This window comes from Zeugodacus cucurbitae, chromosome 6 (genome assembly GCF_028554725.1).
Source record: "Zeugodacus cucurbitae isolate PBARC_wt_2022May chromosome 6, idZeuCucr1.2, whole genome shotgun sequence".
In the NCBI taxonomy this organism is placed as follows: Eukaryota; Metazoa; Arthropoda; class Insecta; order Diptera; family Tephritidae; genus Zeugodacus; species Zeugodacus cucurbitae.
The window spans coordinates 42,408,122-42,547,187 of record NC_071671.1 but is presented as its reverse complement, the minus strand read 5'-3'; the positions used below and the strand labels follow the sequence as shown (position 1 = coordinate 42,547,187).

Below are 139,066 nucleotides of genomic sequence, written 5' to 3'. Positions count from 1 at the left end.
TTGCGGTAAGAAACATTTTATTGCAAATAAATTTAAGTTATAAATTTTAATGTTATATTTCTTGAATAATCTTGAGAAATTTGCTGTGAGTCACAACACAAAAATATAAGGAGTTCTAATCGTTATTACTTATGGTGTACGGAATTATAATATTTCAATTTTTAGTCAAATTCAGTAGCTTAGTTTTCAAGAACCAAAACTTGCTGTTGTTGTTGTTAACAAATTTTCATAAAAGCCGGTTGTACGCCGCCAGAATTGACCTGGATTTTAACCGGCCAAGAGCTATTATTCCGATCTAATCCTGTTTGGATCGATAAGCGGTAAGCTAGAATTACTCTCTACGTTTGGTTCACATATAAAAGTAAAAAATCTTTATATTAAGTAAGCAAAATAACATGGTATATGACTGGTAAATGGACTATTAATGCTTTCAAGCGCATTATTCAACTTCTTACTTTTTTGGATAAAGTCATGTGAAGTAAGTTAAGTATTAAAACTATATCTATATCTATATCTATATCTATATCTATATCTATATCTATATCTATATCTATATCTATATCTATATCTATATCTATATCTATATCTATATCTATATCTATATCTATATCTATATCTATATCTATATCTATATCTATATCTATATCTATATCTATATCTATATCTATATCTATATCTATATCTATATCTATATCTATATCTATATCTATATCTATATCTATATCTATATCTATATCTATATCTATATATATCTATATCTATATCTATATCTATATCTATATCTATATCTATATCTATATCTATATCTCCAAAGATCGTTCGTAATGGTGATGTTGTATTTTATAACCTCAAAATAGCTTCTTAACGTAGTTGGGTTATTGTCTTTGACCTCCTCAAAAATTTCATTAATCTAATCATAACTTTACATATTTTTAGACCATCAAAGTGGATACCACATAAGGCAACATATTTAACCATCAAATAAACTCAAGATTGTGGTTGAGCCTTCTTGGTAATACACTCTTTAGTAGAGTGGTATATAATATTTTCTTATTAAGTGAATACAGGATCGTAGTGATTCTTTGATCAGCGAATTATATTGATTACGAAATTATATTCTAAACTCAACTGAAGAAATATTTGTTCAAAAATGTGGGCTTAACTCCAAGCTCATTATGTCCGATTTATAAGACGTACATATGAACAGCGTTTCGTATGTGCCGTGCATAATAATAGAAAGATGAAGATGTTGTCCCTGCTGTATAATATATCGTAGTTTAGTAAGCCAAATTAAGAACTAAAAAGTTCATTTGCCTTTTTATAGTTTCCAAGAACTAATCATACTCTCTAGACAAATATAAAATAATTATATATAATCATGCAGTAAATTCAGCATTTATTTAAAAATAATTATAATTAATTTAAAACAATGCTAACTACTTATTTAAATAAATTTAGAAACAGAAGAACGGTAGTTGCTGCGAACTTTTCAAAAGACTTAAACAACAAACTTGCTGTGGTGTGATGATAAAAAATATGAAAGCAAGATGTCTTGAGCATAGCAAAACGCTTAAAACAAACCATTAAACCAATTAATAAATTAAAATAACATCATTTAAACAAACAACTAACTGTATTTGCATATAAATATATTATCAGACGAGATGCGCCGTCTCATTGCTCGCGGGTGGTGCGAAAATACAGGTTTTGCGCTAAAAACCTTATGATGTCTGATCGTTTGCAACAATATGAGCGCTTTGATGTGTCTGTTTGCATCTGTGTGTGCATTTTCAAGATTTTACTTGTTAATTTTCTCAGCCTTCACCGGCTCAGCCTCTATGAATACACTTTTCTTCTCTTTTCTTTGTTTTATATTTTTGCAATCAACATTTATTTTATTACCGACTTTTGCGTAGTTGTTGTTATGCAGTATTACTACACAAGGTGTATTTTCATATATATATATGTATGTATGTTGTATCTACAAGCAATTTCATATATTCGCATGTATTTATTTAAAACAGGCAGCGGCGCCGCATCTACTCACATTGATCTGTTGCGATACGGTGTGACGTTGCTGCCTACAGGCACCCAAGGCACCCACGGCGGCAACAGTGCAATAGCTTGTTGCTTAGACATTGTATGCTGTCTGGCCAAAGTAACACAAAGATTCACTTCTGCTTCATTTGTTATTCTCCATTTTTGTTGTGCAGTTCAGTTATTCTTCGCCGACAATATCAACGAGATATCGATTTAAAACGAGTAATTGCCAGAAGGTGGAGGTTACATTTGATATTGATATGCAGTTAGTTCTGAGCGCTGCTTACTAATAAATACCTGGAGAAATATTAGTAAGACGTATTTGAGGTTATGTAATTAATGAAAAAATAATAATTTCAAAAATCTAGAAATCTCCAACTAATCATATCAAACACGTGGCATTCCGCGGCCATTGCACTCCGCATTCAAATACGTTTAGCGGGAATAATATTCTTGTTACCGTTACCGTTCGTGTGCGACGTCCACTTTCGCTTTTATTTCGCGCACAACGGTTCATTGAGGCGTGCGGCAGCCGGCATTTCTGCTGTTACTCCACTTGTGCAACACCAAGATGCTTCTGTGAGTGTTGTTACCGCAGCTGTTGCAACAATGCACCAGCATTCACGGCTCACCATTGTCCGTTGTACTTTCACTCAGCAGCTCATTGAGGCGTGATTGCAGCACTGCTCGCCGAGTGTGAATTCGGTATTAGCTTACAGATGCTCCTGCAGCTCTGCTGCCTCGACAAGTGTAACAACCATTGGCAGCCTTCGTTGTACAGCTGCTCGCGACTGGCTTGCATTGCACAGTGGTTGTTGTTGTGCGCGATATTGTGTGGCGCGTGCACTGACCGTTGCTACTCGTTTGGGCGTTGCATGCTTTATTTATTTATACACTTTTTCATTTAAATGGCAGTATTTATCATTGGCAAAATATTTGGTGGGGTAAATGCATTTCAATGTGAAGAAGCAAAATATACACGCATAATTTACATATTTGCTTTTCTTTGTATTTGAAAGTCATACATAAATTTCATAAAAAAATGCATATACACTTGCACGGTTGCATTTGGGAGTCGTGCGAATTAAAGCGAATCACAATCGATTCAGTAATGCAGTAATGTATCCATCAATTACTAAAGATTGAACATCCGCAAGGACGAGTGAGCGGTATTCGGGATTTTGTATCTTCTTGTAAATCAAACAATTTAAGTTTTACTTGCGTTAACGGCTAAGGCGCTTCTGTCCGAACAGTTGGCTATCACGTTGAGCCTTTCTTTTCTTATCTAAGTTTAGGAGAAGTATTATTATACATTCCTCCAGATAATGTGTTTTCCATAAATGGAAACTAAGTCTAACAAGTAATGTAAAAAAAAGGCTAATTTCCAAGAATCAAGGACTTGTTTTAAAATAAATAAATGTATCGAATTATCTTCAACCAAATGGCCAGTGGATTTCATAATTTTTTGGCATCAAACCACATTCTATTTAAACTAAAATGACTGGTCACTTAATGAAAATATAATTTCTCTATCATTAACTGGTACATTCGATAAACAAGCATACATAATATCTAAACTTATTTTATTTAATGTATCAATCTGTTCATTGGCCGATTTACTCAATCCTAACTTGACGTGAAGTGACTAATAACAAAACCACCACAAAACTTAACTTAACTTCTCCCACAATGCGAATAAGCTCCACTTCCTCCTACTTGACTCTCAAAACTTAAACCTAACCCATCTGATTCCTTAAAGTATAAGCAAACCAAGTCCACTTGATCTCTCGAACTATGAACAAAACTGTGCCATGTGAGCCCTAAAATATTAACAAACTTGACCCACCCAAATGAAAATAAACCATGGGAGTTAGGCTTAATTAGATTTTTTGGAATAAGTAGGGTTTATAGTTAGAGGATAAGGTGGGTGAGGTTTGTTCACATATTGTGGGATCAGGATCGTGGTTTGCTCACATTATGAAAATCACGTGGGCACCTTTGTTTTCAATAAGGTCATAGTTTTTTTAAAGACTTCAAACTTTTAAAAATATTACTGAGTATACGAGTATATCGAACTTTGTTGGGAAAATATTGATTATTGTACAATCCAGTAACTGATTGAAAGGTGGGTGTAACAGAAAGTTTTGTAGTGGTGCAATTTGAAAACCCCAAAGATTTTTCGCCTCTCATGTGTTAATAAAACTCTATACAACAAGAAAGAATAGGCTATGTTGTAACCGAACATTTTATACTCTTACTATTTATATTCTTATCACTAATTTATATTCTAGTAGCGCGCATAATTTTGCTACTGCATTCCCTTTGTTCTTATAAGCCGCATACTTATACTTTAAAATGGATACATACTTTTTTCACTCAAAACACTCACAACAAGCGCTCATATATACATATGTATAAACACATACAGAATTTATATATGTAATTAGTATTACAGTGGTCAGTGCCGTAAACCGTTATTTTCAATCACATATTAATAAAATAATGGAATTAATAAAAACTAAAACCATTTACAATCAGCTGCAGTAGCAACAAAACATTCAAGTGGTGGTGGTAAAACCAGTGAGTGGTCAACCAACATTTGGCCACCAAAAGTTATTTACGCCAAGCGTCGTTGTGGCAAAAACCACAAAAATAATGAAAAGCATGTAAGGAAAGGCTAAGTACGGGCGGAACTGAACATTTTATACAATTTATTGATGTAATTTTATTAAGATAACACAACTTAACCCATATATTCCACTTAAAGTCCAATAGAATAACGAAAATCAGAATATATAGTATATGGGGACTGAGGTAATTCCTGAACAGATTTCACTCATTTTCACCATCAAGGTACACTATATCCAAGACTATACGCTCACTTAATTTTGCTAAGCTATCTTACATATTAACCGATATATGCAGAATAAAGCTCACCGTATTTTCGAAAAACCTATAATTAGGTATATGGGAGCTAATGGAAGTTATGGCCTGATTCTAACCATCTCTGGGACAGAGACACATACAGTACAGAGATCTTATACAGTATTTGTGTAAAGTTTTATTCCGTTATCTTATTGGTTCCTTATGTATATATTTTAAAGTGAACGAATCAGATGGAATTCAAAATTGAATTATATGGGATGTAGTCGAGGTTGTGAAGCGATTTCGCCCATTTTCCATCCATGTCATCAAGGTGTCAAGAAAATATAATGTTGTCCTGTAGTTTTTGAGATATGGTTTCTGGGTCATAAGTAGGCGACGCCACGCCCATTTTCCATTTTTTTTTGTTAAATCTGAGTGCAGCTCCCTTCTAACCCTTCTGTAGGAGGTGGGCGTGGTTATTTTCCAAGTGAGATTTTATTTTTATAGCTCTATTTATGGCTTAGTTATGACACTTTATAGGATTTCGGTTTGAGCCATTTTGTAGCGTGGCAATGGCCCGATTTCGCCCATTTTCAATAGCAACTCAACTCGTCTCGTCATCCTGATCATTTTGATATACATATATAACCCTATATCCCTATATCTAACTCGTTTAGTTTTATGACTTACAAACAACCGTTATGTGAACAAAACTATAATACTCTCCTAACAACTTTGTTGCGATAGTATAAAAATAACTTTTTAAGTCGCATTTACGACGGCGAGTGTTCGTAGGTTTTGGTGTCCCCGACATTATGCACTTAAATATTTATTTGCGTGTGTATGTTGAGGTGAGTTTTGAGTTTTTGGATCGGAAGAAATGTCATGAATGAATGTCGTCGTTACAAATGTCGCTACGGAAAACCATAATTTGTATTGTTATTAAAAGTTATCGCTTTTTATTTCTTTTATTACTACTATTAGTTTTGCTGCTTTATTCTTACTTTTTCTCTTCCGTTCTCTTCCGTTCTCTTTCGGTTGCAGTTTTGGAGTTTTTTTGGAGTGGCTTGTGCGTAACCTACTTTATCATTGATTATTCTTGGCGTTCACTGCTAAATTAATAGAATTGCAATTCTTTTTATTATATATTCTCACTGAGGATACGATATTTGCCTATAAAATGTAGATTTGATGATCGATGAAATTCGGTTTATATATGTTTTGGAGCTTTAGCTGATCGTTAGAGAAACTGGCCGTTGTCACAAGTACAAAACGCAGTTAATCGAAAAAATCGTATGTGATGTATGTATGTGATTGGCGTTGAACCGTTTAGCCGGTTATAGCCGAATCGATGAGAGCTCTCTTTCCCTCGCAGTTCGGCGCCACTTGGAGATCCCAAGTGTAACAAGGTCGCTCTCCACCTGGTCCCTCCAACGGAGTGGAGGCCTTCCCCTTCCTCGGCTTCCTCCAGCGGGTACTGCATCGAACACTTTCAGACCTGGAGTGTTTTCGTCCATTGGGACCACATGACCTAGCCAGCGTACCCGCTGTCTTTTTATTCGCTGAACTATGTCTGCGGTATTCGCCGTTGCCTATGTTCTGAGGACCATAAATCTTGCGCAAAATTTTCCTTTCGGAAACTCCTAGTGTCGTCTCATCTGATGTTGACATCGTCCAAGCTTCTGCACCATAAAGCAGGACGGGAATGATAAGCGGCTTGTAGAGTTTGATTTTGGTTCGCCGAGAGAGGACTTTACTTTTCATTTGCCTACTCAGTCCAAAGTAGCACTTGTTGGCAAGAGTGATTCTGCGCTGGATTTCGAGGCTGACATTGTTGGTGTTGTTGATACTGGTTCCCAGGTATACGAAATTATCTTCAACTTCGAAGTTATGACTGTCGTGGGAGCCAAGACGCGAATGCGCCGACTGTTTGCTTGATGACAGGAGATATTTCGTCTTGTCCTCATTCACCTCCAGACCCATTCGCTTCGCCTCGTTATCCATGCGGGAAAAAGCAGAACTAACGGCGCGGTTGTTGCTTCCGATGATATCAATATCATCTGCGTATGCCAGCAGCTGTACACTCTTATAGAAGATTGTACCTTTTCTATTTAGCTCTGCAGCTCGTATTATTTTTTCCAGCATCAAATTAAAGAAGTCGCACGATAGTGACTCACCTTGTCTGAAACCTCGTTTAGTATCGAACGGATCAGAGAGGTCATTCCCAATGATGACGGAGCTTTTGGTGTTGCTCAACGTCAACTTACACAGCCGTATTAGTTTTACGAGGATACCAAATTTAGACATCGCGGCGTTAAGCAGCTCCTTTTCGTGCTGTCGAAAGCAGCTTTAAAATCGACAAAAAGGTGGTGTGTGTCGATCCTCTTTTCACGGGTCTTCTCCAAGATTGGCGCATGGTCAATATCTGGTCCATGGTGGACTTTCCAGGTCTAAAGCCACACTTATAAGGTCCAATCAGTTTGTTGACGATGGGCTTTAGCCTTTCACATAGTACGCTCGATAGAACCTTGTATGCGATATTTAGGAGGCTTATCCCATGGTAATTGGCGCAGATTGCGGGATCTCCCTTTTTATGGATTGGGCAGAGCACACTGAGATTCCAATCGTCAGGCATGCTTTCTTCCGACCATAACAATCATATATAACTCGATATTCGATTAACTCAAGTTTCGAACGCAAGGATAATAATTTGATTTTTTACCTTTCAGCTGGTCAAGTTGCAAGAAAAAATGCTCATAAAATTCGTTAGCGTCCCCGAGAAGATCGGTTCAAACTCTCGTCACAATTCATACAGAGTTACTATCAGCAGGTACAAAATTTTTTGTTTAACCCTTTATAACTCAACTAAGTAAAAACGGAAAAACTGTATCGTTTCTAATAGATTTCGGATAGAAATGAAATACGTGTTTTATAGTTTAAACAATTTTTTTTTTTTTTTGGGTGAAAAACAACAAAAAAGGGTATGTGACAGATATGTCACGTTATTTAACAACGTCTCTAAGCTCAATAATAATATTTGTATTTTGTGAATATTTACATGTTTTTAAGAAGTGTGAAATTCTTTGAAGCAGTTGTTTTGCTTGTTGTAGCATAAAGTCACAACACATTTTTCACATACCGTTTGTGATACTCCAACACATCCTGGATGCTTGCAACGAATTCGTTTTTCTGCCCATACCGGCCAGTGTCCAACTTGATCTTGCCAAACTGCCATAGTTGGAACATGTTGGGCTGGGCCCTTATGCTTTTTAGATTGTATCTTGAAACGAAGAGGAATTGAATTTCGTTTCATAGGGGACTTTGTACCCAATTTGCACAACACCGTGGCAACTTCTAAACGAAAATCAGCAGATGACAACTGACTGCCCTCTAATTTTTTTTCTTTATGAGCTCTTTTGTATAAGAGCCAAGCATTAGACACTGCAAGGTCTAAAAAGTGATAAAATAGACGAACGTGCCATCGCTTGCTTATTACCTTATTACTCAATGTTACAGAAATGGTACAAACCTAAACTTCACTATATATTGTATTAGTGAACATTTTTCGAATTATCTTATAGAAATTAAACATAATAGTGAACGTACCTGAACTTTTCCACTAAATATTTTATTAAAACACTGAAAATTTTCTTATTTTTATCTTTTCGGTAATTGCAAGCACGTGCATTCACTAACTTTACCATAGCGAAAAAGAAAGTACCGTTTTATAAATGATGCCAATACATAAAAAACCAGAGAATTTTAAAATTGAAAAATACGGAGTGTGACAGTGCTGGTATATCATACTTAAAAGAGAAAAATTAATTTTCCTATGTTTTGTGCCCTCTAAAAGGGTTTGTAACATATCTGTCACATGATGCTATAAAGGGTTAACTTTTATTGGGTATTATAAATGTATAATATATACCCGCAATTGCTTCCCTGTATTATTAAAATATTTTTATCATTGCACAAAATGACTATGTCTCGTCCGTGTATAATATATATTTCCATATCTGTCATTCAAGAGCAATAGCTTATTAATTTATTCATTGTTGCTGCATTATGCACAGCTATTCGTTGGCCTTAACGGTACGACCAACTACGCCCCAATTAAAATGACTAATTATGTCATAATTACCCAAAGTGCCACTGTCACTCTGTGAAACGTATGAGCACTCAAAGTTAATGCGCCAACGACATACTCACAATGCATACATACATATGTTTATATTTCAAGTGGCAAAAAGTAAAAGGAAGTGAAAGAGATTTCAAAAAAAACCCATAGTTGCCTATGTTATTTCTTTCTATACAAATAAGTATGTATGTATGTATGCTTCTAAGGCAATATAAAGCATTTACAGATATACATATGGTTATAAGAGATACATAGGTACCCACTGTCCGAAATGAAGTACCCAGCTAAACCAATTAGACTTAATGCTCTATTAAATTTACCATAAATTAGGCTTTCGTCTCGTCACACAGTATCATTGTTGACAGCTTTGTGTGTCTTAATAAGCATGAAGTTGCCAAATTACGAACAAATGTTGCCAAGTATTATGTATTATTGTGCTATATTATTGCAATGACCAACATAATTTGTAGTCAAAATACGAAATACTCGTGATCATACATATACATGCTGGGCATTATATCTACATATGTGCAAAGTATTCTTTATGATATGGTCACTTGAAAATACATTCGCTCATAAATCTGGTAACCACATAGGAGCAAATTATATTTAATGCAAGCCACTAAAACTAATTCTAAATTGAAATTAGCTCAAATTTAAAGCTCATTATATAACATTTGACATATTCAACGCCACTCAAGGCTAAACGATATTGACTATTCTAATACCACCAGTTCTCATTGATTGATATATGAAGTTATGAGTGTGTGTGTATGTGACTTCATACTACAGTGTGGGTATGTATCACAAAATGTGCATGAAGTGCCAAAATCCGCATTCCACAACAAATGAGTTTTTAACAGCGAGACAAATTACGATTATGTTGGGTTTCGAAATTTCATCAAAAGTTTTTACATATTCACATATATCCTTCATTCAATTATTCTAACAATCACAGCAATATTAAAGATAATTGCAAACGAAAACCCGTCAGAAGCGACACTGTTTTTAAAAATCAATAGTGACGAGTGCTAGCTATTAGCAGGATTAATGAATACTATTATTTGAAATTAACATAGCAATCGGAATGTGCTTGCACATGAGCACTTGTTATTATAAATCGAATGGACACCTAATTGAATGAACCCAAATAATTATTTTGTGTTTTCATTTGCAATTATCGAGGGAACAATTAAAAGCGCTAATAATTAAAGGCGTGCCAATATTTCCAGGTGTCAGCAAAACTTCAATAAAACTTGCATTTAATTAACATTCGTTATTAGACGAAATTGTGAATCAATCACAGTTAATTAAATTTAATTAAAGGGTGATTTTTTAAGAGCTTGATAACTTTTTTAAAAAAAAAAACGCATAAAATTTGCAAAATCTCATCGGTTCTTTATTTGAAACGTTAGATTGGTTCATGACATTTACTTTTTGAAGATAATTTCATTTAAATGTTGACCGCGGCTGCGTCTTAGGTGGTCCATTCGGAAAGTCCAATTTTGGGCTACTTTTTCGAGCATTTCGGCCGGAATAGCCCGAATTTCTTCGGAAATGTTGTCTTCCAAAGCTGGAATAGTTGCTGGCTTATTTCTGTAGACTTTAGACTTGACGTAGCCCCACAAAAAATAGTCTAAAGGCGTTAAATCGCATGATCTTGGTGGCCAACTTACGGGTCCATTTCTTGAGATGAATTGTTCTCCGAAGTTTTCCCTCAAAATGGCCATAGAATCGCGAGCTGTGTGGCATGTAGCGCCATCTTGTTGAAACCACATGTCAACCAAGTTCAGTTCTTCCATTTTTGGCAACAAAAAGTTTGTTAGCATCGAACGATAGCGATCGCCATTCACCGTAACGTTGCGTCCAACAGCATCTTTGAAAAAATACGGTCCAATGATTCCACCAGCGTACAAACCACACCAAACAGTGCATTTTTCGGGATGCATGGGCAGTTCTTGAACGGCTTCTGGTTGCTCTTCACCCCAAATGCGGCAATTTTGCTTATTTACGTAGCCATTCAACCAGAAATGAGCCTCATCGCTGAACAAAATTTGTCGATAAACACATTTCGAACCGAACACTGATTTTGGTAATAAAATTCAATGATTTGCAAGCGTTGCTCGTTAGTAAGTCTATTCATGATGAAATGTCAAAGCATACTGAGCATCTTTCTCTTTGACACCATGTCTGAAATCCCACGTGATCTGTCAAATACTAATGCATGAAAATCCTAACCTCAAAAAAATCACCCGTTATTATATTAAATTAGATTATACTCGTATTAGACAGTATATAGGAGCTAGAGCAAGATCTGGACCAATTTCCTTTTCGTAGATATCTTATTTTATTGGGACAATTATACTTATTGACCGATTTATGTATTGTCAATTGTTGAAATATAAGATTATCAAAAAAGTACTATTTTATATAAAAATTTGGATAGAGAAAAAGAGGATGGATCTCATTTGGATGGATTTCGTTTATAATTATATATATATATTCTCAAAATTCCTATCTGGAACACAAGGCCTCAATAAACAACTTATATGTAATTCGATTTATTTAAAGCTAGAAATATTTATTTGTTTCCAGGAATAGCCTGATTAATTCGTTTCTACTTCAAATTGCCGCCTCCATATACTGGCTGGCCTTCCTCGTCTCCGACTCCCTTGAGGATTCCACTCTATTGCTGTTCTCGTGATGTTGTTTACACAACGTGTGTCCGATCCATCTCCATTTACGGCGACGGATTGGCTTGGAAAGGTTTGGTCAATGCCCAGATATCCGACGCCGAAAGCCAGCTTGTTTCCATCGCCACCCCTGCAATAGCGAGTTGAACAGTCGTTTGTAAATTACATGCGCTATAATTTTATTTACCATGCTAAGTAGCATGATACCTCTCTCAGAAAGGTTACCCTTCTTCGGGATAAGAGTAATAGTTCCTTCTTTAAGCTCACGTGATATTTTTACGGAATTCCAAACGTTTTTCAGTAAGAGATACAGAATTCGAGCACTTATCATAGGGTCAGCTTTCTGTAATTCCGAGTGGATGTTGTCGGGTTCGGGAGCTTTGGTGTTTTTCAGCGATTTAATCGGGATTATTATTTAGCTTTCGTCCAGGTGCGTGGTAACAATGTCACGCCTTGTAGTGTGGCGTTGGCAGTCGCACGACTGAATGGACTCCGTCGACGGCGCTGAGAGCAACTTTTTGTAATACTGCTCCCGGATGCGGATTTGTTTATCCTTGGTGATCGATAACTCTCCATTTTCATCTTTGAGAGGCTTTGTAGTTTTGAAGTCTGTGTTTGTTAGCTATCTTTCCTTTCGATAAAGATTCTTTTGCTTTTTTTTTACCATTATATTTGCTGACTGCAGCCACTTTGAACTTTATTGCCGCAATTAGTAGCTGATGATCACTTGCTATATCAGCTCCACGCTTATTACGCACGTCCATAAGGGAGCCACGCCACTTATGTCAGAGTGAGTTTTCCATTCTATGAGAGTCGCTGCAGCCGATTTGGATAGTAGAAATCCGACGCCACATTATCTTCTTTGGTTGGGATCGTTACCAGGAAAAAGAAGTTTCTAACCAGTTGTTGTTGTAATTTCGCCCGAGCCAGGCCATCTGATTTCTCAGAGGCCGAGCATCAGTAGTTTGTGGTGATTGAACTCTTTGAATAGTTGCGACAATTTGGTTGGTTCTAGCAGTGAGCGCACATTCCATGTTCCTATTTGTGATTCATATTTCATATCTAAATGCCGCCATCAATATATCAGAATTATTAATTTCTTTATGTATTTTGGTTTCATTAATCTGTTTAATTTAAGATGAGTAGGTGATTAGCCTTCTGCATCCGAGCATGGATCCGAGGTTGCCAGTCTGCCTCCTGGCTGACAGGGCGTATGAATTTCCTCCTCGCTGGTGCTGAGGTTATACCGCATTTAAACGGTCGTCAGATCCTCGTTAGAATAGAAAGTAGGGGGTACCGCGCGAAGGAGAGGTTTACATTTGGGAGGAATAGGATATGTGTTCGCATCACCGACCCCATTAATCCCCAAATTATAGCACATTTTTTTATTTTGTGGAAGTAGGCCGAATTTTCCCATCCGCTATATTTCTTATAGCTTAGACAGACGGCAGAGTTAACCCCGATTAACTGGGAGTTAGTCAGTTCCTAATTTGTAGGTGACAGACGGCAGCAAAGCGAGTTATAAACTCCCATAAACAGCTGATTGGCAATAATATTTTCAGTTTGATAAAATTGGATAGAAGTCAAATATTGCGGTTGTTAGCCGCACAATTAGTACAAAATCACTAATTATTAAAAAATTATACATAAATAAGTTATTATTAGCACTTCCACTTTAGAAAAATTAGCTTTTTCATTGGATGCGTGTAATTGAAAAACAGCTGTTAGTATTGCTTGTTTTCATTCACAATAGATTAAAAGCCGCCATTTTTAACAATGTTGCCAAAGAGAATGCCACTAACTCCCTCTAACTATCTAAAATTTAAAAACGGAATTAACTGATATAACTCCCGAATTAATCTGGATTAACAGCGCCGTCTGTCAGGGGTATTAGCGTACCCCAGTTTTATGAAGATTTTTTAATTTTAATCGTTCATGTTTTGGCTTAGACGGAAGTAAATGAATTCATGATCCTGATCACTTTTGAATTTTCTATATGTCACTATAAAAACAAAACTTTTATACTCATTTCGCCAATATTTCGGTTTGACAAATCATGTTTTTAAATTGGACAAATAAACATTACATTTGAACTAAGTTTTCATAAATTGTTAACATTTTCTACTTCACCATCATAATCCCAATTTTTATACACAGAGAGCTCTTTTACCCAAAATCCTTGTTGGCACAAAAGATTCCTGCTCTTGTGGTTTCTTCTCAGTTTGACTAAACACTCCACTATCAGCCATATTTGAATTATGTTCAAAGCAAAACATAGAGATCATACTCTTTATAGAATGAAATCAATTATTCAGCAACTGTGCGTATAACGATAGATTGCGACATTAACTTGCCTTTCCTATTCTAAAACTTGGGATACTAAATATAAAATCGTTGTCCTAAAAGAATTAACATAAACACTAGTGCCTACATTCATTTCTATTCGTTCAAGGCCGCCCACGCAGATCCGCCCATTTAAGCTATACAATTTCGAGCCGCAGATTTCTTCCGCTTCATATTATTATTATCAAACCTTCAATAAACATTGAAATTCTTTGAACGTGCATTATTTTGGTAAAATAATAATAGCATTACAAGCTCGCGGTTGGGAAGCAAGTGAGGTCAGCCACGATCTTGGCTAGCAAAACTTGGCAAGCAGATTGGTAGACATGAAAGACTGACAAGCAAACAAACGGACAAGTGGGTAGACAGATTGCAAAATGTGCAACAACGCCTCAAAAATTAACAGCCAAAAAAAAGCCAAACAAATGGTCTATAAAAAGTAAACAATAATTAAAATTGCCCCTAAAGAGTCTAATAAAGTGAGATAACCTACATATGTACACACATACAATCATACATTATATCATAAGATATCCAGAATGTATATATTGTATAATAAATGTTTATAAAAAACTAACCTGTGAGAAATGTGACAAGTTCGCGACTAGTTTCAAAGTAAAGTGTGACTGTTCACATAATATCATTATTGATCTATATATTACATTTAGTAAAAAGTAATCCATAATTTCAATACATTGGCCGGTTATGCTAGATGGTGGTAAAAAATAAGATTTCGTAATAAAAAACCCATATTTTTGTGCTTGCTTGACTTAGTATCATTTGAGCACGCGTCAGAGATTAGATGAGAGAAAGAATGATTAATGGTGATGAATAGTGGTTCTCGTAATCGAGCAGGCGGTTACCAAGCTCGCGAAGGGTCCAGCGATCCAGTGTCAGAACACAAGAGGATAGCGGAGCCGTGACTCGTTCCCAGCATGCTAACGGGTACGGAATGAGACCAGTGATATTTTAATTCATTATTCTATATCTAAATCAGTTCTAAAATTTTACAACAAATCAATCCTAATTATACCATAAAGATATTCCTGTGGGCCTAATAAATACCGAATTGATACCCAGTTCTACCTTATATAGAGTACTCTGGGTGTACTCTCTTGTAAGACAACTCACAAATTTTTTATTGGGTTATTTTAAATATGTTGGTATGTGTCAGTGCGTCTTACGTCTGCGTGTACGTAATTGACCTAATTATTGAATGCAAACAATTACCGTTGCACGTCCATTGCCTGTTGATAAGTACATAACGGCACTAAATGCTTAATTTTTCGGCATGTTTCAACTTCAACTTGAAATCCAAAGACAAAAGTGAAACTGAATTATCTACATAAAAATGTTGTTAAGCCAAGTAATTAACGGGTGCAAATTATCAGCTTGAAAATAGCAGAAGAAAACCAAACTAACTGACAAGTGCGAAATACATACAAACATACATCAAAATAATTTAGTTGAAATGTAGCTAATAAAAAGCAACAACAAATTCGACTTCATTGTTATGTAGTTACGTTAAAAAACTACTCTCGACCAAATACAACAATTGTGAAACAATGAACCTAGCCCAACATAGACGCGTACAGCATGTGGTGGCGGTCGTTGGAAGAAACAAATAGCACAACAGCAACAACAGCACATTTTCACACACATAACGCGACTAAAAATTTTGAGATCTCATTCAAATGCAATTGGCCACAATGCATGCAGAAATTGTTAAGCTCTCCAAGCGAAAAGGTTTGTATATATGAGTATGTGTGCATATGTAGCACGAAATGAAGTAAGTAGCCTTGAATTGAAATTAATGGACCAAGTGACGCATTTGCGTGAGCGCACCCCAAAATGCTGCGTGCCGCGGCAAATTGAACGGATTTTCGTTAACTACTTACCGGCTCCGCCGACAGCTGCGTTAATGGGCTAGCGCTTTTTGTTTTTGTGTCCAATGTGTTAGTTGTTCGCCGTAACGACTTACGAGCACACGCTAGCTCTTAGGTGCCTGACCGCTGCTGCGTTGGGTTTGGCTGTTGGCGCTGGCATTGCATGCTCTGGCAGCTGTAATATTAAACAATACGAATATAAAATACAATAAATATCATTGATGTTGAAAATTAAAATAAACGGTAGCACATACACACACACACACACTAACTTCTTACAATGCGAACTTTATTATATACATTAATGGATACATGCAACAGTTTGCGTTGAATTCGTAAACAAATCTTGATTGCTGAGTGCCAAAAGCGATGAAGTTAGCTTAAAAGGTGGCTTAAATGAACTTTTGAGCAGTTAGTCGAAGTAACTCACGCATTTAGCATTTGAGGTTTTGAGGGAGGTTATGACTGAAAAGTATTTGGAACTAAAAAAATGAATTTTCTCAAAATTGAGCATATGAGGAGGGTTTGAAATAAATCATATTCTTGTGGTTGGTAGTTGTAGAATGTAAAGTATTTTGTTGAGATGTTGTCACTAGAAGTGGTGGGGTCCATGGTGTAGAAGTTATGCAAGCGCACTGTTATTTAGACCTCAGTTCTACTTCCCTTTAGGGATTCAACGCAGTTGCGAGGTACGTATTTTTATACTCCCGCAACAAAATTTCTAAAACAGTATAATAGTTTTGTTCACATAACAGTTGTAACACCCAAAACTAACATAGAGTTATCTATTCAAAGTGATCAGTGATCAAAATGACGAGTGGAGTTCAAATCCGTATGCCTGTCTGTCCGTCCGTCTGTGCAAGCTGTAACTTGAGTAAAAATTAAGATATATTGATGAAACTTGGTACATGTGTTTCTTGGCACCACTGGGAGGTTCGAAGATGGGCGAAATCGGACCACTGCCACGCCCATAAAATGGCGAAAACCGAAAACACCTAAAGTGTCAAAACTAAGCCATAAATAAAGCAATGAAAATTTGGTACAAAGGATCGCACTTGGAAGGGCCATATGTGAACGTAATTTTTTGGGGGAAGTTGTCGTGGCCCGCTACCTACTAAGTTTTTTGTACATATCTAGATTACTAAAGATATATCAACCAAACTCTCTACAGATACAGTCCAAAAAATGGAGGAAATCGGATTATAATCACGCCTACCTCCTATACAAAAGTTATGTTGAAAACTACTTAAAATGCTAATTCATTAAGGAAAAATACAAGAAACCTCAAATTTCATCATGCAGATTGTACAGAAGGGTTGCCCACTTATTGATCAAAACCATATCTCAAAAACTACTCGACTACTACTTTTCAATGAAATTCGATTCATAATATTGTCCTTGCATCCCAATGATATGTTATGAAAACAGGTTCACAATCACGCCAACTTCCTATACATCAGAACTGTGAAGTAAAACTGAATCGATTACTTTAAAATATCGGAACAGAATTTTGAACAAATTCTGCATTTATAGTGTGGCATCGCCCTTCTCAAAATCGCCAAAATCGGAACATACATAAGGTCCCATATATCAATCATGAGGACCTCAGTGCTTCTAATACATTTTTTAACGAAAATATATAATGTTTAAGTCTCTCAGATATTTTGAAGAAATTCAGAATAAATATTTTTCCTCTAATAATATGTCTCCGTGCCAAAAAATGAGCGAAATCTTTACCTAGCTCCAATACACCGAATATTAGGGTTTCCGACTTTCAATGAATTTTACACCATAGATATTACGAATATGTGGGTCAAATTGTGTGTTATATCTATATATATAAAATCAAGTTGCAAAACTTCCTGTTCGCATATTCCTCCTAGACGGCTTACCCGATTTCAATGAAATTTTCAGGGGTGATTGGGGTCTGTGTGGAGGGTGCACATAAGAAATTTAATGTGTGTATCATTGCATGTTTTGCAAGAAAAAAAATGAATTAGCAAGAACATTGCTATATTCCGAAATACCACAATATTTCACTTGGAATCCATCATCAAACATTTCAACGACGAAAGCAAGGGGAGCGTGTTGACGGTTATCCAAATGTCCGTAAAACCGATGCCATGGGACGCATTTACACCGTCCATCCGAACAACGCCGAATGTTTCTATTTGCGTCTGCTATTAGTCAACGTGCGCGGACCAAGATCATTTGAAGATTTGAAAACTGTTGACGGTCAGTTGTGTTCGACGTATCGTGAAGCATGTCAGCGATTGCATTTGTTAGAAGATGATATGCATTGGGACACCGCACTTCATGACGTATCACTCACATCTCATCCAAAACAAAAACGCGTACTATTCGCCATAATAATATCTACATGCCTTCCGTCAAATCCGCAAGAACTGTGGAATAAGTACAAAGACTGCATGACCGAGGACTTATTAATTTTGGCGCGTAATCGAGCATCGGACGTAGACTTGCTATATACATTACAAATGTATCATGATGCTTTGATATTGGTTGAAGATCTGTGCCTTACAATTGCGAATAAGGCATTAGCGCAACTTGGCATAACTGCGCCCAATCGTTCAGCGATTGATATGCTTGACCATGAGCTTCAACGTGAACAACAATACGATTGCAATGAATTGCGTGCTTTCATACAAGCTAACATTACCAAATTGAATATTCAGCAGAAAAATGCTTATGATAAGATTATACGAGCGGTTGACAATAACGCAAGTGGATTCTATTTTCTGGATGCGCCCGGTGGTACAGGGAAAACGTTTCTTATCTCTTTGATTCTTGCTACTGTACGGTCACAGTAGAAAATTGCGCTGGCAATTGCTTCGTCAGGCATCGCTGCTACTCTACTTGATAGCGGTCGAACAGCACATTCAGCACATTGAAATTACCGTTGAACATCCAAGTCGTTGAAACACCAACGTGCAACATATCGAGGAATTCAGCAATGGCAAAAGTTTTGCGAGGAGCTGGAATAGTTCTATGGGATGAGTGCCCAATGGCTAACAAAAAGTCATTAGAAGCATTCAATAGAACAATGCAAGATTTACGCCAAAAGCAACAACTTTTTGGCGGAGCATTAGACTTATTATCCGTCGATTTTCGGCAAACTTTGCCAGTCATTCCTCGATCAACTCCTGCCGACGAAATAAACGCATGTTTAAAATCGTCAGTTTTGTGGAGACATGTTCAAAGGCTGACTTTTACCGTCAACATGCGAGTCCAATTGCAAAACGATCGATCCGCAGCGGCGTTTTCGAAGCAGTCGTTGGACATTGGCTAAGGCAAAATACCAATCGATGATACCGATTTGATCACATTGCCGAACAACTTTTGTACACTTTTATAATCGAAAGAAGAATTGATTGAAAGTGCATTTCCGAATATTGTTCAACACTATCAACGCCACGATTATTTAAGTGAACACGCAATATTGGCACCGAAAAATGTACATTTTGCTATTCAAGAAAAACTGCCAGGAGAAGCTACAACACATACATCGATTTATAGCGTTTTGAATCAAGATAAAATAGTCAATTATCCAACTGAATTCTTGAATTCTTTGGATCCCCCACGGTCTGCCCCGCTTAGTTTGGTCCTGAAAGTCGGTTCACCCATTATACTTCTACGAAATCTGAAGCCACCAACTTTGTGTAATGGCACAAGGCAGCAGGTGAAGTTGTACTCTTACCATGCATTCCCATGATTCCAACGGACATGCCGTTTGAATTTAAGCGCTTGCAGTTCCCAGTACGTCTTGCCTTTGCGATGACCATCAACAAATCGCAAGGGCAAACGTTTCAAGTGTGCGGAGTCAATTCGGAAGAACCGTGCTTCTTCCACGGCCAATTGTTCGTCGCATACTCGAGAGTGGGAACACCAAGGTGCTTATTCATTTACGCGCCAGGTGGAAAAACCAAAAATGTTGTATACAAATATGTTTTATAAATGTTTTATAAATAAGTAAAAGTTTTACAACAATAAATAAAACACAAAGTAAAAACCCTTAAGAGTTTTAATCGATTTAGGTGTAGCGAAGCGCACAGGGTAACAGCTAGTGTATTAATAAAATGAAATAAATAAATTGCGAGGGTATAAAATGTACGGTTACACCCGAACTTTGCCCTTCCTAACTTGTTATGATTATGGTTGTAGAAACATCTTTTCATTATTAATTACAAGTGATGGTAATTCGAATAGAGCTTTTAAAAACAAAATTGTGCGGCGATCATGTAAAAATACTGATGTGTATCGCACCTGTAGATGATTTCCCGAATGTCCTCCAATAAAAGCTATACTATATTTTGGAATGTCGCTGTTTGGAATGCAAAAGTGGCATTACAAAACACAACGTTATGAAAAGGTTGGTACACTCAAGTGTTTTTGTTTTTAACGGTACATTTTTTGTTCATGCAATTTCCTTAACATACTGTTGTAATGCTGTCGACACAAGAGCTCTTCAAATTATTCGAATAACCTTAAAATCGGTTATTTTATTGTCCGGTTTGTAACCGTTCGTATAAATATTAATCGATTAATGTTATGACTATTCGAATAGTCATTCTACTGCGATTATTAGCTTAGCTGCTCTTCTACGAGTATTTGAATAAATGAAAATTGCTTGAAATCCAAGCAGCCTTTGACTTTTTCTTGTTTTAAATTTGTCAAAATGCCAATGTGCCAAATATGCACATATAAAATTTTTTCAATAAAAATATGAAAATTAATGAACTTGTACTATTCGAATAGTAGACAACGAACGGTTAAACGGATAATCGAAAATGAGTGGTTAATCGAATAGTCGACAATTTACGATTCCGGATACTGCAAACCGATAATATTATTATTCGAATAATGTCCTATCCGGTTAGTCAATTAGTCGAATACCAAGAGCTTAAGTCCACATATATTTCGCACATAACACAATTTGAATTTTAGTTTTGAAGATTTTGGACTTTGGAAGATGTTTAATGAGGCCAAGGAGGTTTATTAGCCATAGCATTTTTTATAACTTTTGCAGACGTTTCAAAATTCAAATTATTCTCACGTCTTTAATTTTTATCTAATGCTCCTCATTTGTTGTATATGTTGTAGAATCTTCATTAATATTCATGACTTTACCTCCCTAGGTAGTAAGATTTATGCTCATAAGATTTACTGATAAGGTTGATTTATGCATACGCACCGCATTTTTATCAAACAAACGGTGGATAAAATAAATATATAAATTCTAAGGATTATAAGTATATATTGTTTGGTATAAAATCTTGAGGAGAATGTTTTTGTTAATATTTTTTAATATAGAGGACGTACCGATAAGTACTTGATTTAAAAAAGTATGGGTCGTTGCTTCGATTGTTATTTTTGGGAGTAAAATAAAGCAGTACGAACAAAGAGAGCTTGGATACTGTATACACTCAGACTTTTCTTAATCGATGGTGACCGTCAGAAATAGGTTTGACTAGTTTCAATGTTTTGTTGAGTTTCGCCCCGGTGCCTCGAAAACCACTACAACGGATAGCCAAGACATGATCTTATATTTGTGGACTGTTGATTAAAGGTGTTGCGCGAAACCTGCATCTCAAAAGACCATGTGGGTAAGAGTAAAAGCTCACTTCACGCTCATTTCGATACTGAAGTGCACCATGAAGTGGTTATTGCGTCTTTTCGTAACCCACTATGAACCGCTGCACCAATCAGTGCATTCTTCAGAATTGGAATTTTGAGCCGTTTTTATTTTGTTTGCTAAGGACTCATCGAACCGTTCTCATATTTTAGTACATGTCATAAAAGGCAAATCCAATATGCATCATTGGACAACGGCTACTCCTACGAAACAATTCGAGTGACGTAAGTTTTTTGTATTTTGAAGATAAAAAGCAAAAATATCAGCGCCCAACCCCCATACAAAGGTTATATTGAAACGTACTAAAATGTGTTAGCTTACTAACGGAATTGGTTAACAACCACACCGACTTTCCATATAACTCAATTTTTGAAGTCCATCTGATTGGTTCATATTATAATATATAAATTCAGAACCAATGAAGATATCGGAATAAAAATTTGCATTGGTCATCACACACATTGCTCATCAATAAATTGCCAAAATCGGACTACATATAACTTTTCAAACACCCTGTTGGCCTTATACTGATTTGACCTTTCGAAGAGTTGGGCAGACAAAACTCAAATTAATTCGTTTCAATGTCTAGGTCTTTTTGAAAGAGATAAATATTTATGTATGAATATCTATGAATATCGGAGATGATATGTCGACTATTGGAAACCAACAGACGACATAAACAGAATGTTCCACTTCAATTATAAACGGAATACATTCACAGACTATACGGAATTTAGTGTATCTTCCATACAATAATAATGCACTCATAAATACCTGAGTTGAATGTTTGACAAAGCTTTTGCTCCTAAACGTATTGCAAATGTACTTTGAAGTAATCCTTGAATTACTGATTTTTTTTTCAATTTAAATCTTCCATCGAGAGACGAATCAATTTTTGTCAGAAAATTCGCAGTATTTTAGAAATAGGTCAATTTCTCAATTGACAAACTGTGATTTAATTGCAGCGAGTTTGTACAGAGCTCACCTCACTTGTAAACACAATAATGACACCATACAGTTTAACAACGACAAAGAGTGTAGGGAAATTACATTTCGCTGATAAGTAAGTCGACTTATGCGAGTATTTGCAATAAAGCCATAAACAATAATTTGATAAACTTTAAAGTTGTTCTGAATTGTTCCGTACATTTCTGGGTGTGATAAGATTATACTCAAGTGCTCCCTGCGAAATCGCTATTCGCCGCATAGTCGTACTGTTGTGTCGCGAAGGCATACCAACTTGAAACGCAACTTTAATGTTAAAGCTATTTAAAATTCATTTGAAATGTTTTAATTTAGTACAAACACAGCAGTTCCATTGTATTGTTGTAACAAAGAAATTGTGAAAAATGGCAGTGATTGATTTTGTTTATTATTTAATTTTACTTGTCTCCATGCTGGTGCTTTTTAGAGTAAGTAGGGGAGGCTGAAGCAAGCGAATAAGAGCACATATATAGACATATTTACTTATACAAGTGTTTACATATGCATATATGTATATATGTATGTCTGCTTCTAGTTCATTCGCAATTTTCTTTTAATTATTTATTTTACATTCCATATGAGAGTAATATATATATATATGTATATACATTTTTCAGCTACTCATTAAGGCATTCGCATTTACACCCGAACCACGTGCACCAACAAGGCGTCGAAATGAAATTATGCTAGCAGGTAAGTACGTATACGCAGTGTAGTGTCGCACATATAGCTGTCAGTGTTATCTACGGGCTCTCCCACAAGCATATACTATTTTGAAACATCGTTTACAAATGCTTCTTGAATGACGTTTAAAAAAAATACAGGGTTACCGTGTTCTCGGTATTTATAATGAGATCTGTTCGACGCAACCGAAAATTATATTTATTCTCATCATTATATACGTATTACATATACTACTAATTTGTCTATAGAGCAAGAAACCATGTACTACTAAAAGAAAACAGAAAAAGTATTTTTAGATGTTCTCACTTATTAAGAAAATATGCCGCATAAAACACTAAAGTGCTGAACACATAGACGACGAGAAGCGACGAGCGACATCTGTCAAATATTAAAATACACGCGATCTTATGGGCACAGCTTTTTAGACAACAGCAAGACTTCGCGACAAAAGGGTTGAAGTCTTCGCTGTCGCCAAATTAGAAATGTTTCTAATTTTGCCGACGACAATGCGCGCTGTAGAGCTTCCACTAATATGTGAAATGTAAAATTATTCAAAGTTCTAACAAGTATGACGTTATTTTGCCAGCAGAAGCGTAAAATAGCTTTGATATATCATTTGTAATAACAAACGATTATTTAAAACAAATAAATCTACTTATTTTTACATTTTTTGTCTAAATAATTTAACTTAATTTAATTTAACTTAATAATTTAACTTAATATAAATACGTTTGTAAAATTTATTAAAGTGAAAGATTTTAGTGAAGACTGGTCCTTTTCCACCTGGTCCTTCGATCGGAGTGGAGGTCTCCCTCTTCCTCGGTACTGCATCGAACCAAGACCATTGGAAAGACCAAGTGGCATGTGACCTGTCTTCACTTGGTATTACCAATTGGCGCCAAACTGCCAAAAGGAGAGATGCGTGGCGCGCTGTTGTGGACTCGGCTATAGCTGCCAGTCAAGAAGAAGAAGAAAAAGAAAGATTTTAGTACGGCAACAATGAAATTGGTGTTTGATATGTCGCTGACGTCTTCAAAATGTTCAAGCCGCTGGCTTCAAAGCGACATTTGTAATCAGCCGTCGCTACGTCGTGTCGTGTCGTCGTATTTGTGTTCAGCACTTAACACTAAATTCGGTGTATATCAATAATATCTGCTCGAATTTGCCGCTTCTGCGCTCTCTCTATATGTCTCTCTATAGCTTCTGTTTTCCTATCTACAAAATTTAATACGAAAATACCAACATTGTTCGAGTTTATCACAAGTGAGTGTGTAAAATTATAAATTAATAAAAAGTTGTATCATTCAACGATCGAGAGATATGTGAATTGTGACAACCCATTTATTCGTGTTTTATGCAAGTTACTACTTCGTTTCGACACTCTCTAATAGAGTTTTCATTTCTCCAAAAAGTTTCACATTCATTCTGCCAACATTTGTATAGTTTTGAAATATAGCATTTTCATTGAGAAAAGAAAACGCTATAAGTGTTTCTCAATAAACGAGGCACTACACCGTGGTATATAACTAACCTAATTCCATAAGATTTAGTAATGATACAAGTTACCTGTTCGTTTCGACACTCTCTACGTGTTATACAATCTACAATGCGTTATGCATACATAGATATATAACTTACCTAATTCTATAAGACTTACTAATGATATATTTATTTATCAAGTGTCTTTAGTTAATTGATTTTTTACAGAGAGAACAACTTTAAGCACCTAATATAGTAGTGAGCATCATTAAGATTAACCTTTTTCTTCCCTATCCATATATCAGAAACTATATTTTATCAATGTGAATCGCTTTATACTTTAGGAAGAGTTTAGAAACTGATTAGTTCGAATTACAACTCAACTAGTTCGGTTACATAAAACAGATTATCATTAACATTACGGTACGGCCTTTCGATGGGTTGCCAGGTAGTATAATACTTCCAATAGTATAAGACTAAGACTACTAAGGCGTGCAAATATACAGGTGGGTTGAAACTCTCCTCTACATATAGAGATAAAATCCGAACGCTTGTTGTAAGCTCGTCGAAGCAAAGTTAGACTAAACATCAAGAAAGGGGAAGGGCATGGAATATAAAATTTAATTTGAGTTTCGGTTAGAAAAAATCACTAAGTTAATATGGTTCGTTATTGAAGTTCATGGAGTCTAGATGTGGCTAATATAACAAAGGTAGTTGCAAACAGCATTTCTATAATTCATTTACATTTATTGTTAATTTTTTTGCTTAAAAAGCCCAGACATTATATTTATATTTTTTTTATTACTTTGCAACACATTCCCCTGAGCTAAACGCATACGTGATTGTTTTTAGATAAAAACGAACGAATTTGTTTACAGTGTTTCACCGCCTACTTGTCAGCATTTTCGGCCGTTTAACAAAACAATTTATACAGCTTTTCAACCAAAATTCCATTTACGTACACATTTTACTCTCGTTATATGTATGTAAGTATGTATCTCCGCACCTACACTCCTTGTGACTTACATATCTATGTATTACTCTACTTATACGACATCTGTTGACAGGTTCTGCTTAACTAAGAGCAATCCAAACACTACCTTTATCATTTATGGATATACATATACATTTGGAGCAAAATAAATTTTGTCGAAACCCACAGAGCATGCTCACTCTTCGTTATCTTGCCGCTGGTGCGCTCCAAAAGCTTCGAAGCTTTTACTAAGCATTGATAACATGACATTTGTTGTCTCGATTATTGCTATTCCAGTGCTTAATTAGTAAATGCTTTTAATACTAAATTACTGAAAGACGCGCTACATTTAAACAAGTGTTTAAGGTGTTAGAAGAAAATAATTATACTTTATTAAAACAATAAGAAGAGTCGGGTATTAATTACCAAAATGTATTTCTCAGATGTCATATATTTGTCATTTTTAATGATTCTACTATTTATCGTAAGTAAACAGCTGGTTACTGGCATTGAATTGCTCATTTGAATGTGTGCTAAATTTCACTTTCATTACTTATTAAGATAATCTATAAAGGCTTTAAACATCAAGCGGAAAGCCATGTGCGTACTTTTTATCATACAGCCGAAACACGAAGGCAGCGACGACCTGTTGAGATCGCAGGTTAGTAAAAAAAAACAAATTTAAGGATTCAAGTATATAAATTCCAGTACTCATTTTTTTCTACACAAAATTAGCATGTGTCAAATAATGTATTTTTGTTGTGCCATATTGACAGACATTTCTTTTTGTTGCGAAAAAATTATCGTTGAAATGAGTGGCGTTATCTTTCATATTTTTTGTATTCAAGCATATGCTTTTTGACTTGACTTCCACTAAGTGTTTGCAAGGAAATTTTTAGTATATAATATTTGCTGTAAATAAACAATATTATGTGCTAAACATGTTTCTGCTCTCCAGCAATTTGGGTATTACTCGATTCATGCACGAAGTTTTTACGATATTTGTGGGATTGTTTGTGATCAACCGTTGAAATTTGTCAAAATTGAGCTTCTTAATACAATTGTTGTGAAATATTACCGAATGAAATTGACAATTTATTGTCATAAAATTTGAAATTGCAATATAGTCAACTTAATTGACTTTTCCTTTATTAAATTTGACATAATGAAACACTCACATAGTATAAAATAGTTTTAGAAAATGTAAATAATTTTGAGCTTTTGGTATAACTACATGAACATCAAGGGTTCATTTAAGAAAGGTTTCAAAGAATTAGCTTTAAATAGATTTTTATTGGCGATTGTAATCTGGGCAGACAAATAAATAGGGATTGGATTGCTGAAGGAGTCTTCTTAGGTTGTCAGCCCTTAGCTGAATAGAAAAACCGGTTCGTTTCGGCTACATAAACTTAACGTTTAGAAGAATTATGAGTTCCAACATTAGTAAAAAATAATGCTGTTTTTAATCACATTCTTGTATAGTTGACTAAAGGCACCTGCAATTAATTAAAATATTGTGCTTCAAGGCATATTTATAAATAATTAAAACTATCTTTATAATATATGAGGAGAATTATATTACACTGAACAGCTTACATAAGTATGTTAATTGATGCTTTATACTGTTATCTTTAAGCCTTAAAGCTTTATTTATTTCATTTTTCATATGTGTAGTTACCAAACAGTTTCCTAATCGACTGTAGAGAGCTAACATTTGTTTTATTCCCAGCAAAGTGTTATGTGACACCAATTTGCATTGCATTGCAATTTTCATTTTTATGTTAAAAAAATAAATTATTGTCGACAATTACGAAAACTATATACAATTTTGAAAAAATCATATTTCATAACATATGAATCTTTCTCTAATATTTTTTTTACAACCTTTCTTATGCTTGTTCTCAATTCTTCTTTCCATACTTGTTTTGGAACATTTCAAAATTCAAAAATGATTTGTTCAAACGTCTATTTCAATTATGGCGCAAATTAAATATCAAAACAAAATCATTACAAAATTCTTAACGTGTAAATATTGTAATTTAAATTACCTTCAAACTGTTCTGGCACACTCGAAATCTAAGCCTTTACAACATGGATGAACTCACCTATATTTATTGCATGTTGGGGCTATTCGCTATCGCACTTTTACTGAAAGTAAGTACGTCAGCATATTGTTTTGTAATATGATTTGCAGTGATAGCAGCAACACTCGAATGATATTGCATAAGTTGCTGCTATCACCTAATCATTACAATAGAATAAATGCAAATACTAAGGGTATGCGCTCTTCTCTTAGTGGATGATAAAACTCTTTTGTACAATGGAAAGGCATTTATACTATCAGATGCGTAGACGTACCCACGCACGTCACGTTCCACGCTATGTACGGCATGCAGGTCAGTGATAACGAGTCATTAAAATCATTTACAAATTCAATAATTGTGGGTGCGTTGGAATGGGTGCGAGTGTGTCGGCTTTTGTTGCGATAAAGTTCAATTATTCACGAAAATATATAAAAGTAAAAGCGACTTTTTTAATGATTTGTACCGATTGCGTTCGTCACGCCTTTAAATGTTTATTAAGCCATCTGAACGAGTGCGTTCAGTGTATAACTATCCGCCAATGGATCGTGGGTTAAGTTCTGGTTCGAAGAAGAAATACTTTTTTAGAAGAAGTACTAATCTAAGTTGCTTTACATAAGAATTAAACACATGTCAAAGATACTAACTTTATATTTTGGTAATAAACTTGGATAAATATTCAAATGGAATCCTAAAATAGTATCTACAAAGTCTTTCTTAAATTTCTATCAGTTTGAGCTGTAAAAAGTAGTCCCAAAATTTCTTTTGCTATGAAGTCCATTATTAATTTTCCTCTTCTAGATACTAATCTCACTTCCAATCATATTTTCACGAACTCAATTTATGGAGAAATGTCTGAAAATAAATTCTGAGACTTCGGACTGTAGATTCCATTCATTATCATTTTCATACAAAGTTATGAACGTGGGAGCCAAGGCGCGAGTGCTCTAACAGCGCAGTTGTTGCTTCCGATGATATCAATATCATCGGCGTACGCCAGCGGCTGTACACTCTTATAGAAGATTTTACCTTCTCTATTTAGCTCTGCAGCTCGTATAATTTTTTCCAGCATCAAGTCAAAGAAGTCTCACGATAGTGAGTCACCTTGTCTGAAACCTCGTTTGGTATCGAACGGCTCGGAGAGGTCCTTCCCAATCATGACGGAGCTTTTGGTGTTGCTCAACGTCAACTTACACAGCCGTATTACTTTTTCGGGGATGCCAAATTCAGACATCGCGGCATAATGGCAACTCCTTTTCGTGCTTTCAAAAGCAGCTTTAAAATCGACGAAAATGTGGTGTGTATCGATCCTCTTTTCACGGGTCTTCTCCAAGATTTGGAACATGGTGAATATCTGGTCAGTTGTGGATTTTCCAGCCTAAAGCCACACTAATAAGGTCCAATCAGTTTGTTGACGGTACGCTTTAGTCTTTCACACAGTACGCTCGATAGAACCTTATAGGCGACAGATTGTGCGATCTCCCTTTTTATGGATTGGGCAGAGCACACTGAGATTCCTATCGTCAGGCATGCTTTCTTCCGACCATATTCTGCAAAGAAGTTGATGCATGTAGCTCGGCAGGTAATCTATCGGCCCCCGCCGCTTTGTTGTTCTTCAAGCGGGAAATTGCTATAATTTCTTCATGGTCGGATAATGGAACATCTCGATGGGACGTCATCGATTGGGGAATCGGGTTCGCCATCTCCTGGTGTTGTACTTTCACTGTCATTCAGCAGGTCGAGAAGTGTTCCGTCCATAATCCCAGTATCCCCTGGATATCGGTTACCAGATTACCACCTTGGCCTCTGCATGAGGATGTCCGGTCTTGAAACCTTCGTTAAGTCGCTTCATTTTTTCATAACATTTTCGCATTTCGGCCTCTTAATTTTTTTGTCTGCAAATGCGTCTCGCTTCCCTATTCATCTCTCGGTATCTATCCCATCCTGCACGTGTTGTGGTCGTTTGCAACACTGCGAGGTAGGCAGTCTGTTTTCTCTCCGCTGCGACACGACAATCCTCATCATACCAGCTCGTTTTTTGCCGTTGCCGAAATCCAATCGTTTCGGCTGCAGCGGTACGCAGTGAGTTTGAGATGCCGTTCCACAGTTCCCTTATACCGAGATGCTGATGAGTGCTCTCAGAGATCAGGAGTGCAAGCCGAGTAGAGTATATCGTGGCTGCCTGTTGCGAATGCAGCTTTTCGACGTCGAACCTTCCTTGTGTTTGTATCTTGCGTATCTTCGCTGCAACCAGTTAATGGTCCGAGTCTATATTTGGTCCTCGGAGCGTACGCACGTCTAAAACACAGGAGACATGTCTTCCGTCTATCACAACGTGATCGATTTGGTTCCGCGTGTTTCGATCAGGAGACAGCCAAGTAGCTTGATGTATTTTCTTGTGCTGAAATCTGGTACTACAGACGACCATATTTCGGGCCCCAGCGAAGTCGATCAGCCTCAGGCCGTTTGGCGATGTTTCGTCATGGAGGCTGAATTTTCCGACTGTTGTGCCAAAGACACCTTCTTTACCCACTTTAGCGTTGAAATCGCCAAGCACGATTTTGACATCGTGGCGGGGGTCAGCGCTCATAGGTGCGTTCTAGGCGCTCATAAAAGGTATCTTTGGTCACATCGTCCTGCTCTTCCATTGGGGGGTGGGCGCAAATAAACGATATGTTGAAGAACCTCGCTTTGATGCGGATTGTGGCTAGACGTTCATCCACCGGGGTGAATGCCAGGAATCGGCGACGGAGTCTCTCTCCCACCACAAATCCAACACCTAATTTGCGTTTCTTTATATGACCGCTGTAGTAGATGTCACAAGGACTCACCTTCTTCCGTCCGTCTCCCGTCCATCGCACTTCTTGGATGGCGGTGATGTCAGCCTTTAGTCGTATGAGGACATCAACCAGCTGAGCAGAGGCACTTTCCCAATTAAGGGTCCGGACATTCCAAGTGCATGCACTTAAATCATTATCCTTAAAACGTTTGCAGGGGTCGTCATCAAAAGTTTCTCAACCGAGGCTTTCGTCGATTTTTCATTGGTACTTCGTTTTTATGTGGTGGGTCCCAAACCCTACGCACAACCGCAGAAGCGGGTTCGCCTTCTCACTTTATCTCGCCGTCAAACGGCTGTTTGTTGGCTACCCAAAAGATACTTGGTCTAAAACCGGAAGTCGTGAGCTGCTTGAACCATGTGGAGAAGAATCGTTTCTGGCCACTCCCAAGTGAATGACAACCAAAAACTTTCCTCACTTATGTGAACTTCTACACATGATCCCATCCTCCGATTGGGTTACACCTGAACTTAGCCCTTTCTTACTTGTTTGTGTATATTTTCATTCATAAGATAGGTAGTATATACTCGTAGAAAATATCAAGGTTAATGTCTTTTTGAGAAGTAGCTTAATGTATTTATTTATTGGGCTTCTATATATGAAATTTAATGCGGAAGAATTAATAGAAGTCTATAAAAAGATCTTTTTAAATATATGTATTGACAAGTTCCGCTTACATTTTGTTCTCACGTGAAATATTGTTAGACGATCCTTAAGTTCAAGTGCTTAAGGCGTAGGTAATCTCTCAACTAAGTAACTTCACATGACTGCTTAATGAATTAGTGATTCAAGAATTAAAATTAGCTGGTGCGTCATTATGGTTATTGTATACACACATAGTTACATACAAACAAACATTTAGGCAGCACTGTTCTTTACGATATCCCGATGCGATTTTGCGAAAACAATATTGCATTTTTAGATTTTTAGATTTTTTTTCGAAAAAATACGGATAAGTGCCTCTAATTTAGCATAAATTTGGAGCACCTTGCAAGTTTGTACTAAGTATTTAAACAGTTTGAGCTATTATTGGCTTTATCAGTTTATCAGTTGACATAATTTATTGCGTTTATTATGCTACTGTTCTACGCCTTGTCCATTTTGTATGTATACATATACATACATATATAAGTAACAAGTACACATATCTAAATTGTGAAATAAGCTGGCAGAAGACCACGGCTAAATTTTTGTTGTAGTTGTGAATCAGAAAATTATCGGTAATCATTATAGATAGATAAGGTCCGGGGTTCATAAATATGAATAAATAAATATGTCTAAAAAATGTCTTTTTACCACCCAATGAACAAAATTTGCTAATTAATTGGTAAATTACACAATTAATAAACATATTAAATATATATTATAATTATTAATACTGAATACTGTTGGTTGTTGGCAAAATACTCATAAAATAAGTAGCTATCAGTTTGGAAATTTGCCAAAAAAAATTTGATATTTTTATATGGAATGCACTGTTCTCTTTTGTTCGAGCACAAGAGAGGTAAATACTCTATCTCTATACCCGAAAGTCTGCAAAAAGAGATTAATCAATTTTAAAGTTATTAAATACTCATTTCCTCACCAACTGATAAGAAATGAGACTAATGAATTAAGTTTTAATTTAATCCTTTCATTTAATTTCGAGGGTATTTTAATATTTTCTAACAAATCATTCTTCAATTATACCAATTAATACCTAATTGTATCCTGAAGGCATGTATTCAAAACTAATTCATATCCAATTCTGCCTTATAGAGAGTCTCCTCTCTCTAAAGATAACGCGCATAATTTTTTACTGTTTCGAATATCAAAGTGCCATTGGTGCGTATGTATTTCCACAAACACTTTGTTCGAGTTCAGACCCGAATATTCCTGACGCAAATTACCGGGAGAATCTCTTTTGTTGCCAATCATTGCGTTTACGAATGTCGCCGTATACTGGAGACTCGGCGCGAATCTCCTCTCTGCCGAAGCAGTAATATTCGCGTTTGAACACATTCTTTGTGGTCTTTTGTGGTTTATGGGGCTCGCGCTTTATCAATTTCTTTACAAAAGACTATAAGGGGAGTCAAATGTCAGCGATGTATGTTATTTTAGTTGTGTCGCGATAACCAGGCTCTTTGAAGTGTGTTCCGTTAGTGTCTTAAAACGAAAAAAAAAAAATAAAAAAAAAAACAAAAAAAAATAATAGTTATAAGCATAAAATATGAAGCATAAATGAAACAACCCAAAATTATACTTAATATTCGTCCAGTATTATTTGCCAATTTCTAAAATAAAAGCAGTTTCCATCGTCTCCGATTCTAGTTATAATTCTAAAGTTATAATTATTTAATTCGCGTTAATTGTAATATAATAAATCGATATTACGGCATAGTTCCTATACGGTATATTTAAAATGGGTGATATCGGTGCTGTATTTTTAGTACTTTTAGTTTTCGGCATCATATATGTTATAATAAGAGTAAGTGTTGATCTGATGTTTCAAAGTACCTATGTACGTTGCACCTCGCATTCATAGGCTTTCGGGTTGTATTGTTTTTTTGTTAAGATGGTTCGTTCATATGCTTTTAGGTTTGTACATTAATATGCTGTGGACCACTTAAAGAGAATACGTCAAATGATCGCACTGTACGCAGACGTGTAATACGACGTATACGTATCGAACCAGCGAATGTTGCCGCGAGCGGAAGCAGAACAACGACAATAAATACAGAAGCTAGTACTAGCGCAACAACAGAAGGTACGAAAAAACCCGATATGGTAGTTAATTTGTAAACTCTTTACAGCGGTTGTATTATAAGTTATATAAAGCCTTAAAGATATTGCAATAGACTTATAATTCTTTCGAAACATTTGCTCAGTTGTCAAAACATTTTCTTAACATATTGATTAGATTTGAGGTTATGCGAGATGTTATGCATTCCCCCCAATAAAATTTGTTGAAGAGAATACAAATATAAATACTTATGAATGCATGTGATATTTATTTATTGATATTTTCTATTATAATTATTTACCACCAGCACTAAAATACTATTTATAGCCCACTAAATTGTCACTTTTTCTTGCATGATGCTTACAAGTTCGTTTTCGATATCACAGCACATCAGTTTTAGCCCCAAAATTTTCATCCTTATATTATTATTTATTCTTTTAAAAACATTAAACTGTTTAAATTTTTCGTTGGAAAATATATAATATCTATAATATATATAATATCTATCCACGGGCTTAAATAAACATTTCAAAAGTTATAAGTTTTTACACATTTATACACACTCTCCCTTACATACGTATATATATGTATATGTGTGTACTTTGCCATTTCTTCGGTGGGTTCATTTTAAAAAAGTAAGATGAGGAAAATTCGAACATTAAATTATATTTTATTTGCAATGAGCTAAAACTTGATTACGACCTCTAGCCTTTTGTGTTCGTTTCTTTCTCTCTGCGTTGGGAATGCTCAGAGTTCGACGACCTTGTACGAGTTTGTCTTCAAGCCACTGCACACGCTCCGTACTCGACTCTCAAGCGCATACTTGGGAGGTTTTGAAATTTTGTTCAGCAAGCAGCTGCGAGCACTCGTTTCTAGACTCTCTGGCTCGCGATTGCGATGCGAAGAGAATGACTTACAATCGATTTTCAGTTTCAGATTAAGATTCTCATTCACGGAATCTTTTTTATACCCTCACCTGGGAACTATTTCCAGAAAGTTGAGTTGTTACTCGGGGTGAATGTGGCTTTCAAATGGTGAAAGAAAAAATAATACAAATCTTTCCTCTTTATAGTAGTAGTATACATATAATTAATTTTAGATCAGTGAAACTTCAATTGAAATTTGTTGTGAAGACCAAAAATTGTTGAGTTCTCTCAATTTCAATTCAATTGAATGCCTTTATTGCACCATTTCAAAATCATCTTATATAAAGGGTTTTTCAATAAGAGCGCTATTAAAGCATAAAACAATACCGGCTTGGGAAATCAATGAATTTATTTATTTCTGTGAAAGTACATTCTATGGCATTATATATGGAAATTAATATTATTATTTCGGCACTACGGGCACTCTTTGTCTCACTTGCATGGGAATATTTTGTACTGTGTCAGTGGATTCAAATTTTTTCACTAGACTCTCAATTGTTGGTCTGATAAGACATTATGACGATCGTAAATTGTACGTAGCGCTCTTAAAGTTGAGGCCACTGACTTCGAATTTCGGTAATCAATTTTAATAATTTCGACTCGTTGTTGGATGGTATACCGTTCCATGATGAAACGGTAAACATGATGAGAAATCTATATCTATATCTATATATCGGTAAATAACGGCGAGCTATTTTAGCAAAATTAAGTGAACATATAGTCTTGAATATAACGTACCTTGGCGGTGAAAATGAGTGAAATCGGTTCAGGAATTACTTCAACCCTCAAATACAATGTATATTTAAAGATTTTCGTTTACTGTTGGGCTTTATGCCGATCAAATTGCCTTACTTGTTTTAAATAGTTTCTAGTAGTGTGATTGGATACCATACAAAATCGATAGAGCACTTAACCTAAAAATTAATATACAATGGAACTTCCATAACTCGAACTTCTATAAGTCGAAGATCTCCATAACTCGAACTTTTGCTTAGGCAATAGCGTTTAGAAATCAAACTTCATACAAATTTACTCGAAGTTCTCCATAACTCGAACTCTTAAATTGGCAATAGAAGTCAAATTTCATACAAATTTCCTTCCATAAATTGAACTTTTCGACCAGAGCATAATACAAAATTTAAAATTTTACTATCAAGGAACAATTTTAAAGGAGTCCCTATATTCGTATGGAGGCGAACAAAAAATATGATATTACACTTATAGATTTCATAAATCATAAAAATCATTATCTTTTTGTTGTTGTTGTTGCCATGCAGCAAAAATATATGTAATTGGAAACTTTGATATATTCCTAAGCGAATGAAGTTAGTTTGGTGAGAATAGCTGGACATATAACATAGAAATGGGCAAATGAAAAGTATTTACACACATTTTTTTGCGTCAAAAGTATTTATACACGGCGATTTAGCCTTAATCCTTGGATTTGGTTTGAGCAAGAGTAGTAATTGGATTCTATTTCATTCATAACAACCTAACTCAGCCTTAAAATATAAAAATTGCTAAATAAAGTGCCGAAAACAAAGGAAATTTGGATTATAAATATAGATAGGAGACTGTTACTAAGTTTAAGACTGGGGTTTCGGCTTCGGAGTTAGTTAAAATTTATAGAATTTGATGGAATACTGTTTATAATCTGTTAATGTTTATAATGTTATTAAATGTTTAAAGATATCTGTGCGGAAACATGTGATAACTCAAAGAAAATGCAGAAGATTAATAGGAACTGTCATACAAAATCCCACAATTAGTCCTGTTAATATTGCAGCAGCATCGAATCAGCATATTGCATGAACAGTCAATGATGCTACACTACTCAGGACATTAAAAAAAGTTAACATAAATACCTGACGTTCGGCAAAAATTGGTCAATATTTCCGAAAATAAAAAAGAGAAATGCCAGCCATTTGCCTTAAATTAGATCCTGGAGCCTGTCGTGGGCAGATAATGCTGAATTTTGGTTCAAGGGCTTGTTTAGCAAACGCTTTATGTATTTACCACGTGAAAATAAGAAATATGCAGTTTAGGCACTAAACAGAATCGGAGGTGTCATGCTGATTTTTTGGGGAAGTTTTCCATACTTAAGTTTTGGAGATTTGCTACTAATTTAGGGACCCTAAATCATCCGGATATATCAGAATTCACATTACAATGCCATTGTAGTGGTTAGTCGGTCTTTTCCAACTATTTACTACATGCACAGGACAATGCTCCATATCATGAAGGATTGTTACCCACAATGCTTTTAAATTAAGCAAATGATTTGACTATCTCTGTATTATATTATTTTACACATATTTTTATAACGCAAATGAGAATTATACAAAATCCATTTAATTAAAAATAGAACTTTCAGTGCATACATGAGAAGACGCTTTTTTTTAATAAAGCTCAATAGTTGTCTGTCTAGAGTAAGCGAACTGTCATGCGCACCTATTAAATGTAATACTATCGTAAATTTATCTTCTCATTAGTTTAATGTAGACATGAAATCTTTGGTTTATTGATTTATGCATTAATGATAAATGGACTTAACACTTTACATTGTTTTTACCAACACCTGTTGACCAGAAATAATAAAACCCCATTATTTTGCGAAAGTACGTCAAAAGGTTTTAAATTCCGCAATGAACACAACTAATAATGGTATTGTTCAATTAATGGGAGTATTCTGTTTTATGGCCACATTCTCCAAATCATTTACGCCGCAATTAATAAAATTTTAATTATGTTAACTCAAAAATATGAGTATTTGTTAAGTTACTGAAAAAATAAAGAACAGCTACAGCGCGTGATGTGATCGACAAACAGACCAAATTGGTTATTTTGGAAATTTGATACAATTACACTCAAACATAAATAGATAACTTGGCTTTTATAAAAAGTATATGTATTGACTATCATTAGCAGCACCGGCAATGAGTTGCGGAAACTAAGAGCTGTCAAATAATTCAGCTAATTCACATTTAACGCAACTAAGCACAAAAGCAAAGAATTCTGCACACTTCGAGCTGTAAAAATAGTTGTTCAAGCTGTGTTCAAATTACCGCCACACCAAGAGGCCAAAAGCGGCCAGCAAAGTAACCTGCCACAAAACGCACAGAACTCTGTGTAAATAACAACTGTAGTGTTGTTTTTGTTATACTCTCGCAACAAATGTTGCTAAAGAGAGTATTATAGTTTTGTTCACATAACGGTTGTTTGTAACACCCAAAACTAAACGAGTTAGATATAGGGTTATATATACCAAAGTGATCAGGGTGAAGAGTGGAGTTCAAATCCGAATGTCTGTCTGTCCGTCCGTCCGTCCGTCTGTGCAAGCTGTAACTTGAGTAAAAATTAAGATATCTTGATGAAACTTGGCACACTTATTTCTTGGCACCATAGGAAGGTTGCTTTCGAAAATAAGAAAAATCGGACCACTGCCACGCCCACAAAATGGCGAAAACCGAAAACACATAAAGTACCATAACTATGCCATAAATAAAGCTATGGAAATAAAATTTGGTATGAAGGATCACACTACGACGGGGCATATTTGGATGCAATTTTTTTGGGGAAGTGGGCGTGGCCCCGCCCCCTACTAAGTTTTTTGTACATATCTCGCAAACCAATAGAGCTATATAAACCAAACTTTCTGCAGTCGTTTTTTTTAGCCACTTCCTAATACAGTCCAAAAATTAAAGAAATCGGATCATAACCACGCCCACCTCCTATACAAAGGTTATGTTGAAAACTACTAAAAGTGGGTTAACTCAATAACGAAAAACGCCAGAAACACAAAATTTCACATAAGAAATGGCAGATGAAAGCTGCACTCAGATTTTTTTAGAAAATGGAAAATGGGCGTGGCGTCGCCCACTTATGGGTCAAAAACCATACCTCAGGAACTACTCGAACGATTTCAATGAAACTTGGTTTGTAATAGTTTCCTCACATCCCAATGATATGTTGTGAAAATAGGCCAAATCGCTTCACAACCACGCCTACTTCCTATATACCAGAACTTTGAAGACGATCTGAAGCGTTTACATTACAATATATAAAGTAAGCACTACTGAAGATATCGGTGCAAAACTTTGCAAAAATACTGTATTTATAGTGTGGCAGCCCCATTCTAAAAATCACCGAAATCGGACCATAGGCTGTCAAGGCCCCATATATCGAACATGAGGACCTCGGTACTTCTAACCTAATATTATGGTTTCCAACTTTCAATGGACTTTATACAATATATATGACGAATATGTGTGTCAAATTGTGTATTATATAATATTAATAAAGTTAAATAAATAAATTGCGAGAGTATAATATGTTCGGTTACACCCGAACTTAGCCCTTCCTTACTTGTTTTTGCTTTACTTTAAACAAAAACGCAAATTATAAATATTAATTATGCCGTTAATAGAATTAAATTTAATCACAAAAGAATGACATTAAACAAAATTACGAACAATAGAACAGACACATACTCAGAGGAATTCTTTAACTCGCATTTTCAAAGTGCGGCATGTAGCATACTTAATCAATTTAATTTGGGCAGTTAAATTTTGCTCTAGGCATTACTCATAAAAAGTTGCTGTTTGTTTGTTCGCGTATGATTTATGCATTTGTTAGTGGCGTGTTCTCACCAGCGTGTTATGTTTAGACCGAGTATTTCCTTGTACCGCAGTGCTCAAATTAACTAACACGAGAGATAAATATAACTAATTGTCAGATATTTTCCGTGATTTACATTTTTTGCCCGCCAACGTGGGTGAGGAAGTTTTCAAGGGCAATGAGTTGGTGTATTTCGGTGAGACAATTCAAGTCAAATCTTACAAATTATTTCATTACCAAGGTTTGTTTTTTGTTTTTCCGTTTAACTAATTGCCCAGCGACTCTTAAAACATTTAGATTAATATATTGATATGCAAAAAAGGAGTGGGAAGTAGAGAATAATCAGAGGAATATTCAAGATATTTATCGTGTAACCGGCGAGCTGAAATTAAAAATAGAATTTAATAAAATTATAAGTACAAGTATTTTAGATGACCCCCCCTCGCAACAAATGTTGCTAAAGAGAGTATTATAGTTTTGTTCACATAACGGTTGTTTGTAACACCCAAAACTAAACGAGTTAGATATAGGGTTATATACACCAAAGTGATCAGGGTGAAGAGTGGAGTTCAAATCCGGATGTCTGTCTGTCCGTCCGTCCGTCCGTCCGTCTGTGCAAGCTGTAACTTGAGTAAAAATTAAGATATCTTGATGAAACTTGGCACACTTATTTCTTGGCACCATAGGAAGGTTGCTTTCGCATGAGCAAAATCGGACCACTGCCACGCCCACAAAATCACGAAAACCGAAAACACATAAAGTGCCATAACTAAGCCATAAATAAAGCTATGGAAATAAAATTTGGTACGAAGGATCGCACTATGAAGGGGCATATTTGGATGTAATATTTTTGGGGAAGTGGGCGTGGCCCCGCCCCCTACTAAGTTTTTTGTACATATCTCGCAAACCAATAGTGCTATATAAACCAAACTTTCTGTAGTCGTTTTTTTAGCCACTTCCTAATACAGTCCAAAAATGAAAGAAATCGGATCATAACCACGCCTACCTCCCATACAAAAGTTAGGTTGAAAATTACTAAAAGTGGGTTAACTCACTAACGGAAAACGTCAGAAACACTAAATTTCACATAAGAAATGGCAGATGGAAGCACTCAGATTTTTTTACAAAATGGAAAATGGGCGTGGCGTCGCCCACTTATGGGTCAAAAACCATATATCAGGAACTACTCGACCGATTTCAATGAAACTTGGTTTGTAATAGTTTTCTTACATCCCAATGATATGTTGTGAAAATAGGCCAAATCGCTTCACAACCACGCCTACTTCCTATATACCAGAACTTTGAAGACAATCTGAATCGTTTACTTTACAATATATAAAGTAAGCACTAGTGAAGATATCGGTGCAGAACTTTGCACAAATTCTATGTTAATAGTGTGGCAGCCCCATTCTAAAAATCACCGAAATCGGACCATAAGTTTTCAAGGCCCCATATATCGAACACAAGGACCTCGGTACTTCTAACCTAATATTATGGTTTCCAACTTTCAATGGACTTTATACAATATATATGACGAATATGTGTGTCAAATTGTGTATTATATAATATAAATAAAGTTAAACAAATAAATTGCGAGAGTATAAAATGTTCGGTTACACCCGAACTTAGCCCTTCCTTACTCGTTTTTGTACTAATTTTCCCACTATTTTTTTTTAACAAAGCAAACATTTTAAAGCTTCGAGAACTAAAACTGTTCAGCTACAGAAACAAGAAATTTTGACGACTGAATTTTATAATTTTACTATATCTGAAATGTTTTGTATACATTTAAATATAATAATATAGTTGGTGTAATGCTAAGAAGTTAGTCTGATAAAAGAAGAGTCCAAATCTGTCATATATAAGTATAGATGTTAAAGTTCTTTATACTCGTAGACCGGCATAAGTAATAACATTAATATGCGAAATTAGTCATCCATCAGTGAAAAACATGGCTGACCATAATGTACTTTCATGTTGCAAATTTTCATTAACAACACAATTTTTACAAGCCCGTACGAATTTAGTTTTTGGAAAAGGTGAATTACCGAAATAATCATTATTGCTACAAATACTTAACTGTTTAAGTTCATGCCATAAAAATATTTATTCTATTGGAGTTTATTAGCTCTTGACAAAGTCAGTCTTGCCAAGAAAAGTTCAATGTTATTTAATGAGCATGAGTGAATAACTTTATTGAAGGTGCACATGGGGCCATTAACGCCTGATAAGAGACAATGGATGGAAAGTAATGAGGTGTTGTGACAGTTTATTTTATTAATGAAGTGTTAACTCTATAAATAAACAAATTTAAATGATGAATGATGGGAAATTTAAATATTATAGATAAATTATATTATAGTATTTATCTATTTAAATTTTGTTTATTCAGTATTGACACTTGGTAACCAATGTTATCAATATTTTTAAATAGTCAAAGTTTGTGTTGATTTAAATATTTTATTGAATGTTTTAAGTATACATATTAGTCACTGGTATAAAGCATAGACTTGATATTAAACATTTGTTAAGTAAGTAAGAAATATAAAACCACTAAGGTTAAGGTCCTCCTCCGAATAGCGAACTTCTAAAGAATATCTGTATCTAAAATGGGAAAAATCTTGTTATTATTTCCCTAGCTAACATATACCCAATAAGGTTTTTTTTAGACATGTGGTTTTCAAGAAAAAGTAAAATGCATTTAATTTAATGTTATGGCTAAGAATTTTATAGCTTTAGCTATAAAGATAAGTGTTTGCCATTTGGTAGCAGTTGACTCATACCTTTCATAATGACTTTCGTGAATATATGTTTGTTCAAATTGTACGTTATCTCAATACATTTCCGTCGAAACAGGTTCTTGCGTATAGATCTTCCGTAGCCCCAATATATCCAATAAGGTAATGAAATCGGTCTATAATTCCAAAGGAAAAGTTCGAAAAAACATTCGTATTCTGCTCGAAAACCACTCAGAAATGAAGTTGGTTTGAATTTTTTCTCCCAAACAATACATCTTAAGACATTTTACATTATATATTATGTATTTTCTGATATAATAGCAATAATCATAATAATTCACATTCATTAAACGATTCTCTACGACAAGAATTTGGATTCTATGATCAATTTTGTTTCTCTTGAGGAAACGTTTTTTTCTCTTACTTTCATTTTCAACGTTACTCTTCTTCTTCTTCTTGACTGGCGTAGACACGTTATAGCCGAGTCCATAATAGCGCGCCACGTATCCCTCCTTCTGGCAGTTTGGAGCCAATTGGCGAAGCCTTTCTCTCGAAAACTCCTAGTGCCGTCTCATCGAAATTATCTACAACTTCAAAGTTATGACTGTCAACAGTGACGTGAGTGCCAAGATGCGAATGCGCTCACTGTTTGTTTGACGACAGGAGATATTTCGTCTTGTCCTCGTTCATCACCAGACCTCCTTCTTATCCAGTATGGAAAAAGCATAAATAACGGCGTACGCCAGTAGCTGTACACTCTTATAGAAGATTGTACCTTCTCTATATAGTTTTGCAGCTCGTATTATTTTCTCCAGCATCAGGTTAAAGAAATCACACGAGAGTGAGTCACCTTGTCTGAAACCTCGTCTGGTATCGAACGGCTCAGAGAGGTCCTTCCCGATCCTGACGGAGCTTTTGGTGTTGCTCAACGTCAGCTTACACAGCCGTATTAGTTTTGCGGGGATACCAAATTCAGACATCGCGGCATAAAGGCAACTCCTTTTCGTGCTGTCGAAAGCAGCTTTAAAATCGACAAAAAGGTGGTGTGTGTCGATCCTCTTTTCACGGATCTTCTCCAAAATTTGGCGCATGATGAATATCTGGTCAGTTGTCGATTTTCCTGGTCTAAAGCCACACTGATAAGGTCCAATCAGTTTGTTGACGGTGGGCTTTAGTCTTTCACACAGTACGCTCGAAAGAACCTTATACGAGATGTTGAGGAGGCTTATCCCATCGTAATTGGCGCAAATTGTGGGGTCTCCCTTTTTGTGTATTGGGCAGAGTACACTGAGATTCCAATCGTCAGGCATGCTTTCTTCCGACCATATTCTGCAAAGAAGCTGATGCAAGCACCTTATCAGCTCTTCGCCGCCGTATTTGAATAGCTCGGCCGGTAATCCATCGGCTCCCGCCGCCTTATTGTTCTTCAAGCGGGTAATTGCTATTCGAATGTCTTCACGGTCGAGCAATGGAACATCTGCTCCATCGTCGTCGATTGGGGAATCGGGTTCGCCATCTCCTGGTGTTGGGCTTTCACTGCCATTCAGCAGGCTGGAGAAGTGTTCCCTCCACAATCTCAGTATACTCTGGTCATCAATAACTAGATCACCTCTGGGGGTCCTACAGGAGTGTGCTCCGGTCTTGAAACCTTCAGTTCGTCGCCGGATCTTTTCGTAAAATTTTCGAGCATTACCCCTGTCGGCCAGCTTGTCAAGCTCTTCATACTCACGCATTTCGGCCTCTTTCTTTTTTTGTCTGCAAATGCGTCTCGCTTCCTTCTTCAGCTCTCGGTATCTTTCCTATCCCGCTCGTGTTGCGGTCGATCGCAACATTGCGAGGTAGGCAGTCTGTTTTCTCTCCACTGCGAGACGACAATCCTCATCGTACCAGCTGTTTTTTTTTTATTTTTCCGAAAACCATTGGTTTCGGTTGCAGCTGTACGTAAGGAGTTTGATATGCCGTCCCACAGCTCCCTTATACCGAGATGCTGATGAGTGCTCTCAGATAGCAGGAGTGCAAGTCGAGTAGAAAATCGATCGGCTGTCGGTTGTGATTGCAGCTTCTCGATGTCGAACCTTCCTTGTGTTTGTTGACGTTACTAGCGGCTTTAAATATAGGTTAATTTTACACTATGGTTAAACTTTAACGTTTCAAAAAAAGTTGTTTAAATTTTTCCATTTTTATAGTCGAAAGTTCAAAACTAAATTCACAAAAATCCCAGTGTATGCCTCTCTATCCAGGTCTTGAGGAGTGGTTGAGCACACGTTTAACCAACTCATCACTACAATTTCTTCCCAAAATGAGGTTTATGAACTTTTCATGTGAGTTATGTCATCATATCCCTTCCGTAATTTTAGATCCTACGACCTCTGAAAAAGTGTCACGCATTATGGTTTAATTCTCAAATAATAGTTGAATTAGCTATATTAAAGCTAATGAAAGATACGTGGTGTTAGCTTATATATAACATTGTTATATATAATATTGATTTCCATAACAGTCAAACTTCAGTAATCTATCGTATGAGTAAATGTCAACTAATCACATGTAACTAAGCAAACAGTAAAATTAAATCTCTCAGCAAAGTGACCTACGTAACGTATGAGTAATCTAAGTTTATGCAAACATATTTTTAATCATTACTCGAGGTAGATGTGCATATGCACATATGTGAGAGATCCAAGCATACTCATGCGCAATTACAATCCATCATTGCCTAATCGCAGATAAAAATTCGTTTCTTCAAGTAATTGCAAAAAAATTGTAAAAATAATCTACCGTTTGCCGTTAGAGAGGGGGTAGAAGAGATCCGATAAATTAACAAATAGAACCTCTACGATGTGAAATAATTTCACAGAGATACACTTCATTAGTGTTTATATGCTTTTATCTATATACATATATAGATAAGTATATCATTTTTTATAAGGTTGTCAAATATACACCAAAATTCTTCTGCCTTTTCTAGACGACAATATGGAATACCCGCTTAACTGGGATAATAACCCCAAGATCTACATATATAAAATTGCTCGAAAATTTATTCATACTCAATTAATTTTTGAATATTTCAACGATCACTTCATGAGTTGAATAAATGTACTTAATTAAGGCAGAATAGGTACGGTATAGACGGTATTTTTACAACTACTCTGATAGCTGAAAATATATTAACAATTTATTCCTACTACTGTTTATAGAAAAATGTTGTAATAGTCTGGGACATTTTTTACGTACGCGTTTGTCAATTAGGTAAAACAGAGAACCACAAAAAGGGAAGAGTAGTACTACCAAAGTAATTGTAAAAAATTAAGAATATGGTAAATTCTTTCAGCCACGACTAATGGCCAAAGCATTTTTTTGTCAAACGCACCAAACTACATTGACAGAACACAACTGTCAAAAGGACAACAAACTGTATTTCTGATATTCTTGTACATCATTACTGAAACAGGCTTCTCCCAATAAATATAGTCGACAAAGCTTGGATTAACATTTGATGACATTTCTATAACATTAGAATGGAACCATTTCAAATTTTGTTCAGTAGTTCAGTCTAACAGTCGCTTCTGGAAACATTACGGGTAAACCTTCATTTTCAGCGGTGTATACTGCAATAACACAATTATGAATGTCATATTTGTCTCACCCTTTCAGTTAAACATATTTATCTGATAAAGATCACGTGAATATGCGCCTCTATCTCTGCCTACATATATCCATATATACATAAGTATATGCATATATGTATATAAATATGTATTATATACACACATGCGGGTGTAGCACTTGTTTGAGTTCTCGCTCTCTGTTTTCAAAACAGATAAACCAAATTGGTACACGCTTTTTGTTTTTTAATTTTCACCGCGATATTTCAACAGCGCCAACGCACTGAATTTGTTGTGAAAAGTTATTTGAGCCGTACGCTTACTTAGGTGGATGTACTGTGTGTGAAGCGCAACTAAGTGAAATTTCATGCTATCTGCCAACTCAAGAGTACACAAAAAGATTTGAAACTGTCACAAAAGAAATCTTTTCAAAAACAAAAATTCAAAACAATAATAATAGAACGCAGCATTTATTTTTTACGTTTGAATTTGGAAAATCGGCTGAGGTTCGTACGATTACGCTTGTATCCTGTTGGCACCTTGGTAGACACATTAACACGAATTGAAACTGGATTTCGTCACAAGTCTACCCAATATGGGGAATTTATCGTCTGATTTGCAGAATGTGTTACTTTATTTATCGGCCTTCTTTATGGTCTTCCTCTCGTTTGTGGTGTTCAGTTTGTGTTTGCGTGTACTACTCTGGATCTATTTGCAATACACCAATCGGCCACCAAGGGACACGCATGCGGACGAAAGTATGAGAAACGGACGCAGCTTTTCCATGCGCTCAGAAAGTGGTATGTGCAAGAGTAGTGTAGTAGTTATAATTTCCTGAAAATAGTTTAATACAAATATGCAAATTTTAATTTAATAATTTTGGTGACGTGACCATCCTGCAATGTCTGGTTGTTGTTTGTTTTGTAAACGATCAACCGCAAATGTTATCTACACTTTTGTTTTAGCACAACATGTGCCGCATACTTAACTGTAGAAATGAGTAAACAACAGCAGCAATAACAATAAAAACGCTGTCGTGTCTCATTAAGTGCTTATCTCTCTGTTGTGGTGAGAAGAGAGCTTTACAAGTCAACAACTTCCTCTCTTAAATAAATAAAATGTGCAAATAATATAGAATCTGTATATATTTCGTAAAATGTTGGAACTTAAAAGCACAAAGCCCTAATATAATTTAATAGCACATGAAAAGCGTTATCTTAATTAACTGTTATCTTTTATCAGGTAAAATATATAATTCCCCCTCAGAATGTCTAGTAATTAAAGTGGATTCATTTAAAAAAAATAACAGAAAATTAATATAATATGCTTAATTTCGTGAGTACGCATTCAAAATGTATATCTAAGATATATGGATAAAACAAGTGGGGTCAGTTTCACCATTCATAACTGAAGAAGGAATGTGCCATGTTTGATTATCTCTCATTTGTTGACTTCGATTTTGCCCCAATATCGAAGACCCTTCATATGTCTTATATGACTGACCGAAAAGTGGTTTTTTTCGAACTTTGAAGCCAAATATTTTGGAAGCTAACTTCGAAAATCGGAGAATACACTTTTTTTACTAAAGACTCAATCTTCAGGAAAAAAATAATTTCATCAAATATCCAGCCGAGTGTTCAGCGTTATCAAATCAATTGTTGAATGTTTTTCCTCGTCGACAAATTTCGAATAAATTGTTTTCAGTGAAGGATTCGCTCTTCGGATTATCGAAAATCAGCGTGGATTATCTACTCATACGACACTTTAGCGCATAATGATTACGGTTATTCGTAAACAAAACGTTCTAAACTATAATATCTTAAATATTTGCGAAAACAAATAAAAGCAAAAACTACATATACATATGTACGTACTCATGTGTATATGTATGTAGTCTTCTTAGTGCTGCTGGTCCCCTTTATTCCTGGAAATTAGACTGCATTTTCCTCTTTGTTGCGTTTTTAAAACAAAACAATACTTTTAACAATAAAATAGGAATTTAACTTTATTCAGCAAATGATAAAAAGTGAAGAGTTGAAAAATACAATAAAAACAACTTATTTAAAATGAAACTGTCCACGCGCACGAAGTGATAGGTATCACGTCACCGTCCAGAATGAATTCGTAGAACATACTCGAACGCAAGCGCAGCGTTCTGACGCTTCGTTCAGTTTCGTCTTTTTTTCGTTCGGTCAGTGTTGTAGGTCGCATTTTCGTTAAACTATCTTTTCTCATATTTCTATATTTCGTTCGGCTTAGTGTTGTAGGTCGTATTTTCGTTAAAGTAAAGTTATTAGTTATTATTAATGTATCTGTTCTCAAAGTCTTATTCCTACAATCGGCCGTCCTGTTTTCATTCGTCCTCGAATGATTTTGTCCATGTCTTCATGTATTCTGAGACAGTCGAGGTCTTTCCCGGCCCTTCGGTTTCACCCACCTTTTCTACTTCATATCTGCCATGGTTAAGCTTCTTCACTACCCTATATGGTCCTAAAAACTTTCCTTTCAGTTTCAACCCGCTACCAAATTGTGTTCTCTTTATTGCTACCAAATCGTTTATTTTGTAGTTTTTCTCGCTCTGACGACGTAAGTTATATGACTTCCGGTTTTCTTCCTGTATTTTTAAAATGTTTTCTTTTGCTACTTTTCTTTCTGTTTCGCGATTTTCATTTAAGTCATTAATAACTGTATCTTCTGATATGTCCTTTAGTTCTGGCATGTTGGCCATTCGCATGTCAAGTCCTGTTAATAACCTGAACGGAGACTGTTTCGTACTGCGAGGAGGTGTATTGTTTATAAACTGTTGCACCTTATCTATATGTTTATACCAATTAGTTGGGGTTTCCGTACACAACTTCGACAACATAGGTATAATAATTTTATGAATTCTCTCCACTTGTCCGTTTCCTCTTGGAACCCCTGTTGTTATTAGTAAATTTTGTATATTCTCCTTTTGACAATATTCTCTAAACAAATTTGATGTAAAAGCTGCCCCCCTATCCGAAATAATACGTCTTGGGTTACCGAATACAGCTGCCTGCTTTGTGAGTCTATCTACCACTGCCTCTACTCCTGTGTTTTTAGTAGGGTACAACCACACAAATTTACTGAACGCATCTACCACCACCAATATATAATTGTACAACTTACTGGTCGCTTCTAATGGCCCTACGTGATCAATGTGATATGTTCCTAATGGCATATCTTCTTTATCTATGCTATTCAAGAATCCCTCTTTCTTCCCTGTCTTGGCTTCATTAATAATGCACTCGATACAGCTTCGGACTGTCTGACAAACTTTACCCTTGACTTGGGGAATGTAATATGACTTTTCTAACAGATCCTGAGTTTTCTTTATAGAGAAATGACCCTGTCTGTGTGCCAACTTAATGATTTCGTCTTCCATTAGTTTCGGTACTACAATCAATTCCTTTGCAGGATTTTTAAAAAGAATGTCAAATTTTATATAAAAATCTTCATATTCGTCCTTTTCTAGAACCTTGCGTACTGCCTTTGTCCATTCGTCATTCATTTGAGCTTGCTTTAGCCGAAACTTTAAGGAGTCTTCTAGCATTAAGCAGTACACCCTACTTAAAGCGTCAACGTGGACCATTCTAGATCCTGCCCTATGCTCGATTTCGTAGTTGAAGTCCTGAAGAAACAATGCCCATCTCGCTATTTTTGGCGGTACGTCTTTTTTCTTAAGAGTCATTGTAAATGCATTACAATCTGTCACAATTTTGAAGTGTATACCTAATAGGTAAATTCTCCATTTTTTTAAGGCCTCTATGATTGCCAGTACCTCTAACTCATACGCCGGATAATTCTCTTCCACCGGCTTTGTTTTCCGGCTCATATATTGTACCGGATGTAAAAGCTGATCGTCCGAATTTTTTTGTAACAAAATTGCCCCATACCCCCATTTACTGGCATCTGTATGCACCTCAGTAGCTGCTTTTTGTGAAAATAACTGTAATATAGGTGCTTTTTGTAAATTAGTCTTTAGTTGTTGAAAAGCTGCGATTTGCTCTTCGCCTAACTTGAAAACCGAATCTTTTCTTAGAAGGTCCGACAAAGGTCTAGCTATCGTTGCATAGTCTAATACAAATCGTCGGAAATATGACGTCAACCCCAAAAACCTTTGTAACATTTTCCTGTCGGACGGAAGCGGAAACTTTTGTACAGCAGTCGTCTTTTCTTCCGATATTTTTATGGTCCCATTTCCCACTATGTACCCAAGAAATTCAACACTTCGTTGAAGAAATTGACATTTTTTCCATTTAATCTTTAACCCGTACGACTCACTAACTTCTAAAACTTCTCTTAGTTTTTCGATACTCTCAACCTCGTCTATTGCGGGGATAATCAAGTCGTCCATATATGTGATAACGGTTCCTTTCTGGATTAGCTTTCGAAAAACAGCATTAACATAACGACAAAAAACAGCAGGTGAGTTTGAAATACCGAATGGAACAACACAAAACTCGTATTGACCATTGTGCGTAACGAAAGCAGTAAACTTCCTAGATTGTGGATCAACTGGCACATGGAAAAATCCGTTCGATAAATCTAACGTTGTAAAAACTCGCCCCTCTTGTAGACTATCTAAGACATCGTCCATTACAACCATTGGAAAATTGTCCCTTACGATTTTTTTATTTAATTGTCTATAGTCACAACATAAGCGTCTGTCTCCATCTTTTTTAGGAACTACCACTACCGGAGAAGCATAATTGGAAGAGCTTGATTGTATTATTCCCTCTTTCAACCAATCTTCTATTTTTTTATCGACAAAACTACGGTCATCGATTGGTAAACGTCTTGGTCGCTGATATACAGGGATTTCATCTGTCAAAACAATTTCCATCTTAACGGGTGATATACTTTTGCCTGATGATTTGTATTTATCAACTAAATTTTTAACTTCTCCTGCTAGTTCCACATTCAAATGTCCTAAATTCAATGTAGTCTCATCTTTTCTTTCATTTAAACTCATTGCATCAAATTCCTTAATCCACTTATTTCCTGCTTCCATAGGTGCCTTTCGTTCTTGCTTCATAACATGTTTAAAATCCTGCCTCAATTCTGATCTATCTGATTTATAATCTCTCGAGATATCTTTTTTCTTAAATATTACTTTATCTTCTGTTAAAACAATATCTACGTCTTTTAAGATAGCCTTTCCTATCATACTTGCAAATTGAATATCTTGTTCTCTGACTACATGAAATCTGACTTTTAACAATAACTCATCTATATGCGTAAATGCATCAAAACTTCCAATTGTCTCAATCGCATTTGAGCAAGCGCTATACAATTTTCTTTTCTCATTACTTAATATGGGTTTAAGCCCACTTAGTATCAACGTATCGTAACGTATTAGATTTAGTGAACACCCTGAATCAATTAGAGCTTCGAACCTAAACCCGTTTAAAGTAACTGTTTTGAAATGTAATTCTTCATTAACGACTGGCTGGAAACTTGTATTCCCTAAAGTGTTTATGCTTGATTCGATTTTAACTTCTCTAGATACTTTGCCTTTATTAATTTTGCACTCAAACGAACGATGCCCCATCTCATTGCATTTAAAACATTTATATTGTTTTTGTGGGCATTGAGCTGCTACATGTGATTTGTCTCCGCATTTGAAACATCTTTTAACTAACTCTTCTTTTGGCTTATTAGAAGATGTCTCATTTACAATCTTTCCTATCCCTGAGTTATATTTCCTTATCTTTTCATAAATTTTGATTTGTTCTTTTAGTTCCTCTATATTCTTAGCTTGATACAAAATTGCCTTATTGAACTTTGAATCTGGAACCCCTTCTATAAAATAATCTATAATGCTTGCTTCGTCTAGACTAATCTGTTTGCCTACCTCCATGAGATGATACAAGTATTCCCGAAAAGTTTCGTTTGCTTGTTTGCGGCGATTTTTCAATAACCTATGTACATCTGCCGAAGATAGTTTACAACCAAACTCATTAATTAATGATAACTTCAAAGCTTCCCAACCGTTAATATTATTCTGACTCCTAATAAAAAGCTTAGCGGCGCCACGAAGAAGCTGTTTGCCATAAACAAATCTTTGTAAGTCATTCCATTTAACGATTTCAGCGTTATTTTCAAATTCTCTTACCCACCCTCGTATATCTACGGACCCTTCTCCTGAAAAAGTGTTGACACAATCTCCTAAATCTTTTAAAGTAAACTGTTGTTGCTGTACGATATACTGTGATGACCGTAAGTTGGTGGTTCCACTTACGTCTTCGTAAATTGAGTGATTGAACTCTTCGTCACTAGCCCTATTTCCCGATAAGTCATAGTGTTGAAGAAGTCTCTCCTGAAGGTCACGTTTTTGACCTGTAGTCGAAATACCCAATTCCCTCAACTTCTCTTTCAGTCCAGTAACTGTTAAAGTCATTATTTCGTTTAGGTCCATTTTGTTTATAACAATATGTAATAATATATAATGTTAACAATATAAAATTCACTTATTAATAGTGTGTAGTATTTAGATTCATTCAAATGTTAGTTTCGATTCAAATTATTTTGATATAATTTTAACTTTAATTACATACAGCTTATTTCATTTGTACTCGTTTTTAATTTTAACATATTTATAACATTCATCATATTTAATTGTTTAATTAATCTTTCATATGTATTCTTTCTTATTTCTTTTTGTTTGCAATTTCTTTTTCTCTTTTACAATGCTGTACTTCTTCTTATAATTTTTACTTCTTATCTTTTACAAATACTACTACTTCTATTTCTTTTCTTAACAAACTTCTTTTCTTGACAAATTTCTTCTCTTCTTTGTAAATTCTTTACACTTTTACAATGCTTAACTTCCTCTTTTGTTCTATTCCGTAACTTTTTGTTTTCTTTTATTTCTTTTTATAATATCCACTTCTTATTTGTCTTTTACAAATACTACTATTTCTTTGCTTTACAAATTCATTTTGTTTCTTCGTCTTAATTTGAAAGTGTTTCTTATTTCTTATTTCTTCTTTCCTTCTTTAAGTATATTTCTCTTCTTTTTGTTTCTTCCTCTTAATTTGAAAATGTTTCTTGTTTCTTATTGCTTCTTTTCTTCTTTAAGTATATTTTCTCTTCTTCTTAATTTGAAAATGTTTCTTCTTTCGATCTTTAACTATATTTTCACTTCGTTTTGTTTCTTCTTCTTAATTTGAAAATGTTTCTTCTTTCGATCTTTAACTATAATTTCACTTCGTTTTGTTTCTTCTTCTTAATTTGAAAATGATTCTTGTTTCTTATTACTTCTTTCCTTCTTTAATTATATTTTCTCTTCGTTTTGTTTCTTCTTTTTAATTTGAAAATGTTTCTTCTTTCGATCTTTAATTGTTTCTCTTCGTTTTGTTTCTTCTTCTTAATTTGAAAATTTTTTCTGATTTCTTCTTTAATTATACATATTTTCACTTCTTTAGGTTGCTTTTATAAAACATTTCTTTCTTCTTATTAATTTTAAAATTTTTCATATTTCTTCTTTAATTGAACATATTTTCACTTTTTTAGGTTGCTTTTATAAAATGTTTTCTTTCTTCTTATTAATTTTAAAATTTTTCTTATTTCTTCTTTTATTGTACATATTTTCACTTATATACTTTTTTAAAATACATATTTTACATTATATTTTACAAACGTTTTCATTTTCTTCTTCCTGGATCCTGGCTGAGCCCCCAATTTGTAGTCTTCTTAGTGCTGCTGGTCCCCTTTATTCCTGGAAATTAGACTGCATTTTCCTCTTTGTTGCGTTTTTAAAACAAAACAATACTTTTAACAATAAAATAGGAATTTAACTTTATTCAGCAAATGATAAAAAGTGAAGAGTTGAAAAATACAATAAAAACAACTTATTTAAAATGAAACTGTCCACGCGCACGAAGTGATAGGTATCACGTCACCGTCCAGAATGAATTCGTAGAACATACTCGAACGCAAGCGCAGCGTTCTGACGCTTCGTTCAGTTTCGTCTTTTTTTCGTTCGGTCAGTGTTGTAGGTCGCATTTTCGTTAAACTATCTTTTCTCATATTTCTATATTTCGTTCGGCTTAGTGTTGTAGGTCGTATTTTCGTTAAAGTAAAGTTATTAGTTATTATTAATGTATCTGTTCTCAAAGTCTTATTCCTACATGTATGTGTATGTATACTTAATCCGAATGTTCAACTCTCACCAACTAAGCGCCTTATTGCCTCACAGGTTTATTACAACTCCTTCGCATACACCCCCATGCACCGTACGCCAATCTTATCAGTTTAAACACACAACTAGTAAGAATTGATAAGACCTAGTCGCTCAGATTTACGTCGTCGGCGTCGTCTTCCTGCCTTAACGTTGTGAACTACGCGGCCTTCAGGCTTCATTGTGTGTGTGTGCTTGTACACAGACTTATCAATTGGCTAACAAGCGATATTCGGCGTGTGCACCTGAAAAAACGTTTTCATTCGGAAATCTCAATCAGTGCGGATAAAAAATACTACGGGCGGGTTAAAAATATTAACGATAGGCATTATAATGCACGCAAGGCCACAATAAATACTACAAAGCGAAAAAGTATTTATTTGTATATTTTCACACTTCAACTCCAAGTGTTTGCACATATCGCACGCGCATCGACAAGACATACTTGTAAATATTCAATCGAAAAGTTATAAGTATTAAATATAAGCACGAAAAGAGAAACACGTTTTTCGAAAGTAAAAAAGTTTTTGATTCCAATACTCGTATTATTGCCCGCCAACGAAAATGGATATATTTCTGGCTTACATCTTCACATTTTTCCTCATATTCATCATCATGCCAATTACATACTATATTCTACGGGTAACTCACTTTTTGTACTTACTTACTTACGACTAAATATATATTAATCATTTCTAAATTGATCAGTTCGTACTGTGGCTCGTATTGGATTATTGTGGCTGCGACAAGTCATACAGTGAAAATCGACGTGACCAACAAGGTCGACGGGTAACATTCGGTCATATATATGGTATGTTGTTTCTGAGTTTGTTTTTTTTTTTAAGCAAGACAATTAAAATTTTTGAGTATGGTGTTATTCTAAAACAAATTATATATTCGATATAAAAAAATCGCAAGATCCTTGATCCTCGCAAGATTCGCGAAAAAAAATTGAACAATTGTCGAAAATAAAAATAATAATCATTAGACAGTAATTAATGCTTTCACAATATATGTATGTTCCATAAATATAATGAGTGTTCGAACAAATGTAATGTAAAAGTATAAAATGTGCAATTCAAGAGCGTGTAGTTTAAAAAATGGACTAAAAGTTACCTCACAATGGACGAATGGCTATAAAGGATTTTAGGTAAATGTTTCAAAACCGAAAACACTGTTTAGTATTTCAGTAATAGGTACTTAGCCCAGAAAAGATAAATACATATATTCAATTCAGAAGTGGCCCATTTTCTTCACCCATCTAAAAAAAAGACGAGAATTAAGCCTCCCTAGCTACGATTAACTACGCATTCGATTCATTCTCTGCCGGAGTTTGGAGCCACTACATTGTCATAGTGTAACAGTTCTTTTTTCTTCGCCAAATCTGAAAGTTTTTTCTGCAAATCGGTGTATAATTGGTCCACTGATTAACTATATTATTAACACCTTATTATCCCAGAAAAATGTGGTAATAGCTTTTACGTCCGACAGACAATAATTGCCTTCTTCGAAGCAAGTTAGCGGGATAAAATCCACTGTTTCAACTATTCCTTGGTTTCTGAGGTGCACCAGTGGATCCATGTACCGCATCAAACACTGTGTGAACCGCTTCAAAGCGATTATTGTCTCAAATAACTTTTATGAAACTTTTGTAATTCTAATTATTGTGAAATACTTTTAGATCCACTTTTGCCTACAAATAGAACAAATGTCTCTCAATTCGACATTCTCTATATTTAACCGTATTGAAGGTTAGCCAATAAGTATGTTAAGAACTATCGACACCGACTTTATACTACAAATTAAATGATTAAAATAATACTGATATTTGCGTCATGTTAAAAATAATATTGTCACCAAGAAGAGACTGCAATTTGGTTCTTCTAATTTGACATTTAATTAGAGCCAGTGCATATACCAATGACTCACAGAGTGAACTCAAAATGCACTCTACTAACTCCATTATAATGACTGTCAAACTAATGTAGTTCAAGATTAGTTGTTTGTACAGCTGCAGTTATTTCGATAAAATCTATATACGTAAGTATATCAATAGTCTTTGCTGAAACTAGACGGTTTTCATATCTAGTATTTCAAGCCGAAAATTCAAATTTAAAATAACACTTTTAAGACGTACTATGTCATAAATTCACTCGACCGGGTTTAAGAAACGGAATTTAAAAAAAATAACCTTTAAATGTAGTAAAATTACAACGACATCAATTAAAATATAACATTGGCGTTTTTTAATATGTTACAAATCATAAGTCAGTTGGTATTGATTTAAGTTATGTTAATATTTTAAATCGAACAAGTTATTGTCACAATGAATTCCAAGCTTTTAAGCAAAATTTTTACAGTTAGTTGCCAGTAAAAATTGCTCTGCCAACTTTAACGGTATCTTACATTGCGATTGACAATTTATTTGCGTAGACTAGAAAACACAGATAACAGCCCGCAGTTTATATTATTGACAAGTATTGTCATTAAATTACTTAATTTCTGTCCATTAAAGTTGTTTAATATTGTTAATAAAAAAACACCTGACATAATTATTTACCGTGAACTAATACGAAGGCAGAGTTTATGTACAATTCTAACGATTATAAATTTGAACATCAATAGATTTTGTAAAACCTTAAAAAATATTTCATTACTAGCTGTTACCCTGTGCGCTTCGCCACACCTAAATCGATTAAAACTCTTAAGGGTTTTTACTTTGTGTTTTATTTATTGTTGTAAAATTGTTACTTATTTATAAAACATATTGGTATACAACATTTTTGATTTTTCCACCTGGCGCGTAAATGAATAAGCACCTTGGTGTTCCCACTCTCGAGCATGCGACGAATAATTGGCCGTGGGAGAAACACGGTTCTTCCCAATTGACGCCGCACACTTGAAACGTTTGCCCTTGCGATTTGTTGATGGTCATCGCAAAGGCAAAATGTACTGGGAACTGCAAGCGCTTAAATTCAAACGGCATGTCCGTGGAATCATGGGAATGCGTGGTAAGAGTACAACTTCACCTGCTGCCTTGTGCCATTACACAAAGTTGGTGGCTTCAGATTTCGTAGAAGTATAATGGGTGAGCCGACTTTCAGGACTAAACGATGCGGTGGCAGACCGGGGGGATCCAAAGAATTCAAGAATTCAGTTGGATAATTGACTACTTCATCTTGATTCAAAACGCTCAATCGATGTATATGTTGTAGCTTCTCCTGGCAGTTTTTCTTGAATGGCAAAACTTATTTCGTTGACGTGTACATTTTTCGATGCCAATATTGCGTGTTCACTTAAATAATCGTGGCGTTGATAGTGTTGAAAAATATTCGGAAATACACTTTCAATCAATTCTTCTTTCGATTGCAAAAGTGTACAAAAGTTGTTCGGCAATGTGATCAAATCGGTATCATCGATTGGTATTTTGCCTTAGCCAATGTCCAACAACTGCTTCGAAAACGCCGCTGCGGATCGATCGATTTGCAATTGGACTCGCATGTTGACGGTAAGAGTCAGCCTTTGAACATGTCTCCACAAAACTGACGATTTTAAACATGCGTCGGCAGGAGTTGATCGAGGAATGACTGGCAAAGTTTGCCGAAAATCGACGGATAATAAGTCTAATGCTCCGCCAAAAAGTTGTTGCTTTTGGCGTAAATCTTGCATTGTTCTATTGAATGCTTCTAATGACTTTTTGTTAGCCATTGGGCACTCATCCCATAGAACTATTCCAGCTCCTCGCAAAACTTTTGCCATTCAATGACTTGGATGTTCAACGGTAATTTCAATATGCTAAATGTGCTGTTCGACCGCTATCAAGTAGAGTAGCAGCGATGCCTGACGAAGCAATTGCCAGCGCAATTTTCTGCTGTGACCGTACAGTAGCAAGAATCAAAGAGATAAGAAACGTTTTCCCTGTACCACCGGGCGCATCCAGAAAGTAGAATCCACTTGCGTTATTGTCAACCGCTCGTATAATCTTATCATAAGCATTTTTCTGCTGAATATTCAATTTGGTAATGTTAGCTTGTATGAAAGCACGCAATTCATTGCAATCGTATTGTTGTTCACGTTGAAGCTCATGGTCAAGCATATCAATCGCTGAACGATTGGGCGTAGTTATGCCAAGTTGCGCTAATGCCTTATTCGCAATTGTAAGGCACAGATCTTCAACCAATATCAAAGCATCATGATACATTTGTAATGTATATAGAAAGTCTGCGTCCGATGCTCGATTACGCGACCAAAATTAATAAGTCCTCGGTCATGCAGTCTTTGTACTTATTCCACAGTTCTTGCGGATTTGATGGAAGGCTTGTAGATATTATTATGGCGAATAGTACGCGTATTTGTATGAAGTGCGGTGTCCCAATGCATATCAACTTCTAACAAATGCAATCGCTGACATGCTTCACGATACGTCGCACACAACTGACCGTCAACAGTTTTCAAATCATCAAATGATCTTGGTCCGCGCACGTTGACTAATAGCAGACGCAAATAGAAACATTCGGCGTTGTTCGGATGGACGGTGTAAATGCGTCCCATGGCATCGGTTTTACGGACATTTGGATAACCGTCAACACGCTCCCCTTGCTTTCGTCGTTGAAATGTTTGATGATGGATTCCAAGTGAAATATTGTGGTATTTCGGAATATAGCAATGTTCTTGCAAATTCATCGTTTTCACACAACTCGAAAAAGGTAGGGCGTTGCCCATTAATGAGATGAACTGTCAAATGAAGGCATTTGACAGGACTGCCAATAGTGCGGCAAAACATTATTTCATGAGAATTTGTATAAGCGGGATGTATCATTTTTTTTTTTTTTTTTTTTGCAAAACGTGCACAAAACGTGATACACACATTAAATTTCTTATGTGCACCCTCCAAACAGACCCCAATCACCTCTGAAAATTTCATTGAAATCGGGCAAGCCGTCTAGGAGGAGTATACGAACAGGAAGTTTTGCCACTTAATTTTATATATATAGATAGAAGATTACCCTATCAAACGAAGTAAATATTAATAAAAAAAACATGTTCATAAATAATTTCAAAGATCAATTTCGGAAAATCAAAAATGGCGATTTACGACTCCGTTGCCTGCCATAGTAGTAGATGGCCATTCGTAATATATGTTTTGGTATGGAATACTTTTAGGGTTTCTGCCTTGTGGGGATGAAAAATATATTATGTATAAGTTAAAAATGTATTCTAAATTAAAAATCAATTTAAGAAACAAAAAATAAAAAAAGGTGCGTGGAGTCCCTACGTGCGGAAGCAGTTATACTTCTTAGTGATATTCCAAGAAATGCATATCATTTTGTATGAAAGAAAACTAGCGAGAATATGGTGGAGTCACCAACACTTTCTTAAATTCTCATTTTATAAATTTATTATGCACATTTTATAAAGCAAAGTCCAAATCAATTATCATTTTTGGGTTCTGACGGATTGATATCTATGATATTTACAATTGTATTATGATAACTAAAACACGATATGTAATGTCTTACATCTATTTTATCTATATTTCTCGCGTATACCGCATCAATAGTCGTACCTCCTTTTGTCGTAGGATTATTTCTTCCATTGATCTTTATTTTTTGTTTGAATCATTTGAATCACTATTCACTGTATACTAATACTACAAATAGTACGTCAATATTATATAGAACACGAATTAATTAGTAAATAAACACTGTCTACAGAAATGATTCTGTGAAATCTTAACTTTTCAACGGCCAACGCAGAGTATTTCAACCAAAAGTCACACAAAATAGTTGAGAATTCGCAGAATTGAAACAGAAACGAAAGAAAAATAATGCGCAAGCGTACAATCGTACATATGCGTACACATGCGAATATGTCACCAACCAAAAACTTAAACATTGTTCTACAAAAACAAGAATTGCTCAAATAGCAAAAGCATGACAAGTGCTTTAAGTTCTCTGCTTTACTCTCATTCACTCTATATCTCTCTCTCGCGTTAATTGTTCAACGCTATTCCCTCTCCACTGAAGCGTTAAACAATTATCGCAACCTTTTTCGAAGTCGTATAAGAAGTATAACTTCAAAAGGCTTACATATATCAACCGCTGGTGATTACTATTGACAAGTTTGACATCTACATATTTTAATATAAATCGATGAACTAGCCAATAATAATTTAATTGACTCAGAGTATAAGATTACTATCGCGTATAGTGAATCATGTCATCTCTATAGATCGACTTATTAACTTAATAAACTAGAATGGAAAAAGATCGAAATGAGTCTTTAATTAAGCATCGTCTTTATCTAATATTTCTCGAAACATCAAACAATAATAAAATGATGTAATGTGATGCAAAGGGACACACGCTTTTAGACTAGACTGCATTAAACATGCGGATGTATATGCATTTACAATCACTTACAACTTTTCATATTTACTCATAAGCAATTAAATAATATTTTATTCTAAATAAGCATTTTTATGAGTAGAGCGCACTCGTGACGAATACTTATGTACGTCGTCATGAATTTTTATTCACTAGTTTCATAAACAATAACCACTGACGTTATAACAATTGTACATTTTCATATACAATATATTATATGTATGTGTGTATGGATGTGAACTATGTAGATTTTGAGTAGATAATTCATGTACTTTGCAACGGCTATTCAAGATTTAGTGAAATAGATTTATGGCATCTTAAAATCATAGTAAGACTCACTAAGCCACTACTACAAAAATAAGTTTTAAACAGCCTACACAGCTGGCGTTTTAACTCTACCAGTGATGTTACAAAACCGACATAGGTCCAAGTAATGTCCTTTTGCGTTATTTACTGTTTTTGCAGTTCCATATTAATTTCACCCTCTGTTGGCTTTAAAATATTTCTCCGTATGGTAGGTATCTGTAGATAACAGATTTTTACAAAATTACTCACTTTGTCTCAATTTCTTTTTCTGAGGAGAACATTTATAATAAATGAGATTAACTTTTAGATTCAAAAAAGGAGTTGAAAAACTAATAATAAAAAAATCAAAATTGACTTGTATCCATTTCAACTGAATGCGTAAATGTTAATGGTCTTGAGGTAGTAAAAATTGAACCTTCATTTGAAATAGGAACTGTGTTCGAGACCCATTTTAGTTGCATTAGAGAAAAATAAAGGACCTACTCAACACAATTAAGTTAAATATGAGCTAGCATCGAGTTCTGAAGTGGGCACAAAGATTTCACTATGTTCAGCCCGTTGTGATTTTTTTTAAATTTGCGATTTAGGGGAACTCACTATGCACCGAATGAGAAAGAAGAAGTCATTCAAACTGAGGCTAATAAAACGTTTATGGAACTTATATTTACTCAAAAGTTACTCTATTAACTCAAAAGAGATAAATAGAGTTAGACGGTTCAAAACTTCCATTTTGTTGTTCATATTTGTTAATAGTTTGTGAAGCTATGCTAAATTGTAAATACATACGTTTCCAAAATTTTAAATGAAAATTACCACTTGTTCCCCGAGTTGATTTCAAATGAAAATTGCGACAACCAGAATGTTTGTGTGCTAAATCTGGTATAAAATATGTATTTTAACAGTTTCAATGGTATGAACTACCCTGTAATTAGATACGTATTTATCTCATACCCGAATTCTACGTCTAACACCATCTCACATAATCGTCAAACTGTAGCTGAACTTCCAACATCTCAATGCTTATCAATTTCATTCACACCTCTTCTCCTCAGATGTTTATTATGCAGTAGTTAATGTTGGCCACCGATATATTGCTTTGTCATTTTTGCGTTTTGAAATAAACTTTAGAGTGGCTAAAAACAAAAATATGTTTATACTCGTATATAACTGGTAGGGTGGTATACTATTTTGCAGAGCAGAAATCAGTTAAATTTCTGTTTTGATATTAATCTTCTTCTATAATATACATGGATATAACTAGGACTCAGTAAGGAACTTTTTGGAAGATAATATTTTAATCTTTCATTTCTACGAATCTCCCGTTGAAGATACTTAATCGTCATCTAAAACGTTTTTCACCCTAATATGCTCAAACCTAATGTCTCAGTAAGCATTCATTACTTGCTGCACCCCGCTGGAATTAGCCGCCATTAAACGACATTTAACAGATAACACACTGCCAAAGTAATTTAGCTGGTATTCATAACACACTACATGGTTATTCTTCAAGTTCACCTGTTCAAGCATAATACAATAATTTTTCTTGTTCCCGAAGAAAAAGTGCAAGTAATCTTGCTTTCTCAGACTCTTATCGTTAAATATAATAAGTGAAACGAACATCAAATTTGGCACGAGCTTATTTAGTATTAATATTGTGTGGAGAATATCTCATAAGCAGCCGATTAAAGAATTGTAAAAAGTTTGCGGTATTTTGTAATCAACAAACATGAGTGGCTTTTTCCTGTTGATTATTTCGGGTTTAGCCTTTTGCATTGGCTGTGTTGCTATCGCTGCTTGTATGCAAATGACCTCTTGGGTTGACAAGCGGTACGAACGTCAGATGCGACGAGCAGATATTCGGTTTAGGCAGAGGCAGACGGATCGTTGCACCGGTATGTTGCTGTAATGAAATTTGCTTAATTCTTAAGGTTTAGTGTGATTTGTGTACTCCATACATTACTCATCAATTCGTTGTTGTTTATGGTTTATTATGTTCCAATCAATGCCCAAAGCTTCAATAACAATCCATAGAACGGAGCGTCAAGTGCCTCGATTAACTAAATTTTCGGTCATCCAAATTCATTTTGGAGTTCATCGTCTTCGGTGCTCCTATGACCTGTATGAAATTGATGAAACCACTCATCGATGGTTGCATGGCCTGCCGAAACTCAGAAAATAAGCATTTCCTCAACATCCGAAATTGGGTTCTGTGCCTCTAAAAATGTATTGCGAAAATAATACACGTGCCTTTTGAAGATTAGGTTAGGTCAATAGGATCTAATTGATCCTTTGCATAGAAATGAACCTTTGTATTATGTAAATGTTTTGGCCCATTTCATAAATTAAAGCCTTGTTTCGTGAGCGCCATTTTCTAATTTATTTATTTCGGGAAGAATGATTTTCTATGATGTTTGTTTATAGTTATAACAAGTAGGGAAGGGCTAAGTACGGATGTAACCGAACATTTTATACTCTCGCAATTTATTGAAGAAATTTTATTTACATAACACACAAATTTACCCATAAATTCGGCATAAAGTTTTATAGAATAACGAAAATCGTCATATATATAATGTGAGGACTGAGTTAATTCCTGAACCGAGTTCATTCATTTTCACCAGCAAGTGTACATATCCCAGACTATACGCTCACTTAATTTTGCTAAGATATCTCACAAATTAACCAATACATATATGCGGAATAAAGCCCACCATATTTTTGAAAAAGCTATAATTAGGTATATGGGAGCTAGGAGATGTTATGACCCGATTTTAATAATTTTTGGAACAGAACACTATTAGAAGAAAACAATTTCCTCTGAATTACATTAAATTATCTATTATTTCTATATTATCGGTTAAAATTTACCCTTAGGCGCTGAGTTCAACATGTCCGATATCTGGAGCCTTGAAAAGTTGTAGTCCGTTTTCGACAATTGTTTCACAAATGAAGCCAGAGATGATATACAGTATTTGTGTAAAGTTTTATTCTGCTATCTTCATTGGTTCCTTATGTATGTATATACCATAAAGTGAAGGAATAAGATAGAATTCAAAATTGAGTTATAAGGAAAGTAGTCGTGGTTGTGAATCGATTTCGCCAATTTGCCCCTTCGTAGTGCGATCCTTTATTCCAAATTTTACTGTTTTAACTTCATTTATGGCTTAGTTATTACACTTTCTGTTTTTAGTTTTCGCCATTTTGTGGGCGTGGCAATGGTCCGATTTTACCCAACCCTCTCACGGTCCCAAGGAACATGTGCTCCAAGCTTCATTAAGATATCTCAATTTTTACTCAAGTTATAGCTTGCACGGACAGACGGACGGACAGACATCCGAATTTCAACTCCACTCGTCATCCTGATCATTTATATCTATAACCTCATATCTAACTCTTTTATTTCTTGGTGACACAAACAACCGTTATATGAACAAAACTATTATACTCTCTTAACAACTTTTGTTGCGAGAGTATAACAATAGATGATATGGTTGTATATATTGCTAACTCGTTGAACAAAAATATAAAATACCCACGAAGCTCAGCCAAATTGTTTAACGAAACCAAATATATGTTCGTTTTGTGAAGAAACAACTTAATTACTTATCATACAATGTCAAGGTTATTTATTAAGTTTGAGATTCGATCGCAGTATTACAAGTCCATCAATGCCATTAAGTGTGTACGAAAGTATGAGGAGCACAGCACTTCCTGTCTCTGTTTACCAAACAAATCACACATTCAAACTCTTGACTAAATCAACGGCATGTAGTTCAAAGAGTGCGGAAAATATTTAATCTTATCAGTGAATAGGCAAAACAAGTTCGGTTGAGTCTATGGATATGATTATCATTTCGGTACTTGTGGAACAAATGATAAAAGCGCGCACAGTTCACTTCAAGTTGTGCAAAATAGTGCGAGTGTAGTGAAAAGTATGAAAGCTATAATGTGTGGTAGTTGTTAATGGATTTTATTACAACAAATCAAAAAAAATTTCGAGCTGTCGCATAAGTTGCTGACCAGTGCTTCGTGACTGTCGGCGCATTGTAGATTGACTCCAATGCGAGCGTTGTGATGAAAAGATATTTCACCAGTGATTTGTGCATTAATATATAATTCGGGGACGGTTCGCATCTCCATTGAGCTTTATTTTGTTTAAATACCCACAAAGCATGTAGTGGAGCCAAAAAGGTTCTCGCGAGTGAGGGTGTGCAGAAAATGAATCTTTTGGCTTTACTAGTACTCATATTTATCATTGCATTCGTTGTATTGCCAATTTTTTGTTATTATACACGAATCGAAAGCAAATCGTTGGCGAGATTATGTCCGCAAGGATATAGAAATTGTAATCGTAATCGCCATCGGCAGCGGGGCACGTGGCAACAAGCAGGCGTGCGACGTGTTTTTAATGGTGTGTTCTTCTCTTCTCATACAATACATGGTTTCAATTCGTTTCCGACTATTCAGAGATTTTCGGAATTATAAATTGTTTAAAAAAGAGTAATGCATATGTATAGGACAAGGACTCTCAATCCTAAGAAAGTTTAAGAAATATTTAAGGCATGCGTTTTAATCCTGAGAGTGGTGATCTAAACATGTTTGAAATACAGTTGAAATACTTCCCCAACTCGATGCATTCGCAAATATGGGAACGATAAGCTGAACAACTTTTACAACTTCGTTAGATTAACAATTGATTCTGATAGAGTTGCCATCAAACAAAATCGATTAACAAAGTAGATTTTCAAGGTCACGTCACCCGAATAGATACGTACTTTATGTGCAAGAATGAATACTGCACGACATGCACATTTTCGACTCTGTTAACTCGGACCGTCTCGGTTTAAGGAGCAAAAAAGTTTCAAAGAGTCAACGTTTGGCAAAAATATATTAAAAGCAATTTAGTATTACAAAAAGTAATAAAGTATTGCAGTCGTTACATAAAATATGCATTTATAGGTAATAGTTTCGTGTTCATTGGCAAGTTAAAGTGATTTTAGCACCTGATTGACATTCATAAAATGCTCATAAATTAAATAATCTTATCATCAGTATATGGGCAATATCGCACTTGAGTGCCTGAATACCTGCCTATAAACAGGGCATAAACCATACAAGAAAGGTGCACAATTCATTCAATATTTACTAATTTTTCACTGTGAAAGCGCTTATCAAACAACATTTTAATTATCAAATATTTCAAATTGCCTTACGTGCGGCATAGTTATCGCATTTAGCAGCGAACGTGAAGAGTTTTTATTTATTTTTGATCGGATTTCAGTAGTTTCCTTCAATTGCTTCATCAATAAGCACAGTTAAGTGTCGCTGAGTTGTGTAAATTTCAAATTAATTAAAATAATTAACTATTAAATTTCAAGATGAATTACGTTATTTACTTTGTTATTATTATCATAATAATTCTGCTCTATCAATTTCTCGTGGTTTGTAAAAAACATTAAGAATATATTTGAAACTTAATTTTTTTCAAATAATAAATATGTTTTTCTATTGTGAAGGTAACTCTACGCATGTTTGCCGCAATGCGTATACAAAATCGTCTCGAACGTGGTATGCAAATTCTCTATGTTTTATGAAAATAGCTTTTAACGTATTTAATGTTTTTTTGTGCTGTTGATGTGGTTATCAAAAATTACTGTATAGTGTGAGGGTGTAATCAGTATTTTGTATTTTGCTCTGTTGTATCATAATCAGAATACAACGCAATCTGAAGGAACTCTAAAATCATTCGAGAAAAGTGTTTTACTAAACTATTAGTGATTTAAAAGCGCACAAATTCGAACTGAAATGAACAGTCGCAACATTATTTTTATAATGTTCCAAAATTTTGCAAAAAGAGTATAATAACCGGGAACCGATACCATGTCTGTTGAAAACTACTAAAAGAGCGTTAAATTAATAACGAAAAACGGCAGAAACACTAAATTTTATAGAAGAGATGGCGTGGTGTCGCCCAATTTTTGGTCTATTTATGGCCATACATTTTCAAGTCCCCTGATATCTAACATGAAGAACTCGGTGCCTAAAGATAATTTTTTACCTAAAATACTATCTCAGATAATTAGTTATTTAGAGGAGTTTTCTTTCTTCTAGTTGTGTGTCTCTGTACCAAAAATGGATGAAATGGGGTCATTTCATTCCTGTAGTCGCTTATAAGTTTCGCAAAAATATGGCTTTATTTATATTTAGATATTTTAGTAAAATTAAGTGAGCGTATTGTCTTAGATGTAAAGTACCATTGTGGTGAAAATTTGTGAAATCAGTCCAAGGATTACCTCAGACTCCATTCGACATTCTAATGGACTTTATGTCGAATATATGGGTTAAATTGTGTTATCTCAATTAAATAAATAAATTATGAGAGTATAAAATATTCGGTTACATTCGAACTTAGCACTTCCTTTCTCGTTTCTATTAGAAATTGTTTAATTTCACATCACATAAGTATTCAAAATTATAAACCTTAGATAATTTAATATTTTCGAGCCGGACACTAAAAAAAATTGTTGCGGAAATCGAAATTTGAAATGCATTCATAAAAATAAGTTTTTTGGACTATCATGGTAGTGGCAATGAAATGTTGTGAGAGTGAATGAGAGTAAATGGTATCGGCCTGATAAATGATATTGGTGGGGTCGAAAAATACGAAAAAATTTTTATGTCACATTTTCAAAATGTATACTTTTAAGAATATCCTCCAAAAATTTCAGAGCCATTGGAGTTATAGAACCAAAGGTTGGACTCTAAGGCAACAAACGAAATGAAACTTTGAAAACTGCCTTAACGGTTAGCATGATTTCTCGAAAGCCATTTTACCGATTGTTATGAAATTTTCTGGTGTTATTTTTATTAACAATGACTAGTTCGTGAATGAAGAGAATTTGATTTGGAGAAAAATTACATGTTTTTGGTTGAAAACCTAAGTTTTGAGAATATCAAAAATCGACATTTTTGGAAAAGTGTACACAATTTTCGTTTACAATTTTTTTAAACAAAACCATTCGTTCACGAACGAAAGAATACTACAAACTAATAGTTTTTTGTTCGTTCATGTATTTGAGGTAAGCTGATTTGTCGTGCTCACCGCAAGCGTGTGTAAAAGCGAGCAAAATATATACTACTTGACATTATGAAAATCGTTTGGAAATATATAAAATAAAATACCAAAAAAAAATTGGTATATAACCCCTTAAGCCTGTATAGTTTTCCAATTTATGGTTTCATAGAAAATTTTGGACAACGTTCACAAAACATTTCCGTCCGAGTTTTTCCTGATCATTCAGTTATTCTTCAAAGCCTTTATCCTTCATCAGTTTCCGTATTTGTGAACTTACAAATATTCCATCTTTCATTTTTGCATCGCTGACTTATTTTCTTAAAGAAGGACACTTTATACTGTTTCATAACCGAAACAAATATTTCCGAATAATTTCGTGAACCAATGTACGGTGTGTTATTCCAGAATTTAAATTTATGAGGAACCTCGAACTACGTGTGTATTGTATATGTCAGATTCCGTATTTGCAATTAATCCGCTTTAGGGAAATGATAGAAGATTAAGATAAATGATGAACCGGAAATTCGCTTTTACTTCTTTTGTACAGTTATGTATCAGACAACAACCTCCCGTGGTTCTTCTTGCCTTTCGAAACAACCATATTATTGTCACTTGAGATATCCCATATTTATACTCTCGCAACCTGTTGCACAGAGTATAATAGTTTTGTTCACATAACGGTTGTTTGTGTCACCAAGAAATATAAGAGTTAGATATGGGGTTATATATACATAAATGATCAGGATGACGAGTGGATTTGAAATCCGGATGTCCGTCTGTCCAAGCGATAACTTGAGTAAAAATTAAGATATCTTAATGAAACTTGGAACACATGTTCCTTGGCACCCAGGAGGAGGCTGCTTTCAAAAATGGGCAAAATCGGTCCACTGCCACGCCCACAAAATGGCGGAAACCGAAAACCTATACAGTGTCAGAACTAAGCCATAAATAAAGTTATGAAAATGAAATTTGGAACATAGGATCCCATTAGGGAGGGACACATTTGGATGTAATTTTTTTGGGGACGTGGGCGTGGTCCCGCCCTCAAATTGGTTTTTTGTACATATCTCGGAAACCAATAGAGCTATATAAACCAAACTTTCTGCAGTCGTTTTGTTTAGCCACTTTTTAGTACAGTCCAAAAATGAAAGAAATCGGATAATAACCACGCCCACCTCCCATACAAAGGTTAGGTTGAAAATTACTAAAAGTGTGTTAACTCACTAACGAAAAACGGCAGAAACACTAAATTTTACATAAAAAATGGCAGATGGAAGCTCGCCCACTTATGGGTCAAAAACCATATCTCAGGAACTACTCGACCGATTTCAATGAAACTTGGTTTCCTTACATCCCAATGATATGTTGTGAAAATAGGCCAAATCACTTCACAACCACGCCTACTTCCAATATACCAGAACTTTGAAGTGGATCTGAATCGTTTACATTACAATATATAAAGTAAGTACTAGTGAAGATATCGGTGCAGAACTTTGCACAAATACTATGTTTATAGTGTGGCAGCCCCATTCTAAAAATCACCGAAATCGGACCCATTTTTAAGGCCCCATATATCGAACACGAGGACCTCGGTGCTTCTAGTCTAATATTATGGTTTCCAACTTTCAATGGACTTTATACAATATATATGACGAATATGTGGGTCAAATTGTGTATTACATAATATAAACAAAGTCAAATAAATAAATTGCATAAAATGTTCGTTTACACCCGAACTTAGCCCTTCCTTACTTGTTTTGTTTACTTTTAAATTGTTCTTAATATTATGCTTATTCTTGAGACTTTGATTTATTTATAAATTCACCGTCTTTCTTTCTAGATCGCCAAGGCAACATCTTCACAATCGCCAATGAGAGCTCCAGCAATCCGTTACCACATCGTTGTACAGATTTCTTCTATGTTGAACCGAGCTCCGAGGATGCGGCCCGCATTCGAGCCCAACTGGAGAAGGATGAAAAGGATTTACCCACCTACGAAGAGGTAATGGCTATGAGCGCGGCTCAGGCGGCGGCCGGCACTTTATCGCCACCGCCTACTACCGCCTCGTCAACCACCATTGCCATTACGGATGCGACAGTTCCGCCTTACTCGGAAATCGATCGGAATACGACGCGCGCTGCGCCACTAACCTTGGAAAGTGGCGCAACTGCGTGGCCAATAGGAAACGAAACAGCGCCATCTCACGGTGCAGGAGCAGCATCCACATCACGTGCGGCCGCTGCCGCCGCTACAAGTGCACCAGCTACAACTACAGTGGTGACCATCGCCAATTCGGTATCCAATACGAGCGTGTGATACACTCCACTGCATTCAACAGGCATCTGGCATACGGATGTATACTGTATTGGTCTTCATATGTATGGCTATATAGTGTTTTGCGGTGCTACAAACGAAACATTATATTAACTATTACATGCTAGTGATTTCATTAAGATTACGCATTTAAATGTATTTCATATGTACATACACACATACCGACATATTAGTGAGTGTTATGTTATTTTCGGTGCCGCTAGGGTTATGCCCTGCCCTGCACTATTTATCTAGTTTCTATTTTGTGTAAATTAATCTTTATTTCATAAGAAAACTTATTATAAAAAGTGTGCGTAATTAAATTAGCTTTACAACAAACATAAAACCGTAAATAATTGTTATTTATAGAGAGTGCAAGAGAACGAGTACTCTTCTACATTTAAATCGAACACAGGTGATCTTTTATTGTAAATAAATAATCTAAATAAAATTTTAGCATAAGTGATTGTAAATCGAAAGCTTTAAAAATATATGTAACTTAACAATTAATCAAAATATTCGGGGAATTGTTATTTTTTTGTTTTGAATTTAATTTAGCTTATTTGGTTGAGTGAAAAGAGGTTAATGAATGAAGCAAGCCAACGATCATTTATCCAGGAATCCCGTCAGACATTTCTGTTTATGTTTCAACTGTTTGCTTAAGCCCGAGTCAACAAAACTATCTTCAATTCTTGTGTAAAAAAGTAAACGAGTGTTAGAAAAAACGAGTAAGTAAGGACTAAGTTCGGGTCTAGCCGAACATTTTATACTCTCGCAATAGTTTTATTATGAGAACACACAATTCGACCCATATATTCAACATAAAGTCCATTAGAATAATGAAAAAATATATTTATAATATCTGAATTCCTGGACCGCTTTCAACTATTTTTGCTACGAAGCTACATTATATCAAAGATTTTACTTTCACTTAATTTGACAAAGATATCTCACATATCATAACATATATTATAAGTCCACCAGAAGTATATGGGGCTATAGGAAGTAGACATGATTTTGCTCATTTTTGGCACAGAGGCACACTATTAGAACGAGCACATCTCCTTTGATGATTATGCGATTAGGCTCATTTTCAAAATATACAATTGGTATATCAAGAAAGAAAGAAAAATCGAATTTCGTAGAAATTGGTCAAGTAGTTCCTGAGGACCCATTCACCCATTTCATCCATTTTCATACTGAATAATGAAGTGATAAAAGTAAATGCCTCCAGCAGGTTTGGTTGATATGGCTTTAGTAGTTTATGAGCTACAGTGGAACTTCCATAACTCGAACTTCTATAAGTCGAAGATCGCCATAACTCGAACTGTTGAATTGACAATAGCGTTTAGAAATCAAATTTCATACAAATTTCCTTCCTTAACTCGAATTTCTATAAGTCGAAGTTCTCCATAACTCGAACTCTTAAATTGGCAATAGAAGTCAAATTCCATACAAATTTGGTTCCATAAGTCGAACTTTTCCACCATTGCATAATACAAAATTTAATATTTTACTATCAGGAAATTATTTTAACAAACATTTTTTAACAAAAAATATGTTATTACACTTATAGATTTCATAAATCGTGTAACAAAGGCATGAGATACAGACTTCAAGAGACAAACAATTCCAAAGTGCAAAGGCTACGCTACAAAACAATAACCGGATGTGTATATTTCTAACGAATATCGTGATTGACTCGTAAAATATGTGCAATAAATAATTGACATATGTATTTAGTTAGCCCGCCGCCCTCCAACCGTGACTTATACCTCGCGAACAACACAAGATATAATTTTTTTTATTCTTTAAAAAGTGTATATTTTGGGCTAATTAACATGAAACAGATCTCAAATCTTAGCGTCCAGTAACTAAAATCTCCCCGTCAAACCAAATATCTTTGTTCTACACGCTTAATATTTCAATTTTATTTTTTAACAAAAAATTATAGCTGGCAATGTCGCTGCGCTGGCAATAAACGTCAAGAAGTGAATCAACAGCTGTTGAACTTCTACCCTTATCATTTATTCGGCATTTTAACACAAATCAGAAATTTCTAGCACGTATCTTCATTTAAGTAAATTGCATATCATTCCTGGCAACTGAAGAAATGGGCGATATTAAAGTAAGCCTCAAGAAACCGCTATTATACTTCTACAAACTACATCATATTTCCAATTGATAGGTTGAATTTTCGGTACAAATGCGAGGTGAGCATTGTGCTGAAAAGGTGCGAAATGTACTTCAGAATACCAGTAAAGTACACATTGATGCGGCAGAAGGACGAGTCACAATAGAAACAAATGAACCTTGGTACATTTTAAAGGATAAAATCGAGAGCACTGGACGAAAGGCTGTATTGGTTGGTTTCGGCGGACAGTCGGCGGTTGCAATTATAAATACTACCGGCAGTGACGTTGACCGCACACCAATACAAGGAATTTTGCGTTTTTGTGCGTTAACCAAGGATACTGCAGGCGTGGTGGTGGATGGTGTTGTAGATGGCTTGGCACCTGGATTACATGGTTTGCATGTGCACGAGTCAGGCGACGTATCAAGTGGTTGTGCTTCCATCGGCGAACACTACAATCCACGCGGTTCACCACACGGCAGTCCGGATAGTGCACCAGATGCTCGTCATGCTGGCGATTTGGGTAACATACGTGCTGATGAAAATGGACGAGCCACATTTCGTTTTGTTGATCCTGTATTAGCAGTTTGGGATATCATTGGGCGCTCAGTGGCGATAACAGCGAATGCAGACGACATGGGAAGAGGTGGAAACGAACAGAGTCACATTGATGGCAATGCTGGTGAACGGTAATGTTTTGCTATTGGCATTGGTTTCTTAACACTAACTAAAAATTTGATACTTTATAGCATTGCTTGCGGTATAATCGCACGCTCAGCAGGAATTATGGAGAATTTCAAAAAAATTTGTGCTTGCGATGGCGTTACGCTATGGGATGAAAGAAATAAACCTATAGCAGGTGGAGATCGTGCACAGAAATTATAAAATAAGGAATTGGGTAGTGTTAAGCACATAGATATATCTACATAATAAGTAATACGCTTGAAGTGTAATAATAATAATGCTGTGAATTTGTTTGTTGAAGTAATACGTACTTGCATTTGAAAAAGTAAATTTATTTAATTTCAATCATCAATGACTATGCTCTCTTCGTGTTCATTACCCTGTTTGGCCTTTGACTTTATCTTAGCCAACTGCATTTTACATTTGCTCTTGTAACTTTGTACTAGTTTGCCACAATGTATAGGTGGCGATATCGAGAAAGTAGCATGAATCTAAAAATTATTTTGAACATTCAACACTACATAGTCAAAAATAATTTCAATACAACTTAAATTACCTCTAAATAATCCTCTAATGATTCATAAGGTATACACTGTTCCAAAAGATCTATTATAGCCTTGAATTCCTCCACTTTTAAAACGAATTTCATGTCAGCAACATTTCGTTTATACCAGTCAGCATATGCAGTAATATTCTTATCAATGTCCATCGTTGTTGCAGTTGCAGCTCGAACGGATAGTAACAAATGAAGCATATACTCGCGTTTTGGAAGTGCTGATATTTGAGTTAGACGTGTTTTGAGATATTCTGTGAATATACATGCATCAAAATTTTGAAATTATTGTTTTTCAATTTCTATGTAAAAAGTAACTAACTTCGTATGAATGCGCCATTTTCGTCACTACATTTACTTGTGAGTGTCTGTAGTAGAATTAAATAGAACTTCCACTGATTAAAGTGTTCCAGAGAAGACAGCTTAAAAAGATAGGAAATCGCTTCCTGCTCTGAATGCTTAAGTAACTGGAATTTCACGACTTTAACTAAAAATGTTTTTTGATGAAATTTCAAAGATACAAACTTTTTCATATAATTCTTTAGTGAATTGAATTTCATCTACGCCTTCATTGATCCAGTTTGAAAAATTACCAAAAGCTTTTTTCGCATTGCTTTTATGTAAATCTAAAGCAATACGAATGTGCCGCTGCATCAAATTGAGTATAAAATCCGCTAAAAAAATAAGAATATAAAGTTTTTCACTGTAAAAGTACATAAGGCTATGAAAAACACCTACGGGGCATATTTTTCGTAATACCATTAATGTATGTCAAATCATTTATTTTCGGATTCTGTATTAAATCTGTATACAGTCTGGAAAGACACTCATCAAGAGCGTCATTTAAGCTAATTGCATTGCTGCTATCTAAAAAGTAGAAGGAAAATGAATATATTTCAATATACATATGTACACATTATAAATAATTACCATAATACGCCACAGTGTACAGCTCTTTCAGTAATTCAAATTCTGCTTCGAGAAAATCATTTAGTATCAATTGTATTTCTTCATCGTTCTCCAGACTGCAAAATATACAAATATTTAATTAATTTGCAATGCATACCCTAACAATAGTACTACTACCAACCTCAATATGTAATTACTTGCGGTGAGTATATTAGACGATTGTAGTATAGCCAAAACTCGCAAACTTCCTATATTCCATGGTAGTTTACAAAAATATCTTGCAACCAGTAACTAAAAGAAAAATGTAATTATAATTTGTATAATTACTTTATGGTAAATCTATTTTTACCTGTTCCAGTGGTTTTAAACTTTCTAACAACATTTGTAATTCAAACCTATCGAAGAGCACGGGTCTGCTACATCTCTCCTCTATGGCCTATACATTTTGTGCCAATAATTTACAAATACAATTAAGTGTTTAAATTTATAATAGTATACCTGAAATACAACCCGTAAACTCGCATTTACTTCATAATCCATTTCAAATTTTTGCTTATAACACTAATAAGTAATATTTTTCACATTTCAATTGAACAAATTCGTGAGCGCTCTTTTTGATTTGAAGTGGCGCCAAATAAAACAGCTGTTGTTGTTTAGGTCTGTTCGGGTACAGCTATGATTTTAGTAATAATTTTCATATGTAAAATAACGATACGGAAATAACAATAAAAATTTAAAAATAATTTAACAGTCATATACTTATATTATGAAATACATTAACCAAAAATAGTTTAAAAAAATATTAACATTAAAGATTAACTAAAAAGTTTTGAACATTTTGAGCATGCCGTGGTGCCTGTTTTTAAACGGAAGTTCCGGTTAACTAGACTGTTGTGGGAACTGAACTATTCTATAGTATTGATATTGTATAAATATTGATTATACATTCCAAGCAAAATATTTTCATTTTACTCGTTAACAATGTATACTACAACTAGAAGAATTGTTATGATATTGAAGACAACTTCAAATACTTACTTACTTACTTATCAATACATATGCATACCATAAAGCAATGCGCAAGTGATCTAGTTATGAAGATTCATACAACGATATTGAATAAACGCAAATGCAACAATGAAATGCAGATAACTCAGCTGCCGATAAGCACGATTGCTAAATTAATACACAAACACACATATACATATAAGAATGTATGTAAAATATGTACAGTAGGGTAGACCTGCCAGCAGTTTTTGCCAATACATGTTGCACAAACAATAATGCCCTTAATATAAAATCACATTTATTCAAATTACATTTTTTATTAATATATTAGACAATAAACCAAAGATCATAAGTATCCGATTTTATTATGACAATTTTTAGAAATTTTATAAATGTTTCTTTGGGACCGCGCTCGCACCCTAATGTAAATGAGTAAAAATCGCACTTGATTTAACTTTTCTTTTAATTCAGCTTGAATCATAAATATATAAGCCCATTAGCGTTGCAACCGCAGTAAAGTAATGATACTCGAACGAATACCGCGTTGTGAAGAAATAAAATATTTTAAACGTTCCTATTAATTCTCGCGATTTTGTGAAATTAAACTGAAAAAACTCAATATTTTTATTAATAATATTATAATATTTAAATTATTATCTTAAATGAATTTCTTAATAAACAGAAATAATTTAGCGCATGCCAATCTATGATCTGCACATAAACAAAAAATACAAGTCGCCGATAGTGACACAAAAACAATAAAGCAGCTTTTAGTTTATACGTGTACTTACATATATGTACATATGTATATGAAGATAATTTCAGTGAGAATAGTGTGAAAAAGTGAGCAAGTCTTCACACTTCTTAAAGTGATAGAAATAATTGCAAATTGATAAATTGTGAACATAATGTATTTATAATCTGCTATGTACTTCCCCATGATACATTGACATTGTATATTTATATATATACACATACTTTGTACATATGCATATATGTATATGTAACTTTAAAGAAGTGTATGCTAAATGATATTACAATAAATATTATTTTTTTACAATTACTTCATAGTAAACAACAGCTAACAATAACAATAAAAAAAGATACACAATTTAGCAAATAATTTGTATAAACATGGAAGATCTCAATATTTGTATTGTCTCATTAGTTATAATAGTATTCTTACTATTCATCATACGGGTAAGTACTATGCACTACATACATACAATTATTTAAATTTTAACGCGCTATTAACCAATACTGGTCGAAAATGTTGACAGTATATACAGTTGTTTTACTTTTCGATTTTTATTAATTTCGAGAATGCTATAGTTCGCACTCCTCCATGCAATGACATAAACCTAGACTTTCATAGAAATTGTAAACAAAACCTTTCATTCATGACGTCATAAACTAACCTTATTTTCCCTCAAATGTTCTCCAAAAAAGTAGCGGGACTAAACTGTCGTAATCTGAAATATTTATACTCTCGCAACAAAAGTATTGTTCACATAACGGTTGTTTGTAAGTCATAAAACTAAACGAGTTAGATATAGGCATATATATATCAAAATGATCAGGGCGACGAGACGTGCAACGGATAACTTTAGTAAAATTAATGGAAAATGGCCGTGGCATCGCCCACTTATGGGTCAAAAACCATATTTCTGGAACTACTCGAGAGATTTCAATGAAATTCGGTATATAATATTTTCGTGACACCCTGATGACACGTGTGGAAAATGGATGAAATCGGTTCACAACCACGACAACTTCCCATATACATAACTCAATTTTGAAGTCCTTCTGATTCCTTCACTTTATACGGTATACATAAGGAACCAATGAAGATAGCGAAATAAAACTTTACACAAATACTGTATATTATCCGTGGCATCACTTGTGAACAAATTGTCGAAATCGGACTATAACTTTTCAATGCCCCGGTTATCGAATATGAAGAACTCAGTACCTTATGGTAATTTTTCACCGAAAATATCGGTAAATCTCTCAGATATCTCTATTTTATTCAGAGGGAATCGTTTTCCTTTATATTAACCTTTATATTTACTTTATGCCGAATATGTGGGTCAAATTATGTGTGATCTTAATAAAAATATAGCAATAAATTGCGAATTTACAAAATGTTCGGTTGCACCCGAACTTAGCCTTTCCCTACTCGTTTTTCTTGAAAATACATAGTTACAAATCACTAGACATATGGAAATATGTTCTGCATTGTTATCAACATTTATTTTTGCCTTAAGTAGGAAAGCCCATGAAAAGGCCTAAAAAAATATATATATTTTTTTAATATTTTTAAATGTAATTTATTTAACCTTTCTAGAGTACAAAAGTATTTTTTTTTCAAAATGGTCGCTCAGTATAATTTTTTGTTTTCTGCCTTCGACGCGAGGTCTCAAACTGCTTTATTTTTCACTCACGCACCATTGATCTGAAACAAAAAATTAAACTGTTTTCTTAGTATTGGTCTACAACTTTGCTTCCGCCGTTTTCCAATAGATGTCTCTAGGGTCAAGCACTGGTCGATTAAATCGATCTTTTTTTATATATATAATGTGTCAACATTAACCCAACAAAATATTTGTAGAGATCTTTTTGCATCTCAAATTTATTCTCAACTGAAAACGTCACTTTTTGAGCCGAGTTCTTTTCTTTTTTAATTCCAAGAAAAGTGCGGCTGAGGCTCATCGACATTTGTAACCGTTTTTATAAAAAAAAACTTAAATTTACCAAAAAAACGGCGGAAGCAAAGTTGTAGACCTATATAAAATCCAATATAAGCTAATCCTTTGTAAAAAAATCAGAATTAAGGGTTATCCTTCCGATAGTATTATAGAGAAAGGCTTTACCAGGCACCGTAGTCCTTAGACTTTACAGGCAGTGACTATATCTTTTCCTAAATTAAAAAAAGGGTTATCTAAAAACACGAAAACAATTGTACTAAAATGAGGAGGTCAAGATGAGAACAAACATCTATTTTGAAGGCCTCAAAGTTTCACACTAAGGACTAAAAACTTTTATTATAGGACAAAGGCTTTTGATGCAGTGCTATCTGACGAAAAACTTGTATTGTTGCCTTTGTCAAGATTCGTCTTTAATATTATTAAGTCAACGTGGTTAATATTTGGAAATAAATGGAACATATTATCAGCTCTACATTTTAAACGAATATCAATTGAAAATGAAGATATCAAAGCATTTTAAGATGACAGGCTATATAGATAAAGGTTATGTTCGCTTTAATGAATACGACTGCGCACATATCGAAATACCACTGTGATATGCATATAATGAATAATAATTAAAATCAGCCTACTTACATATGTACGTATATATAACATCTGTACTCGCTGATATGACTTGTTCAATTCTTTAACCATTTATAAGAATTTTTTTTGTTTGCAGATACTGTCCTTATCAATTCGAAATATAATTTTATTGCGGCAACTGCAGTATGAAGGTATGTGTCTATTTTTATTTAAAAATATTAAAGGAAATCTCTCATTTGTTTACGCACATCATCATTTATGAAGTAGAACATAAACGGGTTGGAGAACTGTTTAACTTGGTTTGAAAAGGTGAACGCCGTCGGCTGAGATTCTGCTTGACATTTCGTCATGATATGGTATTTCAAACAGTCCATTGATATTAAGCAAATAATGCTGGTTGTGGTTGAATTTCATGCGAGAGGTCATTCACACTAGGAGTTTGTTTATGTGTACTTTTGAAAAGATTTGTGTTGTTTTAACGAGCGCTAGACGAATATCTGTGAAGTGAGTCTAAGCATACTCGACGTCTTCAGGTCAAAGAGTTTAACTGGTTGATGCGACCGTGTATCTGCAAGGAAAAATGATATTTCAATATTTTGGTGAGAATTTAAGACTTTTAAGTTCTCCTATTAATCGAGATGTTCCTAAGGGTAATTTACTTCTTTTCACATATAAAATTGTCGGTCAGTTCATCGACTAAATCTCATCACCTTAAAGTGTTGTCGGTTCCCCCGTTCCAAAGCTATTAGTCCTTATTTTTTATTATTCTAGGTTGTTATATACTCTAGCTGGAGGAGAAAATTCCAGAATACATAAAGAACTTATTGTGACACCGATTACCGGTTCAAAATTCCGAGGAGGTTAAACTCCAACTTTCAGTGGATTAATCCTCCAATCAGACCTATTCTATGGAAGGCAAAATATATTGCAGACTCGGTTAAATCGTTATATAATTGACTTTACTAAATTTATTCTTTGTATTTACGATTAAACACAGAGAATTTCCACAGAACAAAGGCCCATTGTGATACCACTGGGACAGAGATCCCTCACACTATCGAGTCATCTTTGAAACACCCTGTGGTCTAGGTAAAGTGAAAAAGTTCACACAATTTGACATGAGCAACTTCGCCCACATCATCGATAAAACCGATTTGCGATTCTTTTCCTATGCAGAGCTTTACATCCGCATAGAAGGTGTGTTTCCCCTAATTGAAACCGCCACATCATCTGCGTAGGCCACAACATTGTTCATTGTTCAACTGTTCATTGTTAAGATCCATAGAAGTGGGGATAGCACGACTTCTTGAGGTGTGCCCCTATGGACTGATCTCCAACATATCTAACAAATGATTTCCGTTTATCTTCCAATTTATTTGGTTTAACGCATTATGATCAGTCCAAATACTAAAGGAGTTTTGATTTGATTTATCGGAACTATCAGAAGAGCCAAGTCCATCCCTTCGGCACCTGCAATAGCATAAACCTTATTATTAATGGAGGTACAAAACAATACTGTGTTTGATCTTTGATAAAACGGTTTCAAATTCTTGGAATCCTAATGGTGATTTCCTAAATTTAACGTGTGCGCAAAACACAGAATGTGGCATCTTTTTTCATAGGAAAAGGTTGCTGCTTTTATCATATTGGTAGCATTATCAGTAACAGACGCTAATATTTTAGTTTCATTAACATCCCAATCTTTACATGTCTACAAAATTTGCTCGCTTATAAATTGAGATGTATGCCTTTGAGCTAGTTCAATAGTTAAAGAATTGATTAGATTAAAAAAACATCGTTGTTTCGTACATCACTATCGTGTGACTTCTTCAATCTATAGCTGGAATCTCGAGCTGCAGAGCAAAATAGAGAAATTGTAAGGATAAGGAAGCGAAGCGTATGGGTTTGGTAGTGAACTAGGACAATATGATATATCTACTGTCATCAAACAAACAGTCGGCGCATTCGCGTCTTGGCTCCCACGTCACGGTTGATAGTCATAACTTTGAAGTTGTGGATAATTTCGCCTATCTTGTAACCAGCATTAACACCACCATTAGTCTTGCCAACAGGTGTTACTTTGGGCTGGGTAGACAACTGAAAAGTAAAGTCCTCTCTCAACGAACTGAAACTGAACTGTACAAGTCCCTCATTACTCCCGTCCTGCTTTATTTTGTGGATGAATGAACACTAACAACGTTAAGAATTTTCGAGAGATAGGAGGATTTATGGTCCTTTGGACATTGGCAATGAAGAATACCACAGGCGATGGAACGATGAGCTGTATGAGTTATACGTCGACATATACATAATTCAGCGAATAAAAACGCAGGCTAGGTTCTGTTTCACCAGTACCAAAAAGATTTCCAACTTTCCGCAGTTATTTTTAAGGTAATGAGTATTTCTGTCGATTTCGAGGTATACTATCTCTCAGTCCTCTCTTACTACTATTTTACATCGCCAGTTGCTCGCGCATGTCGAACATTATCTAAACATTCGAATTTACCTACATATACATACGTATCCGTAAATAGACACTATTGAAAACATATTAGGTATCTTATCTTCCTTCGTACTTCTATGCAAAATTGCCTTAAATTTTAATGATAAACAAATCACACAACAAAAACAATATAAGAAGGAGCTTAATTTTTATCCAAAAGCTGACTCACGGCCTTATTGAATTTAATTTGAAGTCAATTTCCTACACACTGTCACACTGTTGGTCGTGTAGTGTCTTCGTGCAATAAATAACAGTTGTGAAATTTGTGTACAACGAACGGTTGGCGAATAATTAGGAACCTCCAGAAACGGTTAAAGACTTGTGAATCAAGCGAATCCAGTTTCAAAAATAATTTAGATATTTATCTGCATATATAATATTCGTAAATATTTTTGTTAATGTTCGAATTTACCGACGTCACAATGTCGAATGAATTCGAAAGCACCACACCGACAAATGATCTATTGAACAATACGACAACACCTCAATCACAATCCGATTTCCATTGTTGTAATTGGTTTGGGCTTTATCATTATCTGGTGGTGCTCTTTGTTCTTCTGGTGGGATTATGTATTCTCTTCGGAAAGGTATTGTACTAAAATAGTTAATTACTGTTCCGTTTGATTGTGTTATTAATGGAAAAAATCTCTCGACTTTATTGAAGATGGTAATTAAAGCGCGCCGAAGAGCTTATAGACGATTGCAGCCAGGTAAATATGTAGATTAGTTAAATTCTTCAATGTTTTTAGATGTAAGTTTTCATAAACTAAAAGTTAGATTTCATTAACCTTACAGCGGCATCTATTGAACACATAAAGTTTATAAATATTTCATTTTCGATTGGAGTTTGCTAGAGGATACGAAAGAGATAAGAGTTTTGCGATGCACATTTCTCTGGAGTAGCTGTTTTAGAACAATTAGTGTACTTTCTGTACTGAATACTCTTCTGTGAACAAAGAGGCATATATGTATCTACATCAAAATCGAAATTCTGATTAGATCTCAGGAACGTCTTAATAAGCTTCTATTTTGAAAAAAAAAGTCAACAAAATTCTGAGAGAAACCCAAATAATCAAAAAGATCTCTGTAACATATTCCTTGACATATTTTATTGACTTCATACAGCGCCAATCCATTTATGTCCGAGTCCTCTTCTGTTGGAGGGCAGCCCCGCTCGCCCTGTCCTAAAGCCGGTCATGGTTGTAACTACTGCTAATATATTTGATCGACCTGTTCTTAATAGACTTCTTCATTATCTCATAGTTTATCTATCGTTCCTTAGGGCGACAGCGTTCCTATTGAGCTAGATCCTTGAAGTATATTCGAATTTATTAATATCAAAGTTCTATCGATTTCGCATATCGGATCGTCTATGTTATAGACTATAAGAAGAATCATATCACAGTTCATATTACTCCAAAAAAGTCTCTGATTGTTCCGAGAGAACTTAAAAAACAATGACTTTTCAGATACTTTAAAGTTCCAAACAAAATATACTTCAAGCCGCTACAATTTCTCAATTATTACATCATATCTAGGTCATATCCAGCGTAGACACGAGCACGATTTACCGATGTGTGCGGACCCACAATATCGTGCGTGCAATACAAAAAGCGTCCAATTACAACGCGATTATGCGTTGATGCTGGAGGCTACATTAAAATGATTACTCTGTGTGAAATACTGCGGGCAAAATCAAACGAATTTTCAAATATTAAGTGCGATCCGGCGACGTCGAAATACACGCATTATCGCAATATCGTGCTTACATTGGACGTCACACTTACATATGTTTGAATTTCTGATGTGTCCGCATTTAACGCACCGCCTGCATCGCATTCGTCGTATCTACGCTGGACGTGGCGTTATTATTATTTATGAACCGCAAGAATAAATTTTTTTGAATGTTTAGCAAATTACCAAATAGAACATATATAGCCCATCCCATGTAGAAACAGGCTGTTTAAATGTGTTTGGATCGTAGGAAAAGGGCCCTGAGATGAGTTGGTTTTAGTAGGCATACGAAGAGATGATTGGAATGGTAATCGTCTATCGTGGTCTCGTCATACTTTCTGACTTACTCAAAAGCCTTACTATCCTAGCTTGAGAAATCGTAGATAGACCTTTATTATAATATAAAATATTTTATCTTTATGATTCATTTCCTATGTGGTTCTTCAGGTGTTGAGCAAATAGAAATCTTAAGAAATTGGACTACAGCAAGAACTAGCGAGTTCAGTTCGACTAGTTACATTTGAAGAGTATCGACACTATACGACAAAATCGACTTTTTTACTGGGTATTGTATGTATGTGATTGGCGTTGCAACCGTTTAGCCGGTTATAGCCGAATCGACGATAGTGCGCCACCTGTCTCTCTCCTTCGCAGTTCGGCGCCAGTTGGAGATCCCAAGTGTTACCAGGTCGCTCTCCACCTGGTCCCTCCAACGGAGTGGAGGCCTTCCCCTTCCTCGGCTTCCTCCGGCGGGTACTGCATCGAACACTTTCAGGGCTGGAGTGTTTTCGTCCATTCGGACAACATGACCTAGCCAGCGTAGCCGCTGTCTTTTTATTCGCTGAACTATGTCAATGTCGTCGTATAACTCGTACAGCTCATCGTTCCATCGTCTGCGGTATTCGCCGTTGCCAATGTTCTGAGGACCATAAATCTTGCGCAAAATTTTCCTCTCGAAAACTCCTAGTGTCGTCTCATCTGATGTTGACATCGTCCAAGCTTCTGCACCGTAAAGCAGGACGGGAATGATAAGAGACTTGTAGAGCTTGATTTTGGTTCGTCGAGAGAGGACTTTACTGTTCAATTGCCTACTCAGTCCAAAGTAGCACCTGTTGGCAAGAGTTATTCTGCGCTGGATTTCGAGGCTGACATTGTTCGTGTTGTTGATGCTGGTTCCCAGGTATACGAAATTATCTACGACCTCGAAGTTATGACTGTCAACAGTGACGTGGGAGCCAAGACGCGAATGCGCCGACTGTTTGTTTGATGACAGGAGATATTTCGTCTTGTCCTCATTCACCTCCAGACCCATTCGCTTCGCCTCCTTATCCATGCGGGAAAAAGCAGAACAAACGGCGCGGTTGTTGCTTCCGATGATATCAATATCATCGGCGTACGCCAGGAGCTGTACACTCTTGTAGAAGATTGTACCTTCTCGGTTTAGCTCTGCAGCTCTTATAATTTTTTCCAGCATCAGGTTAAAGAAGTCGCACGATAGTGAGTCACCTTGTCTGAAACCTCGTTTGGTATCGAACGGCTCGGAGAGGTCCTTCCCAATCATGACGGAGCTTTTGGTGTTGCTCAACGTCAATTTACACAGCCGTATTAGTTTTGCGGGGATACCAAATTCAGACATCGCGGCGTAAAGGCAACTCCTTTTCGTGCTGTCGAAAGCAGCTTTAAAATCGACAAAAAGGTGGTGTGTGTCGATCCTCTTTTCTCGGGTCTTTTCCAAGATTTGGCGCATGGTGAATATCTGGTCAGTTGTCGATTTTCCAGGTCTAAAGCCACACTGATAAGGTCCAATCAGTTTGTTGACGGTGGGCTTTAGTCTTTCACACAATACGCTCGATAGAACCTTGTATGCGATATTTAGGAGGCTGATCCCACGGTAATTGGCGCAGATTGTGGGATCTCCCTTTTTATGGATTGGGCAGAGCACACTGAGATTCCAATCGTCAGGCATGCTTTCTTCCGACCATATTCTGCAAAGAAGCTGATGCATGCACCTTATCAGTTCTTCGCCGCCGTATTTGAATAGTTCTGCCGGTAATCTATCGGCCCCCGCTGCTTTGTTGTTCTTCAAGCGGGTAATTGCTATTCGAATTTCTTCATGGTCGGGTAATGGAACATCTGTTCCATCGTCATCGATTGGGGGATCGGGTTCGCCATCTCCTGGTGTTGTACTCTCACTGCCATTCAGCAGGTCGGAGAAGTGTTCCCTCCATAATCCCAGTATGCCCTGGACATCGGTTACCAGATTACCACCTTGGTCTCTACATGAGGATGCTCCGGTCTTGAAACCTTCGTTAAGTCGCTTCATTTTTTCATAAAATTTTCGAGCATTCCCTCTGTCTGCCAGCTTCTCAAGCTCTTCGTACTCACGCATTTCGGCCTCTTTCTTTTTTTGTCTGCAAATGCGTCTCGCTTCCCTCTTCAGCTCTCGGTATCTATCCCATCCCGCACGTGTTGTGGTCGTTTGCAATGTTGCGAGGTAGGCAGTCTTTCTTGGGTATTGAACCAAACTAATTATTACGGGAGATTGAGTCATAAATAAAAAAATTGTATTCTCCCATTTTCGAAGTAAGCCTCCAAAATCTAAATATTTGGTTTCGAAATTCGAAAAATTAATTTATATTAATTGATTATTAATTACAGGATATAGTTACTGATAGATCTAAAATATATATATTACTGCTGCTATGCTGATGCTATGAAGTGTCAAAGTTAGGTATTCGAAAAAAAATATTTATTGAAAAAAAAACATCTGTCGTAAAAGCTTGTATATAATAAAAATTTCTCAGAAATTCTAATATATTATGTGTATGATATATACAAACTTATATATTGTACTGTCTTTTTAGCTCATTTGTACTTAAAATTACTTTGATTGTATTGTACTAATACACCACAACAAAAACTTCATTGCACTGTTGTACAATCAGTAGAAAATAATCTTTTAAAAATAAATATCGACTACTATGAAATGAAATAAATATCAAATCGCCTAAAAATTCATGTAAACATATGTGTAACGGTATCTTATCAAGTGATTTGTCATTATTTCATCGTAGAAAATCCTATACCTTAGATAAAATTTGCAAACATTTTCCGAAATTTATCGCAAACGGCATGAATTACCGTTTGCACTCATACACAAGAGACTCGTACACACATCCGTACAAATATATTGAAAGCCCAGTATAAGTGGCAAGTGAAAAATCAAAACTTATGTGACATTTTCGGATAAACTCAAACGTTAGTTGAACATTAACTTTGCACCATAACGCTTGGTATCCTTTCGAAGAGTCGGTAATGTCGGCAAACATTACAACGGTCGGTACAACCGTGGCGACGACAATCGCCACACATTCGCAGAATGTCACCGTGAGCACAACCCTCGATCCGTTTAATAATCGAACTACACCATTTTACAATAACAACTCTACACACGGTTTTAATAACTCAATTCCAATACCATGCTGTCCAATACAATATCCGACAATTCAATATCCAACAGCTCCGACCATTGTTACATACGATGATTTTTGGTACTGGGATGAGATCTATTACTTCTATGTTATTATGCTGCTTTTAATTTGCTTTGGAGTGGGCTATGTACGTAATCAATCACACATAAATACATATGTATATACAATTGTACATACATAAATATAGTGTTGACCGAGAGTTAATCTGTGCTAATACGAAATTCTAATTTACTTTTCTTACCATTGCATACCGTTACACCAAGAAGGGTAGCTATATACGTCACAAACGTCTAGCGGAACAAAAGCAAAGAGGTAACTGTACATTTCCGATACTCGGATCTTATATGGACATTTATGCATTTTTACTTATTTTTGACTTACTTTCGAAATATCAACGTGAAAACGATAATATATACATACAAACCTTTTAAAACACAAATAGCTTTGACAACCCGACATCAACCACGCAGTTACTTTGAAATCAATTCGTCGATGTGTCAGGAATTATTTAAATCCTTTAAATAATACCACCTATTGCTGGACTTCAGTCTACATGACTGAAAATACAATAATCCCCATAACAGCTTTTACTAACATATTCATATACTTCAAGTTAGTGCCAATCACAAATTGTCGGTGTTTTGAGATGAGTCATCAGTGTATCAAGATACCATAATTTAAATATACTAAGTGTAGTTGTGATGATAAGTTGGTTGAAAGTAAAAGACCCTAGACTATTTCGATTTATGAAAGAGGCTTTGAGGTGGATTTAGATGCTTTCTTTGAAGATAACAAACGGAAACTTCAGGGACCGATTTTTCTGAAAATATGATGAGCGGGTTTGAAAGGGACACTAAAAGAGGATAGAGTCCTGCGGTTCAGTTTGCAATAGTAGGTCGCTCGAACTCCAGTACATCATTGGTAGTAATAGAATTTGAGAAATTGTTGTCTGGCTAGCTATGAATGATGTCAAGTGTGTATGGATTACAAAGTCGGATGCTATGAGTGTATTTTGGGAAGTCCAACTTGAGTCCTGTCCACTTCAATGGAGTGGAGGTGTTCCTCTTACTTGGCGGGTACTGCATCGAACACATTCAAAGCTGGAGTGCTTTCGTCAATTCGGACAATATGACCAACCAGCGCATCCGCTATCTTTTTATTTGCTAAACTTTGTCAATGCCGTCGAATAGTACAAACAACTCATCGCCTGCGGTATTCAGCGATGCCAATATTCAAAGACCCATAAATCTTTCGAAAAACAGTTCTTTCGAAAACTTCTAATGCTGTCTTAGCGGATGTTGACATCGTTCACCCTTCTGCACCATAAAGCAGGACGGGAATGATAAGCGACTTGTAGAGTTTAGTTTTTGTTCTCCGAGAGAGGACTTTACCTTACAGTTGCCTGCTCAGTTCAAAGTAACACATGTCGGCAAGACGGATTCTGCGTTGGACCTCAGTCTGGCATTGTTATTGCTATTAATACTGGTTCCAAGAGAGATGAATTTATCTACAATTCCAAAGTTTAGACTGCCAACAATTACGTGGGAACCAAGAAGGGAATGCGCTGACTGTTTGTTTAATGACATGCGATATTTGGTCCTGGCTTCGTCAAAACACACATCACGTCATAATAAAAAGTTTCTCCATCATAACCTCAGTTTAGATTTATGTTATGTTTCACAATTTGAACTAAGTTAATACAAGTTACTAAAGGCAAAGGGATCAGGTAATTTTAATGGATTAAAATCGTGTTATTGTAAATATGACCCTATATATCAAACTTATATGCTATGCTTATAGGCTAGATCATGTTCTAGGAGATTAAAAAAAGAATGTACGGTTAAATTAATTCCACAACAAATACTTTACTCACTTATATAGCAATATAGAAATCCATATATTTTATTGTTGTTATAATTTAATCGATTACTCACTGGATGTTCGCTTATGTATTAACTTAAATTGTTTTGTACGCTGCAGTTAACCTGTTATCTAGTTGCAAAAAAAGTTTCACATTGAAAAATGGCTATTTTTAAGTTAAAAAAATAAATTAACACCATACATACATTTGTACACGCATACGACCACAACTAACTGATATATAAACTTTAAAAGTAATTACTTCAAAGCTTGAAAAAAGCTTATTTTCACATTTTCTATGCCACAATTACTCGTAACTCTATAAAATTTGTTTCAACGCCGCCAAGAAACCGAAATTGACGAACCCCAAATACACATAGTAAATGTTTAATTTGAGTATCTCCCATTTCTCACGCACCGCCAACCGGAGTGCGGTCCAGCGCGCTGTGTTCAGGGACTTTTGCTCGTTGAAAGTCGAATGCACACAACATTTGGACATTACCCAGAAGGCGGTCATGCGATTTTGTGTGCGCAGCGTAGCCTCAATGCCGCGTATCAGATCGTTGGTCTTCAGTATGAGCAGCATCTGACGATCGACCTGCTCCAGCACATCGGAGATGTGCGGTAATACAAGTGAGGTATTGTTTTGTAGGGTGGCTTTCTGCGAAATCAAAAGAATTAAGTATATAAAGCAAGTAGACTAAACCAGTAACCCACCTCTTCTTTGGAGTATTTGACTTTGTTGATGCCCTGGACAAGTGTTTCCCAAGGACGCCCCGTTACCATACACGCGAACAGTCCATACAAATCACCTTTGATGCCCAAGTTCTGACTATGCTCACGCATGGCCTTACGATCCACATTCAGTATGCTGAGCCATAATTTGGAGTATTCATAACGAAATTTATCCGTTAGGTTGGCATAGAGCCCATGATCTAACAATACGATTTCTACTTGTCCCTTCGGACTCTTATGCACCAGTATATTGCCTGGATGTGGATCACTGTGCACGAAACCCGTTGTGAAAATCATTTCCGAATAAAGTTGACCGATTTTATTGGACACAGTGAATGGATCTATTTTGTGCTTTTTAATATAATCGAGATCGTTGACTTGTCCGCCTTCCAGATACTCCATGACTAATATACGCGGTGAGCTAAGTTCCCAATATATTTGCGGTACGCGTAGCCAAGAGTATTTTTGGAATTGTTTGGCAACTTTTTCAGCATTTTTACCCTCATTTAGAAAATCCAGTTCGATAGGAAGATTCTTTTTTGACTCATCAATCAACCACTGAATTTTGAAGTCGGGAAAAACGAGCGCCATAATTTTTACTAAAACCTCCATTGTTTTCATGTCGACCCGAGAGTTACCCTTTACATAAGGATGCTGTACTTTGACCGCTACCACTTCGCCCGTTTTTAATGTAGCTTTGTGAACCTGCGCCAACGAGGCGGTACCAAGCGGGGTGGACTCGAATGTCGCAAAAATGTCTTCAGGGTTACGTTTCAAATCCTGACGTATGACCTTATAGAGATCTTCGACGGGATTTTGTGGCGCATTCGAGTGTAGCACTTTCATAGTTTGCACGAATTCTTTGGGTAACAAGTACTCCAGTGCGCCAATATGTTGGCCGGTCTTTATGTAGACACCCTTATTGACGCAAATGAGTTCGAGCAGCTTTTCTGCGGCTATTTTATGTACACGACTCTTTTCCGCTTTGTATTCGGGCGAACTCTTGTCCCACTCACGATAGTAGAGTTCACGTTTGTATGTGAGCGCCACATCGAAAACGGTGATTGCCGAACGGCCGAGACGCACAATACCCAGTGAATTGACATCGTAGTCGTTGGTGTGTAGGCTGAGACCGGTGCTGACGACGCCGGCGCCAATGATGCTGTACGAAAGGACACGTCGGAACATTTATGGCACGCTCGTCACTTGCTGTTGTTTACTCGGATTTGACAGCGCAACAGTTGTGCAGTGTTTTAAGGGAAGTTAAATATTGAGGCTGTAAATACATAGAATATAAGTAATTAATCTGATGTGTTCATCAAATTTGGGGTTGGGTTGAATTGGTGCGTGGGCACACAAAGGAGTGTTATGCTGTCAGGTGAAAATTGTTGTTTACTAAGTTATTGTGACAAGGATATGACACATGCATATTAGAGATAAGCTAAAAATAACTTTTTCCTTGTAGTGGATGAGCTATTTGTAAATTTACTTAGAGGTTAAGTATTCGAAAACTCTTTACGTTGGTACTTTTTAATGATATTATAATGATACACCTCATAATATGGCTGTGAATAATTATTATAGAACAGCAGCTGACGAAAGACTGTAATCGTCATTCCGTTCCAGTAAATCAAAATTAAATGTTATAAAAACTGAAAATCTAATCTCATACATTCTCTCACTCTCTTTCCCTTCATTTATTTATTATGCATATAAATTGCAGAGATAATAATGCAGATTTTCTTAAGGCTAATAAGTGAAACTATTGGTGAGATCTACCAAATGTGAAAATTTGTAGTACTTGCAATTGGTGGTTAAAAAAACTTAAATCCCAATTTTATAAACTCATCCAATGTTCTGGGTTTAATAATATGAAATTTGAAGCCTAATCTGAGACGATGTCGGATTGACTACAGTAATCCCCGCTTAAGTGTCCCTTCTTAACATGCAAGACTTTTGAGATACTTAAGCGGAAATGGCACCTAAATTAATTCCGCTTAAGTGCCACGAGGTACTTACCAAGATTTTTCTCAAATACTTAATAATAATTAATAACAATAAATATGAAAACAAAATATTGACAATTTTATCAAAAATGCATTCAATGATATAAATATTAAAAGGCACTTAAAAGAGGAAAATTACAAACAATTTTGTATTTGTGGCCTAAATATTGTAGGCATTTAAGCGGAAAAGGCACTTATGCGGGGAATTTCAAATGTAAATTTAGAGAAAAAACAAAGATGCCGCAAAATATTGTCACTTAAACGGAGATCACGGTATTTGCATATTGGAAATTAAACTTGGCATCTGCTTCTAAAAATAATTTAAATTCTTTAAGTGTTTTTAAATTTTACAGAACCCGAAACCCAAATCTTTATATATATAAAAGAAATCTCTCCATATTTTTGGTTAATAAGGTAGCTCTATATAATATATTGTAATAAAAAACATCTGAGATCGTTTCATATATTGATTAGTGCCCAATGGTGAATCAAAGTCATGAACTAAAGGTCTCAGATGAAAAACTCATTTATTAGAGTTTTATTTATAACCTAAGATATTATTTGACAAATCTTAAATCTTGAAAAAAGGTTTAAAAATTGTTATATTTAATCCTGTATGCTATATACTTATTACAACTATCTAATTAATCAGTTTTATTCACACTAATCCACCGGAATTTTTAATAGTCTTAAAACCGTTACAATTTTTGAATTACTACGTTTTCAGTAATTAATTATTCATATGCTCTGAGTAATACTCGTCTTTGTCTGTTCTCTCTCTCGCAATCGTTTTTATTCAAGTCTCTTTAAATAATTATATTATAAAGAAATGAAATCCAAAATTGCTTCCATCGAAATAGCAAGTTCAAGTTTCGATTATGAAATTATTTTTTTTGTTTGCTTAAATTATTGCTTTGAACGCTTCACTGCGCGTGTAACTTACATCACTTTATTTATTAATAAACTTTTTTTTTCAAACGAAATGCGCAAATATGAAAATCTTATGATTTAATGTCCATTTAATCAATCATAATTATTACTTTGGGCATTTTCTATGTGTTATCAGCGAAGTCTGATAAGAAACTGCACAGTAAAAACGGAGAATTGGAGAAACATAAAAATCGCCATTCACACAATCGCAGATATGCGTTACACGCGTATATGAATTTCAATTAATATGTATTAGGCGCCGTGCCAAACAGCTGATCGCGCATAGCAGCAAGAAGGAAAATAAAAATTGAGACACACCGCGCGGCGCTCTAGAGGAACGCGAAGAGTCGCTATAGAGAACGGTGCACGTTGTCTCAGCGCCGATTGTTTGTTTTTCGTGACTTTCACTCCGCCAATGCCAAACTACAATGCCAGGGCAGCCAGCAGCAATATCACTGAATGTTCAATAACTATGTTATGCTAATGCCAGTGGCAGTGGAAATAGCAGCAGCATTTGCGAGGCAGTGTGACGTGGTTACATAAACAGTAAACCATTTCAATTGCATTTTCTATTACACAAACTACACACACACACGTTTGGTGGCAGCAGTGCGAATTTCACTTACATTGTATTATGCAGTCTCGCCACTATTTTTGTGAAATCGTTAGAATCGAACAATTGCAACACAACACAAACGACCGTGGAAGTTAAGCGCCGTTGAATAAATAATTGTACACGCCACGAAATGTTACAACTCCAACGTTAATATGACTTTTGACACGGGGTTTAATTCATTCCGTATATTGATGACGACGATGGCAGTAGAGCAACGAGATGACGACAACAGCAGCGACTTTGACCTTATCACAGCCATACAACACATGCGCTTACCGTGAGCAACAATACCCGACTAAATAACTAAATGACTGCTTAACGCAATGCTTATGCGTTTGGCTCTCGCTGAGAAGTTGGACGCCGCACAACTGTGTGCGCTTTGGTTGCGCTATTGCGAGTCTACGTATGCTCATACACGCGTTTGCTTATTTGTTTTCATTTGTTTCTGGTTTCACTCAAACACTTCCATGTATTTGTTTGAATTCCTTTGCGCTCGTCAGATTTGTTTTTTTTTTTTTTGTTTTTCTTATTTGTAAAAGTGTACTTCAGTCTGGGGGTTCAACAGGTATTGAAGCGCATGAATTTTAATGCGCTGGGTTATTTGGGTTAAACAAAAACAAACACATTTCCATGAACTAGCATCACTGTGTATTCAATACAGATGATCATTAGCGAGTACATTCACCAAAGCCAAAGTGCATGAGATGTGTGTGGCTTGTTGGTTATCAAACCATTTTATCTTTACGCCGAAATGTAGGCAACAAAACAAAAAACCCTTCCCGTGATAGGCTTAAAGCTCCTCGGTAAGCGAATATATTAAGTCAATTTCAAGCAATACAGCTAAAAGAAGTTTAATTCAAAATTACAGTGGAATTTCTCTAACTCGAATTACCATAATCCACAGAAAAACTGCGAGTTAGAGAGACTTCCGAGTTACAGAAGGTAATTTGTATGAATTTTGACTTCTATTGCCAATTCAATAGTTCGAATTATGGAGAACTTCGCCTTAGAGCAGTTCGAGTTATGGAAGTTCAACTGTATTTGCTGAATTTTTAATGATTTTTCACTCTCCTTGATCTCAGCTCGTTCAATTTGTACAATCAACGAAAATTCTACCCACTTTTATATTTAAGTTGTCATTTTTATCACTTCATTTAATGTTTGCTAAATCAAACAGTTAAATATGTATACATTTACCGCGTTCTAATGCAAAATCTCTTTGCTTTTTTTATCGTCACAGCCCGTCTACGTGCTCAAGGTAGTGGCAATGCATGCACGCCGCCGGCCAACGGTAATTGTACCGACAACGTAGCGCCCAGATGCGACAATCCACCAACATACGAGACCGCAATGGCAAATTACATCGATGCAAAGCAACAGTTGCGTCAGATGGAGGAGGGTGCCGTAGCTGGTGCTATGGCCATGTCTGCTTCCACAACGACAATCGAAACGTGTATCTCCGATGTTGGTCAGAGCCGTACAGACTTGCGGCCCAACACAACAGAGGATGTAACAGCCACAGGCAGTGTTGTGTTCAACACAACCAACGAAACAACAAAGCCACCGCTGTAGTGATACAAAATTATATACAAATGTACTATGGGAGCACTGGTGCCAGTTTATTGACTTAAGATTTGTTAAAACAGCGATTCAAAACAAGCAGTTCCTGCACATACACCCAATACTATATACTGTACACTTTAACAAAAAATATATAATAAACATATGCTATGCGTTACTGCTTACATTTTTCTTTTGTCAAAAAAACTTAATTTTTTTTCTGTGCATTTTATGCGAAACAGTATTTAAAAAAATCGACGACATACATACACACATATATATATATCAATTACGGTAAATTAACACTTGGTCAATATAATATGCCAAAATCAAAGACCGCTAAGCGTTTAAAAGTTAACAAGAAAATAACACGCCGAAAAGGCAATAAAAGACAACAACGTAAAAACGAGGAAGATTGCATACTTATAGAACCATATATCGAAGTGGTCGAATTAGTCGATAATCATTCGAAGGAACTAGTCAAACCGACAAAGGAGCAAAGTGAACTAGTGAAGACAAAAAAAGAGCAAATTGATGTCACAAAGCCCACGCCACAGCAGAAGGCCAGTTCAAGCGAGTCGCTAAAAAGTAGCAGTAGCAGCAGCAAGCATGTGGAAAGGCGGCGTTCTTTACGTTTATTGTCTATGAAAGCAAATAAGTAATGTTTCTTCTGTTTCATTTTTATTTATAAAATGAATTTTAAATAATAAATAAAAAATATAATAAATGAAGTATTCAAATCAAAGCTTGTGCTCAATATTTTTTTTTCTTTTGTTTTTAGTTTTTTTTTGTCTCAATACAAGCGAAAAGGTAGGACATGAAAATATAAAAACGGAAGCGTTTAATATACAACAAGCGGGCTCAGCCGCGTTTGAAAAAGTGTATAGCTATCTAAATAAGTGCGTAAGACTTCTATAACTGTAGTATCAAAATGCTAAACTTAAAAGTATTTGGTTTACGTTCTATTCAGAATTGTTTGCAATGATGGTCCCCACTTGCCATACGGATCTTTGGCCACCATAAATAGATCATTGCACCAGGTAAAGCCGATAACGCGATTCTCGATTAGTTTTTTGAATGCGGCATTTTCATTTATGAGATCACGGTAGTTATCATTGGAAACAATCGCTGCATCCATTTCAGCAGCCAGCTGCAAGACAAAACTGCAAATGGAGAAATTAGCTATTTCATTTATCCGGTGCTGTTTTCGTACTTACCGATCATCATAACTAATGGTGAATTTCCCGGGTAAATTTTTACAAGGTGTCATCACAATTTTGCCCTTACTGTGTAACTGGAACATAGCGGCGGAATCGGTGCATTTATGCATACGAAATTGTGGTACAACAGCTTTGACTTCATGACCCATTTTTTCAAAGTAATCAATACAAATTTTTAAACCCTTGACCGAAAACTCTCTGTTAAGGGCATGACTGCAAGGGAGAACACAAATATTGGTACAATAAAACTGTTAATAAAACTATCTTAATTAACGTTGACTTTTAATTAATGCTAAAATAGTAAGACCCAAAATATATTAAATAAAAGTTAAAATAATTTGAATTATATTTTTTAATTAGTTAAAAAAATTGTTAAAAAAATGACGAATATAATTTTAGCATACTGTTAGGCTGAGCGTTGTTGTGAAATGAACCACGAAGCTTTCACGAACTCATTTTTTTCCCCACCCAAAGTCTCAACTTGTATATAACACTTCTGTTATTTGGGATCTTTTTCTGTCTAATAAAATTAATTTTATTGAATTTACTTACTTAAATGCAACATTACAGCCATCGATGAGTATTAAGCGTTTAGTGCTTTGTTGCTGCGACGCTTTTGGATCGCCAGCATTTGGATTGTATGTGTTGTTATTGTACGCCAGTAATGATTTTTTCTCGCTGGTTGTAAAGAGACCACTGTTCACAGCCGCTCTTCTCGGCGTACGAGGCGGGCTCACAGGCACGACAATGGGCTGCAAGATTTAATAGGTTCACAGAGATATTAAAATGCAAAATTAAAAATAAAAAACATACAAAATAATCACTAGAAAATGGCTTAAATTTCTTAAATTTCATAAAATATTAATTTGTTATGTAGTCGACTCACATTCGGCACATCATTACTACTGAGCGGCACAAAATCTAATGCTTGCGCAGCTCTATCCGCTTTTCGTGTTGTTTCGCTGATGAATATTACGGAATCGTCCATTTCCTCGTCATTATTTTTGCTATTTACTGCATTTGCCGAGGGTTTTAGCGTGGAATCATTTAAGGTGTCATCCAGTACGATGACATCTTTCGAGGTAACCGTTTGATTTTTGCTTTTGTTTCTTCTACGGTTTTTCGCAGTCGATTTTTGATTCCTCGCCGCACCTGGTAGCACTGAATAATTCGAGAAAGTGTCTTCCGAGGTAATAGTGTCGAGCGTATTAATTCTAGAGACATCTTCATAAAACATGCTGGTTAAATCACTGAAATCTTCTGCTTTACTTTGTGTAGAATTTCGTGTTGCTGTTGCCCGGCCACATGGCGTTGAAGTGACCAACTTGCTTGTGGTGGCTTCTGTACCCATCCGCCCATTTATGCGCTGTATTATGGAAACATAGCCGGAGGTATTGTTATTTTTGGTTTTGTTGCGATACGTTTCGGGTACATCATCATCAATGATGATTTGCTCAATCTGCGGCTCAACCCATATGCAGTCATCATCATTGTCCGCAGTTGTATGCGTGGTTACTTTCACATTATTCACCTCGTCATCCGAGATTATTTCACCATCTTCTAGTGTTAAATTGTTTAAGTTGGACGATGGCGCTGTGATTTTTCCTGCCAAATTCAATTTACTACGCAAACTACGCTGTAATTTGGATTTATTTGCATTTTGTAATTGACGCCGTCTTATGGCACGCAAAAGTCTCTTGGAAACTCTTTGGCTGGAACTCGTGGCATCTCCATTTGCGGCGCTTCGACCCAGTCGCTTTTTTCGCAGTTGCAAACGGCGTTTCTGTGTATTTGAAACAATGTTGAGTACATTAGCAGCACATTCGGTGATGTTTATATTTACCGTATTATCCCGGATTTTCTTAAATCCACCGCTTTTGCGATTGCTGCTAGTTGTGGGTGTCTCGTCCGCTTTGGTCTTATTGATAAAAAATTTAAAAAATATAACAATAAATAAAAACACTTAATTGCCAAATTGTGCACCGAGGAATATTGGTATGTGAAAGATTCAATAATAATTTATACTTACCGGTAGAAACAACAAACTAAGGTGTGTGATTTAATAATAAAAAAAAACTTGTTCGTCTCGTCAAAACTAGTGGCGATTCGTATAAAAGACTGGTATAATGGTTAAAGAGGCTGTTTCATTTCAATGAGATATCCGAACACTCACTTTTGTTGCAAGAGAACAAAGATCAAGATTGCGATTAGATAAAATGTGAATAAAAAAGCTTCTAAATATCAATTAGAATATATTATACCAATTTCAAGAGTTACTACTTAGTTTGTTGTTTCATATATTTACCTGCTGGGCTCCCTCGAAGTAGTTCCGTGATTATCTGCGTGTTCTTTGACAGCATAATACAAGTCTTACAGTTATGAGTTAAGAAAAATGTGTAGAGAAGACATTCTTCACACCTCCAGCACTTTTACCTTCACTCATATACTTTAAGTTCTTTGTGTTATTCTCTCCAAAGCACAAGCTATTTATTGAATAAAACACCTTTCCGTTTTACTAATTTATTTTCATTACTTTACATACAATAAATACAGAGAATATAGGCAACATCAGAATTATATGTAAATATATGAATTGTTTGTGCATTTGCGGTGCAGCGGTATTGTTGAATATTAAGCCGGATTACACATACTAGGTGGGTTCAGAATTTCTACTAAACGTTTTGCGATTTGACACCATTGAGATTTAACTGCGTTTATTTATTTAACAACTTCATAACAATACACTTATGAAATTACCACGTCCGCGTACGCAAACTAATTACTAGCTACAAATAGATTTTAAATGTATATATGTATGTAAGGATTTTTTGAAATTCTCAAGTTAACTTTCATTTGATTGAGTTGCATCTTCGAAATTTTTTAGATTTTAGCTATACATAGTTCTCAAACACTACACTGAGTTTAATATATAAGAAAGTGTTTAAACGAACACGTAGACATTACTTGACTTTCTAAATTACAAATAAATAGAACTTTCTTAATGCTGAAATTCATTACTTTTTAGCCACAAGAACAAAAATCGATTTTTTCCGAAATTAAAACACGACGAGTTCGAAAATTTTGTATGAGATTATACTTTAAGTGTACTGATTTCAGCTTTCATATTAGCACGCGCAGATGCTTCATAACGTGTTTGAAAGTCCGCAGTTGAAAAAATGTTTGGTATGCTTAGTAATGTTTGCAGTACCTAAAAATACAAATTAGTAAACATTTATAATTGCATTGACAATATTTCAAATACCTTCAAACGCATATTTTTGTAATCCTCATCGCTCATATGCTCATATTCCATACGCAGTAGTTGGCAGTAACGTTTATAGTCTTCACTACTGGCACTACAAATGCGAAAGAAAAGTATTTTATAATTGATTTGCATTAAATAATGAATATCATTATATCTACGCTAATATTGCCAAATCTAAGTCCTGCAGTAAGTTTGCGTCGTCTTCAAACGTGTTTTCTAGTTCGTTCTCTGCCGATTTGTCGCCCAAAAGCTTCAATATTAAGTTCTTGGACTCTTGCTAAAAGTACATAAAATAACTGTCACATTGTATAAATAGATTAGCTGCATACTTACATCATCCACCGCGGCGTCGGAACAAAATTCCTCAAATGCTGCACAATTTTCTTTCGCACAAGGCTGTGTGCCATCATATGAGTAGTATTGGAAAAATGCTGCCAATACCAAAGCAGGCTTACAGTGCTGCAGATGTTCGCGTTTTTGCTGCATCATTTCATTCCAATTATGATAGTAACGTTTGGAATGGCTTTCGTTGAGTCGCTGATATATACGTGTGTACCAACTTTTGGCCACATCTTCAGGGACAGCAAAGTGATTGCACATTTTATGCCACAATTCTTCCATTTATTTTTATATGCGTTAACACACTTTTACTATTAACGAATTAAATTTAGACAAGTTTATTTTAACACTAATACGGTCGAAATGTATTTACGCGGAGGACAAATTTCCCTGTTGTTAATGAGGATGATTCAACCTGAGTAAACGATTTTTTCAGTCTTACTTTTTGACAATTCATACTTGTAGGTTTTTACAGGTTGATTGTAAGGGTGGCTATTTTCGCACAGCAGGGGGATGTTTAACCGTTATAATATGTATATGTGTAACAAAGATTTTTAAAATAAATCGTAAAAAACAAGTGATTGGGTTTTTATATGTACATATACATTTCAAAATTCTTTGCTTTGGCAAAAATTACCAAATACAAATAAATGTATATAATAAAAACTGAAATATAGACAAAATTGCAATTTAAATATCAGTTGGCAATTCTATCCAATCCCCAAATCCCCTCAAGGACACAAAGGGAACTTTTTTGACTATTTTAACTACGCACGCGCTGGTAGTGTCAATATGAATAATTATAATGTACAATAACGAAAAGACGTTATGTTATACAAAATAACAATAACAACTTTAAACATATGAGTGATTAAAGTGTACCACTTACCATTGCAATATCTTTTATTTTGCCGCTTGGCCAGCTAACTTCTTTTGACTCTGGTTGTCGGTTTCGCAATTTTTTGGCCAGTATTTTTCGCGCTGCTAATTTTTCTTTTGTAGACAAACGCTGGAACTTTTTGCGCGCTTTTCCCTTTTTTCGTTTAACCTTCTGCTTTGTCAAAATAGAACCATTAGCATCGCTAGCTGTGACAACGGACGCACTAACGTTTGTATTATTATGTTTTGTGCCCCTACGCTTAATTCTTCTTTGTTTTTGTTTGCGACCGGTTCGCATTATTACATTATGGGTATACAAAACGTAGAAAATGTTTTATTTTATAAACACGAAGCAAAATAAATTACGTTTAAAATTGGATGAACTTAAGATGATTACATTTACAAAATCAACAGCTGATAAATTCCACACTTCCACTTTCGGCAACATTCACAATTGCATCAAAGAAAGAAGTAAATGCTGCTACTAAATTCTTTTTTGAAACTAATAAAATTAATCAGTAATCAAATAATTAAGCTGTATACTTATTTTTTAGACTACATTCTACTTACAACTATTTTAAATATAAAATACTGTTATTACTAAACTCTTTTTTACAATATATCAACGTAACATCACCACGTTTTGCTCTTTGGTGCGGCGACTATGTAAAAAATTATGGTCATTAAACACAGCTCCATACACCTCTGTGTTGATATATGAAAAACAGGGCTTTATATTTTGCTATCACATGCTCAAGGCAAGTTTTGAAAACTTTTATTTAAATTTAGCCTTTTTCATTTAAGATCTAAATATATACTTTAAATATATATATATATATATATATATATATAAATATATATTTTTTAATTTTAACTTAATATTTGAAGAAGTTAAAGAATAAATCATAATTATAATATTTGAAGATTTTGTTTTAAATATTTTTTAATACGGCAGCACCATTACCAATCAGAATTCCAATTGTAGAACTGTGAAAACCCAACAACAAGTACATATATAAACAGTGCGAGATAACACAGACCTTATCGAAATTATCAAGTTCATAAAAAAGGTGCGGATTAGTATTTGTAAATCCCTTGAGTATTAGGAGAGCATTAATATATTTAAATTAAAATAAATAAGTAATTTTGTTTCTAAGTGGCAAGAAGACGTGTAATGCATTTTGAAATATGCAATTGCAATTCGATACTTGCAACTGAAGTAAGGTTCCTTTATTGCAGATTCGTGAAATTGCAACAAGTGCTTGGCAAACGCAGCCGCTCATAACTTCCAAGTGAAACAAGTGTAAAGGGCTTCCGGCGCAAGCTTCATTACGGACGTGTTGGATCTGTTTGAATATTTCGACATTGAAGAAATGGATTTCTGGGCGATTTTGATAATTGTCGCAGTGACGGTATTCATTATGAGCTGTTGTGGCTACTGCTGTTCCTCAAAGCAACGCGGAACCGTTTTGTCAAGTGAGTATAATACATGAAATTCCTCCAAGTTGAGTCATAGTAACCACATTCGGGGAATTCGCGAGTTAAAGTTTCATACGTCAAACACATATCCCCATGCTTAATAATTTTTTGCAGAGTTGACGGTTGAACAAAGCATTGTCGCATATTATTTTCATATCATAATATATTTGCTCAGAATTTGTTTATGTACAAGTACATAGATACATGTGTTTGTATATGTTTAATATGTACACTCATATGTAGGTACAACTTTTAAGATATATTGATCACGTTTGATCAACCTATTACTGAGGTAAAGACATAACAAGTGTATACAAAAGTATTTACATATTCAATTTTCAATACCTTGGATGATTTTTTTTGGATGACTCACTTTGAGCATTTCACCCCCGCATTAGAACTTGCAATTCATTTTTTTCACCTTCAAAGCCAAAATAAACAAATTTATTATTATATTGAATTTCACCATGCCGCAAATAAGTAAGAAAATGCAAGTTGTGCATTAAAAATAGTTTAAATGAATTTGAAAAATCGTTTTTCGGTAAAACTGTGAACTGATTGTGTGTCTCGTTCCAAGCAGTGGGAAGAGTTCTTAAAGAAAACGTTATGAATAATGAGATGGTCATAGATGAAACACCGACACGCCTGTTGCTGAACATCACAAGAGCAGAAGTAGAATCTTGGCTTGCCTATATTCAAATAGGGAGTGTATTTAGTCTCTGGACCTGAACCCAAATACTATAATGGAATTCGTCAGAGTGCTGGAACTAATGGAGTCGTTATAGAAATAGAAGAGAGTACTTAGACCACAGATCGCGGTGCTTAGATTCAATTTATTATCTTATCGATTAGATTTGGTAAAGGTAGTCCAAGGCGTTTTTAAATTAAAATTTTACCAATAAGAAGACAAGCCCATTCTAAAGGTTTTAAATATGCCCCTAAGAAATCCTGTTAAATTTAACATATTCGTTAGACACTTCTTGATCTTTTGGTAGTTGTTGTTCTAGTGGTTGTACCCAAACCTGCCTGAACTGAAAAGCCTAAATCAATTGTCGACGAAATCTCCTAACGGGAGGCCCAGGAAACGAACTCTTTTAGAAGGCCCTGTTTCGACAGGGTCGGACCAAAAGGAAAGGGGTATTAGATGAGTGAGGTTAAGTGGGCATACAAAGATGTGGTTAGTTTCATACAGGAACCCTTTGAATGTAGACATATATTGGGTATTTCTGATTTTGGACTCAGTAGTAGAAATCAGAAGGCTGATGAGTACAAATATGAATTGGTCATATAATTTAACTTAAAGGTCAATAATAAATATATGTACATAAATCTGTCTTATAATCAAGAATAACAGCGACAAGATCGGGTCACGTGACATCATAAACCAACTGCCAATTGTCCATAGTAATTATAAGCTCATGACGCCACGAACGTCACTAAAATTAGAGGTCGAAATCAACGTAATCTCTATTTTTTAATTTTCTATTATTTAGTTTTTTATAAGATCATTTATTCTGAGCATGTGGAGCTAGTAACTGCAAAACATCGAATTTTTTGATATTTCAAATTTTACTTTGGAAATATTAGGTTCTAGTTTTAACCTAAACTAATAAACTAGAAACTAAAATAAATAAATTAAAAAAAGAATCAAGTTCATAATACATGTACAACAGCTAAATAGAGAGAAGTTAAAATTAAACAAAAAATATACCTCTTTAATTACTAATTTTCACTGAATAAAGGCATGTCTATCGATCATGCGTCACCTCTATCTTATCTATTTTGGCCTAAACCGCTCGGTGAATCAAGGATAAATTGGCTCACGATAAATTGACAGAAATAGTGTGCGAATTGAAAATACATATCTACATATATCTAGTTCAGCGCTCACCAAGGGATTCACGAAAGTTGGAAACTGATAAGTGTAAAGTGTGTTCTAAAATGTGTGGTAATAGGTTGAGGCTAATAGATAAAAACTATTTCTACCCTTAGTATTTCAAAAAAGAAAAATTTGTTTTGTATCAAATTGAGTAGAAAAGCAAATTGGCTTTTATTATATACATGCACTGAACATATATACATGTTTTGAACTAATTTTTGAAATAATAAATAATATTGAAATATTTTAGAAAAATTTTAACGCGTTAATCCATTCCATCCAACATATGTATAAGGCTTTGGAATATTCTGCATAATGAAAACAAGTATAATGGTATGTTTTCATTTAAAAAATCGCGTTTATTATAGAACAACCCTAATGTTCTTTATTATTTGTATGTGCGTATATTATCCATGCTTTCATAACTTTGAACTTTTGAATAAAATCAGTGGATGTTCAGTTCACTTGTATTCGCATTTTTCACCACGCCAGACGCGCGCGACCAAAAAAATCAAACTTCATTTAATTACCATATCGATCGATAGAAAAATGGTTTGGGCCGGTGCAATTTGGATCCCAGCTTCTATAGTTTTTGTAATTTTGGTAACATTTCTTTCGATATGTGCCAAACGTCGCCGTACGGTTGTGGTCCGACAAACAACAGAGGGTAAGCTTTAAGAACAGTAGCAATTGCAACTATAAATTTTTTTTTTTGATATTTAAAGGTAGTTGAAAGAAAGAATATTTTAGAAACATTGAACTTAATATAAAGTTAACTTTTAGTATTTCGCTGTACTACATTTTTGCCAACAATAAAATTATAAATATCAAGCTTTTACTTAAAGTTTGGTTTTATTCTCATTTTAAGACTGCAAACTATTACTTAAACTAATAAAATAAAAAAAATTGAATTTAATTAAAATATAAAAATTGTCAATAATTTTGTTAAATAATTTACTTTTTATTTTTTATCTGAAATACAAATAATTATTGACATTACATAGATAAATATATACGATACGACACGTTTTATAGAGATAATTTTTATACACTCGCAACATATTGCACAATAATATAATGTCTTCGTTCAACTAAAACTAATCGTTAAAGGCATTGACATGAAAATATCTTAAAATTGCTCGAATCAGTTTAAAGCTTGTACTCTTTGGTTAAAATGAGATATACAACTCTCAAACGACACAATCAATGAATAGTTGAAATCGGCCTAGCCGTTTCTCAGATATTTAAATTGCATATATTGGTCAATATATTATATATGCCATTGTAATAAGCCCAGCTAATATTTTTTGATGCACTAAAAGGTTTGGCGATATACAGCTTTCCTTAGTCTCCATATATAAATATAGATATTTTTACAGAAATAGTAAGTTTTATGTCGTATATATGGCTCAAAGAAAGAAAAAATAAATGACAATTTTTGAATTACAGCCCTGAAAATGTGATATTGATCCCTACCTTTCCCCAGATCTGATCCCCTGGTGGTGAAATTGCACCTATAACCTATATTGATTTCAACTTTTGTTGTGATCGAAATAATTCTCACGCTTTTAATGCCTTCATAATAACGATTGTGCGAAACCGCACTAAACCCCTCCTTACTTGTTATAAAATCCAAATTTTCCTGGTTTTATTGAACTGTCGCTAAACGTGCCAAATGTATCTAATCTTTGTTTTACCAAAGAGACAGTTGAAATTATGACAAATCAGCTTAAATTGACACGATAACAAGATGTTATTGTATAATTATACAATGGTGTGTATATATTCCTATTTGTATTGGCAGGAGTGCATGCGAACCTCAAAAATTATAGTGCATATCAATGAATGTACCAACATTCATGTATAGGGTGTTTTTTTGGCGGCAGAAAATTAACAGAGAGAATAGTTGTCAAATCAGCTGCCAAAGTAAACAAACAGTGGAACTTCCATAACTCGAACTTCTATAAATCGAAGATCGCCATAATTCGAACTTTTGATATGGCAATAGCGTTTGGAAATCAACTTTCATACAAATTTCCTTTCATAACTCAAACTTGCTTAACTCGAAGTTTTCCATAACTTGAACTCATGAATGGGCAGTAGAAGCCAAATTTCATACAAAATTCCTTCCATAAATCGTATTTTTCGACCAGGACATAATACAAAAATTAAAATTTTACTATCGAAGCAGAATTTCAAAAGAGTCCCTCTATAACGTATGGAGGCGAACAAAAACTATCATATTATAAACTGCAACAAGCAAAATTACATAATACTTGATTTAACGTATGTATATAAAACTTTATGCGAAGTAAATAAATATGACATTACACACGGTATATATATCTATATATCACAGCCTTTTCAAAAATGTCCAGTATTTTTACTTTATCAAATTAACTGGAGAACTTTCAAAAAATTTGAAAAACTCACCGTTTACCTTCAAATTCTCTTCAGGGATATCTTTGCTGGCATTATTGCCTACACTTTTTAAAGCTGCATATGGAGAAAAATATAATGTCAATGCCAAGAATTATCTTAGACAATGACGACTCAATGGTGAGCCACATCAATATAAATTTTCTGAATGTTTCGGCGCAATCAGCATTTTTTTATTTATTTTACCATTGCAACGAGTAAATATAATACAAACTAACGAACAATTTGTTTTGATTATTGTATCATACAAATAAATTAAGTAAGCTCTGCGTGTATATTGCGGAGTGTCTGGCTACTGCATAAGGTGATGCGGCTTTTTGCGTTTAAGTCTTTCTTTCCATTCGCTTTGAGCGACAAGAGCAGAGACTTCGGTGTTCACATGTTGAGTAAGTCTTTCCATGTGAGATTTTGCAAATTTGTGGATTGATGCGGCAACTGAGATCGCGCTCAAGATCTTTGCTGCGAATATACCATGGTGCATTGACGGCGCATCTTAGAATTTTGTTTTGAAATCGCTGAATTTGTGCGACAGTGCTGGGACTTGAGCAGCCCCAAAGTTGGATACCATAAGTCCAAACTGGTTTGAGTATTTGCTTGTAAATAAGAACTTTGTTAAATGTGGATAGAGCAGAGTTTCTGTCCAATAGCCAATACATATTTCTGAATTTTATTTCTAATTCTTCTTTTTTCTTTTTAACATGTGCTCTCCATCTAAGTTTTGTATCTAGTGTCATACCTAGGTATTTCGCAGTGTTGTGATATGGTATTTGTACACCGTTTATGTACAGTGGCATATATCTGATATTATTGTAGGTGAAATCCACATGTACTGATTTAGTTTCGTTTAATTTTATTCGGATTTGGATGTCCATTTATATATTTTGTTTAAGTGTTGTTGTAGTTTGATAATTGATTCAGCCTGTGTTTTACCGACTGACAAAACAGCAGTGTCATCGGCAAATGTTGCTGTAGTACAATTGTCATCGTTAGGTAGATCACACGTAAAAAGTAAGTAGAGAATAGGACCTAACACGCTACCCTGAGGAACACCGGCTTTTATTTCCTTTAAGTCAGAGTACATATCTCCATGTTTAATTCGAAAAAAGCGGTCCGAAAGGTATGATTTTAAAATATTGTAATATTCTGTTGGCAAAAGCACTTTAATTTTGTTTAGGAGTCCGCCATAGCAAACTTTATCAAAAGCTTTGGAAACGTCGAGAAAGACGGCCGAACAAACTTGTCTTTCTTCAAAAGCATTTTCAATAACTCGAGTTATTCTATGCACTTGGTCGATAGGGGAGTGATTTTTCCGAAATCCGAACTGATGCTTCATCTCTTCTACTTTAATACGGATAGCAAGCAATTTTTCCATAAGCTTTGAAAATATTGGCAAGAGAGATATGGGCCGATACGAAGTTAAATCATGGGCTGGCTTTCCAGGTTTATTGAACATAATCACATCTGCTGTTTTCCAGTAAATAGAAACGTATTGTAGATGAAAAGTAGCATTCATTATATCAGTAATTTTACTTATAATATTTTGAGGTAGCTGTTTTAAAATTTCACTTGTAATAAGGTCGAACCCAGGTGATTTTTTTGATTTCAATTTTTTTATTTCCGCAGACACATCATCGTCAGTTACGAGTGGGATTTCTGTATGGTTGTTGTAATTATGAGGCTCCATTTCTTCTTCATTGGTTGTATCATGCAATCAGCATGATTAATATAACCGCATAAATATTGGCTAATTAATTTCATTGAAAATATCCTCCTCTAAAAAAGCACCCGATTACACCCCACGATATTTTAGTAGCACCAAAAACAATATGAGAATCTACTTGAAAACCATATTTCTTTTATCTTGAAAAATAACTTGTAATCACTCAGGTAAAAATCTGATTTGTGAACCCCCATTTCCTTTTTTAAATGTTCTAACTAAAATGTTAAAAAAGGTATACAAAGAAAGTCAGCATATTTTAACTTTAGTATCAAGCGCTTTCTCCACTAAACAAGTCTACCGGAAATTCGCATTTTCTACTTAATATAAAAATGGATGACGATCTGTACTTTGAAATATGGGTGCCAGTTTCTTTTGTTTTTGTTTTTATTATTGTAATTTTATCATTCTTTCGAAAACATCGTCGTCGTAATATTACTATGCAAGGTAAGTTATGGTACAAAAAAAAAAAAAAAAAATTAAGCTAGAGATGTGGAAATATTTCCGAGTGTGTGCAAAACGTTAGACCGATCGCAACAATCTATGACAACAAAATTTAGTAACAATGCCGCCTAATTGTAATGTGATATTTTTTTTAGATAAAACCATAAATTGTCAAGTTTCTCTGATATAAATATATACATTTTTAATCAAGATTCTGTTTGAAAAGATAGATATCTAGAAATCAACTTGTAACCCCTCGTCTTGAATTTCTGATCAAACGACCGTCTCCTGAACCAAACTATTATAACCTCTGCAATATATTTCTTGAGGTTTATAATTGAACCAATTAAGAAAATTGTTGCAATTGAATCCCTAATTGTACTCAATTTACAAGATCAGTTTCAATAAGAATGGTAAAAACCAGAAAGTTGACTCTACCCTTAGATATACCAAAAAAACATTAGTGTGTCAACATAACCATCAGCATTTTACCGCAACTGTGCTTACTAAAAATAATATTTTCTCAAAATTAAACTAAAATTAATTCACCCAGCCGCGAAGTATTACAAAAAGTTATTGGAATTTTCAACACAAATTTTATCATAACAAAATGTCTTATAAAATAATCCTACAATGGCGAGTGTAGTAGATAACGAACGTTTCCTTAAGGCAACAAGTAACTGTAATAAATTTAGTTAGACATGTTACTTAGTACAACGCAGACATTTGCGCGCAGAGTGTGTAATTCGATAAAATAATTAACTAAAATAAATAAATAAAATAAAAACACCATTGTTATAATGACCTACTACCTCGGTGTGATATTGGTTGTGTTGGCAGTGCTATTTTGTAGTTTCTTAGTGGCCTTGCTGGGCGCCATAAGACGCCGTCGTCTACGTGCTTTGGTGGAACAACAGTCACATCTGCTAGCCGAGGCAGGACTCAATTGAAATCGTTATTTGAAATATTTATTTTAAGTGTTGTTCACCGTAAATTCTAGAGTTTATCCAATTATCTACATACATTACACAAAATTTGGTAATTATGGGATCTCTCGAAGAATGCGGCATTTGCAGTGTTTTGTGAAATTTGGTGTATAAATTATTTTTAATCCATAAATTGCGAAAATTTTCCATTTATTTGTCGATTTCAATCAGTCAGTAAGGTTAATCAGTTCCGTCGAGAAGCCGTCAGTTTAAAATAGGATTTTAGAATCGGGAGTTGTACCTACCTAGGGTTCAGATTATTATGTATTACGTTTAACAAACTTAGCTGATCTCGTTAATAATATGAAGAACCGTTCCACCGTCTTGTGACTAATTCACAAGAGCTCTGTGAAATAAAAATCATAGCCTTAAATCGATCATGCTGAAATTAAGTCGTGATTTCCATTAGACGGGCCCTGATCGGCTATTGATCGGGTTCGTATTGAGAACGACACTCAAAGTTAACGGTGATGGTTTCTGTTTCTTTTCCTTTTCCAACAAACTCTTATTGGTATCACATATAAAGGAGTGCTTATGACCTGTATACCCTGTATCACCCTGTATCACCCTGTATACAGTGTTTCCGCGTCAAACTTTCACTGAATTGTTTTCCAGATTGTCTGAAGTGTTGTAGTAAATAATAATATTTTTTACAAGCACATCTTATCAGTTTCGCTAATTCGCATTAACGTCACTATGTCGAACAGCACGCGTCTGTGTAAATTGCAATATGAACCGCATAGTTGTTGGTAATCTGCGAAGCTTAATTGCCATTATCTGTGCGTACTTGAGTTGTAAGATCGATACTTTGTGTCTACATTCAAAATGTAAACAGATACCCAGATATTATTGGACGCGCAAGTGGCTTCATTATTCTCCACACAGTGTCAGTTGCACATATCTTTGTTTGCGCGTTTTCTTTTGTCCGTGAATTATTTCTATTAAAAATTTAATTCTTGAATTATATGTGTATTTGTGCTGTGAAATATGTCTGGCCAACCAACGGAAGACAACCATAACATAGTAGTTATAACTTTGACCATTTCATTTTTTGTTGTGGCCGCGTTATTATTTCTTGTGCTGATTTTAGCTTATTTGAAGAAACGTTCCATTAAGATGATAAGCCTTAAAACACTCTTCCCAAAAGGTTTGTGTCTTAAAAAATATTATTTAAAACTAATTTGAGTATCTTTCTTTCGAAATGTCTCTGATTGATACATCTGTGATTAGTGAATCATTATACCGGGTCCAACCGATAATATTAACCAATTGCTTGAGACTAAATCTTTTTCCAGGGTAATAAAAATTGACTTTAATTAATACCCTATTTATAATCAGAGGACAGACATTTGAAAACATTTCAATAAACACATCAACTACTTTTTTGGGAGTGATATTCTTAGTGTTAAATCAAAACTCTAAAAACCGATGTAGAAATCCATATTATATATCCCTATGTACTATAAAGATGTATGGTCTTGGTGATTTGTTTCCTACAGTGTTTGGTGAACAGGAGGTCGAAAAAGCATACTCATTTCCGAGTTAGTTCAAATTTGAAGATCTTATTATTCATAAGAAACTCACAGATAACGGTGGAGTCTAAATACCACTCAAACCCTATTCATGAATAAAAACATATGTACTACAGTTATTTAACAAAACTTGTATACCCTGTGCAACATATTGAAATAATGTAAAACTGGTTTATAATCGGTACAAATCGGACTAGCAAAATAATACTTCTTCTTAATTTCCTTTCCTAGAGCAACTATGTACATATGTATATGTTCTGTCGCCTACAAATATGCAATAATTTATTTATTTACAAGTAATAAAAAAAAAAAAGATTTCACCACAGCCGAATTTCACTCAATATTTAGCGATAACAACGCAGCTAGTTGCTTCTGCGACACTGATAAGCGCCTACTATTGAGTGTTACCAATGCCAACTCATAGTTTTTATTCTGCATCCCAGGTGTCAGGACAGTTCTAATCTTAGATGTTTATCGGATTTATGTTATCTTTGGTCAATTGTTTAGAAACTCATACACATTTTCGGTGTTCAACCATTAACCGTCAAGAGTTCGTGCCGTGCAAGTAAACTTGATTTCGTATTCAATTGCTAGATTAAATTGATAATTTGTTAATAAACTATATAAATATTCATCTGTGCTTAAATAAAAGACAATAAACATTATGTGGATCGGTATGACTATTGGTATTGTAATGGGCTCCATCGTAGTCACATTGGCGATTAGCTGTTTGTGTGGCGTAATTTGCTGCGGTGTGCGAAAGCGTCGAAATATGCACAACAACACAACATTTCCAAATCGTTAGTATAACCGTTTATTCTATATTTCGTTAAGAAATATTTTTGCGCGTGTCAATTTAATTGATCGATGTTGAGTCACCGCTAAAGCGTGTATTGAATGGGCGTTGTGATACGGTCACACAGTTGACAACTAGTGTATGTGTACAGCATGTGTATAATCGTATACTTGAACACTTAAGATATGAAAATAATCTGAAATGCCATGCATACACTTTGTAGACGGAGCTAGTAGCTGTGAAGTTGCTTGTAAATGTTAAAATGTTCAATAGTAATATTCTAAATGTTAAATGGTTTCAGTAAAATTGTGCAATAAGTATTGTTCCATAATTTTATTAGGCTATATTTATGTTGGATTATTTCTGTGTGTATATACCAAGTGAATGCTCGATCCGTTATAAATTAATTGAAGGCATAAAGTTTCGATATTTCAGATCGTGATTAGAAAAAAATAAATATGACATCCAAAGTTTGCTCTCGATTAAACGATATTTTTCAAAACATGTGCACAATGGTTCCGCCATAGGCCAAAAATCAAAAAATCCATCTCACGATTTTTCGACAAAATGTATACCGATGGCCTCTAAATTGTCCACACTTCCTATTTGCAAACCGGGTTTTCCTAAAAATCTAACGGTACTTTCTAAAAATAGAGTTAAATGCATGAACAACCGGATTTTTTTTAAAGAACATCAGAATTTTTTTTTTAATTTCGCAGAAACAAAGGATTTCCATTTGTTCTGGTAATTGTTCAGGTTAACGAATCAAGATTATTTTTAATGGATTTTGAAGCTAAAGGTATTTACTTTAACTTGTGAAATTAATTAAGACTAACGATATTTGTATTTTTTGTGAAATTAGTGTTTTATATCACCTATATTTTTTTGGATCTTTTTTCTGCGTCTTCAATGTGTTTACATAAAGTTTTAATTGTGTTCCCCCGCGATCCCCCTTTTATTGTATTTTATATACATTAATTTTTTATATGATATTATTCTTATAGGTGGAATATGGGGGTTGGATGAGCAAACTATAACGACAAATCATGTTCAGCTTTTTTCTCGCTTTCTTAACTTTTTTTCAAAAGCCTTACCGAAAGTTTTGACGTCCAACCATGGCCATGAGAAATATTTTTGCACATCATTGCCATATAATAGCAATAACTGTTCTATGGGAGATATAGGACCTAGTAGTCCGATGGGGCCAATTTTTTTAATATATATTTAAAATATTTTTCTAGACTTTTGATGAAAATTTCATAGCGATATCTCAACGGGAAGTATTTATGACCGCGCCTTCATACAAGCTAAACCACTGTGATGTGGTTTTAATAAAAAAAAAAATATATATATAAATAAATCATATAAAAATATTTCTTAATTCTATTAAATTTTACTGTTAAAAAACATACAAAAAAGTGCAGCACATGGCCTTGACAATTGTTAGCATACTCTCATTTGTAATACCAATGCTGAGTTGAGTATTGAACAATTTAGAGAATTTTCGCAATTTAATCTAAATAGAGTTTAATTAGAATGGTCGAAACAAACGACGCAAACTATGTACATTTGAAGTAACTTTCAATAGACATATTTTTTATTACTTTTAACATCGATTAGCTTGAATATTAGAATATTGGTCGGATTGATTTAATGATAATGGATAATATTTTAAAGATATTGCACTATTTAGTAAAACAATTTTTTTTTAATTTTGAAATTTTGAAAACATTAAGAGTAAATATAATTAAGCCTACTTTTGTAGAATCTTTGAAAATAAATAAAGTTTTCTAGCGATAGAGGTGAACCAGCGATAATGGTTTGCTAAGTCAATTCATTTTACATTCATGTAAAGTTTCAGTTAAATATAGCTTTTGGATCACGGTTTAAAAATTGTTTGGCTGTGAAGAAAACATAAGGGGTTCACAAAGCGTCAACAGCCAGAACTTCAAAACGGGATTATTTTCCAGATTTTCAGAGAACAATATAGGACTCAAAAATATATTCTTTCAAGGAACTTAAGTTCATTCTAGTCAAGACCTTGATATTTAAATTTAAAACTGGCTTGATCAATTTGCGTATATTCAATCAACCGAACTCAGCAATTGTAGAATGACTAAGTTTTAACATTGAATATCAAGAACAGCATACTCTAAATAGTTTCGAGGATTATTGCCGCTACTTGACAGTTACATGACCGCTATAAACCCCGGTGCGGTCCGGTCACGTAGCTCTGACTATCGTTTCCTTCCCTAATCTCCTGATCTGAAGTATTTATATAGATCATATTTTTTTATATGCACATCTTATCAGTTTGGCTCATTGATGGCAATCTCCGTAGCTTAATTTCAAATGCGTTCTGTGCGTTCTTGAGTGGTGGGATCGATAAAATCCGGCTACATTTAAAGTGTAAATATACATATACCCAGATATTATTGGACGCACAAGCTGCTTTATCATTCTCCAGAGAGTTACAGTTGAATATCGCTCCTCTTTGTTCGTGGGTTTTCTTTGATTGTCCGTGAATTATTACTATTAAAAAAATTAATTATTGTGTTATATCTGCATTTGTGCTGTGAAATATGCTTGGCCTATCACCGGAAGACAACCATGACATGGTCGTTATAACTTTGATACTTTTATTTTTTGTTGTGGCTGCGTTATTATTATACGTGCTAATTCTAGCTGTTCTAAAGAAGCGTTCCAATAAGATGAAGAGTCTTAAATCACTATTTCCAAAAGGTTTGCGTCTTAAAAATGTCTATATTAAATACATTAGTAAAATTAGTTCGCAAGGAATCGAACGTTATAGACCCTCGCAAGAATAACTGCAGTTAAGTTTTGGAAACTCTTTGAACGACTTCTCTGTGATTAGATACTCATTATATAAAAGTAATAAAGAATGTTGATTTGTTAACATTAAAACCGCTTCCAAGAAACGTCAAGATCGATTTCTTGCGTTGATACTCATTGATCATCGGTCGGTGAAGTTGGCCTTTATTTAACTCATACCACAGCTTTACTCAAATATCGACTTCTGAATGATGTCCTTGCCGCGAAATCAATACCTCTTAGAGATGATGTCGCATTAAATTTTAACGTGAAAATAGTGGGCGGATTGCATTCAAATCGATAAAAAACTTAACACATTAAGGTTAAATTCCATACCTGAGCAACTACTCGATCAATTTCAAGCAAATTTACATAACATTTTCTAAAAATTTTTATGTTATAGAAAACGGATTACAATCACAGACCTTATTAGACATTATCAATTCCAACAAATTCTTTCACTTCCGCATATATATAATTTATATAATATATGTATATAAAATTTCAAGCAATCTGCTCATAAACCATTTGTTGTAGGTTAAAAAATGTTCCGCTGTTCTACTGTTTTGTTGTCTTGACCGGATATATTTTGAAACGCTTCTCTATTAGATAAGTTAAAGCCTTTAATTTTACTGATATTGACATCATCAGCATACGTCTTAACCGTTGGTTTAGGAAAAATTTAGAGTTCTTTATAAACACAACAACACAACACAAAATATTCGTATCATATATTTATATGTACAACCGAAAGGTGGCGGGGTAGTCGAACTATCGCTCAAATTTTACATATAATTTATACAGCTTTTTGCCCTGTACAACAGTACGGACTAGTAAAATAATACTTCTTAATTTCTTCCAAGAGCAACTATGTATGTGTTCTATCGCCTACAAATATGCAATAATTTATTTATTTACAAGTAATAATAAAGATTTCACCACAGCAGAATTTCACTCAATATTTAGCGATAACAACTCAGCTATTTGCTTTTGCCACACTGATAAGCGCCTACTATTGAGTGATTTCAATGCCAACTCATAGTTTTTATTCTGCATTGGCCTCCCAGGTGTCAGGACAGTTCTAATCTGAGATGTTTATCGGATTTATGTTATCTTTGGTCAGTTGTTTAAAGACTCACAAACATTTCGGTGTCTAACTATTAAGCGTCAAGAGCTCGTGCCGTGCAAGTAAACTTGATTTCGTTTTCAATTGCTAGATTAAATTGATAATTTGTTGATAAACTATATAAATATTCATCTCTGCTTAAATAAAAGACAATATTATGTGGATTGGTATGACTATTGGTATTGTAATGGGCTCATTCGTAGTCGCATTATCACTTACCTGTTGTATTCTCGGAATTTGCTACGGTGTGCGAAATCGTCGAAATATGCACAATAACACAACATTTACAAGCCGTTAGTATAACCGTTTATTCTATATTTCGTTAATAAATATTTTTGTGCATGTCAATTGAGTTGATTGATGTAGATCTCAGCGCAAAAGCGTGTGTTAATTGTGCGACGGTTGACAACTAGATGTGTGTAAAGCATGCGTATAATCGTATACTTGAACACTTGAGATATGAGAATAATCTGATATTTGATATATATACATTTTGTAGACAGTGTCAATTATATTTATTAAGTGTTTTATTTAAAATCTCGCATCAAATACTTCACAACAATCTCCCAATAAAATTGATGCATCTACTCAAAACGTGAAATGTTACAAAATATTGTGAAATAAGATATTTATAGCAATATACTTGATCATGTATGTGAATGATGACGGCCCGGTCGGCACTCTTAGAGCATTGTTTTTAATGGGCTTTCTCATTGACTTAGGAAAAAAAAAATTAATAATCGTTTTTTAAGAATTATCTGGCTCATAGTACTTTATTTTTGCCAAAATTGGTCAACAACTTCAAGAATAAATGTAGAAGCTATGGAAGTACTGAGACTTCCATGTAAATGATAATTTTAGTGATCACAATTATATTACCTTTAAGAGACTATAAAAGGGGTAATGAATTTACAATAACTCAAGCGATTTCCGATATATACGACTTTTAATTGGAAAGCTAAAATGGTATTCAGTTGCCTGATCAGTCGCGATGCATAATTAAAAGTTTTGGTATATGGTAGCCTAGGGGCTACTACTCCAAATCGTCATGCAAAGGGGGTGTAAATATTGTTGTCGCAAACTATTTTGTTTCATATACATCAATCTCGTCTCATAATAAAATTTCATAAATATTAATTCAAAAATATTTTCAATCGACTAACCTTTTATTTTGTCTTTGCAATACACCAGTCCCTTTGAGTCATTCACTATAAAATTGCCCACAGATAAGCCAATATCAGTTATTAATCCAATAAAAAATTTTCAAAGCTACTCATGCGATCAATAACTATAACTCTTAACTCGCCTCAAATCCAAAATAATCAATCCGTTTTCCAGATACACCCTAATGCACCTGTCTAATGATTTTTTTTTTTAATTTAACGCACTTCCAATATTCCAGTCAATGGTTTCTTATCGTTCAAACTATTACTCTTCGTTTTTTTGAAATTTTACTTCAGTTTTTTACGAATATTGTGCATGTAATCATGGATGAGTATACAAGTGCTCAATTGCAACTGATTATTGGTGGCGTTATAGTGGGCATATGGTTGTACTGTGTTTTCGAAGTATGCCGTCGACGACGACAACAACAGTACCAACAATTTCCAACTGTGCAGACTTGTAATAGTAAGTGAGATATTCAAAAACGTGTGTATTTCTGTTCGATAAATATTTCGATAAAATTAATAATTATCGAATAAAGAAAGTAAATCACCAATTCCCAAAGGCAATACATATATGTATTCGGCAGCTTAGGAGTCTCCAAAATGGCTACAGTCGAATTACAATCTATTTTTGTTTCTTGTATACCCTGTTAAGCATCCGCGGCATAGAACTCTTGTTATTATCTTATCAGATTAGCATAGTATCTAATCTGCGCACATTGTGATACTGAATTCGGGAATAAAAACAGATTTTGAATATCGACAACTACAGTTAGTACGAATAATTTCGCCAGTCTGTTTCACGATCCTCATATTGTGTACCGTAAAAAAAAATGATTGCCGTAGGTTTTGCGATTTTTCTGGCACTGTTATTCCTCGGCGCGTTCGCTTTTATTGCAATTTGCATAACAGCATATCATAGGAACAACTATCAGCATCATGTGAGATTTTGGAAATGTTAGTATTACCATATGACTCATTGATTTCTATTAATCTACAGTTATAATTTGCTTATCAATAAAAATGCTTTGGAAATTACTACCGAACAGTGAAATAATTCAAACATGACAGTGCTATTATCGATAATGTTGATTATATAATTAAAATATTGAGTTTGTGAGTCAGGCGCTTGTGTATTGTAGACAGAAAAATATTGGTTTATCTTCGGGGATTTAACGGAACTATTGTGCTGGCATTTTGATAAACTTATAAAAAAGTTGTTGTTCTAAATACCTTAGAAAAGTGAAGACAAAAGCATACAGAGGCCATAAATTTAGTAACGAGAGTTCGGAAAGCTATTTTAATTCCGGTAACCAAATTTCGCTAGTAATCAAAAGTTGAGTTTTTAATGCTTCAAGTGAATATTATTAAAAATAGTGTTTAAATTTCTATTATTTATTAAACTAATACTATGAAAGCTCCGTTGAATATATGCTTCGATTAATTTAATTCAAAAATTTGGAGAGTGGTGAATCGAACAAATAACTGGTATAAATTGTATAGAAATCATAGAATGAATGAAATAGATATACAATAGGGGAAGATTATACTATGCTAAATCAATGGGACTGCATGTCAATTTATCAAAAGCGAGCGAAGAGCAAATGCACATAAAGGGTGATCAATTTTGAGATATCCAACTGAAAAACAAGTAAGGAAGGGCTAAGTTCGGGTGTAACCGAACATTTTATACTCTCGCAATTTATTTATTTAACTTTATTTATATTATATAATATACAATTTAACCCACATATTTGTCATATATATTGTATAAAGTCCATTGAAAGTTGGAAACCTTAATATTAGGTTAGAAGCACCGAGGTCCTCATGTTCGATTAATGGAGCCTTGAAAACCTATGATCCGATTTCGGCGATTTTTAGAATGAGGCTGCCACACTATAAAGGTAGTATTTGTGCAAAGTTCTGCATCGATATCTTCACTAGTGCTTAATTTATGTATTGTACAGTTAACGATTCGGATTAGCGATTTGGCCTATTTTCACAACATATCATTGGGATGTAAGGAAACTATTACAAACCAAGTTTCATTGAAATCGGTCGAGTAGTTCCTGAGATATGGTTTTTGACCCATAAGTGGGCGACGCCACGCCCATTTTCCATTTTGTAAAAAAAATTTGAGTGCAGCTTCCATCTGCCATTTCTTATGTGAAATTTAGTGTTTCTGGCGTTTTTAGTTAGTGAGTTAACTCACTTTTAGTAATTTTCAACCTAACCTTTGTATGGGAGGTGGGCGTGGTTATTATCCGATTTCAACTAATTTCATAGTGTGTGGTGGGGTACGTAAGAGAACTGACTGCAGAAAGTTTGGTTTATATGGCTTTATTGGTTTGCGAGATATATACAAATAACCGATTTGGGGGCGGGGCCACGCCCACTTTCCCAAAAAAATTACATCCAAATATGCCCCTTCCTAGTGCGATCCTGTGTTCCAAATTTTATTTTTATAACTATATTTATGGCTTAGTTATGACACTTTTTGCGTTTTCGGTTTTCGCCATTTTGTGGGCGTGGCAGTGGTCCGAAAGCAACCCTCTCACGGTCCCAAGGAACGTGTGTTCCAAGTTTCATCAAGATATCTCAATTTTTACTCAAGTTATCCGTTGCACGGACGGACGGACGGACAGACAGACATTCGGATTTTGACTCGTCTCGTCACCCTGATCATTTTGATATCTAACTCGTTTAGTTTTATGACTTACAAACAACTGTTATGTGAACAAAACTATAATACTCTCTTAGCAACTTTTGTTGCGAGAGTATAAAAAAAAAACAAAAAATTCAAATTTAATGGGGAATGTTTATTATCTGAGCCGCCTTGTGAATCGAATCGGGATGCGGACAATATGCTTTAGATTTTACATATCCCCAGAGGAAAAAGTCGAACCGTGAAATTATCTGCTCATCAAAGTGTTGTCTCAATAAATCCATTGATTGATGCGATGTGAGGGAAGTGGCGCCGCCTTGACTCTCCACGATCTTCGTGTACACTTTCAGCTACGGCTGCCATATTTTCATCACTGCGTTCTGGACGTGGTCTATTTGGTCGAGTATTATCCAATAATGAATGCTGGGTCTCAAGATGTGTGATATTGTTGAGAATAGTACGTTCAGTAGGCCGATTATGTTGACCATAAGTTGCGAAGAGCCCGAAACACATTCTTTACAGAAAGTGAATTTTCATAATAAAGTTGGATAATTTGTAAACGTTACTCAGACGTGAGTCTTTGCATGATGAAATGCCAAACAACACTGAACAAAAATAATATGACAGCTTCACATGACTCACGCGTGATCTGTCAAAAAAAAGGCTATTGTAAAGAATACTTCTACCTGGATCACCCATTACGTATTTACAAATAGCCCTGGTATAACTCTTCTCTTACAGGTTAACTTCGGACGTATGACACAATACCAGCAAAGTTCTGAGCGCGAAATTTTTGAGTATGAAGAGCTGTTTTGAATATTGAGTTTCTGTTTGAAATGCGATTGTGTGTAAAAGAGAGTAGAAGAGAGCGTTATAGGTTTATAAAACATTTTCATAATATATACATACATATGTACAACTATTATTAAATAATTTTATAAGGTCAAAGGTGTATTAACTGAATCTCTTAAGAGTACAAATCTCACTCCCTCCCTACAACATTTCATTAGCGCGCTTCAATTACTACAATGTTGTAGCTGATGAATTCATAGTGACGTCAACTGTTTCGTGTGCCCGTACGAATAGTTTCACTTGGGTTATTATTTGTTTTGGTTTTTAGTTGTTGTTCGACTGCTATAGCGACATAGTCACCAAAAATTCTCATCGCTTAATTTGTAACCGTACTTGAGCATTTATCTTATCTTCTTACTCGAATTAATTGTATCGAATGTTTTTGGGTTTTCCTAACCAGATTAATAACTAAATAAAAGCAAGCGCGTTCTTGAATATTGATTTAATTTCTTTTCAACATTCGGTATTTAAAGTCACATCTCATAAAGTTAATAAAACAAAAATGGTGTTCGTTATTATTATGTCTATTGCTGGCACATTGATATTTATTATCTTGGCGTCGTATGCCATATTGGCATGTCGTAAAATATATCGTGACCGAAAGTGTTAGTATCGTGAACAATTCCAAAAATATATATTACCTTAAATCTGTTTTGAAAATATAAAAAATATACTTGTATACATGTTTGTTTCTAAGTGTAAGTGTACACGTGCTTATATTTGTATATATTACATATTTATGTGGTACTATTGGGTTATGTGTGCTATAAACCATTGTTTCATTCGTCTCTATATTCTTTATTGCGCACTAGTTGCGGTGACCTATTAAATTGAGTATATATTCATACTTCAGTAAACACAAAAATTAGTGAGAATGGTACTTAGAATGAGAAAAAAATATAAATATAGCGATCGTATAAAAACAGTACTTTATTCTTCAAGCGATCTCGACAAATATTTTTATAATTAAATACAAAAATCTCTATTGTGTTAAATTGTGCTGGAAAAAATCTCAAAGTTTTCGAAGTGACGAAATATCTTTTATTTCATAAACTAAAAAGTCCTTGGCCTATCCGCAACCAACAAAAATATAGGTTCTATTGTCATATAGTACTCGGTTTAATTAAAATACTCTCAAAGTTTCGTGATATTTCATACAATCGTTCGAAAGTTCTTGGTCTCGAAGTTTGATAAAACATTGTTTTCGATTGATTACAAATCAATTTGCAAAATTATTATGTAGAAGAATAAAATAAGGCTATTTAAATTTAAAAATCGATCACTTATTATTAGGCAAACTACTTTTCAGTAAATGATTATAACTCTTTTATTTTCCAAAAAAGGAAAAATAAAAAAATTAATTTTGTCTAATTATAGCTGATGAGTCACGTTGCTTACATACAAACACCCAAATATTTATGTGTTTACGAAAACAAGCATTTGGGTTTTTACACATTTTGATTACGCATATTTTGATATTTACTCATTTCTCTTATCTCTGTCGACGACAAGTAGGCCTAAATTATTAGCAACGTGTTATTGAAGTAACGTTTGATCATCAATAGCTATAATTTTGTTGTACGCTCTTGATTCTATTCTCTCTTTCTCATTATTTTCACAAAGCTCAATTATCAAAGTTAGACTACGTTTAGACGGTGCAACTATTGTTGCACAATAGCGATAACTTATATTTTGTTGTTGTGAACCCCACACACTTGGAACAAATCGTTTCGGCTATTTAGGTTAACTCTCATTTCATATTATTGTCTAAGATTCTTGTACATTTCGCTTATTTTGCACTAAAAATATTTTCCATAAAGTAAATTTTCTAGATTTTTCGTTATTCCAAAATGTTCGAAATGTCCTTAATGTTCTTATTGGACCAAATTCCGATGTATGTCTAATATTTTTCGATACATAATTTTTTTTTCGAAGATCTAACTTTGACTCTTCATATCATATGCAATATAAGTTTGAGTCAAAAAGTTTGTACACCATTAAATTAAAAGGAAATTGTAGATTATATCCATATTTTGGATTTTTTAGGAACTATATTCTGTAATTAATAATAATTATTTTAAAAATCCTTTTTTTGAACTTAGAAACTAAATATTTCGATTTTGGAGGCTAATTTCGAAAAAATTAATTCGAAAAAATTCGATTTTCCGTATAGTGTAATAGTTAAGAATATTCTATTAATGTTGAGCTGCCGCAATAAAAGTTGCTGCGTCTTTACACAGCCTTATGTATACACATCGGTTTAATTGTCTTCTGTTTTCAATAATTTTTAGTTTTGACGAGCAAAATTGGAAGCTAATTTGTGACTAGTACTTGGAGATGAAAGAGAATTAAAATATTACTAGTATATGGATCCCACTCAAGCAGAGAGAAATACCTCTTTGGATTTTTTTTAAGCTCTTGTAGTTACTACGAGGCAGCTACGCAGTTAAATTTTTACAGCACCAACTACTATCCTACTATTGGCAAATACAGTCTACGAATATAGTAGTAATTTTGAAAAAAAGAAAGATGTAAATCAAAAACTACTTCTAGACTTTGTTATTTGAAGGCTAAAAATAACCAAAAATTCTTTTAAGATATCCACTAGACATTAGTTTGATATATCAGTGTGAGTATTGAGTCACAATGTGCTATTCCAGCATAATGGCCAACAAAAAATTTTATCTGGTTCCAGCTGTCACAAATATAGAGTTTGTTAATATTGATAGAGTTATCTCAAGTTATGTGCATTATAATCGTTATTGTTTCTAATTATATCACCCTTATCTAAAAGTGTGTATTTACGTGCATTAGGGTCAAACTAAATTTAGTATTTGATTTGACAATTTCAATATTATATTTTGAACCTACATATGTGGGTTTCTGTTCTAGTAAATTTCGCTCATTTTAGTGTGTTCTAAAGGGTCAGCTTTAATGTAGTAATGTTCAATATAGTGTAGACAAATCTAATAACCATAAAAGTTTTTGCGTTGCAATTTACTAGCTCTTATTCTAGATAATCTTTATTAATTACATGTATGGTCATACTGGTAGCGTGACCACGCTGCATTAGACCTGCAACTTCATTTTAATAAAAAAAAAAAAAAATTATTTGTCGATAAATTTTTTTATATTTTTGAGTAGTGTTGCCATCTGTTTAATTTTTTAAATGTAATTAAAACGATAAAGTAAAGGAAGTATTTCAAACAAAGCAGATTTAGGATGTATTTCAGTCTTCTCAAAAGTCCATGCATAATACGCACGCTCAGTTTCAACTCTGTGGTACACATTTTAGTTTCGAATAACAGTAATGTGAAATGAGTTTAACGGATTCAAAAATTTGATACGCTCTAATGCACTTACTTGTATACATATATAAGATCGAATATTTATTATGCCAAATGTTTAGATCTTATCAAGAGCACTCGACTTTATCAATTTCGTTTATTAATAATGTGAGTAGAATAATGTGGCATTAAGATTTTCCTTAGTTCAAGTTCAACTTATTTCGTGTTAAGTTGCTGCTCCGCGTTGTTTCAAATTTATATACTTTGTTTCGTTGACGAATAAACTAATTATGGACGGCTTAGCTTTTACTTTGTTTATAACATTTTTTGTATTCGGCTTGGCCGTTTTGGGCGCTTTCTGCTTGCGCGGACGTAGACGGTACCCGAACGAAAAATATCCCTTCAAAGGTTGGTAAAATGAAAAGAAAAATGTGCAAATATTAAACTGTCAAGTCACATTTATTGAGCTGATAAGTAGTTCTTATTGAATTTACAAACGTGGAGTGCAGTTATGATAACACAAGTCGATATTACCACTGTTCAGTAAACGAGCATTAAAGTATACTCTAATCAAGTGCTTTTATGAGCTGCTTGTTGTTAACAAGTGCCAACAAAGGTCACTCAACACCGTGCGTGCATTCCATATTGCCATTAGTTGGTATGAAGTATTCTTCGTTACAGCGCAACGCTTTTTCTTCTTTTGTTTTTGTGGAAACTATATTTTTTAAGTATTGAAAATGGTTGATTTTCTCATTGTGTTTATTATAAACCTTATTATACTCATAATTGTTTTAGTAAGCATAACAATTATTTGTCCAAAAATACGCGAAACTAGAAATAGAGGTCGCATACTAGCTGGTAAGCGAATTTTTCTCATGATTTCCAGGCATTTATAAAGCCTAATACGTTTGTATGTGCGACCGTTACGAATTCTAACCTCAAAATTGTTTATATACAGTCCGACACCATATTATAACTAATTTGTATTTATCTACTCTCATTGCAGCACCCGTTGTGGTGACATCCACTACACACACCGCACCCGGCGGCTATCCCATAACACAAGTGCCGCCACCCAGCGGCTATCAGCAGCAGCCCATGTATCCACCCTACCCCACGCCAGCAGGGTAAGTCATTAACACTTTTGCCAGCGCATATTCATAATACGCTGCGTGTACACCAATTACACGTGCAACAGTGCTGCATTTAAAACCAAAATTTAAAATATCCTTTTTCATGCTCCACAGCGCTCCCGGTCAAATGCCTATGCCGATGCCAATGCCAGGCGCACAATCGCCTATGTCTGGGTGAGTTTTGTCGTACAACTAATTTGTTTTATTTACTGTTTTCACCAGCTAATTTGCACAATATTTATCTATTTGCAGTGTACAACCTTATCCACCGGCAGTGCCTGCAACAACTTACAATCCGCCCAGCTATGATGCGGCTGTAGCAGGCGTGGGTGTCGCCCAGCCAAATAATAGTTTCGAAAAACAAGCGCCCTACAATCCCAACTACAACGCATATTAGCGTCCGTCGAAAACGTAGTTAGTTTTATATTTGCAAAATAGCTGCAGAACGCTGCAGTTTTGATATATATATACCTATTATACCTACATATATACATACTTATTTATATAGTAAGCCATATAATGAGCGCACGCATGTGTTGGTGCTGATAATGACAAAGAACTTGTTTTCTGCCAAACAAGATAAGATTTTGCGCCTGCACTTGGAATGAACAAGAATGGAAAAAGAAGCAATTGGAGAAGGTGTTTTGTAATTGAAAGCTTGGAAGGTGCCAGTTGTGGTCTCCCAAAGTAAAGCAAAGAAGTGAACAACAAACTGAAGTCCAAATAAAGTCATAAGCATTAAAGTAATTTAAATAACTGAATTGTTTAAGCATTGTACGTACAAACTAATTTGTATTTTTTTAAACTTCCTCGCTGTATGTATATAAAAAAAAAGAAAACAATTTACTTAACCAAATAACGCCGAATTGAAAGATAAAAGTATTATAAAACTTTGTTTATTAACGCTTAGCATAATATTGTGAAACACAAATTGCAATACACAAAGAAATGAACGAGCAAACGAATCAATAAAGAAATGTTTACATTTTGTTTATAAACTCAACTTCCTTTAGTTTTAACTGTGAGCACAAAGGTTTTTATTTCACATATAAAACACTACAACATTTTACTATAATTTTGTAAAGTCAATACTATAATTGTTATACGATAAGGCTAGAAACTGTAGTACAACTGTTATAGTCAGACTAACTCAGGTGTGCTAACAACACTTTCAAAGTCAAATGCATGGCTACCTTACACTATACCATCATTGCTGTATATATATCTTGGATTAAAACTTGTTATTTTGTAATAATTTATTTCTTTTTTACATTTAAACACCATAATTATGAACTTATTGCACTTTTACCACATTGTACAGTTAATTAGCTTTTATAACATATTAATTAATTAATGAGAAATATTAATTACAGTTTGTGTTTCTGTAACATCGTTGAAAGTACTATTGGAATTGTTCAAAAAATTTGAAGTTATAAAATTTTTGTTTTGGGGAATTGGAAACAAATATGTATGTATGTATCTTCCATATACTATCTACTTATTGTCGTTTTGTTCTAAAGGAAATAATTGATTTGTATAATTGAATAAAGTACTGTTCTAATGCAATGATTAAATTAATTTTAAATGATTTTCAATGCATGCATGTTTTTATTATTATTTACTGTCACTGTCACATTTCGGGTGTAGAAACTATAAAAAATAATACTCCTATTATGTAAAACTATTGATGTATAGTTGTCGATCTACTAACCATAGCTATTATGACAAGTAAGGAAATGCTAAGTTCGGGTGCAACCGAATATTTTATACTCTCGCAATTTATTGATATAGTTTTTTTATTTATAAGCTATTAAGCCCATCGTATTTTTGAAAATCCTATAATTAGCTATTTGAGAGCTAGGGGAAGTTATGACCTGATTTTAACCATTTCTGGTGCAGAGACACACTATTAGAAGAAAAAGATTTCCTCTGCATTAAATTTACAGATTTACAAATTTTCGGTAAAAAATTACAATGGGACACTGAGTTCTTCATATTCGAAATCCGGAGTGATGCCACAGATAATATACAGTATTTTTGTGTAAAGTTTTATTACGCTATCTTCATTGGTTCGTTATGTATATATTACAAAATCAAGGAATCAGATGGAATTCAAAATTGAGTTATATGAGAAGTTGTCGTGGTTGTGAACCGATTTCATCCATTTTCCACACGTATCATCAGGGTGTCAAGAAAATATTATATACCGAATTTCATTGAAATCTGTCGAGTAGTTGAGATATGGTTTTTGTCCCATAAGTGGGCGATACCACTGGTTGCAGCTTCTTTCTGCTATTTCTTATGTAAAATTTAGTGTTTCTGACGTTTTTCATTAGTGAGTTAACTCACTTTTAGTAATTTTCAACCTAACCTTTGTATGGGAGGTGGGCGTGGTTATTATCTGATTTCTTTAATTTTTGGACTGTATTAAGAAGTGGCTAAAAGAAACGACTGCAGAAAGTTTGGTTTATATAGCTTTATTGGTTTGCGAGATATATACAAAAAACCTATTTAGGTGCGGGGCCAGGCCCAATTTCCCAAAAAAATTACATCCAAATATGGCCCTTACAAGGACGATCCTTTGTACCAAATTTTACTTTTATAACTATATTTATGGCTTAGTTATGACACTTTTTGCGTTTTCGCTTTTCGCCATTTTGTGGGCGTAGCAGTGGTCCGAGTTTGCCCATTTTCGAAAGCAACCCTCTCAGGGTCCTAAGGTACATGTGTGTCAAGTTGCGTCAAGATATCTCAATTTTTACTCAAGTTATCCGTTGCACGGACGGACGGACGGATGGACGGACTATATCTAACTCGTTTAGTTTTATGACTTAGAAACAACCGTTATGTGAATAAAACTATAATACTCTCAGCAAATTTTGCTGCGAGAGTATAAAAATAATGATTTTGTAATGTGTGTGGTTACAGCACCACTGTTTTTAGATTTGTGAGAATCACTCTTTAAAGTAAATATCGAAATTGGTACTTATTTGGCTTTGATCGAGTATAATGCAATGGGTTGTCATACATAATCGGCCCTATTCTCGTTGTCGTTTTAAAACGGAATAAGAACGTCTATTTGGCATAACTGTTGGCGTTATCGACATTTATTAAAAATGAATTGGTATTCTCAGTATAGTAAGGACATAGAAACAGAAACGTCTTTGTCGTTGCAATAATTGAGTGCGAGATAGAAACGAGCGCGAATATTTGAAGTGAAAATTAAAATTACGAATCAGAAACAGTTTAAAATTTTATTTTCTGAAATGGAATCATTGAATCCGTTTCGATCGAAAAATTTTACGTTGTATATATTGAATCCGTTTCGTTGCGGAAATTTTAAAGAAATGAACTATTTGGAAGTCTGATGACGGACTAAGTTATGTGCGTATTTTAGAGACAAGAGACAAAAACACAATAAAAACAATATTATTATTATAAACCCAAACGATTACCCACCTCCCGTCCAACCGACGCGTGGGGCGCAATCCGCAAACGAGCGGAATATGCCGAGGCAAGAGTTTTTTAAGCGTCGAGATCTCAAACTCCTCAGCTACAGTAGTACAGTAGGATACATTTGAACAGCTAAGATTTAAAATTTACAAAAACAAAAGGTTAAAAATGTTTAACGTTACTTATTAACCGAAGACAAAATAGTTTTTTTTTGATGCTAAAGATCGAATCAGACAGGTCAAATGTGCTGGAATGAGAATTAACATATTTGGCGGAATGCACAGTGGGCCAGAAGGTAGGCAAAAGCGGCCAAAACTAAAAAAATTGATCAAATTCGTTCGAAAAACCTTACTCGGGGGTTTTCGGGGTCGCTGATTATGAATCTGAAGTTAGTTTTTAAAAATTCAAAATGGCGGATCCAATATGGCGGACGACTTTTTTAAAAAATCATCGAGTTCACTTGCAAATGGTTACTCGGGGGTTTTTGGGGTCACTGATTACGAATCTGAAGTTAGTTTTTGAAAATTCAAAATGGCGGATCCAATATGGCGGACGAAAAATTAAAAATTCATTGGATTCGCTCGAAAATCGTTAGTCGGGGGTTTTTGGGGTCGCTGAACACGAATCCGGTATTATTTTTCCCAAATTCAAAATGGCGGATCCAATATGGCGGACGACTTTTGAAAAAACTTAACGTATTCGTCTGAAAATAGTTACAAGGGGGTTTTCGGGGTCGCTGATTACTAATCTGAAGTTAGTTTCTAAAAATTCAAAATGGCGGATCCAATATGGCGTATCAAACAATAATAATTTGTAAAAGAATGTTATTGGAACACATATATACATGGGGTGCATTTTGGTAAGTCCCCTTGCCTCTCACAAAATAAATACGATTTTTTAAGAAACGAAATTTTAAAATTCGGGGTGCTTTTTGGTTTGAGTCCCCTCGCCTCTCACTTTGAAAAAATAGAAGAAACACATTTAGTCATATTCTTCATCCGTCAATTCAATTTCGTCTAATATTGAATAATCTTCGAACACACTTCTATTAATATGGTTTTCGCCATCATTATCATGCTGTTGTTGTTGTAGCGGCATAAAACATTCCATAAATAATTTTGAGGAATGCTGCCGATTTGACAGTCCTTGGCCGGATAAAAATCCGGGTCCGTTCCGGTTACGTACAACCGACTGTCGTGGGAACGGCCATCATTATCATCATCATCATCAATCGCTGTCTTGAGTGGTGGACACTGATTGTAATTCTTCGTCCTTGTTTGATTCTGGCGTGGCAAACAACGCTCTAACTTCTGCTGGAATAGTTAATACCTTCTTTTGATTATGTCGCATTTGAAGACTCATGCTAGATATAATTACATCTGAAGTATCCATTACTCTATTAAATACATCAGTTAGATTCGATATTCTATCGTGTTTTCTACTGTGGCATTTTCTAAAATTTTTGTAATCCTTATTTCTAGCTTCAGATGCTTCTTCACCAAGAATTCCAATAGGTAATATACTTGTATTAATAATTTCAGCTCCGTGGACAACTATTTTATGTAAAGTAGCAGTCATAGGATACCATGGATAATTTTTGACATAGTTCTTCGCAGTAAAGTCGCAAAATTCATCAAGCTTTTGAAGAATCTATTTCTTTATAAACTCCGCCATTTTAAGTATTACAGTTTTACCTTTTTTTTAATGATTAAATTTGAATATAAGTATTTTAGATTTTATTTTTTCAAACAACATAAGCAGAATATACGATTAGTATATTCAAAAAGACATGTTTTTCAATTAAATTCAACTGGAAACCGACGGTGGCGCCATCTATCTGTTCGTAGCATATAAATATTATGAACACAATGCATCGAAAGACCAAATATTAATTTTGTCAGTCGAAAATTGACTATACGTAATTATATGTTACCACAAGCCAGTATCGAGCCTATATATGGGTGTCAAAAAATGTTAAGTGCGCGCACGCGACTGTTTTGCAATATTTCTAATTGAAAAGTGAAAACGGGCAAAAGTGGGCAGGATAAACTTAAAGTATATGAAGAAATGAATCGATTAAAACCTCGGACTTTTTTATATACAGGGGAATCTCGGGGAATCTGCATTCGGCAGCGAGCATAGTCGAAAAATAATATGCACCGGTGAATAACAATCTTGTGTATTATGCTTTATATATAAATTTTTTAAATATTTTTTTCTTGCAACTTACTTCTTTTTCCATACAGACTAAGAAACTAATTCGAAATTTTATGAAATATTTATCAATTTTAAACTATATTCATTATTTTGCGCAAAAAACGTAATCAAATTTTACTGTCGAATTGAAATTCAAAGTACTGCGGAGTTAAAAATATTTTACTAAATGTAACAGAAATTGGCTAAAATCTACTTTGATATGTGTAGATTATTATAAACAAAACAAAAATTTAAAAAAAAATAGTCGAGTTTTGGCCGCTTTTGCCTACCTTCTGGCCCACTGTGGAATGGTTGGTTTAACTCAACATTTGTTCTCGAAGATTTTAAAAGTAATGGTCTAAACTGCCTAGATGAACGAAGTGGGACATTAAACTTGATATCAGACAAAAGGAAAGAGCTACAAACTGAACCATTCAGAAGTTTTACTAGAAATATTATGCCTAGCCTTTTCCTACGACTAGTGATTGTAGGTAGATTTATCCGAAGCTAGAGCAACGAGAGGAGGAGTTAATAAACAATTCTTCTTTGGAAAAAACTGTTGCGAATTTTATGCAGTTCGGTAAACAACTGGACCAACAGGTAGAGTTGCCAGATTAGCCGGAAGCGAGGATATATTTAAGAAGAAAGTCTGGAGGACGCAGATATCGCCCCTACTTCTTTCGGTCTACACGCCAGCAGACATATACCCATCGCCTGAACATTTATCCAATAAAAGAAATCAAATAAAGATGGATAATAAAACTGTTGGGACAAACCAATGTGCAACAAGTACAGTGCCATTGTTTAGGGTCAATAGAGGATAGCGTAAAATCCATTAAGAACTGCTTTAAAGATGTGTCTCGTTACACAAGAAAGAAGTTTTTATTGGAAGAAGAGCGCCTCAAAATATACTATATATGTAATACCTTTATAAAAATTTCGATAACTTATCTTTGGCATTACGATATACTTCAAGAATACGAATTTAGGAACGAAACGACGATAACAATTTGGAAACGTCAACTCGAATAGGGCCGATTAAAACTGTGTAAAAAGCGAAGAAGCAATGGCATTTATTGTATTCAAAATACTTTATATCTGGACTCAAAAGACTGGAAACGAGCAAGATAATAAATAAGATACAAATAATATATAATTTAAGTTGATTGATAGCAAATATCAATTTATTCTCGAAATTGATTATCCACATAGTTTCCTCTGTTTATGGGAAAATTACGACTTTTAACCTTCTGGTTCATGTTACTAATGTTAAGTCTTTCAAAACCATTATTGTAGGTTGCATCAAAGCAAACAAAAGTAATAGTTAACATTTCAATATACAAATGTTCATATTCACAAATATACATTTTCTACTACTACTACTTTCTTTTTAGAAATCTTAAATTTTACTTAAGTTAATATTTTAGTTAAAAGCTATAAAACCTCACCTTTCGTGGATAAAAAAGTTTTAGAGGCATTTCATAAAGTCCTCATAACAACAACAATAATGCATATTTCATATCAACTTCTTTCTTGTGTGTCCTTCATAAGCATTTGCTGTTAGTTTTGCTCATTGTCGAGAATACCGTAAATAGTGTTACTCATACGCACCGGTGCACGCTGTGGAAGGAATCAAGCACTCGGCTGCCATCTGTCAATGTTTATGCAATTACGCATCACATATGCCATACCAACAAATTGCACATATACTAAACTACAGTGAGCATTCAATTGCGCAAAATAGCTGGCTCGTGCTATAATTATTACGTATACGCACTGTAGTCCCCGATTAAATTCTTGTTTTGTTCAAGCGTTGGCTTGGCTTTGTATTTTAGAAGGGATTGGTTGAGAACAAAAGCGTTTAAAGCGCAAGCAAATCAAATGGCTGACAATAGTTGGTAGAACAACAAAATTTGTGTGGCTGTTACAACAATGGCAACAACAAAAATTGCTTAACAAAACAATACTGGCGCGCACAGCAATAAGAAAAGCACTGCGTAAACTGCCTGGTTAATGCCCGCATTCGCTGCACAACACACTCACAATACTATAGATTCGGTCGTTCCATTTTCCATTTCCGGCATTAATCGTGTTGCATTGCCGGTTGAAAGCTGTTGAATTGTCCGTCGCCACAGTAGTGAGATGCCGCAGAAACTGAAGTCAAAATTGGAAATACTATTTTTTCAATAATAGTTGCATTATTCTAATGTCGTTTACACTTCGTTCCAGTTGAAATTTCGCATTTATGTTTTATCCAAAATATGTCAATCTGCCTAAAAATATTTAAGTTGATTTTTTCGTGTTTCAACTTTTTTGTGTAATTACCCTTCACTACTTTACTTAGTCCAGTGATAATCGTAAACTAATGTCCATTACACATTCGTCTCGAATCGAAAACTAAGTTTTACGTTAAATTTTTATCGATTATCTTTGAAAGTATTGGTGAAAAATCTCGAAAGTCACAACACAAGAAAGTAGATATTTTCGATTTTATCGATTCAAAATTTGCATTACAGATTGCTATTAAGTAGCCGGTAGTAAATTCTGGTGTATTTTGTATCACCACCATCTCTTCTTATATCATTCTAGCAGAACCGGCCACACGTTTTTGTGGCTAAGGTATACATTAAATTAAGTAGGTCCAATCTTGGCTTCGGCGACGATATTGATTGCTCGAGATTGATTTATGTTACGCAGCATGATGATAACTCACACTACTTTTAATTGCAAAGTGAGTGGTGATAGTAAGGCAATTTTATATAGTTTGGGATAATTGACTACGTCATCCTGGTTTGTAGCTGTGTCAACTCTCTTGGACCGAATTTCTAAATTGTCGCATTAAGGTCATCGATAACTTTGTTTTTTTACCACCAATATCGGTCATGCGATCAGTCATTTATGGTTATCATATTGAAGTTTCATGTCTTCTCTTTCGAGTCAATGAAGTGACAGAAATCTGTTGGAAATGTTATTAATCCATCGAAGTGTCAACTGCAACCTTACCATTTCCAACTGCTTCCACAATCGCAATTTGATATTGTTGCAAAAACGCTTATATGATAGTTGTTAATTGGCGATTCTTAATGTGTCGCCACAAATTAAATAATTTTAGGCATGCGAATAGAACGTCAATAACAATTGATCCAGAAATAATTGAAGAGTCTGGCGTAAATCACCTGCTAACAGAATCCTGGCTTCACCAAAAACGTTCATCGACAATCAAGACCTTTTGCTGTACCTCCAGCGACTTCTTGAATATTTGGAAAATCTTCGTTATAGCGCTATTTTTGACGATTTTGCCGACTGGTCTTTTAGCCGACGGTTTGGCCGTTCTCGACTTTTTGCGAGACTAACGAACAGCAATTCATTTTTATATCTATAGAATACAAATTGTTTGTATGGGAGATTAGAAAAGTGTGGATTTCAGACTTTTTCATGCATTTTTTTTAATTTTCTCCACAAGAACCACCCATACATATTATATTATATTGTAAAAAAGAATTAGCGACATCGTTTCAGCTGTTCTCGAGTTATGCGCTTAGCAACACATTTACTGCCGGATCCTATGTAAGTTGTGCTAACATCAACAACAATTTTTAAATAATTAATATAACTAAAAAAAAAATATCCAGTTGATCGTATTGTGAATCTAAACCATCCTCAAACCCCCTGGAATACACACAAAAATTTCATCAAAATCGGTCCAGCCGTTTAGGAGGAGTTCAATGACTAACACACGTATAGAGGATTTATATTTATCGTATAAAGATAGAAATATTAAAATGATTGAATTTTATACAAAATATGTTGAACAATTTTTATACTCTCGCAACAAAAGTTGCTAAGAGAGTATTATAGTTTTGTCCACATAACGGTTGTTCGTAAGTCCTAAAACTAAACGAGTTAGATATAGGGTTATATATACCAAAGTGATCAGGGTGACGAGTAAAGTTCAAATCCAGATGTCTGTCTGTCCGTCCGTCCGTCTGTCCGTCTGTCCGTCTGTCCGTCCGTGCAAGCTGTTACTTGAGTAAAAATTGAAATATCTTAATGAAACTTGGAGCACATGTTCCTTGGGACCGTGAGAGAGTTGCTTTCGAAAATGGGCAAAATCGGTCCACTGCCACGCCCACAAAATGTCGAAAACCAAAAACACATAAAGAGCTATAACTAAGCCATAAATAAAGTTATGAAAATGAAATTTTGAACATAGGATCGCATTAGGGAGGGGTACATTTGAATGTAATTTTTTTGGAAAAGTGGGCGTGACCCCGCCCACAAATCGGTTATTTGTATTTAACTCGCAAACCAATAAAGCTATATAAACCAAACTTTCTGTAGTCTGTTCTCTTACGTACCCCACCACACACCATGAAAATAGTTGAAATCGGATAATAACCACGCCCACCTCCCATTCAAAGGTTAGGTTGAAAATTACTAAAAGTGGGTTAACTAACTAACGAAAAACGTCAGAAACACTTAATTTTGCAGAAAAAATATCAGAAGGAAGCTACACTGAGATTTTTTTACAAAATGGAAAATGGGCGTGGCGTCGCCCACTTATGGGTCAAAAACCATATCTCAAGAACTACTCTACAAATTTCAATGAAATTCGGTATATAATATTTTCTTGACACCCTGATGACACGTGTGGAAAATGGACGAAATCGGTTCACAACTACGCCTACTTCCCATATAACTCAGTTTTGAATCCTTCTGATTCGTTCACTTTATAATGTATACATAAGGAACCGATAAAGATAGCGAAATAAAACTTTACACAAATTGTCAAAATCGAACCATGACTTTTCAAGACCCCTGATATCAAACATGAAGAACTCAGTGCTTAAGGGTAATTTTTCACCGAAAATATAGGTAAATCTCTAAATAAATTGCGAGAGTATAAAATGTTCGGTTGCACCCGAACATAGCCTTTCCTTACTTGTTTTATTTATTGCTCATCTAAATTTTACCATTCTTCTCGAAACTGTTTATTAAGTAACTTTGAAATATCTTCTTATATTTTTTCAGCGGGCATTGTACTATATGCAAATTATCTAAAGTCAAAGGTGGCCTTTTGCCCCTTTTAGTGCTGACATAGGTTGTTCTGTACCAGATTAAAATCTATAGTTTTCATATTTTCAATTTGACAGTGGTTGAACCACGAACCAGTTTCTTAAAGAGGAAAATTCTCCTCAATGATTGAATACCATACAGTTTCTTCTAATTATCTTCCAAGCTTTTTATATCCTTTAGAATCTAGTCTTCTCCCACTACTTTTTATTGCTTGAGAATTTAATAGTTACTACTCAACATTGTTGGTTATAACAGGTCATCTATAGTCAATTCGTTTAAATAATTTTAAACTGAAATTTAAAAAAATCTAGAACTTGGAAACTATTTAACATTACAATATGATACCAAATGCAAAGTTTGTCGGATTTCGAGATATTTGATGTAAATATTGAAGATCAACAATTGTACATTAATATTAGCCGTTGAGTAATAAATATCAAATCAAATGGTTCATTATTTTGTTACTTCTTGAGGATAATCGAATCAATAGTATTTCGTTGTAGTGAGTGATGAATCCAAAACAATATAAATATCTCGTTAGTAGGACTACTACTTCTTTAGATATTCCGAAGCCACGACAGAGAGGTTTTAAAAGACGATTCATGAATTTAGAAATTCTTTGGGCAATAAATAGTTGATCTATATTGCTAAAAGTGCTTTAGGGTTATATTTAAGAGAAAAAGTAGTTTTTGTATTGACATCATTTAGTAGATCTTTACATAATAAGAACCGAATATTGAAAAATCAATGTCTAACTCATTTTATATTATCTTAAATGAAAAAACAAGTTGTTTTAACATGCCCACTTCCGTTATATTAATTTCTGTTGTCACAGAATAATTTTGGAATTCTCGCTTCAACATCAGCTCACGACCACAGTGCAGGAGCAAGACGCCAGCTGGCAGACAGTTGCTGCTCGTTACATGCTTCGTCGCTGCGGCCGATATGGCCGTTCGTAATTTACGTACACAAACACACAGCAATACAGAGGCATAATGCGGCGTGAGTGTGAGTACCAGCTAATGCAAATATGGGCATGGTCATATAACGGTTGCAAATCTGTGTTGGTTTCGCTTGAAATGACCAAGGATGCTATGGTCTGGACCCGCATTTTACTCACTGGCATTGTACCGTATGTGGCATTAGAAATAGGCATCGCTCAGTGGAACTAGCGACTGGCAACAACATTCATTCAAAGAATTCAAAAAAACTTTACATACATTGTATATATGTAAGTATGTAGGTATATGGGCAACGCAACAATAATGACTGCGCAGTTGGCTTTTAGTGAAATTGACTTGGGCAGTAAATGGCATGACTTGCATCTATTTCGCCCGTCCCTCCCCCCGCTAAATGCGTAAGTATGTGTATGCAGGTCCAGTAGGCAGCATTATAGCCACTTTTGTTTTGAGCGGGCACTTTAAACCGAATTCCATAGCATATCGAATAGCTGGTGAACGCGAGAAGGCGAATCATTTTGACGGCTTTACAATCTGTGGCAGAGTTCAACAGTCGGTGGCGTTGCCAGCCTTCTGCTTCACCAAATCTGTCAGTGGTCGCTTAAGTCAAATTGCGAAAATATTTCTTCGAACACACACACCAACAAATATATAATGGCATTTCTGTCTGCGGGCGCTGAGCCTGCGTAATGAACTAACACTAACGCGAGCGATCGATGCAAAATGTGCTGCATGTGGTAGGGACAGTCTGTAGCATTCTGCGGCAGGCAACACAGCATTGTTGCAGAAGCCATTGGGATGGTTTAGCGCGCACCTCATTCACAGTATTTATTGGCCACTCAACTTCACTGTGTCGTGAAAGCAATGCGTGCACAAGTGCGCCCATAAATCGGTAGATAAAGAGCTACTGTTGCCTTTGTAAGCATTGGAAATATTTTGTTGCTGAAGTTTCTTATGTATTAGTTAATAGAAGATATTCCTTCGCGAAAATGCAAATGAGTCAAATGTTAAAACCTAAACTCTTAACCAAAGAAATCATCATCCAAATATTCTCCTTAATTCCTTCCGCAATATTTCCATCAATATAATTACCGCATGGAGGATGGGATCATGTGTAGAAGTTCACGCAAGTGAGGAAAGTTTTTGATTGTCATTCACTTGGGAGTGGCCAGAAACGATTCTTCTCCACATGGTTCAAGCAGCTCACGACTTCCGGTTTTAGACCAAGTATCCTCTGGGTAGCCAACAGACATCCGTTTGAAGGCGAGCTAAAGTGAGAAGGCGAAGCCCGCTTATGCGGTTGTGCGTAGGGTTTGGGACCCACCACATAAAAACACCCCCCAATGAAAAATCTACGAAAGCCTCGGATGAGACACCCCCCTTTTGATGACGACCCCTGCAAACGTTTTAAGGATAATGATATAAGGGCATGCACCTGGAATGTCCGGACCCTTAATTGGGAAGGTGCCTCTGCCCAGCTGGTTGATGTCCTCATACGACTCAAGGCTGACATCACCGCCATCCAAGAAGTGCGATGGACGGGACAAGGACGGATGAAGGTGGGTCCTTGTGACATCTACTACAGCGGCTATATAAAGGAGCGCAAATTTGGTGTTGGATTTGTGGTGGGAGAGAGACTCCGTCGCAGAGTCCTGGCATTCACCCCGGTGGATGAACGTCTTGCCACAATCCGCATCAAAGCGAGGTTCTTCAACATATCGCTGATTACGGCCAACCCCCAACGGAAGAGAAGGACGATGTGACCAAAGATGCTTTCTATGCGCGCCTAGAACGCACCTATGAGCGCTGTTCCCGCCACGATGTAAAAGTCGTGCTTGGCGATTTTAACGCCAGGGTGGGTAAAGAAGGTGTCTTTGGCACAACAGTCGGAAAATTCAGCCTCCATGACGAAACATCGCCTAACGGCCTGAGGCTGATCGACTTCGCTGGGGCCCGAAATATGGTTGTCTGTAGTACCAGATTCCAGCATAAAAAAATTCATCAAGCAACGTGGCTGTCTCCTGATCGAAACACGCGGAACCAAATCGATCACGTTGTGATAGACGGAAGACATGTCTCCTGTGTTTTAGACGTGCGTACGCTCCGAGGACCAAATGCTGAGTGGCAGTGAGAGTACAACACCAGGAGATGGCGAACCCGATCCCCCAATCGATGACAATGGAACAGATGTTCCATTACCCGACCATGAAGAAATTCGAATAGCAATTACCCGCTTGAAGAACAACAAAGCAGCGGGGGCCGATAGATTACCGGCAGAACTATTCAAATACGGCGGCGAAGAACTGATAAGGTGCATGCATCAGCTTCTTTGCAGAATATGGTCGGAAGAAAGCATGCCTGACGATTGGAATCTCAGTGTGCTCTGCCCAATCCATAAAAAGGGAGATCCCACAATCTGCGCCAATTACCGTGGGATCAGCCTCCTAAATATCGCATACAAGGTTCTATCGAGCGTACTGTGTGAAAGACTAAAGCCCACCGTCAACAAACTGATTGGACCTTATCAGGGTGGCTTTAGACCTGGAAAATCGACAACTGACCAGATATTCACCATGCGCCAAATTTTGGAGAAGACCCGTGAAAAGAGGATTGACACACACCACCTTTTTGTCGATTTTAAAGCTGCTTTCAACAGCACGAAAAGGAGCTGCCTTTACGCCGCGATGTCTGAATTTGGTATCCCCGCAAAACTAATACGGCTGTGTAAGTTGACGTTGAGCAACACCAAAAGCTCCGTCATGATTGGGAAGGACCTCTCCGAGCCGTTCGATACCAAACGAGGTTTCAGACAAGGTGACTCACTATCGTGCGACTTCTTTAATTTGATGCGGGAAAAAATAATACGAGCTGCAGAGCTAAACCGAGAAGGTACAATCTTCTACAAGAGTGTACAGCTCCTGGCGTACGCCGATGATATTGATATCATCGGAAGCAACAACCGCGCCGTTTGTTCTGCTTTTTCCCGCATGGATAAGGAGGCGAAGCGAATGGGTCTGGAGGTGAATGAGGACAAGACGAAATATCTCCTGTCATCAAGCAAACAGTCGGCGCATTCGCGTCTTGGCTCCCACGTCACTGTTGACAGTCATTACTTCGAGGTCGTAGATAATTTCGTATACCTGGGAACCAGCATCAACAACACGAACAATGTCAGCCTCGAAATCCAGCGCAGAATAACTCTTGCCAACAGGTGCTACTTTGGACTGAGTAGGCAATTGAACAGTAAAGTCCTCTCTCGACGAACCAAAATCAAGCTCTACAAGTCGCTTATCATTCCCGTCCTGCTTTACGGTGCAGAAGCTTGGACGATGTCAACATCAGATGAGACGACACTAGGAGTTTTCGAGAGGAAAATTTTGCGCAAGATTTATGGTCCTCAGAACATTGGGAACGGCGAATACCGCAGACGATGGAACGATGAGCTGTACGAGTTATACGACGACATTGACATAGTTCAGCGAATAAAAAGGCAGCGGCTACGCTGGCTAGGTCATGTTGTCCGAATGGACGAAAACACTCCAGCCCTGAAAGTGTTCGATGCAGTACCCGCCGGAGGAAGCCGAGGAAGGGGAAGGCCTCCACTCCGTTGGAGGGACCAGGTGGAGAGCGACCTGGTTACACTTGGGATCTCCAACTGGCGCCGAACTGCGAAGGAGAGAGAGAGATGGCGCACTATCGTCGATTCGGCTATAACCGGCTAAACGGTTGCAACGCCAATCACATTTACAGTATTTATTGGCCACTCAACTTCACTGT

At 35.1% G+C, this 139,066-nt stretch overlaps 8 protein-coding genes across 32 annotated transcripts; 4 read left to right on the top strand and 4 right to left on the bottom strand.

The window, feature by feature from the left end:
• The first annotated feature begins 22,831 nt into the window (after positions 1 to 22,831).
• Positions 22,832 to 70,071, top strand: LOC105216042 (uncharacterized). 11 transcript variants are annotated; one of them, XM_054234634.1, is made up of 4 exons: positions 27,661 to 27,892; positions 28,035 to 28,134; positions 33,234 to 33,402; positions 69,081 to 70,071. In XM_054234634.1, the coding sequence occupies exons 2-4, from the start codon at positions 28,120 to 28,122 to the stop codon at positions 69,554 to 69,556; spliced, it is 660 nt and encodes a 219-aa protein (XP_054090609.1). In that variant the 5' UTR covers positions 27,661 to 27,892; positions 28,035 to 28,119; the 3' UTR covers positions 69,557 to 70,071. The 11 variants fall into 11 exon arrangements, with proteins under 11 accessions (XP_011188616.1, XP_011188615.1, XP_054090609.1 ...); XM_011190314.3 differs by lacking the exons at positions 27,661 to 27,892; positions 28,035 to 28,134; positions 33,234 to 33,402 and adding exons at positions 22,832 to 23,030; positions 23,220 to 23,295; XM_011190313.3 differs by lacking the exons at positions 27,661 to 27,892; positions 28,035 to 28,134; positions 33,234 to 33,402 and adding exons at positions 26,019 to 26,222; positions 26,300 to 26,399.
• A 1,452-nt stretch (positions 70,072 to 71,523) lies between these two features.
• On the top strand, positions 71,524 to 72,719 carry LOC105216040 (copper chaperone for superoxide dismutase). Its single transcript, XM_011190303.3, has 3 exons — positions 71,524 to 71,681; positions 71,742 to 72,376; positions 72,437 to 72,719. Exons 1-3 carry the CDS (start codon positions 71,667 to 71,669, stop codon positions 72,570 to 72,572), a joined length of 786 nt encoding a protein of 261 aa, XP_011188605.1. The 5' UTR covers positions 71,524 to 71,666; the 3' UTR covers positions 72,573 to 72,719.
• Positions 72,659 to 74,489, bottom strand: LOC105216041 (uncharacterized). The gene is made up of 9 exons (XM_011190305.3): positions 74,332 to 74,489; positions 74,183 to 74,269; positions 74,015 to 74,124; positions 73,855 to 73,949; positions 73,663 to 73,791; positions 73,450 to 73,598; positions 73,247 to 73,391; positions 72,928 to 73,178; positions 72,659 to 72,862 (listed from the first exon to the last, which is right to left on the bottom strand). Exons 1-9 carry the CDS (start codon positions 74,371 to 74,373, stop codon positions 72,713 to 72,715), a joined length of 1,158 nt encoding a protein of 385 aa, XP_011188607.1. The 5' UTR covers positions 74,374 to 74,489; the 3' UTR covers positions 72,659 to 72,712.
• Positions 74,490 to 80,864: 6,375 nt separating this feature from the next.
• LOC105216039 (uncharacterized) lies at positions 80,865 to 93,747 on the top strand. Of its 2 annotated transcripts, none has more exons than XM_011190302.3 (3): positions 80,865 to 81,224; positions 81,302 to 81,347; positions 93,250 to 93,747. In XM_011190302.3, the coding sequence occupies exons 1-3, from the start codon at positions 81,036 to 81,038 to the stop codon at positions 93,579 to 93,581; spliced, it is 567 nt and encodes a 188-aa protein (XP_011188604.1). In that variant the 5' UTR covers positions 80,865 to 81,035; the 3' UTR covers positions 93,582 to 93,747. The 2 variants fall into 2 exon arrangements, with proteins under 2 accessions (XP_011188604.1, XP_011188603.1); XM_011190301.3 differs by lacking the exons at positions 80,865 to 81,224; positions 81,302 to 81,347 and adding exons at positions 85,565 to 85,989; positions 86,129 to 86,174.
• Positions 87,698 to 92,314, bottom strand: LOC105216038 (aarF domain-containing kinase 1). 3 transcript variants are annotated; one of them, XM_011190299.3, is made up of 3 exons: positions 92,020 to 92,314; positions 88,440 to 89,733; positions 87,698 to 88,383 (listed from the first exon to the last, which is right to left on the bottom strand). In XM_011190299.3, the coding sequence occupies exons 2-3, from the start codon at positions 89,643 to 89,645 to the stop codon at positions 88,042 to 88,044; spliced, it is 1,548 nt and encodes a 515-aa protein (XP_011188601.1). In that variant the 5' UTR covers positions 89,646 to 89,733; positions 92,020 to 92,314; the 3' UTR covers positions 87,698 to 88,041. The 3 variants fall into 3 exon arrangements, with proteins under 3 accessions (XP_011188601.1, XP_011188602.1, XP_054090606.1); XM_011190300.3 differs by lacking the exon at positions 92,020 to 92,314 and adding an exon at positions 91,407 to 91,978; XM_054234631.1 differs by lacking the exon at positions 92,020 to 92,314 and adding an exon at positions 91,504 to 91,978.
• A 486-nt stretch (positions 93,748 to 94,233) lies between the features above and the next one.
• LOC105216037 (NEDD4-binding protein 1) lies at positions 94,234 to 99,726 on the bottom strand. The gene is made up of 6 exons (XM_011190297.3): positions 99,283 to 99,726; positions 96,633 to 96,707; positions 95,676 to 96,572; positions 95,342 to 95,541; positions 94,787 to 95,002; positions 94,234 to 94,732 (listed from the first exon to the last, which is right to left on the bottom strand). The coding sequence occupies exons 1-6, from the start codon at positions 99,568 to 99,570 to the stop codon at positions 94,525 to 94,527; spliced, it is 1,884 nt and encodes a 627-aa protein (XP_011188599.1). The 5' UTR covers positions 99,571 to 99,726; the 3' UTR covers positions 94,234 to 94,524.
• Positions 96,847 to 99,255, bottom strand: LOC105216036 (uncharacterized). Its single transcript, XM_011190296.3, has 4 exons — positions 98,388 to 99,255; positions 98,213 to 98,331; positions 98,052 to 98,145; positions 96,847 to 97,997 (listed from the first exon to the last, which is right to left on the bottom strand). The coding sequence occupies exons 1-4, from the start codon at positions 98,673 to 98,675 to the stop codon at positions 97,881 to 97,883; spliced, it is 618 nt and encodes a 205-aa protein (XP_011188598.1). The 5' UTR covers positions 98,676 to 99,255; the 3' UTR covers positions 96,847 to 97,880.
• Positions 99,727 to 100,194: 468 nt separating the features above from the next.
• Positions 100,195 to 124,608, top strand: LOC105216034 (protein shisa-5). Of its 12 annotated transcripts, none has more exons than XM_011190293.3 (5): positions 100,195 to 100,342; positions 100,512 to 100,748; positions 123,479 to 123,599; positions 123,720 to 123,779; positions 123,858 to 124,608. In XM_011190293.3, exons 2-5 carry the CDS (start codon positions 100,646 to 100,648, stop codon positions 124,000 to 124,002), a joined length of 429 nt encoding a protein of 142 aa, XP_011188595.1. In that variant the 5' UTR covers positions 100,195 to 100,342; positions 100,512 to 100,645; the 3' UTR covers positions 124,003 to 124,608. The 12 variants fall into 12 exon arrangements, with proteins under 12 accessions (XP_011188595.1, XP_011188596.1, XP_054089124.1 ...); XM_011190294.3 differs by having other exon boundaries at positions 100,291 to 100,443; XM_054233149.1 differs by lacking the exons at positions 100,195 to 100,342; positions 100,512 to 100,748 and adding an exon at positions 103,113 to 103,297 and having other exon boundaries at positions 123,858 to 124,019; positions 124,114 to 124,608.
• Positions 124,609 to 139,066: the final 14,458 nt, after the last annotated feature.

Excerpts from the sequence above, each read along its gene's own strand:
- LOC105216034 (XM_011190288.3), top strand. The coding sequence starts at position 115,990 with ATGGATGAGTATACAAGTGCTCAATTGCAACTGATTATTGGTGGCGTT. Across the intron at positions 123,600-123,719 it reads CCCTACCCCACGCCAGCAGG|CGCTCCCGGTCAAATGCCTA; the intron begins GTAAGTCATTAA and ends CATGCTCCACAG. Across the intron at positions 123,780-123,857 it reads GCACAATCGCCTATGTCTGG|TGTACAACCTTATCCACCGG; the intron begins GTGAGTTTTGTC and ends ATCTATTTGCAG.
- LOC105216040 (XM_011190303.3), top strand. Across the intron at positions 72,377-72,436 it reads GATGGCAATGCTGGTGAACG|CATTGCTTGCGGTATAATCG; the intron begins GTAATGTTTTGC and ends GATACTTTATAG.
- LOC105216037 (XM_011190297.3), bottom strand. The coding sequence starts at position 99,570 with ATGCGAACCGGTCGCAAACAAAAACAAAGAAGAATTAAGCGTAGGGGC. Across the intron at positions 95,542-95,675 it reads GTAGTAATGATGTGCCGAAT|CCCATTGTCGTGCCTGTGAG; the intron begins GTGAGTCGACTA and ends TAAATCTTGCAG. Across the intron at positions 95,003-95,341 it reads GGCTGTAATGTTGCATTTAA|TCATGCCCTTAACAGAGAGT; the intron begins GTAAGTAAATTC and ends TCTCCCTTGCAG.
- LOC105216039 (XM_011190301.3), top strand. The coding sequence starts at position 85,687 with ATGTCGGCAAACATTACAACGGTCGGTACAACCGTGGCGACGACAATC. Across the intron at positions 85,990-86,128 it reads TTTGCTTTGGAGTGGGCTAT|GGTAGCTATATACGTCACAA; the intron begins GTACGTAATCAA and ends TACACCAAGAAG. Across the intron at positions 86,175-93,249 it reads AGCGGAACAAAAGCAAAGAG|CCCGTCTACGTGCTCAAGGT; the intron begins GTAACTGTACAT and ends TTATCGTCACAG.
- LOC105216036 (XM_011190296.3), bottom strand. The coding sequence starts at position 98,675 with ATGGAAGAATTGTGGCATAAAATGTGCAATCACTTTGCTGTCCCTGAA. Across the intron at positions 98,146-98,212 it reads TTAGATTTGGCAATATTAGC|TGCCAGTAGTGAAGACTATA; the intron begins GTAGATATAATG and ends TCGCATTTGTAG. Across the intron at positions 97,998-98,051 it reads ACAAAAATATGCGTTTGAAG|GTACTGCAAACATTACTAAG; the intron begins GTATTTGAAATA and ends TTGTATTTTTAG.
- LOC105216038 (XM_011190299.3), bottom strand. The coding sequence starts at position 89,645 with ATGTTCCGACGTGTCCTTTCGTACAGCATCATTGGCGCCGGCGTCGTC. Across the intron at positions 88,384-88,439 it reads TCAAATACTCCAAAGAAGAG|AAAGCCACCCTACAAAACAA; the intron begins GTGGGTTACTGG and ends TTGATTTCGCAG.
- LOC105216041 (XM_011190305.3), bottom strand. The coding sequence starts at position 74,373 with ATGGATTATGAAGTAAATGCGAGTTTACGGGTTGTATTTCAG. Across the intron at positions 73,392-73,449 it reads CTAAAGAATTATATGAAAAA|TTACTTAAGCATTCAGAGCA; the intron begins GTTTGTATCTTT and ends GTGAAATTCCAG. Across the intron at positions 73,179-73,246 it reads AAATGGCGCATTCATACGAA|AATATCTCAAAACACGTCTA; the intron begins GTTAGTTACTTT and ends GTATATTCACAG.
- LOC105216042 (XM_011190306.3), top strand. The coding sequence starts at position 33,058 with ATGGGTGATATCGGTGCTGTATTTTTAGTACTTTTAGTTTTCGGCATC. Across the intron at positions 33,124-33,233 it reads TCATATATGTTATAATAAGA|GTTTGTACATTAATATGCTG; the intron begins GTAAGTGTTGAT and ends ATATGCTTTTAG. Across the intron at positions 33,403-69,080 it reads TACTAGCGCAACAACAGAAG|ATCGCCAAGGCAACATCTTC; the intron begins GTACGAAAAAAC and ends CTTTCTTTCTAG.